The sequence below is a fragment of the Sylvia atricapilla genome, chromosome 4 (assembly GCF_009819655.1).
Source record: "Sylvia atricapilla isolate bSylAtr1 chromosome 4, bSylAtr1.pri, whole genome shotgun sequence".
In the NCBI taxonomy this organism is placed as follows: Eukaryota; Metazoa; Chordata; class Aves; order Passeriformes; family Sylviidae; genus Sylvia; species Sylvia atricapilla.
The window spans coordinates 71,283,259-71,427,437 of NC_089143.1; the positions used below are offsets into that span (position 1 = coordinate 71,283,259).

The 144,179-nt window shown below is 42.5% G+C and overlaps 1 protein-coding gene across 2 annotated transcripts; it reads right to left on the bottom strand.

Moving 5' to 3' along the window:
- Positions 1–11,363: 11,363 nt before the first annotated feature.
- On the bottom strand, positions 11,364–81,645 carry LOC136360798 (bifunctional heparan sulfate N-deacetylase/N-sulfotransferase 4). 2 transcript variants are annotated; one of them, XM_066318406.1, is made up of 15 exons: positions 81,566–81,645; positions 66,720–67,946; positions 46,762–46,849; positions 42,032–42,186; positions 35,980–36,165; positions 34,946–35,074; positions 23,364–23,546; positions 22,362–22,458; positions 22,107–22,230; positions 21,053–21,227; positions 19,910–20,080; positions 18,003–18,112; positions 15,052–15,154; positions 14,295–14,783; positions 11,364–12,030 (listed from the first exon to the last, which is right to left on the bottom strand). In XM_066318406.1, the coding sequence occupies exons 2-14, from the start codon at positions 67,698–67,700 to the stop codon at positions 14,664–14,666; spliced, it is 2,622 nt and encodes an 873-aa protein (XP_066174503.1). In that variant the 5' UTR covers positions 67,701–67,946; positions 81,566–81,645; the 3' UTR covers positions 11,364–12,030; positions 14,295–14,663. The 2 variants fall into 2 exon arrangements, with proteins under 2 accessions (XP_066174503.1, XP_066174504.1); XM_066318407.1 differs by lacking the exons at positions 11,364–12,030; positions 14,295–14,783; positions 15,052–15,154; positions 18,003–18,112; positions 19,910–20,080 and adding an exon at positions 20,735–20,810.
- Positions 81,646–144,179: the final 62,534 nt, after the last annotated feature.

Here is a 144,179-nt window from a genome sequence, read left to right on the forward strand (position 1 = left end):
TTCTGCTGAATCAGAGAGCAAACAAACCTGAGGAAGTTCTGGCTGGGCCAGTGCAGCGAGAGGAGGAGTGTGATAAATGCTGGGGTTAGTTTTGGCTGGCTGCTGGAGGACAGAAGGGAGATTTAATAGTGGGTTCTGGGTCTGCTCAGCCTGCAGGAGCCAGGGAGGGTCACTCAGCAGCTCGGTCTGTTCCAGCACTGCTGCTCCAAGCTCCTGGGATTTATGAGGATTCGGGCAAACCTCTCCCCAGGGCAGGGCAGAAGTGATCACAGCACCGCACCAACCTCACCCCAGCTCTGGTGTCAAAAGGCTCTGCAGTGTCCCAGTAAAAAAATGCAGTTTTGTGGATATTTTTGGGAGTGAACAGGCTTTCAGGGGGCTGTGTGGGGGGTCCTGTTTTCCTCACACTGATAAAGTGCCCCTCACTGCCTGTCAGGAGGTGAGTTGAGAGAGCAGAACGAGGTTCACCACGTCTGACACCAGCTCTGCAAACCTGTGCAGCATCTCCAGGTGGTTTATCACAGTTTCTGACTCGGTACAAGGCATTTTATAATGAGATTAGCAGGTGGCCTTACAAGAGCAAAGCCTCCTACCCGGCACCACGGAATTAATCCATAAAAAATAAAGGCAGGTTCTCTCCTTGGCAGCTTATAAGTATTCCAGGCACTGCAGTGTCACAGGCTTTATGACAGCTTTGAGCTTAAGGAATTAAAAAAAAAAAATTAAAACCCTATATTCAGTAATTTAATTCTAATTAATTCATTATCCAAGAATCTTCTTTGGATTGCAGCTCATAGCCACAATATTTCTCTGGATTTCTTCCAGATTTTTTTTTTCCCCCAAGCTTTGCTGCTTTATTTGTGGGCGGGTAAGGAGTGCATAGATACATTTGTGGTCCTCAGGTTGTATATTAAATATTCTTTAATATTTATATTCTATATAATAGTCTAATAATCTAATATTCTATACTATCCTAAAGTTCACCAATTTAATGATGTATCACCCAGGAGCAGTCTTGTGTTAAGCAAGTTTCAGGATTTTACTGCTTTCCTGCTCGTGGGATTTTTTTTTTTAAAGGGCATTAAAAAGTTCTCTCTCCTCTCTAGCACTGCCCTGGAGAGCTGGCCTTCCCACCAGGAGCAGGAAACAATTTGGGCACATCTTTTGTGCCCTTTGGGCTGGTTCTGCTGAGCGCACGAGCTCGGAGCAGGAGCAGGTAGGTGCAGGTAACCTCAGGCTGGCACCAGCTGCCAACATCTGTGTGAGCAGCCTTTCGGGGCCTCACCTGAAGTTTGTCCCCAAGGGAGGCACCTGACCACCTGTAGCTGCGTGCTGGTGGCTTTTTGGGCAGGGTGGTGGGAGGTTTCCCGGGCTGGAGGGAGCTGGAAGTTCATAACCCAGCACATTTCACACCTGGACAGCGCACAGAGCCTGCTCCTGGTGAGATTTTGGGGCATTAACTGCCCGTGGCAGCTCTGCCCTGCTGCACTGATTTATTTTAGGGGTGTATAAACGCTACTCCTAGGAACTCTCTGAGAGTCCACTGGGTGCTTTTAGCCCTCTCCTCTCACAGGAGGTGGCACCGGGGAGCTTTATAACCCCGGGAACACTGCCCAGGAAGCCAATTCCTTAGGCTGGGATGGAAAAGTTTATTGTCTGCACGAGGGCTGGATGGTGGAAAAGTGCCTTTTGGGGGCAGCGGGGTGGGTTTGTTCTATTGTTTTGGGATTTTTTTAATGCCTTTATACGTTATGGGGAGTGATGTGTGTGAGTCAGGAGAGAAATGAGCCAGCTCTGCCCTGCCTGGAGCTGCTGCCGAATAAATGAGCAAGGTGGCAGTGTGGGGCTGCTCACCCGGGATGCCCGATGGTGCCAGGGAGGGGACAAGGAGCGTGGGGCTCTTTAGCTCTGCTTCTCTGCTTTGCTTACTGCTCCTCTTTCGTCTTGCATGAGGGGATTAAAATACTCAGTTCATGGGCAAAAAAACCAAAACAAAACACAAAAAAACCCAAACCAAAACAAAAAAAAACCCCGCAAAAAACAAAAAACCAAAAAACCAAAAAACAAACAAACAACAAAAAAAAAAAAAAAACAAAAAAAACCCCAAACAAACAAACAAAAAAAAAGGAAGGAAAGGCATTTGAAGCTGAATAAATTCAGTTCGGAGAGAAGACACAGTCCCTTGCTACTGAGAGTATTAAAGCTGTGAAAGGTGGGACAGAAGAGTTATGGCCCTTTTGCATCAGCCTTCCTAGAGAGCTGAAGTGGCCTTACCAGGAGAGGAGCCCAGGAAACGTCCTCTTTTGAGAACACTTTTGTCCTCTCATTTTTAATAGCCATGGGTACATTCCTGCTGCTTTTTCATGTCTGGAGCCGGGACTCTGGCCAGCTCAGAGGAAGGAGGAGAGTTTTCAACACCTGGATTCAGGTGAGGTCCCTCCCTTGCCCACATCCACATGTGCAGGCAGCCTCGGAGTCACCTCCACGTTTATTTTAGTGGGGATGCAGCGCTGAGGGGTTGTCAGGCTGGATTGTCACCCCGTGCCCATCCACAGACACACATCAGCCAGGTGCCTCGGCCATCCTGCCACTGCTCCTGTGTGGGGAGAGGAGATTTTGCACGGAGGGACACAGACGACACCTCACGCTCCAAACAAAGCCTGCCAGAAAACAATCTGTTTGATCCTCAGGCAGCTAAAATGAGCCATCGTATTTATTCCCAGAGCTCTGCCTTCCCTAAATATTGGATCTCTGCCAGTATCAAAGGGGCTTCCAACCAAAGCACCGTGCCTTTGACAGCAATAAAAGACAGGCACCCATGGATAACTCTTCCCCATGGTTGTGTGGCCAGGGAATCTATATATCACAACAGACACGTTGCCTTTTATTAGCTGTTTACACACCACCCAGAATCTTTGGATGTGGTGTTGACACCGGCACAAGGATACAGGAGCTGGGGGATCGATAGGAAACACTTCTTCAGGTGTATTGATTACCCAGAAAGGGATGGTGATAAATTTTTGTGTGTTCCCACTCCGTCTCTGAGCCTGTTAAAAGGAAAGAAATGCCCTGGTTTTCCTCTCTACTTCTCTCTCCTGAGAAGCTGAAAAAAAACCACCCCAAAACAGCATGGCAAAAGCTTGGGGATGTTGGGTCTTTTTTTATTTTTTAGAGACTGGGCAAATCTAATATATTTCTTTTTTGACGTCTTGTCCTCTTCTCCCATCTTGGGAGCAGAAAAAACAAGGAAGACAGCTAAAAGGGAAAGAATGCCAAAACAGGGGAGAAAACCAAGCCCCAACCCTGAAAAGATAACTTCTGGCATCATCCTTCTATTAATCTACTCAGAATTTGGTTTAGTATTGAATTACTGAAAAAACGATTTAATTTATTTTCATTGGTATGGAGAGTGGGAGCTGTGTTCCATGGGCTCCATAGTGCTGGGATTGAACCTCATTCCTGCCAACCCTGGAGGCTTTGCCTTGGCTCAGCTCTTCCCACTCAAAATGCTCCCTGTGCTCAGCATCTTTTGGGATTCAGTGGGCAGGAAGGTCTCCCCTCAAGGACACCCATCTCCGCTCATCTCCTGAGTTACTGCAGGAGCTGGAATTGTCTCCAGCAGCAGCCTGGGAAAGCTCCGTGAGAAGTGAAGGATGTGAGTGAAACAAGTGGAATATTCCAGCCCGATTCCTGGAATTAAAAGTGGTTATTGTAGCCAGTGTTGGGAGGTGTGGAGATGGGGTTGAGTGCTGGAAAAAATAACAGCCTGTGAGAAGTTAGTGAGCTCCAGGGCATCATCCCCTGGGAAGTGCAGATCCCTGAGCCGCAGGGAGCCACATCAGTCACTGCAGGATGATGGGAGATCATTTCATCCTACCTCCTCCAAACCCAAAAACTGGAGCTGACCAAACAAAACTGGAGCTAACCTTGCAAAAAAACTGGAGCTCAGACACAAAATACACCTGCAAGTTCATGAGTTCATTTATGCCTGAAATTCTCTGTTCCCCAAGCATTCCCTGGAAGCATCTTTGCAGAGGGCAAATTTCCTTCTGGTAGCTTGGAAGATTACTATTATTAAGACACAATTGGGAAAAAAAAGATCTCAAAGTAATGTCATCATCAGTGCTGCCAGAGTTTATTTTGCTTTTGTTTTGCTGGGTGTTCTTGAAGAACAGCCTTTCGCTGTAATGTTGTTTTATGGGGTTTTTTGCTTCTTTAGCCTTTTTTCCAAGTGATTTATGAACGTCTCTGTCACCGTTTCATCCCTTCTGAAAAAGCTTTGTTTTTGTAAAGAGGCTGCAGCATGTCAGAAGAAAGTGCAAATACCCACTTCAAGGCTCTAACAAGTTCTGTGCCACTAAGAGCCTTTGATTCCTGCATTTAATTATGTCACATTGGATTAGAATAATCCCATTCCTCCTTGTTTCTCCAACTCAGTTTTCCATACTTATCTTGCACTTAATTAAAAGTGCCTCATTCACTGCTGGGCTGGTAGGAAAATGAAGGCTGACACACAGGAGAGTTTTGCACTGGAGGGATCTTATTTTTAACCTGTCACGCTCTGCACCTATAGACATACATTTATCCCTCTTTTCATTCTTCCCTCTCCTAAAGAAATACTCATCTCAAGTCCAAAAATTGAAAGGTTACTTTGTGAATTCACTTTGTTAAGCATTTGCAAGATATTCAGAAGAGTGAGGAAAGGAGAAGTAGAATACTGTGCTAATTTCTAGCTAAATTTGGCTAAAACTTAGCTAATGCCTTGGCAGAGCTTTCCCCACCTCCCCTTTTTCTTTTAATAGCAGTGTTTGGACTTGACGATCTTAAAGGTCTCTTCCAACCTTAAGGATTCTCTGATTCCGTGATATTATCATAGTAACAAATTTGGGATTTTTACCCACCAACAGGAAATGCTGCAAGGAGACCAAGCAGAGCAAATGTGCTTTTGGTGCTACATACACGATTATTAAATTTTGTGTTGGCAGCTGCTTTGGGGCACAATGCCTGATTTTGAGGTCTGTGTTATTCATCTCTAACTTTTCCGGTACCTTTCAGCTCCAGCAGCTGAGAAAATTTGTTAGAATCTTCCAAGCACCTGCTCTTATTTCCAGCCCTAATCTCCTTATTTCAGCTTTGCTCCATTCAGCAGAACGGCCTTTCCTGCGGGGTCTGTGACTCCAGACCCTGGAGTCATCCTGGCTTCTTGGGATCAGCCAAAGGATTTTCGGGCATTATGCCTCTTATTCCTGAAGCGGCGATTTGGGATTTTTGAGATTAACGCAGCTTTTTCCTTTGATCCCCATTTTCTCCTTCAATCCCTATTTTCTGCTTCCTGTGGTGCTAGAAGTGTAGATCTAGACATGAACCTCCTCTGCCCTGGCTGTCCCCACGGCCACATGCCTTTGTGTAGGCGAGTCCGTGGACGGCTGGGACAAGGAATTCTGCCGACCTGGATATTCTAGAACATGTGGGTTTATTGCAAGGGTCGTGGGTAAAAGGGCCTTGCCTTCAGCCACCAGCCTGGGCTGGAGGGGAGTCCCAAAGAGAGAGGGAGAGAGAACAGCAGGGTGAGAGCTGAGAGAGAAGGGAGCGAGAGAGCAAAGGGCAGGCGGAAGAGAGCAGGAGAGAGAGAGAATAGGGGGAAGAGGAAGGCTGAGAGGTAAGAGGAGAGATAAGAGTAAGAGTTAAGAGAGCGAGGTCCTTGTTACAATACATTATATCTCCTTTTGTGATGAATATTCTAATTTACAGTGACCAACCAACACAGGACTCAAAATCCTATAGAATCTACATACAGCCTATAAGAACTACTATATTACCATACTGTGTTATATTTTAAACTCTAAAAACTACTCTTTAGACTTCTGTTTTACTACATTGACCTTTGGATCCCTCAGCCAGCAGAAAGGTATTGTTCAATCAAAAGGGATTCTCCTTCAGCTAGGTAGGCTATTGTTTTCAGGTTATATAGTAACTAAGACTCAGTATCCTACAACTCAAAGCCAGCTTTCATTTCTATTTCGATTATAGGTTTCATATTTTCAGAATCTTTTGCTAAGCAATATAAGGTTTCCCTGATTCATCTTCCCCAACACCTTTGATTTCCCAGAGGCTCCTCCCAAACCTTTCCAGCCCGCTCTGGTGCTGGCTGGCATCTTTGCTCTGGCGGATAAGGGAAAGTGGTTAAACTCTGTCGCCATAATAGCATTAAGCTTTTAAACCCTGAATGATTCCAGCTCCAGAGCAGCATTTGGAGATCAGATTTGGATTCCTACGGCTTCGGATTATTTTGGGAAGCCGGGGAGAGAGGGTGTGATTCACCGCGCTAATTGTGGCGAGGCGCACACGCCGTAGGGCCCGTGCCCAGAAAGGGGGAGCTTTGGCCCTCCCAGGGAGTCTGCAGCCAAAAATACCTGTCAGCTGAGCTGTCAGGTGGGTCAGCACCTCCAGGGTTGTCCCTGTCCCTGGGAGATGGTGTGGTGGAGCCCAGGAACTCCCACAGCAGTGGGAATTCCCGGTGAAGCCGTGCCAGGCTGGTCTGGCTTCCAGCAGCTGGCTTGTGTCTGAAAGCACCTCCAGCACTCCTCCAACATTTAGTAACACCGAGTGTTTAAACCTGGTAGTTGCTACTGTGCTGCAAGCCCTGCAGAAGTACCTCTCGAGGTGGGATCTCTAATCCCTGTGCACTGAATTCCCTTGGATGAGGACTCATTCTTTGTGCCGCTGCCAGCTTTCTCCTACTCTCACTTGCTAAAATAATACATCGCAGACGCCTCCTAAATAAGACACAAGCTTAACCCTCTGACAGAGTTCATGAAACCTGTGTGCTCTGAGGAGAGACTGGAATGTGATTTTTAATTTGGGAAATGCCACAGGTGTCAGGTCAGTCGTCTGGATTTTACCTGGCAATTCATAGGATCACAGACAGGTTTGGCTTGGAAGGAACCCTAAGGAACATCTCGTGGGCTTGCTTTTCCTGAGGTGGTTGGCTGGGAGCCCCGACTTTCTTTTCCATGGGCAAAATTCTGTCTCCAAAGAAGTGCTTTCTCCTTCAGGAATGTGTTCCTCATTTCCTATTCCCTGTTTTCAGTAATTTCTCCCTGCCTTTCTGGTCTGCTCTCTGTCCACGCATCCCTGAGTGCAGGGAGGGTTCCCAGCAGTGCAGCAGAGGCGGTCACTGGGCCAGGCTGGATCTCCAGGCTTTCCCCTCAGGTGCCAGCAGACACTTTCCTGCAGTGCCCAGCCTCTGCTTTATGGGAAAGGCCTCTGCAATCCCAACACAAGGAACTGCAGTGTTTTCCTCTGCCCCTTTATTGCACAGGAGGATGGCTGTCTGCCCCACAGTTCAGCTCTTCCATTGAAAAAACAACAAAGCTGCACAGGAATAAATTATTGAGGCCATTAATCAACAGGTGGCAAATGGAAAAGGCAGCCAAAATGAAAGGTAATTATCTGTGGGCAAAATAGAGTCATTTTAAATGGGCACTAAGCTCTATAATTGAAGGTGCAGGAGTGCAAAACTTACTGGAAGGAAACCAGAAAATGAATGTACTTAAGGTTGGGCACTTATGAAAGTAGTTCTATTGCACATTACCAAATTTTATAATGTCTTCATTGTGTCACTGTTAAGTGTCCAGAATTATTATTCTTTAATGTGTAAAATAAAAATGTGTTTAATGTGCCAGCATTAAATAGGTCCGTGGCAAAGTCAAGTCTGCGAGGGATATTTCTACTTCAGCACTCAGCATTTTGTCAAATAATGTTTTATGAAAAAAAACCCACACAGAGTGGGCTGCTGGTAAGTGCTTCACTTCCCTCAGAGCTCAATTCTCCAGGGTGGTCTTTGTGAAGGAGGGCAAAGAAGAGTTTTTCATTTACAAAGGACTGTGGTTGGAAACAGCCCGGACAGGTCCCCGTGCAGGTTGTCAGCACCTGGCTGTGGAGGGAAGGGCGAGGAATTGCCCAGCCTGTGCTTTTCTGACAATTTCCAAGGGCTGGACTTCCCAGAGTGTCAGAGCTGTAAAAGCAGAGAAGTCTTTGTGTAAATTTTCTAACACGGCTGAGATTTCCAGGAGGAAGCACAGTTCTCTTCCTTAGGGATTTCCCAATAAACGAGCATCCTAATTTACAATATTTTCCTGATTCCTGCCTCTGTTTCTAAGCCCACTCATGGACTCACCCTGCACAATTCACCTTGTTGTCTGATTAGTGGTTGGCTCTGTTCCGTGAGCGTGCCAAGCCTTAAGTAAAACCACTTGGGGTTTATGAAAATATGGAGCTATTTTGGAAAAAAGATCTGCAGCACTACGGGAGAGGTGATTTAGGATCCACACTAAAACCTTCAGCTGCCGAGCAGGCTCCTGTGGTAATAAAAATCCTCTGTTCTACAGATGTTTTGCACACCAGAGCCAAAACACTGTCGCGGGATGTCACCAATATAAAACACGTCTGTCAAAATTTTATGTCCCAGCTTGTCCCACGTGGGAGGGGGGAAAAAATTTCTTGTCATGAGATGGGCTTCAGAAAGAATGTGACAACATGGTCTGTGTTAAAGCCCTGACACGACACCTTCCCACAGCAATCCAGGCAAGCCTCCAAACGTTTCCTCTTCTACCACTTTTCTAACGTGGAGGGAAATAAAAGAGGTGGCTTCCTGAGTGTGCGTCTGACCTTTGGAGAAATGAGTTTTGGTGTTGTGCTGAGGTGCTTGTCCGTCCTGATTGTCCTGGCTGCTCTGGATTGCCTCCCTGCACCTTCCTAAGCTTTCATCCCGAGGTAGAGCATCATATCTTTTAAGAAGATTGAAGGGAATTAAGTCTCCAGGCTCAACTCTCCTTTTCCAAGCAGCTGACAAATTTTAGTGTGTTCTGTGTGGCAGTTACTGGAAATAGCTGAAGTCTGCAGAGGGTGAGCCAGGATCCATAAAAATGTTCTTCCTACTTAGGATGACAATTTATAATTTAACTGCAGCTCCCAGACTAATGATGGCAGATTTACACGCTGTGCCATCCAGCTCTGCTGTGCTTTACGACCAAGGAGCTTCCCTGCATGGCTTCTGGGCATTGGAACAGTGGGAAAAATGTGGGAATGATGCAGGGAAACCACATCAAAGAGATCCTCAGCACACTCCTAGAACACGTTCTCTTAATTAACGACCATAACTTAAAAGTAATTGAAGTGTATGGTCTATGTACGGTCTAGGAAATGAAAGGTGATACTTCCTTGGGAGATCTGCAGTTTTCCTCTCTGGAAGCAGGGAGCTGAAGTTACCAAGGAAGAAATTCAGCTGGGATTGAAACTTGCAGGTGGGTGAATAGATCCTGATGCTGAGAAATAGCCCCAAGGAGTGTGAGTGAGTAGGAAAGCACAAAGGGGAAGCAGGCTCCAGTACTTCCTTGTAGGAAGAGAGAAAACCCAAAATCTAAGACGGAAAACTTTCTCCTAAAATAAGAAGGTATCCAAAAGGTGATTTTGTGCCTTTTTTTTTTTTTTTTTCCAAATCAGATTGCTTATGAAAATTTAAACACTTCACGTTGCAGAACAATTTCTCTTTGCTTACTTGGTGTGATTACACAAAGCTCTGCAGGAAGATATGCTGCAGCTACAATGTCATTAAATAACATTTTCTGCTGGTGGGTTTATTCTCTCCTTCACCAGAATATTTAATTGTCACCGATGCTGATGGGAACTGTGTGCCTTTGGAGGGCGTGCAGATTTAATACGGAGATGATTCCCCAGCCAAGGCAAACACAGTGAAAACACACACACACACAGAATAAAAGAAAAACTGTAAATAAATATCTGCCTCAGAGCAAGTTCTGCAAAAACTCAACCCCTCAAACATCCAGCTCTTCTTTCCAGCTCAGCTCCTCCTCTGAAGGAAAGCTAAATTACCCAACAGGGGATGTGTGTTACAGATAAGTTCTGCAGAACATCCACCAGACTCTGAGTAGCAGAAAGTACAAAGTCAATTGAATGGCACGCAATTATCTCCCGAATTATAAACCATGCTTTTCAACCCCCACAGCATTTTATGGAATTGCAACTTAGATTGAGAAATCCCACTCCACCCGCTGCTGACCTTCCCCTGGCTGAAAATAACCTCTGAGAAAACCCCAGGATGACTCTAACTGCAGCCCATAAACCCAGCTGACCTTCTGCCACGGAGACAGATTTGTGTATTAATGTGTCACCTTCCCGTTCCCAAAGAAATAGGAGCACTGTAAAACTGGCCCGTGTCTGTTTAGAGGGAGCTGCAGCAGGACAAACAGCTCTGCAAACCCGAAGTGGCAGGTATGGATTCATTGAGATGTTTTAAGTGTTTTTCTCCCCACCCAGCAGCTGCAGCTGACTGAAATGCAAATATCAGTCTGGTTTCCTGGGAAGTCTTTAATTCCTCATGAGCGGAAAGAGGAGTATAAATTATATACAGAATTCATTTCTGCCATTCTATAAATCAGTTTCTGACTGGGATTTGGATATTTACAGGCCTGACAAAGAGCTCCTCTCCTCTCCTCTCCTCTCCTCTCCTCTCCTCTCCTCTCCTCTCCTCTCCTCTCCTCTCCTCTCCTCTCCTCTCCTCTCCTCTCCTCTCCTCTCCTCTCCTCTCCTCTCCTCTCCTCTCCTCTCCTCTCCTCTCCTCTCCTCTCCTCTCCTCTCCTCTCCTCTCCTCTCCTCTCCTCTCCTCTCCTCTCCTCTCCTCTCCTCTCCTCTCCAGTTGATTTTTAGGGCCTACAAACAGAGAGACCTACAAGTTTGTTTGGGTTTTTTTTTTTTTTTAACAGACTTAGACTCCTAAAATACTTTGAAAATTTAAACTGCCTTTGAAAATTTTGTCTACAAGCACCAGGCAGATCTGGAAGAAAAAGCCAAAACTCATGGTGAGATATCTGTAATGTCATTTCTAATTTGCTCAATGATAGCAGCTCTCAGCAGGTGGAATTTGCTGTTCTGGAAGGTTTGTAGAAAGAATCCTTGACTCTGATATGATTTAACCTCATTCTGACACAGATCAGTAAAACAAATGAATATTTTATAATAAAAAATAGAAGCATTAAGAGATTTTAGAGAGGGGAAAAATCTGTCTTGTACTTCTGAGTGTACAGTTTGAGCTGGAATTAGGGTTTTTTAAGATTCCTCAAACAAAGCAGAAGGGAATTATTTTTAATCAGGGCAAGAGCTTGCTTGGGGCTGCTGCACGTGCCTCTCCTGTGGGCTGCAGGGAGCCAGACTTTGGCAGGGCAGGTCCAAAATGTGAGTAACAAATACTGAAGGGTCAGACTTGCCTGGATCCCCGTGCCCTGCCTGGGAGGAAGAGGAGGAAGAGGAGGAGGAGGTCAGTGGCACTGCCAGAAAATCCCTCGTGTTTGGGGCTGCTGTGCTGAGGGTGGGAGGAAGCCTCAGGGAGATGCTGAGGCAGGAGGAGCTGGGAAGGTGCACGGTGTGAAATGCATGGCAGAGGTTGTTGAAGAGCAGATTTTGGCTCAGGAAGTGGTAAAGAAGGTTTAAGGAAAGAAGCAAAGCTCTCTCTATAATACACCATCAGAAGTGTTTATTCTGCGGCAGTGAGAAGAACCAATAATCAGGAGTGTGCACATCAATTATTTGAAACAATTCCAGCAAATACAGCCCTTGGCCTCCCTCACACCCCCCTCCCCCCCAAAAAAAACCCAAACTTTGAGTGATCAAAATTTATTTTGTTTCCTTCTGCTTCAACACCAAGTATTTGTTCAACTGGATTTGCTGTTGTCATGTAGGAGGGGAAAGAAAATTTTTAAAAAAAAAGAGCTTGGGCAAGACAGTGAAATTTTTCCTCAGCTTTATCAACAAGATGTCCTTTGTTCTGAAACACTAAGGAAATCATAATAAGTCTTATAAAAGTTGTCCAGTCACTGGAGCACTAAACACTTCAGAATCTGTGTCTCTTGCAAATCCTTGTTTTCTTTTTGGCAGCTTTTCTAGATAGAGAGTGACGGAGGAATCGAGTCTGTGGGCAGGTCCACACCTTTGCAGTCACACTAAAAGGATGAACTGGAAGCACAAAAAGAAAATAAAGACAGTGTAAGCAATGTTGCCTGACAGGGAAAGTCCTGTCCCATGAAGGCAGAGTTATGTAAAAGAAAATCCAGACTTAGCCTTATTTAAATACAATAAAAGTAGCCACGTGGTCACTGCTGATTTACGTACCTGTGCTGTACCTGTTTGACACAGATGTCACACACTCATATTCCTGTTAGAAACATCAATTTTAAGCCCAATATAAACACAATTAGCTACTGGTGGGAACTAAATGAGTGGCTGATGGCTCCCTTTTGGGTGGCCCAGGAGAGGGGAAAGGAGCACTCCACATCCCATCTGTTCTCAGCCATCATTCAGGGGATGAAAGACCCCCCATCTCCCTGCCTCAGAATGGGGAGGGAAAGAAAGGGGAGGGAAGGAAGAGGGGAAAACACTCAGCTCCTGCTTTTGTATTCAGGGCACATCCCCACTGCCTTATTATCACATCAGAGAGTCTGGACCCATCAGCGCTTTCATTACACAACCATTTCCTCCCCCAAGAATTTCTAGTTCGGCCATTTTAATTTGTTTTGGGGACACTCGGCAGCCTGCTCCCCTATCAGAGAGGAAATTTGGTTTATTAGACAACATCTCGGAGCAGTTAATCCCGCAACTTCATTTTAGACCTTGAGAGGTCAATGCATAATTTAGAGGGGTTTGGATTCCGTTCTGATTGCTTCTCGCTCAAAGACAACCTCAATTATATGAGCTCAGCTTTCCAAGGGCCAAAGCCCTGCTTTAATCATCAAATCTGCTGCTATGGACCCTGACTCCTGTGTCTGGCCCACAGGGTCACATCCTCAGCGTGCCCAGGCTCCTGGAATTTCCAGGGGAATGGGAGCAAACTGCAGCTGCAGCCCCCCTGCAGCCCTGTGTAAAACTCTGACTGAATTACAGCCTGCAGCACGTGAAGGACAGCAGCCCTGTGGCTTACTAACAGCAAAGAAGGACGAGAACAATCTTTCCCAGCCACAGCCCTCTTGCCATGAATAATTGTTTCATTTTTGCTGCCTTTGTTTTGCTGCTCTGTAAGAATCCCAACAGTTATGTGGCCAGGGACATAAAAAGGCATGAAAGCAAAGGAGATCTTTTCCAGACAGTTCACAAAGGCTCCTCTGTCACACGGTGGGTCCAGAGAAATTCTGTGCTGATGGGTCCTGTTACAAGTGGAGGGAATGAATCTTGGAAATACTGTTATTTCATCTTTATGACACATAAAGAAGTCAATTCAAATGTCAGTTTTCAATGGAACACGAGATCTCTCGGAAATGTGAGGCCCATTCAAACTTAAAAAATAACAGTGAGGTATAAAAATATCCGGTGTATTTTCAGGACATGGTGCCATTACAGAGCTGAGAGTTGGAGAGACAGACTTCTTTCTGAATAAAAAGCTAATAGCCAGAAATAATTTTCTGGATTCTGTAGTGTTTGTCTCTTTTCCTTGAAAAGCTCCTGAAACCTATGTCATGTCTATTTAGCTTTTAATCAGGAGTAAAGCAGTCCTCTCTTAATTAAAGCTGAGCCAATTCAAGTGCTTTTTAACAGCTATAATTCTATCAAATGGTCCACCTAGACATTCTTCTCTGACCAAGCCTTATTTATCCAAAGCTCTCATTACTCCAGTCATCTGTGGTGTTATCAGTGCTCTAAGCTAGGGGAGTGTGAGTTTGTGTGTTACATACAAATACACGTATTTACCACTTCCAGATTTGAGGAACGACCTCCACACAGGACAAGGAAGGAGTTTCTGCCCAGCCTTGCTGACCTTGCCCCTACAGCTCTGAGAACCAAGCACAGTTCGTGCCATGTTTTTGTAAACCACCCTTTCATTTCCTTGTGGGCACAAAAAGCAGCTGTTTAAGTGTGTGTCTGATCTAGAGATACATTAGGTAGATATCCATGAGTGAAGGTAGGTATGTCAGGCCTGTACATGTGACATACGATGGCTGTGTTTGTCCTTTCAACTCCCTAAAAGCCTACAGACAGAGTTTGTGCTTCAGCAGCACAAACTGAAGTTTGTGTCCAAAACATTAACAAAAGGCCAATAAAGTTATTTTTCTGCAACAGCTTGCAGATGGAGACCCTAAATGACTCACCCAGTGTCTGAAGGTTTCAGAGCAGCAGCGCTGCTTTGCAGACAGAAACAAAGCTGTCAATATTAGGCTACTGGCAGTGCACTGCTTGGAATTTAAAAGGCTTTGAACACCAATGTGGAAAAAGCCCAGCGGGTGACCAACCTCCCAGTCCAGCGAGAGACGTTCCCATCCTTTGCCGTGTCCTGACACGGGCAGTTTGTCCATCCGAGGTCCATCCGTCCTGCACAGTTCCTGGTCCTTGTGGCGCAGGGAGGTCCGGGGCTAGGCGCGGATCCCGCTCTGGATCCCGGGGAAGGCTGCACCTGCCAAAAGGGCTCCGTGCTGCTCCAGCACCTGCGGACCCGCGGCCGGAGGGGTCGGGGGGTTTCTATTCCTTCTCTTGTGGTCTGTCGGTTTGTTTCTGCTGGGAAGAGCGGTGTCCATGAGGTCCTGTCCTGACGATGCCGAGGGAGCCGGAGGAGCGGGGGGTCAGCGGGGGCAGGAATGGGCCTGGCCGGGGCCCCACTGGGGCTACCTGACCTTCTGCAGCTCCTGCCGCAGCCAGGAGGGCAGCGGCTGCCCCAGCCTGTGCAGCAGCTTGGACAGCTCCACGTTGTGCTCCCGGTAGTAGCTGGACAGGAACGCTCGGGACTGACGGGGCGGAAAATAAACCAAGATCAGGTTAAAGGAAAAACAAACCAAGATCAGGTTAAAGGAAAGCCGCCCCACCAGCCTCTGTGCTCTGCCCCACAGGGCACTCAACGCCCTCTCTTTCAAAGGTCCAGTTTCCGGCTTTTAGAAACGTCAACCCCGTGGAAATGCAACAATTAATTTTTTAAAAATAAATTTTTAAAAAATCAGTATGTTTATTTAGGGTCAATATTAAGACTGTTCCCATAAATTCCTGAAGAGCCCTCACCTCTTGGTCCATTGGTGGGTATTTCCGACCTTTGCTTTTCCCCAGGCACTTTGTTTTCCCTCCTTCCAATAACTGGCACCAGAAGCCTTTCTGTGGGTCGAACCTGTAGAGGATCATTTCTTTTAAAAGGCCTTGCTACAGAAACATTTCCTGGCTACTGAGACATCAGTGTTAGCCCACAGTTATTGCTGCACACACCTCTCTAGATGGCCGGAATTCTGAGGGCTGAGTGGAAAACAGCTTTCCTCTCCTGTGTAAACTCTGGGTGTTCATTTTGTCCCACAAATCTGCCTTGGAAGTGCCTAAAGGCAGGAAGTTTTTCCCACTGTGATCTACCTGCTCTGGTTAATCTCTGTCCTGCTCGTCCAGCACAAGGCATGAGGAGCTGATCTGCAGGTCTCCTAAGGAAGCGCTGGTTGGAGGCTGATGATTTAACCTGCCTGAGGAGCTGCTGCTCCCTATCACTGCATCTAAATACCATTTTCGTTCCTGAGATGGCATTGTAGCACAAACACTCTCTTAGCAGCCTTATCTGAAACACGCACTTTGATTGTGATGTCTGAAACGCGGAGATAGAAGAGGTTTAGATTAAGGCTTGCAAACACGCGCTCGCTGAGGAACGAACGGCACGTGGCGGCAAGTTTGGGATTTATAGCTGTGGGACTTGCAGCAGGCATAAAACATCCAAAGGCTGCACATTCCTGCTACTCAGCAGATGTTTGAGAAGGATGAAGGCTAATTGGCCAGGACTCGGAGTTAATTAGTAGCACACCACCTCTCTGCCCCTGCTCTGTCCCTGTGATGTGGATGCACCTGCAATTTGCTGCTGTACAGAAGTGAGCGAATTTCAGGAGAAGGGTGAACCTTCTTCATGGGTTTTTTCTTGCCCAGCCTATTAATGCAGGCCTGACCTTTGTTTCCTAAATTGTCTGTGTAGCTGTATCAATTAAAAACAAATAAATCATTGATTAAATGGGTATATTGATGATAGATTCATTTCTGCTTTGGCCTTTCCCATCTGCTCCTTGCATGGTGAAGTGCTTCAGCTGCCTTGCATTAATTTCCCAAGAGGAGCAGCAATATCGTGTGCTGGGTAAAAGGGAAACTGCAAAACTATGCCCCAAGCAACATTTCTGCCTCAGAAGGAGCTTATTGAACATTTTGAAAAGGATGTGCAGATTTGGGAAGGAGAAAAGAGGGTGAGAGAGTTCGGGCTGAATTCAACCCTCTGTGTTCAGAAATCACAGAACTTTCAGGGCTTCTGTAAACGTAATTGGGCACAGTGGAAGTATTTATTTTAAAATAGTGATTGCCCTAAGGCTAAAGCTACAAGGGAGCATTTTGGAGCTGTCAGCAGAAATCTTTGGAGGCCTGGTTTTCTTCCCTTCCCTGCAGAGGAAGCCTCGGGGAGAGGCAGGGTTTTGGGAAGGCAGTACCTGAAGCCAGAAGCAGGGATTGCCTGCCAGGGCAGAGCCAAGCAATGCCACCACGGGCATCTTTCTCTCCTTCTCTGACAGAATGTAGCAGCCCTCCAAGGGAGAACATTTTCCTAAGCACACTCCTCTTATCTTATGTTCTCCTTGAGTCCTGCCTCTGCGTCCCGTCTTCTCCCCTCCCATGGCTCTGGATAGTGCCTCCCTTCTGCCTGGGTTGATTTTACTCTCCTGCAGGACTCTCACATAATTACTCAGGGTGATGAACTTGTTGCTCGGTGCTATTCACAGGTCTGGGTCCTTAGGCTGCTTCCTGACACCTTTAAAAATGTGTGGTGTGCAGTTGTTAGACAGTAATGACTAGGAGCAACCCTATGCAATCTTTTTCCCTTTGACAAGCCCAAGCAGAAAGCAGTTATGTACATTAATGCATTTTCCCCTTCCGTCCCAAATCCGTGCAGAAGTGTGTGCTTCCACAGTACATTTGCATTCTTGATGTCTCTAAACAGGGAGTGCATAATTTTATGGATCTGTTTACAGTCCATTTTCCCTGTCCAAACCAGTATGAGAGGCCAAATTTCTTCATGCTGTGTGACTCCACTGACTTTAATTTAGTTCCAGAAAGGAAGATGTATGTATGTGGGTGTGGATTTTAAAATCCCAGCAGAAGGCACTGCAGATGTGCAGCTGTGAGTTGTTCAAACATCAATAGCTGAGCTCTGTGATCAGACTCCTCCTCCCCTCCGTCCACTTTGGAAACCACTTAAAAAAATTGCGTTCTGAAATCCAAAATTCTTCCTCTAGAAAAAGGCTTTGGCAGAGCAACTTTCTTAAGCACTGAAGTTTTACTTTGAAGGGATGATATAAATAAGCTGAACCCTCCCAGGAGAGGAAACATGAAATGGTAATTGTGAGCTGAGAGGAGCAGTGTGGGGCAGCTGGAAAGTCCGTGGTTGCGTTTCCCTCAGGACCTGCCTGCAGGGAAGGTGAAGCAGAGGCTTTTCTGCTTCCCTTCCATGTGCTGGCTTGTGCTCTCTGCTTGCACAGGGACTTGGAAAAGCCTCCAGTGCAGTGCCAGGCTTCCCAGCCCACGGATATCCTGGGGCTGGGGCTGTAAGGAGATGATGCTCCTCACACAGATAGGCTCAGGGCAAAAGCTTCTTACAATTTTCTGCTGGACTAAGAGGGGAGAGGGGAATTCAGCCCACTCCCAGCCCTGCAGGAATCTCAGACGTGCACAGAAATCCAGAGAGGAAAATGGGATTAGGGATTGAGTGCTTCTAACCCAACCTCTGCCATCAGGCTCTTATCAGAATGATAAAATACGCTTCAGCCAAACTTTCACACTTGACACTCCAGGCTTCAGCTCCTGGAGACTGAAAGAAGAGAATGCCAAGCTTTTCAAAGTTATCGTTGTCCTGACGTGTTGTCTGTTCATAATTAATAATTGAGGGATCCTGGTGGGAGGGGATGTACCCTGGGATCCCATGGGGCAGGTGAAAAAAGGAATACACTCACGTTAGAGCTTCAGAGTAATTGTAATGAGGAGAGACTCCCAGAAACTTCTGCACTTCATCCATCACAGTAGCAGGGTCACTTCTCAGCTGCTGTCCATCAATAATGAGCAACTGCAGAGGTAAATATGGCACTTATTTGGAAACAGGACTAAGGTTAACAAAATAATGGCATTATTTCACTTCTGTGACAACCTGGATTTAAATCAGCACGTGACTTTGTACACTGCTAAAAATATTCATACGGATGAACTCCTTTTTAGGTTTATGCCTTACTTTATTGAGTTGAATTTGCATAGGTGAGCACCTTGTAACTCTGTGTGGGCACCTTGTTCAAATGCAGGAGTTAAACCTCCCAAGCCAAACCTGGGTCCCAGGGAATTCTGACAAAAAGAGATAAGGAAAGGATGTAAAATATTGTTGAGGGTTTTGATGTGTTTGTGGGAAATCTATAGGACAGAAGGCAGCAGCTCCAGATGAGGGCAGAGGAGGAGCCCAGGGAACAGGGCATGGGATGCTCAGCACCCTTTGCATGCTCAGAGTTTGCCAGGACATCCCCATCTCCTTTGGAGGAATAAGTTGGGATGAGGTGGGTGAGGAGTGGACATGGCCTGTTTGCTCCCAGGGCAATACTGCCCTTGCTGCCAGCTCAGCAGCTCTGGGCAGGACTCCCTGCTCATTTATCAAAGAGTAGAAAGGCCAGAGATTAAAGAAGGAATTTGCTAACTGAGATTTGCTCCCTTCTCCTGGAAATGGGACTGGCCAGCTTCTCCTCTCTGTAGTACAGCTGAAGCTGTATAAAAAGAAAAGTGAGGATTGCAAGAAGGCAGAGCTTCTCTCTCTCATTTTTTGGGCTTTTTTTCCCTGACAAAGTAGGCATCACTCAGCTCAGCCACCTTTCACCAAAATTCTGTCCCACCCAGAGCAGTCTCTGGGGATCCTTGTTCATTTTCTTGCTCATGATGATGCCTTAAGTCTAAGCTCTCATGTTTTTCAGATTCTGTGCTGCCTAGGGGTGCAGTTCTGAGCCTCATATTAAGTGTCAGTTCTCTTCACAGATCAGGTAGACAAAACAAATCCTTTTCCTGCTTGAGACCAAGGGCATCCATCACAAGCTTCAGGCCCAAAAGCGTAAACATGAACTGAAGAGAAAGAAACAAGAAGGCTGGGACTTTATAACCTGAAGCTGTAATTGGACAATTAACCCCAGTATTCCAATGGACCAAAACTTACAAAAGTGAGACTTTGTGACCAGGTGTCCATTTTGTGTCCATTTTGGGTCCATTTTGTGTCCTCTGTGGGTGTAGCCCTGGCCAGGCTCTGGTCCTGCCCAAGGTGTACCTTAGAGGCCTTTTAATAACTACCTACTTTATTCTCTAGTTCTGTCCAGTCTCTGTTCCAGGTCAGCCTTCCCGAGGCATCAATGAAACAGCCTTTTCCAGCTTTGTCTTACAGTAGGTACAGGTATGAACTGACTTATGATCATGTCCTTGGATAAAGAGTGCCCATGCATGTACTTTGTAGTAGTAAAATGTTTGCTTTAGGTTATTTTATTATTACCTCAATGGAAATACTCTTTAGATCTATATGTTCAGGTAAATTTTTCATGGCAAAGGTTATAAAAGACAATTCAACAAAATATCTGAAGGAAGAGGGGGCAAAAGAAGGAATCTATGCTCCAGCCCTGAGAAAAGCCAATTCCATATCGAGATAAAACAAATGTGAAGCTTTCCACGAGAGGGACTGGGTGGGAAGCAGGATGGATTTTCCTTTTAGAAAAAGCCCTGACATTTTATAATGTATTTCCCAGACCTTCCCACGACGTCTCCTGCTGCAGCCGCAGGAGCCCTGGGGATGCCGTGTGCCGTGCCGGGGCAGGGTGAGCTGGCCGTGGGCCACCCTGGCTGTTACCTGGGAGGCAGGGAAGTGTGCCAGCCACCTCTGGATGTGCAGCGCGTACCAGCCGGGCGTCAGGCAGCGCTTCTGCAGCGCCCGCATGGGCGGCGGCGCCCAGGGGCCACCTGTGATCACCTGGTGGAAGTTGAACTGCAGGGCGGCGGGGTCCTCGTGGGAGCGCTGGTGCTGCGGGAGATAGTGAAATGCATTTCAGGAGGATGCTGCAGATGAAGGCTGAAATCTTGCGGGGTTGTGCTGGCTCCCCCTCAATGCCACCTCTGCCAGCTGGGACAGGGATGGGGGCCAAGGAAGCATGGTGGGGACACCTCTCAGTCAAGGAGCGAGCAGTTGCTGGTTTGCTGCTTTGCCTTGGCAGCTGTAAAGGCGCCAACGAGATGTTCCTGCAGCCCCAGCCATGCTTTATTCCTTGCAGAACTTCCTAGCAGTTGTGTTTCATGCTTATTCCAACATTATTAATCTGAGTCTATTTAAACACTGCATTAAGTGTTTCCTTTATGTGTATGCCTATGCCTGATTTCACACGCATGCTTAAACATTTCTCTAAAAATAGACTTTTTCTATAGTGCAGATTTTGTTACAGAAGGGTGTGGGCTCAGTAAATGGCAAGGAAGAGCATCCTGGAGTTTCCTGGGGAAAACAACAGGCTTGCTTTTGTTTCCAAGGAGAGAAAAATGCCAGTGTCTCCAGACACAGCTCTTTTTAACTCCTTGGAAACTTCAGGAGACACTGGGTCCATTTGTGCACCGCTGCACGTTGCTGAGCTTACACACTGGGGGAAGGGACGTGGGGCCAGATTCTCAGCACCAAGAGCTCTGATTCCCTGGCTGGGCCACGCTCCTTACCCCTGGGTATCTTGCTGGGCGAGCAGCACTGCTCTCCCTCTCTGCCCTGTCAGCTGTAATTGAGATGAAACTGTTTGTTCCCAGCTGCTGGCAGCTCTGTGCTGGGAAGTTTCATCATTTCTGACACCGGTGTCGCAGGTGCCAACTGCAAAAGCTGGCATCCAGCATCCTCCTGCTTCCACACAGTGCCAATGCCGTGCCGTGACTCCCACTGAGTGCTCAAGGACACAGATTCCCACTAGTGCTGGCCATCATCCCGCTCCACTGTGCATTCCCTGAGGCAAGGATTCCGTACCTGGTACCAGGAATACGCGCGGTCGGACGGGTCGATGAGGATGGTGATGATCTTGGCCTTGGGGATGAGGGAAGCAGCTCTCTTGGGAGCTTCCTCAGAATGGAAATAGTTGGCACTTTTCTCGAAGAGGAGGTCGGTGGTGATGTTGGAAGGCGTGGGGAAGAAATCCATGTACCTCGGAGGAAAAGAGACTTGTTAGAATTAGCGGTAGCACGGAAGGGTCGTGGCCCCGTGCTTCCCATTTCATGGTGGGTGAGAAGGTGAATTTTCAGACATAATTCTCAAGAAGCAAAATTGAATTTCTCAGCTCAGACCAGACTGGGATAATGGGAATGCATCTTGGCTCTTAGGTGGTGCTGGTAATAGCTAAACCCCTCATGAAGTCTGGTAATTATGTTTTTCCTGTGATGGATGGGATTTTTGCTAATAACTTCAGCGTCAAAGGGATATCTTTCACCAGTTTGGAGTGAGTTCAGTTTTAGCTGCAGAAAAAAAAAAAAAAATGGAAAAAGCTTCAAAATGTCAACATTTAATGTCAACATTTAAATGTCAAACTGTTTAATTTTAACATTGTTGAAGTACTTCATTTTGGAACTGACATATCTTTGCTTTTGGACGCTTTCAGAATGCACAATTTGAATTTTGGCTTTGAACGGTCTTTTCCATTTAAAATTGATTGGATGGATTCTCGTGAAGAGATAAATGGAATCTTACTTCATGAACAGCCACTTTGGAAGGAACAGAGTGTAAGTCAGTGCGGCTACAGCTATGACAAGACAGAGATGTCATTCAGCATGAAGACAGAACTCATGACAGAGCTGCCTCTTGCATTCATTTGTGTGAAAACTCAGAAAATTCTTACTGTTATATCTAAACAAAATTAGGGGCTTGATTAAATGCCCCATCATTACCAATTAGATTCTCTTTCTATCTGATAATTCCAAGCATAACAAATTCATCCAGTAATTAAGGCGATGTCACACCCACTCCTGGAATTGTTCCACTGTGATTTTCCATGTATTAAGAATGAACACCTCATTTTTGGCATTCTTACCAGTCAATTCCCTTGTGGTAGTTGTTGCCATTGAAGAACTGAACTTCCTCAAAAGTTTTTGGGCTGGGGAGATTGCTGATAATGGAAGGATGCATCAGAAGGAATAAATAAAGGGCTGTTGTTCCTGTGACAACAAAAAGAAATGCCATTAGGGAAAAAAAAAAAAAAAAAAAAAAAAAAAAAAAAAAAAAAAAAAAAAAAAAGGCACCTTTGACTTTGTAGCAACTTTTTAAAAGCTTTACTTGTGCTTCCTACCTGTTTTCTGGGGTCCTATCACCAGGAATTTGGGCAGGTGGTCACAAGTTTTGTCTCTGGACCAAATATCCCTGTGTCGTTTATCGTCACACGGGTTCTGAAGGAGAAAAGGTGGTTGTGGACATCACACTGGGGGGATCCAAAATCTTTGCAAGGTCTCAATGTTTTCACTAATGCCAGAGCTTTACACTGAGTAGTAAAATCCCGCAGTGTGTGTACAATGGTTTTGAATGACTGAGAACTAGGTTCAGTCATTAGCAGAAAAGCAAAAGAAGGGAAAAACAAGACTGAAACATTGATTTAATCACGTTGCCATTTGAGGTTAAAATGGAAACCTCTGAATAGCTTCGAGGCATTACTTTTTTGAGCTGTCAGAATGGTTTCAGATGCATGGGGCTTAGTGCCAATTTTAATTTACGTGAGAACGCAAAAGGGAAGGACAAAATAGAAAAGTGGGATATTATTCATCTCCTTATCTTTCTACTACCTATGAATGCAAAATAAAAAGCTGTGAACAAAAGGCCCCGCAGAAGAGGTTGGGGCTGACTGCTCTTCAAAGCAGTTCTGATACAGATGCTGCTTTGGCATGGTGTTGACTGGTAACCCAGGATACACTTTGCTGGTGAATAAAATTAACAAAATATGACGGGGAAAATCATTAACTGATGGGAGTTGCTGCAGCCCAGTGGAAATACAGATTTATACTTCCTTTGTAGCTGGGCCAAAAACAATAGAGGAAATTTTTCTGCACTTTTTGCCAGCGTAAGCCCTGAATAACTGCACAGATTTCCTTTGCAGGAGTGCCACCCTGGGTTTATGCCTGTGTAGCCAAAAGCGTGGAGTGGCTCATAGTATTCTGGCTAAGAGAAGAGGCAGGCACGTGTAACCATTAAATTACAGCGTTGAGATCGCCTTCCCATGCTTCAAAAAGTTTTTTAGAGGAAAAGATGCTTGTCCCAAGGAGCGGATTGCAGCTGGAGGAGGAAGAGGAGGTGACTTTACCTGCCAGAGAGGGTCTGTCTGCTCAGGGAAGAGCTCGAAGTACTTCTGAGCCAGCTGCACGGGGGGCAGCGTCTGCAGCTTCAGGTTTGTGGAGCTCTTGACAAAGCTGGCAAGGTTGGCAAAGGTGTACAGGCCCAGGCGGTCGTTCCCGTAGTTGGACAGGTGGGTCATGAAAATGCTGATCTGGGAGCAAGAGGAGCCTTTCAGGCATGGCACACCAAAAATCCAATATGCTGTCTCCCCCCAGTGCTGGCTGCTTTGCCTGGAATTGCATGGCTGTAAGTAGGGGAATTAATTCTGACACAGAAACACTCCCAGGCTTTGTGAACAATGGTATCTCAGCTAAATACCTCTGTCCTTTTTTTCTCCTTAAAGCTGATACAACTTCTGTCTTTCTATCAGCCTTTACATGGCCACCGCCTTGTAGGACTCATGATTAATTTCAGAGGGATAAAGCGAGTTTATAAGAATAATGTGCCAAATGAATTGCCCAGCATTTTCTTTCCATGAGGTGATTAAACTCAGTTTTGTAGCTGGTTTACCTGTAGATTGTCATGATTTACTATGATGAAGATGACACCACTGGATGTTGTCATTTGGCTGTTTTAGTCAGTGCCTTGGCCTGAGACAGGATGGACTGACAGATTTGATTACAGCTGCAGGCACATTTTCAGGACTGAAGCACCTCATTTTGAGGAAATTAGCTACCAACAGTGAGGACACCTGATTCCAGGTAAAGGGTTTGCTTTGCAGAGAGATAATTGTGTCCAGGTGAGCCTCGCTTTGGATGATTAGAAACAGGGAGGAGTTTATAAAGTCAAGTGCAGGCAGTGTGGAGGAGGTTTTGGGAGAGCATGTGCACCTTCCTCCTTTGAAAGCTGCTGTAGGAGTCACGTTCAAGTCAGCGACTTTTGAGTTTTTTAATTCACAGGTAATTGAATTAATGTGCTGGAGGGCTGCTGGATGTTGTTTAAGCAGTGCCTTGCGCACTCCAGGCATGGGGAATGGTGTTTAGGCAGCACTGGAGTGTGGGTCAGGTATGCTGGAGATCTGCTCTAAAATACCTCTGTGCGTGTGATATATTTTGTGGAATTAATTCGTGTTTTATTGTGAAATGTGGTATAAAATCATTCCTGTGTAAGAAATAAAGATGTTCAGGAATCATGGCGCCTCTGCCAGGAACAGGGGAAATAACCCATTTGCAGCAGAAAGAAGGATGGCTCCAAGAGGAGACAGGTCTCCTCTAAAGATGGGATTACCAACGACCCAGTGATCAACACCTGATGGAAATCTTATCTACATTGGTCTGGGTGTGCATCCCAATGGCCTGGGTAATGCCATAACGTAATAATGCCATAATACCATAAATGTAATCAGATGTCCAGCCCTGCCCAGAAAGGTATTCATTGGACCGGCTGCAAGGAGGAAAAGAAATATAAATATGCAACAAAGACAAGAGGGACAAAAGGATGAGGCAACCCACTGTCCAGTTGAAAAACTGTATAAAAACCGTCCCTGCAGAAGTGAACTTTGTGAACGGGGAGATTTGGTGCGATAGAGGCCGGATCTGAGGTCACGCAGCACCAGCCCAGGGCTTGGGCTGACCTTTGCTTGTGGCTTTCTCAGACTTTCACTTTGCAATTTTTCAATAGATTTATTAATTGATAAAATTGGCTGATCATTTACTGCAGTGTGTGTCTCGGGAAGGTTTTTAGCAGTGATCCACCTGAATAAAAAGCTTTCCCTCCAGCTGGTTCCTGCTCTCTTGTCCCAGACTTGTCCCTAGCACATCAGGGGGTAAGAAGCCACCAGCTTCCTACTCTCACCCTCTTGCTGTGACAGGGTGGTGCTTCTTTAACCCCGGTGTTTGAAAAGGTGTCCATTAGTTAGCTAAATTATTAACAAGGCTTTTAGTAGTCCTCCAAGGGGGAGACAGATGGAGCTTAGGAGAAAGTGTCCCTCATGGCCCTTCTGCAGTGGGTTTGCATTCTGCACACTTTATGACACAGAAAGTAATTTAATCTTCATTTTTATTCTGCTCTGGGCCTCAGATAAGCAGAGATTGGAAACTGTACCAGTTGTTTTCCTTCTGTGGATTGATTTGGTGGATTCCAGTGCCTGTGCATTTTATGACCCCAAGTACTCGATGTAAACAGAGTGAATCTTAAAATTACCCTGAACTTGGTGCTCTGTGAACTACCCCAGAAACTTATAAGAAAGGTAATAAATCATCCTCTTCTCACAAAATAAACACAAACAGATCCTCGCTGGTTCAACTCCTGTAAATGTAAAAAGTTCTTCCTGCAAACTGGTTTTAAAGTGGTGAAAAGGAAAACAGTGGTAGGAAACGTTGATGGAGAATATCACCTCATCTCTGGAGCATTTGTTTGATGAGTGCTAAAGGGTCTGCCAATGACATTTAATAGCATTGCAGCAAATGAAGTATGCAAGTAAATCTGTGTGCTCTTCGTGCTTTGTTTACACTTGAAAATGGATGAGATTATTTTTAATGTTAAAATATACTTGTAGGAGATGAGTATTAGCTTATTCTAGGAGTTTCATTAGACTGCAAACCAATTAAAAAGATCCAATTAATCACTCTTTAGGGAGTCAAAAGATTTTGGACATCTCTCTTGACTTCTTTTGCTCCGTTGGTCTTTTTGGAAGTGACGAACCCCCAGATATGATGCATTATTCATGGCATAAAACGAGATTTAATTCTTCACCATCTACCTCTAAATCACTGGGAATGAAAGACAATAGGTTTTTACTGTTCATGTCTGGAGCATGGATGATATCAGATTGTTTGTAAACTAATGGCAGGACCATCACACCATTTCACGATGTGGCTTTTGTTTCTAGGGCTATTTCATACCACGTACATCTAGAATTTAGATATACAGTGTTTTCTCTGTATGGAATGTTTGTATCTGCAGGCTTGTGCTATATAGAAAACAAAACATACAGTTCTAGTAGAGAGACATAAGGGTTTTTTTTTTTTTAATTGTTGGAATATGAACCAGTGCCTTGAAACTGCATTCTATACTCAGAGTCCATGTGCTTGCTCTGGATGCACAGTCCTATTAATGCAGAATAAAGAGCTTTCTTCCTTCTTTAATTACCAAACTTTGCACAGCTTTAGCTAAAAGCACTTGTTTTTGGACAAAGATTAGCCACCTGCCCCTGGAGGGCACAGCTGAAGTGCAACACAATCTCAAGGATGGCAATCCCAAATTGGGAATAAAATACTGGCTGATTCCTTTCTGTTGATATCTGACACGCTCCCTATTCATTGATCAAGCACTTGCAATGAGAAAATCCATTAGGAAACTTAGATATAAATGTGCTCCACCCCATCCTCTCAGCCATTCCATAATTAAATAGGATCAATGTTCCCTTTTAGGTCCTTTCCTCCTGCTGATCGTTTGGCCCTTGCCCATTGCTGGAAAGCCCAGGAGCCAGAGATGGGTGTCATGTGGGAATTCCGCTGTTCTGAGAGGGAATTGGTGCTTACCGTCTTTGGTGGCTATTTCCCCTGCCTTTTCACCTCTTAATAAGATTTGCCAGCAGGGAGGAATTAATTCAAGGGTTGTAGCTCTGCCTTGTGCATGGCAGAGCTGGGGCAATCCGTGGTGCTCTTACAGGATGTGCATTTACTGCTCGGCTCCTCTCCCGCACGCAGCCTCCCACCAAAATGAATTCTGCTCCTCCATGGAGCTCAGAAATGCTGAGGGCAGAGTCCTGGGAGCTGGATGGCAGCCCCTTGGATTTCTGGCTGTGCAAATGGGATGGCAGGGCTGGGGGATGCAGACCAGCCGGGTTTCCCTGTGCTTGGCTGGCCACGGCACTGCCTCGTTCCATCTGGAGTGGCTTATCCCTCATCCCTCACCCCAGCAGCAGCATCCAGTTCTGGATTGCAGCCTTGTCCCTCCTGAGCCAGAGCCCCGTTCCCTGATAATGAATCCCATAATGCAGCTGCTTGTGCGGCTAGGGGGAAGCTGGGACGGGGATTTTTGTGTTGACAAAGCACTAATTTTAATAGTGACAAATGGTTTCTCTAAAATTCAGCGCTATTCATATTCATGGCCCTTCTGCTGCTGAAGCAAAATCATTTGTATGCCTGAAAATCTCTCTTTTTTTTTTTTTTTTTTAAACTTTTACTCTCTTTCCGCTCTGCACATCTGTTTATACTTTAATGTTCTTGACAGGATAATCAAATATTTCCCAAATATAATATCTCTAAAGAAAGCAACAAAGTCACAGTTTGGACAGAAACATTTTTGTCTCTGACTGAAGGGGAAACAAATCCATTGAATGGCATTTTATTTCCCATGCCCATATGCATTACTGTGTCTGCTTTCCACCTCGAGTGCTCCCAGGATGGGAGTGGAAGCTGCTGTCCATCAGTGGTGGGAAGTGGTCTGGGGACAGCTGTACAAATGCTGTAGAGCCTCTATGTTGTTTTAAAATTCCCTATTGGAAGAGCAGAATTGTTTCTCATTTACCCAGGAACGCTTTCTACTTTTCCATTGTTTAGTTGGCAGGATTAAATGAATTCCTTAGTATTGACAGAGCAGTCCTGTGCCTTGTTCCTTTCCTTCTGAGAATACAGTTGCTAGATTTGATATTTTATTTTTTTTTTCAATTATCTCTCCAAGTTGTGCTTCTAAAATAAAGGCTAAATCATGAGCACATTCCAACACAGCCACTGTTCCCCAGGTCATACACATTTCTGACACCACGGGTGCGTGGGGTCCCAGATGAAGAAAACTGGTTGGGAGGTTCTAATCCATTAGTTATATATCTCTTTTTATTTTTTTTTTCAAAGCCTGCAATTAGAAAAAAATGGGTGTGGTTTTTTTGTTTGGTTGGTTTTGGGGTTTTTTTTTTGTTCAGTTTTTTTTTTTTTTTTTTTTTTTTAACTCTTAGCACATGGGTTCAGAGGCTGTGAAAAAATAACTGCTGCCTTTGATGAATTTGTGCAATTGGTGCATAGCTGCGTGAGGGTGGAAAATCTGAATGGACGTTTTATGGCTGTTCATTTGTCACACTTGTGTAAGTGATCAGCAGCACAGCTAATTGTGGCCAAAGCTGAATGAATTCTGCCCAAATTCTGCTGCCAATCACATCTGTGGGCCCCAGGAAGCCTCTGCAGAAGTCTACAGCAATTCAGTCCTCTTGTTATTTCCATTTTCTAGTGAAATTCATGATACAGGAATTTGTTTTCTTGCCATCTGTGTTTTCTCATTGAAAAGACTTCCTTAGACTATAAACTCTCTCTCTCAAAAAAAAAAAAAAAAAAAATCTGTTCAGTTCAGATTTAAGAATAAACCCAAGTTGAAATTGAGGAAATAAGGCAGATTACAATGATTTTGGGTACTGTTGGCTTAGGTCAAGCTGAACATGAGGCAGAGCTGCGGAGGACAAGGGACATCCAGGAAAGAGAAGCCCAAACAATGGTGAGTTTGGATAAATGCACAAATGCAAGTTTGTCTGCCATTTCTCCTTGGAGAGGTGGTAAATTAAGATCTGCTTCTAATTGTGCTTGGAATGATGGGATGAATGATGTCTTTTATCCTTGACGTGACACTCTGTAATCCCCAGGCGGAGGAAGGAAATGCAATCCTGGCATTCCCTGTGGCAATGACTGCCCAGGATCCTGCGCAGCACACCCAGTTACAGAACGAGTGTAAATCATTCTGTTTATCCTGAGCACTCCTATAAACACTAAGCAAGAGTTTTCACCAGGATGTTTTCTTCTGAACTGCAAAGAAATGCCTGGCAAGTCAATATAGGTTGGAGATGCAGGAAATTCATCATTTGTTTTTATAACAGTTCTACTGTCATGTTGCTATCTTAGCAGTTTTCTGACTGCTCTGGGTTATAGAGTGTTCATAAATGATGATTAATTAATCCAGTTTGGTGGCCTACTCTGAGCAAACAAACCTCAGAGTTAATTTAATTCTCCACTCTTGGTTTCAGAGAAAAAAAAAAAAAAAGCAGCATTTTCAGTTCGCTAGAGGATTTAATATTCTCAAATCAGCCACTTTCCAATTAATTTTGAATGGCGAACACAGCGAGGAAATTTTGTTCTTGTCCATTTACTTCTATTAAGGATTCATTTCCAATAATCAGAGAGTTCTGAGTCAGCTTGTTTTCACCTGAAAGGCTTGCTCCTGACACTTGAATAAATTATTGCATGGTATGTGCATGAAGGTAGCAGATTCTTTCTCTCTTTCCCCAGTACCCCTCTTGTTGGCACACAGTCGTCTACTGCTATTTCTGCATTCACCCAACTTCCTGGGAAGGAATTCTGGTAAAGTATCAAAACGTGTGGAGTGGAGCAGCAGCTCCCAAAAAGCAGGAAAATGTCATGAAAGAAGGAAACGAGATGTGCAATTCTCATGGTCTGGGTTTCAAGCTAATTAGATTCTAAATATGCTGCTGAAGGCTTGAGTTTCCATGGGAAAATATTTCCCTGTAGTAGCTTTGTGCAGCCATGTGGGATGAAGGGGAAAAAATAATGATTTACCAAGGGGGAAAAAATATTCAGAAACGTGAGGCAGGTCAGGGTTGATTTGGTGTGTTTATGACCATTAAGGTAAGTTCTGATGTAACTTAACAAAACTCCCTTTTAGTTTGATAGAATGAACCCTTCCCTCTTGTCAGGTTGGAGAGGGACACATCTGTCCCTGTGGGCTGTACCCTGATAATTCCAGCTCCACGAATATTGATGTTTGTTAGTGGGGAGGTTGCCTGCCTGCTTCTTCCTGTCCCCGAAATGTGCTGTGCTCAGTTCACGGGGCCCTCAGCAGAACTGCGCTGTGAATTACTTTTGGATTGCAGCACATTTCCTACCATGCCCAAGGTTATTTTTTATTCTTTCTATAGCTCTGCTCAGAGAAACAAAGCAAATAAAAAGAAAAATATTATCAACACTCAAGATGTTCCATAATAACATTCCCAAATGCCTTGTGGAAGGTAGGAATTAACCCCTCTCTGCATTTACTTTTAATATTCCGAGGCAATAACGTGTGATTCTCCTCTGTCTCTGTGATGAGAGAGAGCAGGGAACAAGATCTTCCAAGTGTGGCACATGCAGGACGTGGAGAATGCAGATCTAAGAGGCTGGAAATGAGCAATAACCCTTTAGTCACGGTGAGAGTTTAAAAATGGAAATGCCTTTAAGTGGCCTTCAGAATTAAAAGCGTCCCATGCCACTTCCGAGGGAGTCAGAATAATAATGTACATTATTATGGGCTGCCTGTAGCTTCTGCTGAGGGGAGTTCAAAGTTACCTTTCAATCACAGCTCTGATTTCGCTCTCGACAACCAAATTCCCGCAAAAAAAAAAAAAGCTAATCTTCCTGAAATTCATCTGCCACGTTTCACCTCTGGTTAAAGCTTCTTAGGGGTGTTTGATTGAAGTGGGAAGAGAAGCCTGAAGAAGTGTTTAGCTTCTCCCTTTTCCTGCTGCTTTTCCATTTTTAACCTGATCTGTCAGCTGCAAATACGTGATACTTTGGTGGGTTGTGGGCCAAATGTTGTGCCTGACTCTAGATCCTAGTGTGGTGAGGCAGATGTACATCTAGAGCAGGGAGGGTTATATATACATAAAAATATGGAGAAAAATGACCCATTTTTATGGTGGATCTGTGGAAAGGAGTCAGTGGGAGATGGAATAAAAACACCCTGTGAGAGGAAGGGGAAAGGAAGAGTCAGCTCAGCAAATCCCTGTGTAACAAGGAGAGCAAGGAAGAGTAGCAAGGGGTGGCAGGATTCTGGGTTATCCAAAAGCTTTCTGAGGTCCACAGGTAACGGGAAAACGTGCATCACACTGGCAAATAAATCCAATTCATTGACTGCTCAACCCGGCCAGGGAGTGTTGCTGGTTCTCCTCAAAGCCTCATGGACTGATTTTTGCTGTAGTGTTCGACTGAGGTGCCTTTTGTGCTGTCACTGGCTGGCTTAATAAAAAGCTCTCCGGTTTAAAGAGGTGGGTTTTTTAGGAGAAATGACTCTCTCGCTGTTGTTTGTAGAGGCAATAATATTTAGGGCTGTATTTATTAGCTTATCTTGGCTGTTAAATGTTTATGGCCGTTGTTTATGGCCCGTGGAGCAGGGGAGGAAAGTAGAGGAGCCATCAAACAGATAGTGGGAGACCTTGTGGATGCTGAAGAGGTGATAAATAGAACTGTTTGTAAAAGCCTTAAACATGTGGCTTTTCCCGGGAGACTGAATGAAGGGCAGCAGTCACGGAACCCACCCGGTTTTTAGCCTGACTTTTGGGTATGAAAAATTTCAACTCCAATGGAGTTCTCTAACTTTTTCCTACGAGAAACCCGCTTTTCAGTTTTGGGAGACTGCACGTTACAAACCGGTTACTTTTAATTCTGCATTTTCATGGGTTCCATTTGGAAGCCAAGCCAGGGAATTGCTCCGTTCATCCCATTTGCTCTCTCCACCTCCTGCTCCGTGTTTTGATAGCAAATGCTGGGAGCCTTGGAAAACACCTTGGCACACCACAGCTTCCACACCAAACTCCCTTTCCAAAGAAAAAGCAGGCACCTTAAAGCTGGCTGGTGTTACTGCTGGTTAAAGTGTCTTTCTCTGTGGAGTGTGGCAAAGCCAGAAGTGCCTGGAGAGCTGATGGGAAGATATTTAAAAGGATAGGAATGTGAACTGGTGAAATAGACAATGAGGAAGGGAGATTTTAGGGACGTATTCTGTGGGATGTTCTTCTAAAGCACAATTAGGCTAAGGAAATAGTGAGAGGTAGAATTTTGAAAAGGCTGAAAATAACTGAAATGTTGAACTCCTTGAAATGCCATAAGTTGGTTTTTTTTTATCTTATATAACCTCATGAAGCAAATGTTAAAAAAAAAATCTTTGAAAGCACCTCAAAGCACTACAAAAAGATGTAAATAATTGGGAAGGTTTAGGAAGAGAAAAAAAATGACATGATGCTGTTCAAAATGGTTTTAAACAGAAAATAAATTTTTACAAGTTTCAGGCTGACTTTGCTTCTGCTGCTGGAGCTGTAGAATGCTGCACACCTGCAGAAAACCTAAATATTTTTTTGCAATGCCGTTCAGAACCAGAGAATTTTCTAACATATTTACATAGCTGGGTAGTGTTATATTCCTATTAAGGACATGGTGTTTTTCTTGTCTGGCGCTCTTTGGTATTGCATTCCTGGCTTTGAAGATATGTGATGAGTAGCAATGTACTTCTTTGAGTAATAATGTGTTTCCTTGGCTTAAGATCTAACTACACTTCATAGAGATACTTACACTGTCACAAGAATCTTAGTCTTGTTTTATTTTCCTATCAAAATCAGATTGGGCACAAACCCAGTTTTGTAAAGCTTTTTTACATTTTGGTTGGTTGAAGTTTTAGATGTCATTTTCCCCTCTTCCCCTCTTTCTAGTGAGTGTGGTGGTTTTGCTGCTCTCTTTTCACTGCTGCTGTGCAAATGCTGATGCTACAGCTTTTCAGAGGTCTGTCCTAATTAAGATTTAGCAACTAACTGAGGTTTGATGTTTGTCAAACCACATAGTAAATAACATCAAAGATGATTATAACTTAACTCTGATTGAACATTCAGCTTTGGTCTGGCAAGGGAGATAAGAAACTTTTAGCTGGTTTTTTTTTTTTACTTGTATCAAATAGTAAAGCAAAAGTCCAAGAAGATAATATTCCATTTTCTGCCCCAAACTGTATTTGTATTTCTTAGTTGCACATACATCTGAAGCTCCTTGTTAGTGCCCTAAGCCTCCAAATGAAGGAAACCCTTCAGAGGGGAGCTGGATTGATGATACCTTTGAAAGAGTTTCACTATTTGGGTTTATTTCAAGGCCAGTCTGTTTGCTGAGCCTTCCCCACTAACTTTAATGAGCTTTGCTTTGAAGTGTTTATGCAAAGAGTAAGTACCCCAAACTGCAGACTTGAGCAGCCTGCTGCCTTAGCTGGATTCTGGAAAGGTCTGCCTGGGATTCCTGTAACCCTCATTAAAACTCAAAGGAAGTTGGTTTGATTTCTGTCTGTCTTGGTGGAATTTATCCCTCCTCTGCCTACTACTAAATCATCTCTGCCAGACATGACTCATCTTTAGGCTTCATAAATTAGAAAGTGAAAATATCTCTCTGAGCCACAGAGTATTCAGTAGAAGCCATTTAAAAAAAAATTCCATCAGAAGATCCCCTTGACAATCTCTCTGCAAACTTTATTCCAATGCAGTGTCCCTTGGGCACTTCCTAATTTAACCATCTGTGTGGTATTGCTTCATGGAAGCACAAGCATTTTTGGTATTTGAGCTTAGTATGTTCTTGTAATACATTTGCTGAAATTCCTAGTCACGACCTGGGGAGGGGACAGAGTTTCTATAAACCTCTTGAAAAACTGTTTCATCAAAAGTTGATCATTGCAGGTTTTTTTTTCCACGTACCACCACCAATATCTACAGCACTCTCGAGTTTTTGGGACGTAGATTGGCTGAGCAATTTGGGCTGTTCTAAGCATTGCTCATGGGGTAAGGAACTCTACATGCTCTGCTGCAGGCACTGCCCAAGTCTGAGAAAATCTTCTCGTGAGTGAGAAATGCAGAGGTATTTATCCAAGTACGATAAAGCTCAGCGTGAATTCCAAGCTACTCTTAAGGAAAGTAGGGGAAGAGAGAACTGCAAGTAGTGGGGAGACAGGATAAAGAAGAGGGATCTGGTTTATTCTCAAATGAGGTGTCATGTGTATGGGATAGAAAAATTCCAGATAGAAATGTCCCATTTCTTTAAGACCTCTGAATCGGACACCAACTTACCCAGACAAAACGTTCACTCGTAAGCATCTAACTGTATGATACCAAAAAATCTATACTTGGGTGCCTAAATAAAAGTGACCTGGATTTGTCAGCTCCACCTGAAGTTTCTTTAGCTCTGCAGAGGAGCCAATGAGTACTGCAGTTTAAACTCACTGGAAACGAGGCCACCTGGCAAGACAAGGGACATTCATCTTGTGCCTAGTGCAGTTAGTTTGGGTGGAAAGGGAAGGAGGGAGGACAATGTCAAGAAAAAATAATTGATATGTGGGGGGGTTTGGCTCTTTGCCTTCCTCCTTGCACCTCCAGGCTCCTGTCTTAAATGGCACCAGGCAGTTTTTTAGCAGCTCAAGACCTATTTTTAGGAGTTAGTGGTGGAGGGATGATATCAGTCCTGAGCCCTGGGGTTTCCATTGAGCTGGATGAGGAGTGCCTGAGGAGCAAAGCTCATGGAAAAAGGGAAAAAATGAACAAGATCAGTTTTTTCTACCCTCATGGGTTAGTTTCAGCCTCAGACAAGTCTCTCGGGGGACCTGGCTTCAGGCTGGATAACAATAAGGAACTGGAATTAATGCATTTCCCAGGAAATTTTTGCACATACAGTTGTAGCTGGAAATCGGAAGAAGACATTTTTCTCCTTTCTTCATAAACTGCTTGCTACCCCTAAAGGGGTCCCTGTTTTTCATTTCCTGACCTGATCTCCATCCTTTCCTTCCTCCCTCCTCCCTGTTGGTCAGCACATCCAAAAAATGGCAAAAGAAGGTACCTACGGGATTCAGGAGAATGGTGAGGAAGAGTTCACCTCCTCGGATACTTTTGTCCAGCTCCTGAGGACCGCCAGGATATTCCTTGTAAAATATAGTGTGAGTGAAAAGGCCACAGGTCTGTCGAGGGAGCACCTGGGAACAAAAGAACAGCAGCTTACAAGTATTGCAGTGGCATAGTCGACCTGGGGAAGGACTTTTGTTTCCCTTAATTCGATTAAATATTTTTCATTTTTTAGCTCAGTTAGAACAACAACCAAAACCTACATTTAGTAGAGCATTTGGGTACATGTGTGAAAACACTGCAGATTTTGAGTCAATTCCAATAATAATTGGACTCTGAAGGAATTTAGTTTTGAGACACTGCCCTGTTTAGGGGATCACAATTTTGATTTGGTACACACGGGCAATAGTCAAATCACCTCGTGGGGCTTTAAACCATCCCTTGGAATATCTGTCTGTTCACTGTACCCAATATAGAGGTTTGCAGCTGGCTGATAGGACAGGCCAAAGGACTCGGGAAGTTTTCCTGTCCTCTGTGCACTTTTCAGTGCATGGCAGGAGCCTTCTCTCCCCTCGCGCACAGCCTGTGAGAGCCGGGCGGGTGTCCCAGTCCTGGCTCTGGGAATTGCAGGAGCAGAGCTGAAACTTCAGCCTTGCAGAAGTGCTGGAGGAGATTACTTACACCTGTTCACCTTCCCAGGTGATGGATTTCTAATCCTTTCATGCATAAAGATGAAGCAGAGCTGGGAACAGAGGTCTTAGGCAGTTTAATGACTTCACAGAGTGCAGCCATGACTGGGTTGGTAGCTGATGGCACCACGAGCGCTTTTAGTTTCTGAGGAATACTTTTGCAGTTGAATCTGCGCGAGTTGGTTTTTCCCCCTCTTTTAAACTGCCTAACAAATGCGCCCTTTTGGCACCCCTACAACCGCTCAGCCCCTGGGGAATTTTAAGGATGCTGGGAAACTCGAAGCAAGGCGTAAAGCCCTCTGGGGTCCCTGCAGTGCTATTGCTATGAACATGGAAATGCAGTGTACCATGATGCCATTGTGGATGAAGCCCCGTCTGTACCGTGCAGGCTTCAGGTGCGGGTACTCTTCGGTGCTGGTGACACGGATGTGCCACACCTTCTTCCAGGCCTCGTAGAGCTGCACGTGCACCGGGTACACGCCCGAGTGGTGTGGGGCCACCGCGTAGCCCATGCCCGTGGGGATGCCGTGCTCCTGCGCCAGAGAGAGGGATACAGTCAGGGACACGCTGAATCAGCCCCCCCCGGAATTATACAAAGCTTTTGTCCTGCACACGGTGGCATTGGAGAAGCTGCTGTCCCTGGACGGACTTGTACCTACAGGAGCACAAGCTGAAAACGGGGAGCAGGTGGGAGGAACTGGAATTGCAGTTCAGTAACTATAGTGAGAAGTAATCCTCCTGGTTTATATCCCGTTGCTGTTGCATGGAATAGATTTGCCTCCTGTTCCGTTATGTATTGCAGGTATACTTTAATACGCATCCTACCTGTCTGGTTCTTTTGAAAGGTAATCTGGTGAACCAAGGCTGCTTACTTACTAAGCTGGTAAACAGACGGGGAAAAAAAATGTTGCAGTGACATACATGGGGTTTTGTTTCCTAGTTCTGGCATGGGAGAAAGATTCCTTCCTAGTTTAATAAATGAATAGTCCGCATTTCCTCTGAACCGCCTTATTTTTTCCATGGTATTATGGTAGTAGCAAAAATTATCTTGGACTGCTTTTACATTTTATAAATATATTTTATATTTAGCTCTATTCCTATATGGAAATATGTGCATCTTTACGAATATAATCTATAAATTATCTTGAAAATATCTTCCAAAGACACAAACTCATCTTGCTCCCAGTACTACTGGACACGTCAGCTCTTTTCTACTCCTTTGAAACTGATGTCCACAAGGAAATGGCTGAAATATGAGATGATTCTTTTATGTTTTTTTTTTTTTATCCTTCCTCTTACCCACGTTATCCATTGATTACTTTAATTCCAGGAACAGCAGGTTCTGCTGGGCGTCCTCAGGTACTTAACAAAGAAAAGGTTTTGATTCACTGGCAAAAATTAAGTTAAATCATAATTTATGGAACGCTCATTCCTCCATCACATAATGCAACCACTTAAAATTATCCATTCCTTATAGTAAAGACCTCAGGTTACTGACTGATCTTGTAAAAGAGAAACCCAAACTCTCTATTTTGTAATTTACTGAGAACAAAACGTAATTTCAGTTTATTAATGCTGTTACCTACTTGAGAGGCATGAGTCAGTTTAAGAGTGAAATGAGGGATAGCTCTACAATGAGAGATGGTAAATCACCCTCTATTTTTGGCTTTTTTGCCATAGACATGTCAAAATGAAAAAGCTGTATCAAAAGATTTCTTTAAAGCTGGCCTTTTATTGCCGTGCCTGAGAGGTCTGTGATGCTCAGACTGTCAAACTGTTAACTTGAATATCCTGTCTCAGCTTGAAAGCGCAAACCTCCACCAAATGTGGGGTGGGGAGTGCACAGAAACGTAGATGTAAAGCAAATGTTGCTAATGGGGTTGCTAATGAATGCTGCTGTGGGTGACCTGTCCCAAAGATGGGATCTGGATGAATATGCGTAAGATCCTGTTTATCTGCTGACTGTTTGATGCTGGAATTGCCATAGCAACAGAAAGCTGAAATGGTGATCTGCCATTCACAAATAAAATAAGGCAGCTTTTCAGGAGTTCTCCATACAAAAAACAAACTAGTTTATGAATAAAACCTGCTCGCTACATAGTTCATCACACAAATACATCAGGCACCCAGATATCCAATATGGAGTTAAAAAGAAACAACTATCAAATAATTGTATTTTCTTTGGGCAGTTCTACTTGCAGTTTATCTGGGAAGATTAAATACTGCATGTCCCCTTTTAGTGATTTTTCTCTTGCACTTTTCTTCTTTTCCTCTTGTTTTGTTATTAAACTTACTTTGGGAGTGAAAACTCATGTGTTACAGGAGGCATATACTGGTGTGTCAAGATATGAGAAATACCTGTAGTGAACATCTTTTTCTTGCATATTCTAAGGAACAATTTTCTGATCTTTACATTCAAAATGTACATTGGGGTTCTTTTTCATTTCAAAACTTATGCTTGTTTGTTTCGTTGGGAATGTAGGTATGATTTGCCATTGTCAGAGAAAATAAGAATGCAAACTTCTAATTTAATAAATTTTATGTCTACTGTAGATATTTCCATGCAGTCAGTCAAGGTGTAGGTGTGAAGGCTTTTATTAGATGAAAAAGTGAAATGCAACCTCAGCTAAGTTTGCCCAGCCTTTTGGCTTTGTCTGACAGCAGGCCATGCAGCAAATGAGTATTTCAGAAGAAAATAAGGCGAGGCAGAATAAATCTCATCAGCTGCCCAGGATGATGTTATCCTATATTTACAGCCCATTTTTAGAGGCAATCTCCAGTGGGCATCTCTCCTTCCCCACATTAAGTACAGATATTAATAACGGGACAAATTAGGCTCTTTTCATCACATGTAGATGCTTTGCCTTGGCTGTGTGGTCACTGGGCCCTCATGTTGTTGGTATTTAATTGGTGTATTAAAAGCTGATGGTGTATTTGTGGTTTGAGCAGCTCAAGAGTTCCAGGCAGAGGAAGTGCTAATGTGCATCTGCAGCTGGTTGTAAGCAGGAGGTGGGAGCCAAGGAGTGTTACTAGACAGGTTCTCAATTGATTTGTTTAGCTTTACATCTTTCTTTCTTTTCCTATCAGCTCAGAGCTGCCTTGTACAGCCAATGACAGTTTTTGCCTTGTCTCCGCTGTGCTTTGGGCTCTGTACTCACAAATGAGCCCAGAAGATAATCACTGAGCAAACAAACCAAGGGGATGAAATAAAGAGCTACAGGCTTTGGATTAGATACATTCCACTTGTTTTTGTCAGATAAGGAGGTACAAAGGAGGAGGAGGAGGAATATCTCGTTATTGATGGCAGGGAAAACTTGGTTTGCTTTATTTTTGGAATATATGCTATCAGAGACTTCTGCTTGAGCAATTTTTTGCCTCTCTGTGTATCTATTGCATTGCCTATAAAAAAGGAGAATAATACTTGAAGAATTATCAGTTTGTAAAATTTAATCCAAGGTTTTGTTCATTAATGTCTTTAAAGGGTTTTGGGATCCTCTGACAGAGAAAGAAAGCCAAACCACAGAGCATGATCAACTCAAACCCAACTGATAATTAAAATAATTGTAATTTCCCACTTCCTCTAGGCAGGCTCTGGAACACACCATCCATATTCACATAAATAGGATGACATTGGGATAGCAAAGCTTTGGGTAGCCTGTGACTAACTTTATCACAGTCAAAATCTCTGTCTCTTTGTCCTCTGAGGCTGAGGATCTTGTGCTTGGTGAGACATTTGGCAGTGAGGACTTTGGGAATGGGGCATGTATGGTGCAGCTGTGGGTGAGGTACACATGGATAAGGATTTGGCCAGGCATCCAGCATCCCCTGCTGCCTGCTGGATCCAGAGCAATGGGACAATGACATTTATGAGAGACGTGAGGAAGTGTCTTCCTGTCACCGTGCAGGCAGTGGGAATGATAAACATCTCAGTGATACACAGAACAATTTGAAGGGCTCTGGGTGAAGGCAGTCTCCTGGTTCACAAGCAGCATACGTGGAAGGGGATCCTTGAAGGGAGAGGCACAGAGGTGTCCATATCTGCACTGAAATCAAGACAGTTAGATACCTAATTAGCAATTAGTTCTGTGTGCACAGAACTGTTTAGAAACCTGATTTCTATCTGTGTGTTGTGACAGAGCTGTTTGAGGCAGGCTGCAATTGTAAGCTCCCATTTTATAGATCCTTGTTAGGAGGTGTGGATAAAGCCATGTGAAACAGAGCCAAGGCTTTTATCTCCCAGGCAGAGGAGCCAAAAGGTCTTAATAAACAGAACTTTTCTGTGTTATTTGGGATCTTCAGCAACCTTGAGTACTGTTCTTAGATATAATGATGTACTCTCCCTTCCTGAAGACCCTGTTACCTCCTTAGCCATGTTTAAAAAAAAGTGAACAAAGAAATAGCACATTAGGTGAAGAATTAATGTTATCACATTCCAAATAGTTGCTGCAGATTTCCTTGCAGAAGGAAATGCATGCAGCCAAAACAGGAGGTGGGGAGATAGGGTCAATAAATGAGAAATGCAAGAGAAAATGGCACCAGTATCTAACTGTGCTCTCCTGTGTATAATAGTTAATAAAGATAGTGGACAACAAACAAAACATGTGTAACATCAAGCAAATTTTCTGTGCGTTGTTCCAGATACCTGACTTAAATTTGGATCCACATTGTGAAATCAAAGAATAATGGAGAGAGGTTTGCTTTAACCTGGAGGACTCAGAGGAGTGCAGCTGCGGAAAACGGGATTCGCTTTCTCAAATAAGACATGATGCTGAGGGTGAGAAAGCCAGGGAGGAATCCAACCCACTCTGAAGTCATGGCTGGGACCTCTCTGATAGCTATCAGGAAGGCTGTCATATTGGGAAGATAAATTTCTCCCACAAGAGAGAATTTCAGAGGAAGCCTTTTGAAAAGAAATGTTCTCATAAGTAAATCGTACAGCTCATATAGATTCAAGGTCAAGGGGTTGATACAACCCCTGTCCAAATGTTAGCAGGAAATAAAAGTGTAATAACAGCAGCTTTTCACTGACATCAGCTCCTTATTTATAGGCACCCTAAGGAGTCTCTACCCTTCAGGACACAGGCTTTATCGTTCTGGAGCTGAAGTTACAAACAGATTCCATTTACCAGCTCTGTTTTCAGGCTATGCTGTAGATTTTACTCCCAAAGGTGCCTTGACCTGGATGACTTCATGCTTCCTGAAAATACTAGGAGAATTTCCCCATAGGTTTAAAGATGAAGGGACTGTATATTTTTGAGATATGGATTGTTTAAAAAATTACTCTTGCATTTAAAATCTCAGCTCTGTTTGGGTCTCTGGGCCAGGCTACACAACAGGCATGAACAGGCTGTGCCAGGAATGACAGAGAAGCAGAACTGTGGAAAGGAAAAGAAGCCATCCTGCCAAGCAGGAGATGGGAAGGGGGGGAAGTCTGGCATAATGAGTAAACAGTTAAGCCAGTTTTAATTAATTTTCTTTAAAAGTTGTTTGGAAAATATTTCCATAAACAAGGGAATAAATAGCTTCCAACTGCTTGTTCAGGCATTTGCCTCCACCTTTCTCTTGATGTGCCTTGGCTCGTGTGAGGGATGGGAGGAAGAAGGGGCTTGGCATTTTGGAGCTGGGAAGGGCTGGGATGGCTGTTCCCAAAGCAGCTGAGAAAGCCCCACTGCTCCTGTGAGTGGCTCTGGTTGCTGGGCATTTCTGTGCCTGGCCAAAGACCACACAGTGGTCTTTTTTTCCAAAGCCAGCAGTTAGAGATTTCAGGTTCTCTTTGTCATATGCAATAAGCCAGCAGGATTGTCCTGAAAAGGCTACAAATAGTACAAGGACTGTGAGGTCTGGGCAAGTTCAGAGCACAAATGATGAAAAGGGGAAGCACCATTATCTATCAGTATTAGCAAGTAGTTGGATATATAAAGAGCATTTTTTAGGCTGGTCATTAAAAAAGGCACAGTGAAATCCGGCAGCTTCACTCGTTGGCTCTGTCAGCATTGAGATTTCTCCCAAACCATACACCAGGTTTAGGGTTCACTGCAGCTTCCTCCCTGCCTTACTGAGGATGTTTGAAGCTGCTAACCTGTGTAAAAACTGCTGCCCAAGCCTTAGAAGGCCAGCTGGTATCTGCTGTGTTTTCACTGATTCTGATCCCTGTGGTCCTGCCAGGATAGCCTGTGTCAGTGGGAAAGGCTAAGACAAAACTCAGTTTGAGTCACAAACAGGCTGGGTTTGGGATGAGTTTCTAACCTCACTGCCTCTGTCGGCATACTTTGAGTACATACAGAAGTATTGCATATTTATTTATCGCATATTTATTGCATATAAGCGTAAAACCAGTGTGGAAAGCATGGTCATGGCAGTGAAGGCATCCCAGTAAATCTCTTGGGAACTCTTACTCACTATTGCAAACTCTTTGTTGAGGATCATCTGCTCCACCAGTGAGGACTCATTGTGGAAGAGGTGTGGCTGCATGTGACTCCACATGTGGGGAAACCACCAGAACTCATCCACAGATCTCAGCAGCAGGTCGTCGCCCTCATCCTCCTCCTCAGTCCCTGCAGAGGGAAGAAAGGGACAAAACAGATACTAGAAAAGCAAAGAAGGCCCAGAGTTGTTTTTTTGAACACAGAACAGTCTGCCAAAGACTCTGGAGGCCTTGGCCTGTCAGTGTGTTACTGTCATGTTTATAAACTATGAGAATATTAAATATAAACAGTAGGACTTTTTTTTTTTTTTTAAACATATATGATCTTATAAACCACCCCCTCCCCATTTTCTCTATTTGCTTTATTTTAATGCCACACCATTTTTTCACCCCATAACCTTGCAGCTTGGATTTAATGTGACCAAAGAGTGTCAAGAATATTAAGGCTGTTTTCCAGGTCTTTTGAAAGCTGGACAAATAATGATGTTCAATCAGTGCTAAAGAAAAGGTTCAGTACGTATCAGTAATTTTCCAGTTTTTTGTGATAATAATGTCACTGTCAAATACAAAATAGTCTCCATAAAGGCAACATATTAATGATGTGAATTTTTATCCATGCTTCCCCTCTAACCTCCTTGTAACTAGCACTTTATTAGCATTGGTTAATTGAAATCTGGTAAAGTGTGAAACAAGTCTTAAAATATAATCAGGTGGAAAGCATGAAGCTGTAATGGCAAAAGGCTTCCAAATATTTCTTAGGGTTCAGTATTCAATTTTGGCCAGATTTAATCTTGAAGTAAACCCAATAAAAGCTCCTGTGTTAATGAAGGGTATCTGCTCCAGGCAGAAGTGTTATTTCCAAAAAAATCGAAGTGAGGATCTGTGGCTGTAACAAAGAGAACCTTCCATTTGAGACAAGATACGATGCTGCTCCCACCATCTGCAGACACGTCTGCCCTGCTTTTCCAGCCTGGAAAGGAAAAGTGACATTCCAACAAGCTTCATCCTCAAACTACCCAACGATATTTGTTTTTTAGCAGATTTTCTTCGCGTTCTTTGCCATTTGAATGCTTTTATTTCCCTTCAGTCTAAGAAATAATTGCCAAAACCAGTCTCCTGATGCAAACATGGAAATCCTGTCTTCTTACAGGCCCTTTAATGTTTTGCAAAATGCATTGGAAGCAAATGCTCCACGGATGTCACTGTTTACTTGGCAGGAACATCCAGAGCTGCCTGTTCAGTGCCTGCACTTCAGCTCTTGGCTTTTATTTTTCATTTCTGTGGTGGTTTTTGAAGAATGCCACTACACAAGGAGAGCAGTACTTTGAAACTTTCTCCCAGAGTCACTGAATCCCTTTGCTCCCCTCTTTGCAGCACTCTGCAGGTTCTAAGGGAGCTGCTCCTGCTGATGGGAGTGCTGCTGGAAAAAGAAAACAACTTCAGTTACTAGGGAATTCCATACTAAAAAGAAAGGCCTGGTGGCTGCTCCCTCTGTGCTCTGCATTTTTGCAGTGAGTGCTGGCTTGGATTTTTGGGATATGTGCTTCACCTGCAGTCACTCAGGCACAGGCAGGAGAAGAAATTTAACACAGGCTTTCAAAACAGGGACAGGGCAGGGAGAAAATGGAATTTGTGAGGCAACTGAGGAGGTCTTTGTTGGGCCAAAGTTAGGGGCAAAGAGGGAAAAAAGTGGCTATTTGAAATACATAAAGAACTACAATCAGAGTAGATTTAGGTCAAGGAATCATTTAATGTCTTATTAACTTTTGAAGTAGAGTGTGGTTCTCGAAATAAATCCTACTGCTCCTCATTAAATTCTTTGTAAATTTAGATATACACCTAATGAAACTTTGCGCTTCTTTTCCTGTAAGAAAAACCAAAGAAGAAGGAGCATAATCCTTTCCATTTTAAAGAAGAATAACCCCATCCTGTAATGCCAGAGGTGAGGCAGAAATGTTGGAAGCTTAACCTTAGGTGGTGGCATTGTTCATGAGGTTAAATTTTCTTGCAAGCCTTAGAGAAGAATGTGGTTTGATTTTTTGAATTCTTAGTGTTATTTCCAAAAAAAATCTCATGCAAAGTTTGAATGGAGCATTTGATGGGAGCATATGTTGTTTAAATATTTCTGCCCAACCCCTTATTCAGAGTATTGGAGGCTAAACAAGGGACCTTAAGGTTTTACTTTCTAGTACAATCAACATCTTTTCTGTAATTTACTTCATTGAAATGTGAAAAATGCATAAAACCTATGAACAGGGTGAGCATTGTCCGCTTTGAGTGCAGTTTACACAGGTAATAATTCAAAGTCTGTGCATAATATTTAACCCCATATTTGAAAACTGTAAGCGTACTTAGACATCTCTTTGGATTTCAAAACTGAAGCAGAGTTGGAAGCTGCTACCAATAATCTTGTACATCTTCAATGCAAATGCTGAGAATGCCTTAATTTCAATGAAGAAGTGTGTGTTAAAGCTGCAGAACTAACAGGGTCTGCTCTTTGTTTTTGTGAGGGGTGTTAATATGGTGCAGAGTTTACCCACTGATGTGGCCTGACGTACTGCAAGTTCTGATTTGTCAGCAGCATCTTTCCATGAAAGCGTGTAACACTTTTATCTGCCAACACATCCTCACCCTCATCTCCCTCCCACAGTTTTAAAATGATCCAAGCTTTGGGAAGGAGAGCACAATGGACTGAGGGAGTCAATAAGGCACAGCAGGTGCAGAGCACTAACAGAATGTGTTGAGTATCTGATAGTCAAAGCCTCTGTGGGTCAGCGAGCCACGTGTGCAGTAATTAGAGAACACCTTTCCATGCTTTATTCGTAATGTGTCAATATAGGGTATATGGGGTGGAGAATACACTGAAACCCTCCCAGTCAGCTGGGATGATGAAGGGCCATCCCCACCCTCTGTTAAAACCTGGCTGCATCCACCCCCTTCATGGAGCCAAGGACACACTTCCACTTGGGAAGCAGTTCTGTGCTATTCTGGGGAGCCTTGAGAGCCTTAGGCAGATGGGCCCACATGCACATCCTCCTCTTTTCTCTCTCTACAGCAGCAGCAACTCTGAAATTGGTCAGCATTGTATCAGAAAGCCTGTGACAACGTGGAGGGTGTTGGGATGAAGGAAGGAAGGAAAAATAGTGGCAGGGCAGGGAGTGGGGTTTTCCCAAAGGCTGCATAGTCTCTGCCAGACACTGCCCACTATGTCACGATATTAACTGAGCAAAACCATCTCTTTCTCCACCTCCTCCCCTCTGTGGGTCAGCTTTCTCCCCAGTGGACACAAATGATGGATACCAGCTCTGCTCTGGAGATGGCCACAACCGAGCAGGCTCCTGCTTTAGAGCAGCTCCGAGCCTCGGGCTGCTCTGTGGGTTTTGTGGCACTGCACCTGTGTCCAGGTAAGCTCCAGAAGGAACAGCTGCACTGGCAGGTCAGCACGGAGTGAGGACAATGCTGTAGCTCTCTCTCCAGAGCTGCTCTCTGACCACAGCTCTGCCACTGCCTTGTTTTATGACTCCAGGCAGGTAATTCCATCTCTGTCTGCCTCCCACTTTTCCCAGGCTCTCCAGCCTGTATCTTTAGTCCATGAGATTTCCTGGGCAGCAGTTGCTCAGCATTAAGTGCTTGCACAAAGGGAAAACAGCCTGGACTTAGTGACAGTGATACAAACACATCATTTTGCCTTCTCTCTACTCATCCCTTCTCCCAGGGTGACCTGCCTTACTCCTCAGGGTCTAGGAAAGCAGGGACTGCATCATTCCTAGCTTTAAAACTCACCTTCCCATCCTCTTGCTGCCTTCTGCCATGCTCCAGATAAGTTTCCCTGGCATCACTCAGTGAGTGGGGCTGGCAGCTGAGCGTTTTGGAGCTGGTCTCCAGAGGTGGGAAGGGTTATGGGCTTTGGAAGGACAGGAGGTTCTCCCTTGCAGGGAGTCTCCTCTTGCCTCAGCTGAACTAGGGAGCAGCACAGCTCAGTGGCACCAGAGGGAAACCTGAGTGTAGGTGCAGCAAAGGGGAAGGCAAAAGAGAGGGAAAAGAAATACCACCTTTAAAAAGGAGGTATTGTGCTGTGGAGAAATGGAGCAAAAATGAGAAAGGAGTTACAAGGATGAGGAGATGGGGAAGTGCCTCATCTTCCACAGAAGCACAGTGGAAGTGTGTCACTTGTTACTGCACTGAGTGTGGAAAGGGCAGGGCTTCAATACAAATTCCTTTTCATCCTGTTTTCCTTTTATCATCCCTCCTGATTTGCAGATCACCGAGATAGATTACCTTCACTGGCATAACAAAACCTGGTGCATCCCCTTGAAACGCTTCTGCCTCCTCAGAGGTTCTGAGACATGATTTTCCCAGTCTTTAGTATTTCATCATACCTATCACACTGGCAAAACCTTACTCTGTCTTCTGTGCTGGCCTGTCTCCTGTGGAATTAGAGAGAACTCTGCAACTGCTTTACCTCCTTTATAACACTAAGATTTACCACCACGCCTCTTTCAGGAAAACACCGAGGGCATCCTTGTGTACCTGAGCAGCTCATCCTTAGTGTCTTTACCCTGTGGACACTGAACAAGGCTCTGAAATGGTGGAACATTTCCCAGTGAGCCACTGGGTTATTTAGAAAGGGAATGCTTAAAGCTAGATTTAAAATTCTGTCCCCTGTCTAACTGCAGCTACCTGAGAGCATGAAGTTCCTTCTTACCTGTGTGGTAAAATTTTCCTGAAAATCCAAGGTTGAAGGTAAAATTTGCAACCTGAGTGCGCAGTAAATTTTGAGTCTCTAGTAAAGCCTGAAATAAATAAGAAATTAACATGGATTTAGAAAGGTTAATATTATTTGAGGCTCATCTTTTTCTATAAACTATTACAGAGAGCTTAATTTGTTCCATGAGAGTTTGATGGACTAGAAAAGGTAGTGAGAGTGCCTAAGAATCCAGGGAGGTGATGGTTCTGTGGCTTGGCCCAGGATATTATCCCCTGGGGCAGTGATCTATGGCAGGACTCGGATCCAGCCACCCAGAGGCAGCAATATAGTGGATCACTGGGTCACCCATGCTCTGGGTGATTAGTGAAGCTTGATAAAATGTGCTTAAAACCCAACACAAAATTAGGAATACCACTCGTCGTCTAGGCATGAAGGCGTTGGGATTTACTTACCTGCAGGACCATTTTGGGCTGTGTCTGAATAGCAAATTCAGGCTTAAGTGTGAATGAGCAAAGCCTCATGTTTGAGCCATAGTAGAAGTGTCCACATCATAAATTAATTTTTAGTTTAATTAATTTTTATTTTTATTCTCTCCTCCAAGCTAAGATAAGCCCACTGTAAATGAAATGGAAGGAAAAGGTGCTGCTGATAGAAGAAATAGGTAGTCTTGGCCTCTTGTGCAGTTTTTGTTTTGGACATATTTCCAGCTACTAGGGAAAGAGAGAAGATGGTTAAGCCCATGTGAGCTTTACTTTCTGTTTACTCCTGGCTGTTGGCTCTGCACTGCTCCTAGAGCTGGTCCCTGTGCACAGATCTGCTTTGGGTTCCCAGCCCATGGACTCTGGGTGCACGCTGCCTGTGAGATGGGGAGTGCATTTATCTGCCTATTGCCAATGCTGAACAGGTTATAAACTCTGCTTTCATCCATTTGCCGTGTCTCCATTATGTGGCTCTTGAGAACTTTTCCTATTATCTATTAATAACACTTCTATTGATTGGACCTTCATGTTCTTGCAGAGTTCAAAGATAAAATGATTGCAGTGGTTTACACACGACCCCTCCCAGCCCTGCTAATGTTGTCCTTCATTTGAAAAAATTACGTTCTGTATGGCCATAATATCACCTCACTTTGCAGGAAAATAGCTTTTTGGTCTAATTTAAGCAACAACCAGCACACCTATTTGGGATCAGAAACCAAAAGTATCTCCAGTGCAGGACAAACAACGAAACCAGGGTTTAAGCAGCTGAGGCATGTGAGTGTAATACAAGAGACTCCCAAGCTGGGTGCATCTGCCTTGTTATTTTAAATAGAAACATACATTGGGTGGCAAGGAAGATGTAAAGCAGAGATAGTGTTTATCAGCTTCAGCAGTCACCAAGCAAATTTCTCTCCTTGCTAAAGGAAATAAAGTAATCTTATGACAGTAAATCTTGTGCTTTAGCATTAAATATTAAGGTAGCTGTATGGTTTCAGGCCTATCTTGCCAGACATTTAGTAAGTTGATTATTTCAATCCGGTGACAATTTCACATGTGGGACTATATTTACATAATATATAACAAGTAAACGTTCACTAAAATGTAAAACCTCGGAGATGAACACCACTGTTAGCTGAGACACTGAGGAAAATCCCCAGCTGGTAAAAACTGGCACTAAATTGACACCATTAAAGTCAGAAGCATAGAATCTGAGTCATTATATTTTAGAACATAATTTTCCAAGCTATCTTGAGCATTTTAGATATGTTGAGAAAGACTGATGGGCTGAGTAAAATCAATTTAATTTTCCTTTGAGGGAAGAACATCTTGAGAAATTATCATCACTTAACACAGAGCGCGAGAAGGGGCATGAAACAAACATCATTTCATCACCTGGGCTCCTCTCTCCTGCTCCCCTACATCTCAGTAAGATGACAGAGCTGCAGAACAGGCAGGAGCCTTCCAGCCCAGTGAGGTCTCATTAAAAACACAGAGCGAGGATTAAGATGTAAATCCTGGAACCTGCAGTGTGTCAAGCATTTCCCTCTGTCTAAAGGGCAAATCTGTCACTCAAACTGAATCTGGCTTGGTACTAAAGACCTTTTTTTTTTTTTGCCATTTCGATTTCCATAAATGCATATTAATTTATATAATACGCAGCTAAATTTTGTTGTCATGACCTCCTCTCTTTTTAAAGCTAAGAAGATATCGTCAGCTAAGCCAGTCCAAACTTATTTTGTCACTGCTTGTCCGTCTGGGGGAAGGGCAGTAATGTCTTCCACATCCTTAATATCAAAAACTTTTTAGATGGTTAGGGTCTGCCTTCCCTATCTCTAATGAAAGGGTGAAGAGGCTGCACATCCCTGGCACCCAGTGCCAGAAACCTCCCTGGGATCTGCACAGGCTCCACGTGAGGCAGAAGGCATTTGTTTTATTTGGTTCTGAAGGTTCCGCAGGAGGGAGAAGGGCCAATTGAATTTTAACAGTTGGAAAGCTGTTCCCTTCCCAAGGCCAGGTGCCACACAGCTATTCCCACTCTGCCTGCTGCCCCTGGCTCCACAGGTATCCTCCCTTCCCTGGGGGCTCAGTGGTCCCCATCCCATCCCTGCCTCCAGTGCATGCCTGTGGAAACACAACCAGCGTTCCCTGTTCAACCCACGGGTGGGTATTTTTGAACAGTTAAATGGATCATGATTAATAATTATCACTTTCCAAGGAAAGAGCCATGGAGCACGGTGCACATGGACAAACAGGCACGTCTCCATGCCAGGCTAAGCAAAGACAGGGTTTTTTTTTTTTAAGGTAATCTAAGCCCATCTTTCAAACACAAACCCTTAATTGCCTGGAATCTCTCAAACCTCATGGATTTAACTTTATTAATTGATTCTTTGCTCCGTCAGTGAAGCTTTTCTCTGACACTCACAAGATACAGTTTCTTCATTATATTGCATTCAGCAGCCTTTTACATTAATCCATATAATTACCTTTTGTAGATTTGAAGTTGCCGTGTCTTTATTCTTCATAATTGGTGCATCTATTAGGAAGAAGTTGATATTTTCCTGCTATGTCCTTGTTAATTATAACTCTATCCTTCATTTACATAATAAACTTTTTGGGGCGATTTCTGCAGGAACATTTCATGCCTAATAGGAAGCAATTTGCTTTCCTTCATTAAGTACATTAAAACTTCATGCCCCAGACATCATTGACTGTAAACATTTGATTCTGCTCAAATTTAATGCACGAAGGCATTTTGCTCTGCCATATTAGGTTTATTTATGTGCTGTGTTCTGGATTGTTAGCTGCTAATGAGACTTTGGCTCTTATTGCTCTAAGGCCTGAACAGTAACCTCATTTTAATGAGTTCATTATTTGCTGCCTTCTGAGTGGAAGACAACAAATTTTCCTTTTAATTAAAGGTCAAAACACCTCTGGCTGAGGGAAGTGTAGAGGTTATCAAATCCTTAGAGAAGGCAAAGGAATGACTTTTCCTGATTTTGATGCCAAGCATGGGCTGGCCAGGCTGAGGTAGAAGGTGCCTCTCTGCGGAGCAAAACTCCAGATCTAAGTTAAGTGATAACAATGCTAAAACGTGGTACTGGATTTCTGAAGGCATTGTTAAGGCAAAACAGAACCTGAAAGTCAGCCAAAGTAATTAAAGAGGCTTTCCTCCTCATCCAAAGGTCTGTGTGCATCAATACAGCTGCTAAAGCATGAGCCCTTCCTGACATGTGAAAGGGTGAGATGCCAGCTGGATTGAGCCAACACAGTGCAATCTCATATTTCTTACTGGGGAAAGTGAGGCAAATATTGGGGGTCAGTACTGGGGCTGTTTGTGGGGAGACAGATGTACATGCAGCTGGGGGTTTGTGCGTGTGCAAGTGCACCGACAGTGATCCCTGAAACTTCAGTCAAACCATAAAAGGATTCATCATGGGAATCGATGCACAGATCCTCGTCCTTTTTCTCGTATTCTGTTAACCAAGATTGTTTCGTGTGCCTTTCATTCTGTTCCCACGGCAGGTAACAGCATTAGAGACAAGAAGGATTCTTGGGAAAGGAAGGACCGGTGTCTCTGAGATCAGCTGGAGAAAATTTAAAATCTAGTTTTGGAGGAAAGTCCTAAGAGTCTCTGAAACATAGACATTGTTTAGCTTGAAAACTGCAGCTGTCAGAATATCTTCATGACACCTCTAAACATTATTTCTGCAAAACAGAGCCAAACTCCTGACACTTGGAGGTGTCCCAGGGACATTCCCAGAAACTGAGAGCATCAGGAAAAGCACAGAAGGTACACAAGATTTGCAGGACTTAACCTTTCCAGAGTGTGGAGCAGAAAGCCTGGCATTTCGTTAGGGCTCCTGCTCATGCATGTGACCTTCCAGAGGCAATGCTGTGAACGTGAATTTTGGGAAGCAGCAAAACCTCCAGATGTTGGAGGTTGCTGTGTCTGTGGCAGGATCTGTGTGGTCATGATGCCCAGGGTGCTCCGCCTCTGGGGCATTCCATGAGGGAGAGCTGCCCAAGGAAACATTATCCCAAGTTACTACAGAGCCTGGTGGTGAGGATGCACAATGCGTGGGGCAGGTGAGAAAGTTCTTCACTCAGTCTGGAAGGAGATCAGGGGAAGGAGGAGGAGTCAGATACTCCTGCTTTGCAGCATGTCTGTAATTTGCTGTCATCTTGAGTTGTTTTACTCACACAGGCTCGTTTTGAGGAAGTACTTTTGGCACAGGAGGATGTGCCAGTGCCTGGTGTCCCAGGGGTGCATGGCCAAAGTCACACTGTCCCATCACCTTCTGAGGGATATGGCTGAGAACCTGGTCAAAAATGGGCTCACTTGCCATTACTCAAAATCATTATTCATTTAGGGGCAGACCCTAGTGCTGGATAGTGATTCCACTGCAGGTCTCTGCTCTTTCATGTGTGTGTATAAAATATGGATATGCTCACTGTACACACAATACTTCTTATTTATATATACTGTAGATAGAAAATGCATGCAAATATTTGCACATATATAACTTTGACATTACCTCTGCTTTGAGCGGGGGCTTAGATTAGATCACCTTGAGAAATTCCTTCCAACCAAAATTGTTTTTCACTTCCAGACAGTTTTCTCAGGCTTCTATGGCACATACTTTTTATTAATATCAAGAAGTCTTTTAATGCATTTATTCATTTTTGTCCCTAACATCTGTCCTTAGTGCTTGCGCAGCTACATAGCCCTGAGGTTCATTCCCAAGCTGTTCTGCGCAGCAATATGCTGGTGATCTGTGGAAAGTTGGAGGACTACAAAGTAATAGCTTAAATTTCCAGCTGAAATTTTTGAGAGGGAAAAAACAAACAGCGAAGAATACTTGCAGCAATGTTTCTTTGCACTGCAAGCAGCTGCTGTCAGGATGTGATTTTTTGATTACCTCTTCCCATTTTTTCCCCCTCCCTGAAATCTATGCTAGGATAAAAAAATCTGACTAAGCCTGCTGTGGTCTTGGCAATTTTCAAAGCCAGTGGAATTGGAATTGATAGGAATACCACAAAGCAGTTAAAATCATAGTAATGACTGTAAAGAAGGTGTGAAATAACTAGCCACTGCTATTTTCCGACAGAAAAGCTGTCAGTAAAGAACTGATGTCTAGCCTGACATTACTGATGGGGTCACTGCAACACCAGGATTCCAAGTTCCTTATTTTCAGCTTTCAGATTGGAGCATAAATTCCTGTCGTAAGGGGAACAATCACCTCAGCTATATCTGCACTTGTTAAAACTCAGCTTGGTGAGGAATTTGTAAGCCCAGTGAAGCCAAGCTGATCATTTCTGTGTGGTGAGGATTTTAGCCCACTTCCCATGCTTATAGCAGATAATAGCAGAGTGTAGGAATTAGGAAGAGTCCACATTATTGACTTACTGGCTAGAGCTTGAAAGCAGCTTAAGGGTTGGAATTAGTCAAATCTTTAATGGGATTTTGAAATCACTTGCCCTACACCCTGTGCCAAACCTGACTGGAACAGGAGGGCCCGGATCAGAGGGAAACTGCCAAACCTCACGGACCTGGAGACACTTTTCACCCAGTCCTTCCTACAAATGATGCCATTGCCAGTGCTGGTTGCAAAGCGCTGGGCACAGCCAGTGAGGTGAGCAGGGCTTTGCTCCTGCCTCCTCAAGGGGTGGGACTGCATTTCCTCCTGCATTTGTTTCTGTGAAGCGCCGTGCTAATCCATCGTGCCATATAAATAATTAACAGGGAGCTCTCGGCTGGGGCTGAGCACAGCCAGCTCTGCCTGCAGACCTATTTTTTATTGTATAGCTATTACTTGAGTCTGTTCAGCACTTCCCTGGAGTTGGCTGCCTTTGTGTGAGGTCTGGCAGGATAGGCGGGTTTCTTTGAGGCAAGAAAATAGTGATGACATGCACGTATTTGTGTTGTATGCTTACTGCAAACAGAAAAAAATATTTTCCCTTCTTGAATGGAATACCCAATTGATCAGATGTACTTCTGCTGCTGTTTTGTAACTCTGTGCTAAAGACAGAAAACTGTCAGGAGCCTACCCACATTTAATTTGCCCCAGAGGAGTGCATCTGTCCCAGCAGAGGTTCAGCCCATTTCAGCTGAAGGAGATGAATGGGGTGATACTGTACCAAATTTACTACTCACTCCTGACTAAGTGGTGAATAACATCCCTGAGAACTCAGGAGGTGGCTTGTGATTTAGTATTTAGGAGAGAGATGACGCTGAGTGTGACACAGATACCCTGGCAGCAAGAGCACCTTGACCAACTGCACAAGTGTGGGTGCACAGATATATAAAAATATCCGTCGTAATTATCCAGCCTCTTCCTGGAAAAATGAATTCCTGGCCTTGTTAGAGCATCTAGTGGCAAAAAGCTCAAATGAGGAGCAAGGTGACAGTCTAACAGGGCAAAAGGCATGCATAAAAAGCAGGGTTTATTTTAAGCAGGGCCACACAGATGAGTTAAGGCAATTGCTCCCCGTCCTGGCAAAGATCACAGGCATTAGGCCTGGCTGGGAGCATCCACAGGAGCTGTGGGAGCAGGGAATGGCTGCAGTGGTTCCCTGCCAGCAGTGATTGCTGCTTTGTGTCAGCCTTACCCACTGAGAAAATTTACAGCCTATTTGGGAAAGCACTGAGGGTCTCCAGCATCAATCACTTCTGAGTCTGAAGGATTTTCTAGGAATACTAACCAAATCTTCTGACAAGTCCTGGAAGGCAAAAAGGCAGCCCGTGCCCAAGCTGAGAGTAGGCTGCAATTCCTTGGGCTGTGGGTTCCTGCTGGCACAAAGCTGGGACTGAGCAGGATCCCTCCCTGGCAGCTCAGGCAGCAGGAGCTGCTGGAGCTGCTGGAGCTTTGAGCACAGCAGTTGTCCTGGGTTGTAGTTTAGGATGTATTCTATCACCATCTTCAGTTCATGGCCCATCAATGCCTTTTGCATGATTCAGAGATAAATCCCTCTGGGAGTTATCTCTCTTTAATGGGCCATCAAGGTCCTCCTGGATGACTCATCATCCCACTGGGAGATGCTCCGCCCACGGGGAGGAGCCAAGCATTCTCACCGGGATATAAACTGGGATTTGGGACAGTAGAAGCAGCCCTCACTCACTGGATTCCCAGAGGACTGGAGCTACCAGACCTTTCTACAGGATCACTGCTTCAGGAAGAGCACCTCACCTGCACTGCTTCCATCACCCTGATCAGGTTGTATTCTGACTCTGTCAGTGGTTTTTCTTTTTGTATTGTTGCATTTATTTTATCTTTTTTTATTTTTTTTTCTTTCCTTCTCATTAAATTTTATTTCTGCCTTAGAACCTCTTACTTGGTTTGTTTTCAAACCACACCAGCAGTGAAGGTGCTTAGAGATCATTTCCTTATCACTTCTGACTTTTCAGAAGCTTAAGCATTTTCGGCAAAAGAAAGCTCATGAAGAAAGGCTCTTCAGGCAGGGGAATCAGGGGAAGGCAATCTGCCAGTGGGAGATCATTTGGATTATTGGTCCAGTTGTTGAAGCAACATGATCAGGAATGCTTGTTCTAATTTCAGTGGCTCTGCACTCTATGGCTGCAGTTCAGCCTGGCCAGCTGATTAACAGCTCCATGAAATAAAGAAGAGATGCTCTACTTCCCCCTATCCACATCTGCATGAGGCAGGTGGGGCTTGTCTGTCTCCAATTCCATTGTAGAACCACGAAGAAAGAGGCCCAAAAGGTAGGGGCAGAACCCTCATATCAGCTCTGATCAATCACAAAATTAATCTCTGAAATAAGTATTAAACAGCAAAACCATCTTGAGGCTTTTCAGGGACCACATCAAGGTCTAAAATAGCATGTTGGTAAAAAATGCATGTTGAGCCATAGTGGTCCTGTTGCAGGAAACTGTGCTGGTGTCAGTCACTGTGCTGCATGTCACCCACATAAACCCCTGACTGGTCATTAGTTAGCTCAGGTCACGTTTAGGCCATGCCAAAATAAAAGGATCAAAGTCTCCCTCTCTTTGGCACAGTGCAAATATAGGGTAAAGGACAGGTAACACCAACAACTACATTTTGGTTGAGTTGTATATTCTTCCTTTCTCTTGTGTCTTGGTGCTTCAGACATGCTTCCTTAAGCAAAAAAAATACAAAAAAACCCTCTGCAACCTGTTACAGGTGGGTACTCAGTTGCTATAAATTATTTAAAGGCTAGACTAATGACAGCTACCTTATTTATCTTCTTTAATTTATGGACTTGGATCTACTAAGGTTTAATCAGAGTGGTTTTCTGTTCCTTTACTGCCCTTGGAAATCATTCACTTGGATAACTTGTCACAAAAATAAAACTTCCTTCAAGTTCTCATCATGTACATTTATCTCAAAATTCTGAACACCTACCAGCAATCTCAAATTCCTGCTTTAAATTTACTGCTTAAGACCTAACTGATGGGTATGCTTTGTGGTGGGGAATTAAGGATTTTTTTTTTTTTTTTCAGTATACATTCCATCATAGAGGAGAGATTGGAGCAGGTGATATATCCTGAACTGAGGTCTGTCCTTCAGGGCTCAGACTGGGCGTGTTGGCATCATGATGGATCTGTCTTGTGGCTTTAAGAGAGTGCCTCCATGTGTTTGGGGTTTTTTTTCCTATGCAAGTCTGCCCATTGCCCACCCTCCCCATAAAAATCACAAACCAGGGAAATCTGGAGAACTGTTTTCCTAGGTTATTGTGAAACCTTCAGTTTGCAAAATCTTGATGAGTAAGGATGTGCTTTAAAAGCCACTAGGATTAAGTGCTGCTTTTTAATATTTTTGAGATGTTTGATACTTGTCTGGCAGAGCTTAACTTCTTTGACCCTTCTTCCTTCTTTGTGATGCTGTCTTCCATTATCCAGGGAGCTCGCTTCAGTGTTTTGATAACTAGAATTGGATGTTTCTGTGGAATGAAAAGGGAATTTCAAGGCAAAAGTTCTTGCTTTACACTGCATCTCTTTCACCAGAGATCAGAGTGCTTCTGCCACCCCCCGCTTCTTCAGGTTCAGAGCAGAGGGAGCTAAAATATTCATTGTCCTCCAGGACAAGTTTTAAAACCCCTCCATCCTGGAAAATCCTCCTGCTTACCACTGCTCTATCATCCTTCCCAGCACGAAGACACCATAGTGAGCTGTCCAGAGGAGGAGGCTGAGGAAGATCCAAAGTAAAACGGCAATGCCCATCTTACATTTCTACTCTGTTCTCTTGAATAGGAACATGAAAGGCCAGTATGTTGTCCAGTAAAATCGATTCAGATCACCAGCTGAGGCTGGCACATTTGAAATCAACAGTTTCAGAAGTTCCAGTAGGTCACTTTTTCATAAAACTAGGTAATATCAGGTAAAATTGAGTACAAATCTCTTTAACAGTCAAAGGAAATGTTTCAGGTTCAAAAGGATCACCGCACCTTTCCTAAAAGTGGGAAAATTACACTCAGAGCAAAACTGAAGTACTGCTCTTCCTCAGATCACTCTGGAATAGAGACTGGCAAAAAACTCAAGCCTGCACCCTTGAGAAATTCAAGTGGTCCAAGGTAATTGTGGAAAAGTGATGAAATCTTTCAGTAACTTCCTAGGAAGGAAACTTCTGATAACAAGAAACCCTCCTACATGGTTTTTCCAGCTCAGCCTTGTGTAAGTGCCCACAGCAAGCCAGTTGGTCCCAAGCTCCCTGAGCAGACCCTAGAGGTATGATATGTCTTCCAAGAGTCATAATGGCCGATGGCAATAATAACCCAGTGAAAAATCAGCGTTTGTGATCCTCTCCTGTCTCCTAACAGCTGAAACTCTTGGCTTTTCTCTGTTTTCACACATAGGAGAACACTGGTTGTGAATTCTTGTGGTGAGTGGGTTTCTAGCCTTCTAGGGAAGGCAGCTGATCTCACCAGCACACTGAGGACTTGCATAGCACTGTCTTAAAAAACAAAAGCAGCACAGAAAGATTGGAGGAGAAAGTTTTGGTTTTTGCTTAAAACAGATTCCTATTTCAGAGTCATTCATATGCATTTTGGTGGCAGTCAGAAAGTGACATTAATGAGGAGTTAACTTTTAAAATCTAGTTGCTTTTGATCTTAATCATTAAAGGCAGTACTTTTCTCTCTGAATATTCCCATTGAAAACTGTAGCTACTTGCAGTGTAAAGTATGAATTCATGTAACACAGGATCATTAAACTAGGAAAAATATGTTCAGCAAACTATCAAGCTTTTAATTATAGTTGTTACATTAAATTTCCACTCATTTCTGAAGTGAGAGATTCTATTACTCTCACAGCTGAAGGGTAATGCTGTAATTTTATTTTATATGGGAATAGCTGTTTAAAAATCACAAATACTGAATTGCTGTGACAGGCTTTGCTCGGGTAATGCTCTGCTAGCCAAGCAGGACTGTTTGACAAGGTGTACATCCAAATCCTGGAAATAAGATGAGAAAGAGCTGAAAGCTGGATGCTGTTTTTCCATTGTGGAAAACCTTCCTTATTCCTCAGGCTCCTCTTTGGGCTATGCATTCCCCCTTCTTTGCCCCGCTCTCTCCTCTGCTGGGGTTCAGCACACCCCATGTGTTACACCACCAGTGAAATTAACACTCCAGAATATTCCTGTGTGTGGAATATCAGCTGGGTTTGAGCAGGTTAAGAGCAGAAGGCGTTTAAAAGGCTGGTTTTAACCATGCTGCATCAGGCTCTTTCCAGGCACAGGTTTCCTGCCCAAAATTCCCTCTGGTCTTTAACACTCACCTTGAATATTTACAGCAGGGATGGGTAGCTTTTATTTCCTGATAACGCACTGGCAGCCTGCTCCCAGTTACAGCAGAAATAACAGTGAAAGCACATGGGAAACTGTATTCCCTTTCCTAATAACAAATACAGTGGAATTACACTTTATAATGCCACAGACATATTTGTTTATGATGCACATAAATCTTGGGATATGTTACTAGGAAGACACATGCAGAGCTTTTTTTATTAAAGAATTCATGTTCTGCAGCTGAACCTATTTTTTTAAAATGTAAGGCATTGTTATTATTATTATTATTGTTACTATTAACCATGTAGAGCATAGCCTCAGCAGTTCACAGTTCTGCCTGGAACTCCAAAATTAAAACGATTATAGGGTGTTTAATCTCTATTAACTGTAGATTCATAGAGATTAATGCTTATTTATGCATGTATATTCAATTAATTCCCAAACATTTGTGCTAATTTGCTGAAAAACCTACAGTAAATATTATCAGAAAGGAGGTCTTCAGTCTGGTAGACCTCAGGGATTAAATATTACTGGAAAATGGACAAAGGACTTTGATCCTCATCCCCAGAGCCTCTCTCCCTTATCCCACTTTTCACCAGGCTGCTTTTCCCTGGGTACAACCTGCTGCCCGTGTGATTTGCCCTCTTAAAACAATTGGGTCTCCACCAGAAAAGCACCTGTGCTATCACGAATCACTGACAGCTTTAAGAGCCAATATTTCATGAGGTTTGGGCAAGGCAGGCAAATACAGTCTCCTGTCAAAAATGTGAATTCCATCATTTTTTTATACCATTTTTTACTTGAAGGGCTGATGTTTTAGGGTGAAAAACACACAGGTCCTGAAGCCCATGGCTTTAATTCAGTCTGATTCAATCCAGGCAGTTCAAGCGTAATATTTGAGACAACTTTTAGGAATTGCTTCAGTGTTGGTATTTTAGATTTAATATGTAATGTAAAAGCTACATTAATAATTCTGGCTCTTATGTGAAATGAAGAGGCAGTAAAAACCTGAAATATCCATTTCCTGGGATATTCTTGTATTAAAGAAGGCTCTCGGCAAAGTGTGAATTACTTGCACTTTTTAATTTCTAGAAGATCAGCAATTCCAAAGCTACATTTAATTACGATCTTTGGAATTTACTTTCTTTTAATATTCTGCGAACTGCCCCCTTTTCCTTTAGTCTGCCAGAGCAGATGAGCTGGCACAACACAATTTTGTTTGAATCATATTCCAGTGAAGCATTCTGTATTTCATAAATCAACATTTTGCCACAGGAAGCTGTTTCACTGGAGCAATCCAGGTTGATCAAGTAACAGGAATATAAACTCCATTTTCCTCTGCCTTGCCACTTTGCCATTTTGGAAGGGTTTTCCATCCATTTAGTATAAGGATAAATGGCTAAACAAGTAGGATGGAAGGAAAATGAAAATCCTAACCTCTAACTCATTGATTTTTTTTTTCCCATACCTTGATCAGAAAGTATTGGGAAGGTGGTATTAGTTTTATTAGATTTAGTTTGTGGGTTTTTTTTTTTTAAGCCAAAGGCTAAAATGCCAATTAAATTACTACATCAATTAAAAAAATTAAACTCTGAGGTAAGAGGTTCAGCCTTTTCTAACCAGAAGTGTTAGAAATAGCAGGGATGTCATGTGCTAGAGAAGCTGAGCGTGTACCACACCACAGATCTCACTTGTGTTTGGGTGCTGTCTGGATGAAAAATGTGATCAGCAGACTGAGAGAGTGCTGGCAATTAGCAGAAAGAACAAAAACACTGAAGAGAGTAAGGCTTGCAGACATTTAGAGAAATCTTCGTGGCTTGGCAAAGGATATTTATAATTTGTGCTTCTGAAGGGGGCAAAAAATACTTTATCGATGGCTTTATTTCTTAAAGAAGGCAAACTCCGAGCTCTGAAAGGGGAAACTTTAGTTTCTCCCAGAAGCTGTCAGGCTGGAAGGACACCAGGCTGCCTTGGTGCCTCCTGTGCCAGCCTCAGCTGCAAATACAGGAAATTCTTATTGTCTGCTCCCCCATCAATGATAAATGCTGCAGCTTGGCATCAGAACACTCCAGTGCAGGCAACGTGCTGCAGTAAATCAAATCCTGACTAAAGAAACCCCTGCCCAGAAAGCCCCAGGGTGTTTTAACTGATACACTGGTTTGCAGGATACTGTCATGAGTTTATCCTTTAATTTTCTTGGTAAGTTTGAAAGTTAAATTCTTAATGAAATTAAATAAAAATGGTTTTGTTTTCTCCCTGACATTTCTGGAGAGAAACTCTCAACTTTTGTAAGGTATTATCTATAAAATGCTGTGACTGTTTAAGTTATAGGTTAATGTATTTAGCATTAGAGATATTGCTGACACAAAATGACGTATTTAAATTACTAAATAGCCATGTATTACAATTTTCCATGAGGCAAAAAAAGTTCTTTAGTACTTTGTTTTCTTTTTCTGCCTGGATGGAAAGCAGATGGGTCAGGAAGTGTAGAACATGGGAAATAAAAGCGGTAATTGAGGGGATCTCTGGCCATATTCACAGAAAAGAGACCCTGAGATTTAATTTCTGTGAGGATATGTATATAAAGCTATAGGAGTGGATGGATAGATGGATATATCTAAAGATTTAAAGCCTGACCTACTCAAATATTCGGTTTTATACTGCATCGTGACACAGATGTGGACAGAAAGTTCCTAGTTAATTATCGCTAAATAATTTAAGTCTTAAATTTCTCCTTCTTTCTTGCACATATTCTCTGTTTCTCACCTGTTTGTCCATCCCTCCCCGTAGCCACCCTTTCCCTGAGCACTGCCACTTGCACATCATTTGAATAATGCCAACGGTGCTAAATTGAGCTTTTGCTCTAAGTGTTCCTCCCGCTCCCATTTCGATGACAAAGGCATATTTAAAGTCACTTAAGTAACGCTGCTCCTGAAGGAGCTGCGTTATAGATGGGTTCCTGGTAATGTGTTTATTGCTGCTTCAAGTGCTTTTAAGGCAATAATTATGACTGCTCTTGCAGTCTGCACTGCCTGGCCCTTCTACAAGGCTATTCCATCATTTCAGTGTGTTGTTTTCTGTTCAGGAAGCAACTGTTAGTGCTCCTTTTTAACTAATACCTGTTGTTTTAAAGCTCAGGTTAATGCAGGTCTCTTGAGGGGTTGATCTAAAGCAGATGTGTTTCTTGGCTCCTATGGATTCCCTAAGTGAAGCTAAATTAAGTAGAGTCCCACGTGTATACTCCAGTTTGATACAACCTATGACTTCAGAATTATTTTGGAGAAAGGATTCAAGAAATGAGTACAAATCCAGGAAATCAGTGCAAGTGTAGAAGAGGAATGTGTCACAAGTCAGTGGTGCTTGGCACAGGATGTGAGCACCAGAAATCTCTGAATCTGACCTGGAAAACCTGCCATTTCTATATTTTAAAATGCATTGTGACCTTCTTTTAAAAATTAAGTTCTCCTGAGTTCTTATAGGCAGGATGAAGGATGATTTCTCTCTCTCTTTTTTTTTTTTTAATAATTAATTTGTTGCTTTGTGGGATATTATACTTTTTTTTTTCCTTAGGGGAAAAACCTCAAACATCTGAGATAATTCTGTGGTGCTTGTATGAAAAATATCAAATTGAACTCCCTGGAGTCATGTAACCCTACAGACCGAAACCCAGCGTGTTCTCTGGGACAGAAGAACACCAAGGGAGTTTTCAAACATTCAGGAAAATCTTGCCAGGGATGCAATTGCTTAATAAATTCAAGAGGTAGAAAACTTGAGCCACCAGAATCTGTTTTCTGGCAAGATTGAATAGTATATATACATACATACATATATATATACACACATATATAGTATATACTAATCTTGAGCAGGAACCTGGCAGATGAGAGGACCCCAAATCCATTATAATTCAGGGAGGGTACTCGGATTGACAGTCAATCCATCAGGATGCCAAGGAGAAGAACACAGGTTCTGGTCATGGCAAGGGAATTGTGGTTTTTAACTTCATTGGTACTGAAATTCTGAATGAAAGAACAGGCCCCATTGAAACAAAAGAAGTATGAAACATTTTGTCTGATGTGTCTTGACAAGGCACTTGAGCAGTATTCAACACTCAAATTATTACAGAAAGAATTGGGTGCTTCAAGAGACCTGATGAAGGAAAATATTGAATGAACTGTCATCTCTGATGAAGCAGAATGGAGCAGACACTTCCATTTTTAAATAAAATTATTAAAGTTTTCATGTAATGCCTCTCAGCTGCCTTTTAAATTCATTTTTAAAGACTTTAAGACCATCCAAAAGCGGGAGCTCCAGAACCCCACTTCATTGTGTTCTTCACTGTCACTCTCAAGTGTGTCAAAAGGTGACAGAAGTACCACCCAGCCTGCAGTGACTAATGCTTGGCTGTCTCCTCTGGAATCCTGTGCTCACACTTCTCCTGGGCTCAGCTTCTACTTGGCTGGCCATGGGTTGCTCTACTTTACTGGCAGGGGCTTATTATTATTATTATTATTATTATTATTATACAATTATTATTATTATTATTCAATTATTATTATTGTTGTTATTATTGTATCAGGGTGACCGTTTTATCTCAGGACTGACCATTCTCCCATGCCTGGTGGTGTGGCCCAGACATTTCCAGTAGTTTCACCTGAAAGCAGTTGTCCTTGCACAAAAATCAGGGATAATCATATGCTGGAGAGATTGAGTGGCTGAGCTCAGCTCCCTGCTGTGCCAGTACTTTTTAATTCGGGATTGCCAGGAAAGATGCAACTCCAAGATGAATTCTTGCCTTTAAAACACTAAAACGAGCCAGAAATCACAGGCTTTAAGTGTTCCAGGCATGTTAATGATGCTGAAGGTCAAAGACAAAGTGGAGACTGTGGAAGTGAGGAGGTGTCAGAGATAATTCCAATTCTTATTTCCATTGAAGGGAGTGGACTGGAGCTCAGAGGGGGATGCAGCAGGAGAAGACAGACAGGCTGCAAGGAGAAGGAAACCCTGCAGTCAGCACTGACACAAAGGACATTCCCAAGCCTGGCTCCATCATTTCACTGTGGCTCAGAAAGTCCAAGGACGCTCCCATCCCTGTAGTGACCATTAGAGCGGTTACACAAAGGAGAAGTAGAGGTTGGAGAGAAGGGGGCTGTGGGGATATGCTGGTGCTGGGGGGATATATCAATATCAATATCAAGCAATTTCTCCTTGATAACCTTATCAGCTCCAGCTAGTTATAGTTATAGTTATATAGTTATATAGTTATAGTTCCTGAGTCCACCCAGAAGATGTGTTGAAGTCTAAACTCTAGAGCTGAGAGGGGGGGTAGAAAGTCAAAGGCTAAACTTTTTGCTTCATTTGGAGTGGTTTTTCATTTGTTTTTATTTCTTAAAGAGTAAAAGCCTTAGCTTGCACTGTGCTCTTGCAGGGCTTTTGAGTTAACAATAGGATGTGTATTTATGAAAGGTGTTGGAAAAGCCCTGGTGGCTGTGTTGAGCTTTTCCTGGGTGAGCAAATATTGTACTAGCTCACACTATGGCAAGAGAAAAAAAAAAAAAGAAATAATTCGGCAAGTTCTTACTCCTTGTTTGGGTAATGCAGCCCTCTTTGTGCTCAGTTTAAAGGAAACTTTAAAGGGGAAAGCTTTGTATTTTTTCTGTGTGGCTCTCCCAGACACAGCATAAAAAAGACGTTTCCACTGACTGATGCCAGTGATACTCAACTTGTGTGGCTGGGAACCAGTATCTTTTACAAGTACACAAATTCACTGTTTTTGTGAATTAACTGGTGAATTCTTTTGCCTTCTAAAACGAAGCACTGAGATAATATATTGGCAGGCAGGAAAGGGAGAAATTCATTTGCAGAGGCTCACTAGGCTCAAGACAGAACTCCACAAACCTTGGAAAAACAGCTTTCTGTGACTCTGCTGAGTTCCTGGTAATTACTTAGCCAGACATGACCTTGCACAACTTCTTCAACACCCAAGACTAGGAGATCTTCTGTGGTAAACAGAGGCCACAATATCCCTGTTCTCTAATCTCTGTTTCTGGAGCTGATGCCACCCTTTATAAAAGCGTGTGTGTGTATATATCTATATATCTCCCTGAGGCACCTAACTGAGAAATAGCCCAGTGAGGGAATAAAAACATTTGGCTTGCAGGAAGTAATTACACAGGCACAGGTTTACTTGTTTGATTGCTGTTACATGCCAATATTGGTATCAGAAGACTTGCTGTGTGTTAAAGCATTCCCGAGGGATTTGGGTGGGCATGGCAGAGAGTCCCCACCTCTCTGCAAAGTGAACCCTCTGTGAGCAGCCTCAGCTCCTCTCAAAGGCAGGGCAGTGCTTTGCCATCACTGAAATATCAGTCTCCTAAGTAGTTGTTATTTTTGCCTCTCCAGCAAAGCTGCTGTGCTTAACGGAGTGAAGGCAGGTCCTGGTTCTTAATTGCCTCCTCCCCCCAGTGACTTGGGAGATTGTTCTCTGCCTGGCTGTAATTATCCTCTCCTGTAAACTAACCAAAGTGCACTCTGCTTTCGGTGTTACGTTCATTAGCAGGATTCTGTTCTGTGGGTTAATGTATTCTGGGAATGTCCGGTCTGTAGGAACACACTGATTTGTGTAGCAAGTGTTTGTGAAGTACCCTGAGGAACAAATCCGTGCCAGGCAACTGATTGGAAATGAAACCCATAATGCTGAGGACAGAGTACCTGAGGATGCTCAAGCTGCAGGGAGGATTTATGTGTGACACATTCACCTAAAAAGGGGAGATAAACTTTTTATTGTACCCGAAAGAGAGCTTGAGGGGAAGGTTGGTTCTGAGCCTGTGCCTGTGGAAGATTTCTCCCTGTGCTTAGTGTTTATGGCATGATTTCTTCTGTGAGGTGAGGAGGGGATTTATCCTGTGAGTGGCACTTTTGGTGTTTTTGTGAGGAAAGTGGGCTGCTAATTTGGCACTGGAGAAATGTGGCAGGAATGAAAGCTTCCCTTTGTACCCTGGCTCAAACATAATGAATGAAAGAAGGCTCACCATGCATTGCTTAAAAAAAAAAATATTTAAAGTGCCTGAACCCTAGCAGATGTTTTTCCTTGTTATTGTCTAGATATTCAGCAGTGTGGACTGGTTGGTTTTCAGATGGATAAATGTGTGCAGGACATAAATATAATTCTGAATGCTTTCAACAGCATCCAGCTCCTCCTGCAGCCCCTGGATGTGGAGTTTTCTGCTGTGTCTCCAGTAATGAGAATAGAAGCATGGTTGCTGTGCCAAGCACAGCTGGAAAGGTTTGCCTAGGAATTGTTGACTGCTAGGTAGTAACGGAGGTGATTTGGGTTTTTTTCCTGCACGATGAGATGATTCCAGTGAGAACTCTGCTCTGCATCTCCAAGTGTCTCTGTGTGGACACTGCTGGCAGTGGGGGCTCTTTAACCACTGTGGAATAGTCACAGACTTCCTTGGTGGAACAAACCACGTCAGAAAGATGCTCTCGAAAAGGCGCAGGCGGGAAGCTATTGCTGAAAAGCCTGTTTCACAATTGCCTTTTGAATGAATTTCCTCTTGTGTATGAGCCCTTTCTCAGAGCATTTCCCCATGTATTTCCAGAGAGAGAGAGCACTTGATCACTGAGCTTGTGCACAGCGCTCAGATCTCAAAGGCACCAGGCACTTGGAGTGCCTGGTGCTCAGAATCAGCCCTGATGAGCATTCATATGCCTGGTTTGGCTAATAGAATTACCCCAAGTGTTCTGATGTGCAAAATTGTTTTAACTGTATGTGAGACTACTGTTCTATCTGGGTATTTGGATACCTCAATGGTCCGGATGAGGAGGCAAATGAATATAGAAATTGTAGAAACAGAAATAAGGGTTTAGAAATTAAATAGGAATCTGCTTTTATAAACAAAAGGCTTGCTTATTGTTCTTAAAAGCATTGGGTATTTACAGCAAAACCCTTCCAGAATAAAGGCTGGAGAATGTGATATTGCATGCTTAGGGATTCAATTAATCTCTGACTATGATTCCCACATGTGGAAAATGACAAGAAATAACTGTCATGCTGTTGAGCTCTGTCTATTCTTTCCAAGTTGCACGCATCTTTGAAAATTACTCTGAACAAATTTAATGGTGTCCCTGGATACTCCAGATCAGTAATATAAGTGTCGAAGAGCCCCCAGTGAGTAGTCTGTGGGCCTTTCACTCTATCAGATGGTTATGTCATTTGCTCAAGTGCATGCTGTGCTTCCACCCTGTCACTGGCAACTTTAAATGCTAGTCTGGTAATGAAAATTATCCTGATAACTCTTAGAATAAGTCACATCAAGGCTGTAACTTCTTCAGGCTCTTTTTTTTTTTTTTCCCCTTTTGCTCTTTTTTGTTCTTTTTTAATCCAGTGATGGTGAGGTTTGAAAAAGCAAGATGATTGCTATCTACTTTACAACCATAGTGAGAGAAATAATACAGAAAAGGCTTCTAGAAGCTATTATATGTATATATGTGCAACATTATGCCCCTACAGATACACATCTGTAAGTGCATCTCTGCACGTGTGTGGGAAAAATGGCTTTTAATCTCAGGTGGTGGTTTGTGTATCTGCTGGCTGAACTTGGGCACCTACAGCCCTTACCAGGTCTCAGCTTTTCCAAGCTTTGTCTCTTTTTAAACACCCATTAAAGCACAAACATGTGCCTGGGATGGTATCTCCCAGTTCTTGGCTTACCTTCACATCGTTGATGTTCATCCTTGTGCCCTCCTTCCCGACAAAGATGTCGTCTATGTCAACCAGGATGTACCTCTCCAAGGAGAGCGTGAGCCTCTTCCCCGACAGGAAAGAGATGGCATCGATGAAGATGAGCTTGTGGAGCCAGAAGGTCAGGTTGTTCCCAAAGAGGACTCTCTGGATGCCGTCGTGCAGGCCCAGGTCCTGGATGACGGTGGCATGGAGAGCAGCCCTGGGCAGCGTGGCAGGCGTGGGCCTGGCGGGCTGCAGCTCGGTCAGCAGCACGGGCTGGTAGGTGGAATGGTTGAACTGGAACACCGTCCAGTCCTGGCCGGGCAGGGGGCCCTTCTCCAGCCTGGGCGCTTTGGTGATGCGCAGCAGGGGCGACTGAGGGTTCACCACGCAGTCCCTGAGCGCCACGTTGTTGTACAGCTGTAATGGCAACCCTTTCAGCCTGGTACTCGGGGAGCTGTTCTCGTTGGCTTTATGAAAACCAATTATGCTAACACTGTATTCCACACAGTATTTTTCCAGAAGCTCTCTATTCCACGAGTCCATAGACACGTACTTTAAAATATTCTCATATATAACAATGGTGTACTTCCCCCTCCCGTTGTCTGTGAGAGGGGGAATGTCCCCCTTGGCTGGGGCAATGACCATGTGGTACTGAAACTTGCTGGACTCGAGGATGGCTACGATGTCCTGCCCCAGCTGGGAGTACTGGCTTTCCACGAACAGGAGCACGGTGGGATCAGTCCTAGAGGGATCAATTGGCTTAGGTGTTCTTAGCTCCGCAGACCTGTAGGGCAGAAGTTTGAGGTCCTCGCACTCTGCTTGTCCAGTGGTCTCCACGAGGGCCATTTCCTGCTTGTAGCCAGTGTAGAGGAAATAGGCAGAGATGACGATACTTGCCAAGCAGAAGGTGGCCAGGAGAATGACCAGCGTCCGGAAGCTTCTGCGGAGCTTCCCGATGAGATTCATCTTTCGCAGGGCTTCCAGCTCCTGCTGGACTTGCTGCTTTTCCAGGTGCTCTTCTTAAAGTGCCATAGGAGTGAGGAGCTGCGGAGGTTCCCCTTCCAAGATGTTCATGTGACCATCGCAGTGCATTTATGAAGCGTTTGGGGAGGCTGTAAAGCTGTCGGAGCGGATCCGCACAGATAAATTGAAAGAGGTTTTCTCAGAACGCAGCAGCTGCCAATAATCAATGAAGAGGACTCTTAACATTATCTGCAACAAGAAGTAAAAGAAGAGTAAGTAAAACAAAATCCATAAAGCAATTAAAAACACACATTAATAAGGCCGGTGATTGATACTGGTAATCTAAGTAAAGAGGGAAGTTTCTGAGTAGTTCAAGGAGCACTCAGTGTCACTTGCTTTCTTGGTGCATTAAGATAAGCTGCATTAAACAGCTCCCCCGTGTTCTTAGGATACAGAAATGAACTCTGAACATAACTTCCTGAGGATGTGCATCTACTCATCGGCTTTTCTTATCTAAAATGCATCACTGCTATTGCAAATGGGGACAATGGAATATTTTAGGGGCAAAATTAGGACAAAGTGAATCTTTGTTAAATATGGGACCATGTTCCATGTCAAATTCAAACTGCATGGGGGATAAATTCTGGATTGGAAAACTAATGTGACCAAACTGAAAGACATGGCAGGAGTCTGAAGAAAGATTTGTAGGGCTTTCTCTGCAGTTTCCACTCTGCACTCGGAGTGATCAGTACTTCGTTGTCCGGTTTAGAAACTATAAAGATCCTGTGGGGATTTTCCAAGTGAATGAGCAGGCTGCTACAACTGCAGGGTGCAACTGTGCACGGCTCTGCCTCCATCAGGGACCCATGGGAGGTGCTATGTAGCAGAAGTACCTCAAGGGAGCTGTTTTTAGTGCTAGGGGGGAAAGCAGGTGTGTGTGCTGGTCCACGACACCTCTGGCTAAAGCCCTCAGCCTCTGGTCCATCCCTTTGTGGATGAAGTATGAGGTGCTTAAACCTCATTGCTCTGAAGCCCTTGTGCAATTCCTGGCAGTTCTGCCTAAATTCGTGAAAAATTGCCATTGGTAACAGTAAACCCTGTGATTCAGAGGCAGCTAAAGCTAACTAAATAAATAGCCCATGCTGCTCTATGGATTTAAGTAGGAATTAACATCTTTCTGAATTATTTATATTGTTTGTCTATTGGAACAATGCGAGACAGTAAACAATGAATGATTTTGGAACTGCGGGGAAGAAGTGCTTTTTCCAGGCAGATACTTATCAGTTGACGTGTCCTCCTCCATTAACTCAGATTACACTCTTAACTTGTGTTCTGAAAACTATTCATTCATCTTAAGGTTTGCACCTAAAACTGGAAAATGCTTGTAAGAAGCGTTTAGAGAGAGGGAGTTGTTTTCTGAGACCATTTGTGACTCTGGCAGGTTCAAGCTCTCGTCTGATTTACCTTCCTCAGTTGAAAGCTTGCCAAGAGATTGATACCCCTGGATTGTGGGCTATTCCAGCAGTGACCCTGCTGTGTCACACAACTGGCCGAGAGGGCAGCCAGGCAGGGACAGAAATAAGGAACCTCTTCTCATTTAGTCCTTTCTTATGCGTGAGAGAAGAAATAAAAAAAAAAAAAAAATCGCAACTACTATTAGGAAATTGAAGTCATCCTGATAATCTTAAGAGTGTTTGCCCTGCTTTGGTGCTTCCCTTGTCTGCAATTGTCTGCTTGCTGGGATTTCACTTCTTATTAAACCTCCAATTAAGATTTCCTCAAAAGATAACGCTGGATCGAGTGCAGCATCCTCCGTGAGAGTGTGTGGGAGTTTGGGTGACATTGATGAGTCACTCAGCCCGGCTCCGAGGGTTTTTCAGATGGGGACTGTCGCTCTCCGTGGGAGGGGTGATGTGTCCCCCCGTCCCGCATTCCCGGACAGCTGATTCCAAAGAGCCTGTTGGCTCAGCACAGACAGGCAGGTAGCTCGGAAAAGCTCTCGCACCGTGGGCTTGTTTTGGCACTAGAGGGCAATCGCTTCTCGCTTTTGTCAGGCAGCGCCCGCTCCCGAGCGCACGGCTCCCGCCAGCAGGCTGCCAAAACCCCCCGGGCACCTCAAACCCCTTCATTAACATCCTCTGCTTAAAATTAAATAAAAGCCACGAGTCCTGCTCTAAGAAATGTGCCGCCGGATCACCCTGGCTGCTTCGCAAATGTTTCAGCCTCCACCTGTGGCGCAAGGGAATAGCTTGAGAGAAGATCTAAAATTGCACGTTTTTCCCTCAGTGTTTGGCCCCTGCTGGATCTCCTGGGTTCTTTGCAAGCTGTCAAAACAATAAAATTCTTAAATATTATAGCTTATATTACTAAAATAGGAGAAGCCCCTGACTTTATACCCATCAAAACAAAACTATGGTCTCCATTCCTAAGTATTTCCTGGCAACAACACAGGTAAAATCTCATCGAGACAAAATACAAAGAATCATGTTAGCTGCTATCTGTTGTATGTAGATATTATAAACAAGTGCAAGTATTTCCACTTATAGAGATGCATAATTATATAAGATTGATAAACAATCTAAACTTGCATAAGGAAACCTGGCACTGGAGCAGACCTTTTCTAGTCTGCACATTGTTTTTGGGGACTGCTCTGTTGAACTGATTATACTGTTCACTAAAAAAAAAAAAAAAGAATGGTGTGAAGTAATTAAAGGTTATGAAAATAAATCAGCTATATTAGCCATTAGTGGGACTTTCTCCAAGGCATAATTGGAAGTTAAGTGCCATTTGTGCCTTTGAAACTCTCCCCCTTAAAGTTCAATAGCTTTATATTCGCTCCAGAATTCAACTAGCTTCGGAGAGTTCATATGCTAGATTAATTTGAAAAACATGAAAATAGGCCATATTTCATAATTAGTGTTACTAATGGAGCTTCATTTTGGTAACTGATATTTGAGGTCCTGTGTTCCTGTGGTCACTGATGAGCATCCATTGACCCTTCAGGGGGGTAAAGCCCAAAGCTGGGCACATTTGCTCCAGGAATCAAGGTTGCACTCATCCAGAGATGATCCTTCAGTAGAACTCATCCATTCAGCTGATTTCCTCAACGTGGGGCCTTTCCCCAGCAAGAGGAGAACGCTGCAGTACAACTGCGTTGTGATGTCAGAGACATCTGCGGGGACTCTAATTTTTCTTTAATTCAGGCAGCCGAAGAAAAATGGAGGTTTAAAAATTGCTGCCTCCTTGCTGAATAACACTTCCTGCTTGCCTGCAAAAAATGCATCTGATTGATGACTGAAGCGTACTGATTTGGAACATGATTGATTGGGAGATTAGGACTTGACTATTTAAAACCGATAGCGCGGCGGCGAAGAGAAACAGCCCCTTATTAATGCCACGTGTTAACTGTGCATCAGGAGTTGAAGCTGACTCCCTCGTGGGCCAGTTCCCACGGGCACAGCTTCCCCCAGGCCTTGGTGCCTGAACAAGCACACTTGGTGTGTGGGCTGGGAGAGAGCCCCTTACCTCTCACCGTGGGCAGGCAAAGGATCTCCGAGCTGCTCGAGCTTCTGGAAAGCAGCAATATTGATATGAAGCCGTCAGCTGGGTTCGTTCACCCTGAGGAGAGCTGATGGACTGCCACCTGCAGCGGGCTCAGAGCTGGTGCTGACAGTGCTGAGCAGAGGAGCAGGGCCCTCGTTGTTCCGCTGCAGTGTGGCCATTCCCCATCTCCTGCTTGCACCGGAGTGCGCTGCTGGGAGCAATTCACCTGGAGGCAAGCCAGAGCTTTCCCTTCCTTATTCCGCCATAAATCAGAAGTCAGAATGTCTTTATTGTCTATATATAAAACTTCCCTTTAGGCTAAAAACCTGGTGTAAAGCCTTGCCTCTTTTCTTTCCTTTCTAAGCTTGTATGACTCCTGTCACTTACTAGCAGCCCAATGAATCATGATGCCTGCCTCGGTGCTCCTTTCGTGGTACTCCTCATTCATTACAGAAACAAACAACCTGATTTGAGTGATAAATGACTCCTGGTGACCATTAGCAAAACTTCAAGGTTTCTGTTCACTGCAGAAGGAAAAAAGAGCATTTTTCTTTTCTTTCTCTCAGAAAAGTTTCCAGATATTTTGACTGGGCTCACAAACCTCATATCCTCTTTGAAAGTAACTTTTTTTTTTTTTTCATACTTAACAGAGCTGCAACCTGCTTTGTGTTTGTAAATGTGGCTTTACTTGAGAGGGGGTGTTGGCACCAGCTCCTCATAGCATATCACAAGGTATTAGAAAACTCTTTTTACCTCGGATAAGGCTAGCTTCTCAGCTGAAAAAGGCTGTTGCAGACTTTCTCACTTCTATTTCATCATTTCTGAGTGGAGAGGCTGCTCAGTACTTTCACCTCTTTTGTTTCTTTTCAATGCTTAATCATGTGTAAGTTAAACCCTCAAATTTTCAGTATTTTCAGCCATTTGATCGAGTCTATAGTGCACATGTAATCTTGTGTGATTTCAGAAAGCTGAATTATGCCAGAGTGTGAAATCAATAATCAATGAATACAAAGCAAAGAGTTTGAAATACTTGTACACTTGATGAAAGCTAGTGTGATTTTAGCATGAAACAATACTTGGAAGGGAGCTGTTTGACCCTTGTGACTTCTATTTCTCTTTGACTTTAAACATTTCCAGATGATTTCAGAACTTGGTGAAAAGGCTCCCTGGTGGAGCAGTGGCTGGAGGGTGATTTGGAGATGAGTTTTTCTCCCAGGGGTATTGTCACACGTGTGTTCACACCTATGCACATGCACATCCTTTGGTTCCCCAGCTCATATGTGACATTTCATGTTGCTTAGCTCCTGGCAGAAACGTGTTTTCGGACTTAGCCAGACCACACTTCTGGTGAGTGTTGCCGGATGTGCAGCCCCACTGCTTCCTTCTTCTGACCCATTAACTTCCAACAGTCCTGCGGTCATTTGGACCACCCAGAAAATCCCATAAATACCCCATCTGGGATGTTTCAGTGAGGTTTCCTCCAAATGGCACAATTTATGAATCTCTAACGCATCAGTACTTCTGAATGTAATGAGTAGTTGTAATATTTCCTCAGAAATTTCTGACTCACGCGTTCTCTGGAGTGTCAGGACTGGAAGGTCCTAGAAATCAGTAATTTAGGTATAGTCTGAGGAGAGCCATGCATGAAGAGAGAACCTATATATGTATTTTTTGTTTCCTGACAGAGTGGCTCTAGTGATCATCACAACAAATAAGTGTTAGGGACCACACTCATGCCTGAGCAGCTCCAGATGTTGTGTGGTGATACCAAAATTATCACAATACACGTAATATTTTCACGTCACCAGGCAAAATATCTTAACTCTGAGGCCAGACTTAAAATATAATGATAAATAAAATGATAATTTTAGATGTACCTTCTCAATGCCGCTTCTAATAAATGCGCCCATCTAGCATGAGTGACGTTATTAATATCTACCACTTCCCACCAGTAACTCACCAAAAGTTCAAAAAGCTGAATAGCATTAAAGGGTACTGTCCTGGGTTGTAGTTTAGGATGTATTCTATCACCATCTTCAGTTCATGGCCCATCAATGCCTTGTGCATGACTCACAGATAACTCCCTCCGGGTGTTATCTCTCTTTAATGGGCCATCAAGGAGCCCCTGGATGACTCATCATCCCATTGGGAGATGCTCCACCCACGGGGAGGAGCCAAGCATTCTCACCTGGATATAAGCTGGGATTTGGGACAGTAGAAGCAGCCCTCACCCACTGGATTCCCAGAGGATCAGAGCTACCAGACCTTTCTATGGGATCACTGCTTCAGGAAGACACCTCACCTGGACTGCTTCCATCACCCTGATCAGGGTGAATTCTGACTCTGTCAGTGGTTTTTTTTTCTTTTTGTATTATTGCATTTATTTTATTTTATTTTATTTTGTTTTATTTTATTTTTTCCTTTTCTTCTCGTTAAATTTTATGTGTGACTTAGAGCCTCTCACTTGGTTTGTTTTCAAACCACAACAGGTACAAGCCTGACTTTCCCAAGGTCACTCAGACAGCCGTGGTTGAGCTGGAAGCAACAGCCCCTTGCCCTTGCCCAGTGCCCTTCAGCAGCCGTTTCCAACCCTCATGGCATGTGTAGGAAAGTAAAAGGCTGAAAAGGTGGTGTTGAGAGATGATCTGAAGGTCAGCAGCTTAGTGCCAAAGCCATGATGACAGAGCCAAAATGTCATGGCAGGGAGCTGGGCCTGCAATCACAGAGGTGTGTGTGCCCTGCAGGACTGAGTCCTTGCTTTGCTGTCCCGGTGGGATTAATGGAGAGTGCAGGTGAAATTACCACACTGCCAGTGCCCCAGCCCTTGCGAATGAGGGTGGGGAATAAAAGCAGCCTTTGCACGGCGTTCTGAGGCAGCCTACAAAACATTCTCCCAGACTTGATGCAACAAATCTCCTGCTCGCGCTTGGTTAATGGCTCTTCATCACTTTTCAATTCATAGTTTAATGCTTCAATGGAAGCCAATTTGAATTCATTTAACTCTTCAAATAAAACTTTTGTGAGATGCTGTATCAGATGTTTTATTACAGTCCATCTATTCTGGTACTGTTTTCCACTTTCATAAGGCTGTCAATTAGCTATCCAGTTCCAATAGAATGATTTGTGTTGTGAACTCAGCTGAGAGACAACATTTGTGCAATAGAATGGCTGCCTAACAAGGACTCCTTAAACTCTGTCAATGCAGCAGCCAAGCCGTACATGTTGTTTGATTGGGTGGATGACCTAAGGCAGTAAAAAAAAAAAATTGTGAAAACCCTCTTTTTATAGTTCTATTAGCAACCAAGTAACTGCTGATTTTCTGTATTGATTTTTAAAATTTACCAAGGATTACAGATTTGTGGGTGATTACTAAAAACTCTACTTTTTGGAAGTTTCTTACACATGAAAAGAAGATATATAGTCCCAGGCTCTGAAACAGCCTGGTAGAAACAAAACTATTTGGTCTTTATGCTTTTTTTTAAGTAGTTAATTGTTTCCCACGCTTTCTGTTGTCCTGTTGGTTTTCTGGGAGCTAAAAATGTTTGCCACCCTGTGAGATAATTAAAATGTGTCCACTCTTACAGCACTGCCAATATATTTCACTGAATAACATGTTTTGTGGTGTCTGTATCCTGTCACAGGGACTATTTGTGAGCAAGTCAGATGTGGTCACATCTGTGCTAGGAATTAAAAGGAGGCCACTGACTTATTTCAGAGGGACTACTGCTGTCACATAGGAAAGATCTATTGCTACTGCAGAGGAAGTCTACTGAAACCCAGATAACAAAGACTCTGTACTTAAATCTTTAGTACAGCACATTTGCCACATGGAAGTTAAACAGAGGTTTATTCTGAGTTTGCTCAAGCCTGCTTCCAGCCAGTCAGATGGAGTTTCCAAGCTCTGTATACTTTAATTCTCATTACAACAGCTTCCCTTTATTTATTCTTTCAGTAATTTCTGCTGGAGTCTTCTTTCCCCATCTTTGTCTTCACTGGCCGAAGGGTTTTGTTACCATTGAGAGAATTTGGTAGAAAAAGAGGGAGAATACCCAGAGTTTGGCCCCATCAACCTCTGATCACAGCAGATGTGTGGGCTGGAGCATCATCCAAGACACCAGTGCTGGTGACAACCTGGCAGGGCTCAGCAAGTAGTGGCTTTTAAGCAAAATGAAGTAAATGAAGCCAGGGTGACCCTCCACACATGCATTCTCTTTTGGTTTTTTTTGGTGTGTGCACTTCTTGGGCTTTCAAACAGCTTCTAAAGGGGAAAATTCAGTCACTTCCCTCTTGCTCATAAATACCTGCATTTACCACTGCTTTTATTGCATGGCAGTTTGGGAGCAGGAAGTTTATATTCTCTCTCCTGTCTCCTCCTAGTCTTAGTTCTAGACTAGGTTCTAGGCAGTCCTTCAAGAAAATTTTGAGTCTTAGTAGCAGTTGTTTACAGGCAACATGAGCTTTTTGTGGGGACCACTTAGGCTACACACATGACTGTTGTCACTAAAACTAATCTAGACAGTGAAATTTGGTCATGTAACAAAAATACTACAATATCCAAGAGACTTCCCCTTTAATATACTTAAGTACTGCAGACAAGACAGTCAGAGGAAGTTTTATGTCAGATTATGAACACAAATTCAAATTCTTACCTTGAAATGACTGGAGGGATACTGTTTGCCTATCAAGATGAAAAGTGCCTTTTGGTAAAAAGATAAGGCAGGGAGTAGAACCTTTGATTTCTGTCTCTGCCACCATCATGTTTTGCCCTCTGGAGGCCACTGACTTTTTTCAGTATTTCATCTTTCCTGTTTGTGGAGGGAATCCTAGTCTTTTCTACCTTTACATGGGCATTAGCTGTAAAATGCATTATGATGGCTCATGTGTGGTCCAGATATAAATAACATGAATATTGCAAAGTGTACTTTTGGGAAAGCCAGTGCAAAATTCATAATTTCATGTGCAGGCAAATGTGTTTGCTGTACTTGTTTCCTTTTTCTTCTTTTCCTTTGTACCGTGGTTAAATTCCTTTGTGTTTATTCCTGCCACTGCTTTATGGGGTTTCTCCGAGAGAAGCCACTTTGTCAGCCAAATGAAAGATCTCTTTAGAGATTTCTGGTGTGTCATCTGTGACCTATAGATACTGTTTTGCTCTTGGTTCAAAATATAAACAAATGTTTCTTTTCAAAAGATCTATTCTTAGTTTTGTCTAGATAAAGTTCAATTTGGAAATGCCACTAGTAGGATAAGGGTCCTGCTTGGGAATTCAAGGGATTTTTTTTGTTGAGTCACGCTGAGCTCAGAGACTGGAACCAGAACTAATACCATTAGAGCTCTGTGATGGAATAGAGAGGCTTTGATTAACCTCTTGCTTTCGTGAAAAATCTCTGTTTATTGAACTACTGAGGCATTAACTTATTGTTGAAGGGGGAGAGTGTGGAATAAAAAAAAAAATCCAAATGGTTGTCAGTCTTTCTGAACATACTGCCCCTGAATCAGGCTGGAATTGTGTTTACAATCCTGTCCTCTCCTGGGGGCTGAGTGCATAACTCTACTTGGTTTTCAATAAGAATCTCCAGGATGTGTCGTGGCCAAGAAAATCCAGCCTGGCTTTCTGGGTTATGGAAGGGGCTTACACAATTATGTCTCATCACGTAATATCTTGTAATCCATAAAGCTCAGTTTTAGGTAACATATACACAGAGACTTTATTTCCTGCCTGAACACAAATAGTTTTTCCCATGGAGGAGAAAGCCTTTTAGGAGGTCCTTCAGTTAAAAATCTGACTATGCAGAATGATTCGTGCAGGCACATGGAGCTTGCACCAAGGCTGATGGAAAGTCAGTCTGATGGGAACCTGTCTCGAGGCACGCATGGCTCACTTTGCTTTCCATGTGGAACACTGCATATCACAGAATTCTCTTTAACTGTGGTTTTTGAGGTCCAAATAATAGTACCATGGCCTTCTGCAGGTGATTGATTCACCAGGACTCTGATGCACAGTTCCACCCTAAACAGCAGGACTGTATGGGGGTAGAATAGTGAAGCCCTAAATAAAATTGCAAATACACTCTACAGTGTAGCAATGGATAAAAATGCCCTATAGGAATACCAGCTATTTAGGTGGGTAGAGTGCAGATAGTCTAGCGAAATATCAAGGCTGAGGGCCTCGCTTTTTTTGGTTTAAATTAAAAAACCCCAAGAAACTATGAGGGCTTTAAAATCAAATGTGATCAATAAGTCTAATTTCTGTATCTTACTCAGGAGCCTAGAACAATGCACTTTCCTCTCATTTTCAAAAATTTCTCTGTGAATCGCTGACCACCTGCCCTCCCCTCCGGTGGTTCAGGGGGTAATCTATATCCCAGTGAGAGAGAATAAATCCAAGAATACCCTGAGGGTCTGGAACTTGAGCTCTGGCCTCCTCCTTGCACAATATGGTCCCATGGAAAAGGACAAGATGTTGGCTACAACAGCCCCTGAAAGTAGAACACAGAGGAGATGGGTGCATATTTCATGACAGACTGTTTTAACTTTCCAAACAGCCGCCTCTTTTACGGCCAGCAGCTACTATTAATTATTTATCAGAACACTTATTTATACACTAAAAGCTAAATGCAATCCTTTCAGTGGAGCCTGGCAGAGTGCGGGCTGGAATAAGCAGCTGTGCATAGTCCTTCAGGAGAGGAAGTTTCGTGCAGAGCTCTGCTCAGGGAAGAGCCTGTCCACATTATTCTCTCTGCTGTTTGTGCCTGGTAATGATATTTACATATGGGAGATGAAAACCCAGCCATTAGTAAGAGTCTGTAGCTGTAGGGGTGTCAGCCTGATCTCCCTTGGCCAGGCTAAGTAAGTCAAGGACAGTTCTTATGTCACCAGCATCCATGGAAAAAGAGGGAATCCCTTCCTTTTTGCTTCCTTCCTCATGGAGGAAGCCCACCCTGCCCTGCCTCCTACTTCTCTATTTGTTTTGGCTCTGTAAACCCCATCCTTGCAGCAGAGGAGGGAGGATTAATTTGCTCCCTTTGCCTCCACTTGGGGAGAGCAGTTGTGACCCTTTCTGTTGCCAGAGGGAAGGAAATAGGTTTAAATACATCTCTGTTCCTTCAAGAATTGAGTTTAAATGGCCATCCATTACTTCTGATGCCAATGTGTTTTCCTCATCAAATACTGACATGGTTTCTACACGGGTGTGCTGTTGCCATGTAATTCTGGTGGCATTGTTGTTTAGGTAAAATATTATTATTTTTCTATAGCAACTGTTAGTTTCAGTAGAAATTCTGATTCCATTGTAATTATTCCTGACAGTAGTTGTAATAAATGTTTGGGATTGACATGCCTGATTTTCATTTTCTTCCAGCAGCCAATGCTTTTAATCGCTCAGTTTTTCTAATTTAAATGTTGACATAGATGGAGAATTGATTCTGAATTTCTATCTAGTGCTCTTCTGGGTGGCTTACCTTCATGAGGGGCATTGCTTTTACATCTCAATAGGAGAAAGAGACTTGTTGCTATGAGATGTACATTCTCCAGCCTATCTCAAAATGGGAGACAGGACTCTCTGCTATTCTACTCAGTTTCCAATAGAGACCCTCCTTTCCCCTAAGAGTCCTTCCACCTGCTCTAATGGTCCTCAACTGCATCCCAGGCCAGAGAGCAAGGGGTCTGATAAACTACCACCTTACACTGTACTCCCTAACACTTGCACATTGTTTCAACCCAGGCTCCCTTCTCTTTGGAAAGTGTGGAGAGCCCTTGGCTCACCCTGAGCTCCATGTCCTGTTCCTGAAATGACTCCACAGGCTGGCTTTCTGCACAATTCCAAGTTAACCTTTCCTTCAGCCATCCAGGCCACAGCTGGCAATGCCTTGCTGCTCTTAGCCTAGAAGTTGCTTTGTTCACAAAAGCCAATTTTGCGGGTATGGAAAGCAGTTTCTTGGATGCACCTATGAAGCTGCAGAAAGAGGGTTGGATTTAGATACTTTTTAAGATCCCTCCCAACCCAAACCATTCGTAGATTCTCTGATTATGGAAGCTTTGCCAGGCAAACGCTTGATGGAAGCAAACAGCAGTGTACACATGCAGCTGAAGCCCAGCCAGCCCTATGGTCATAGAGGCAATCAAAGTAAAATTGTCTGTGGGTTAAATCAGAATGATTCGGAACAAAACCAGAAATTGTATATATATATATATATTTTTTTTTTTTCAGTAGAAGTTCATTATATGGTTTCCTTTACTGTTTATGGAAAAGTGATGAATTTTCTGGGGACATAAAATTAAATGCATTTTTTTTTGTTTATCCAACTGAAAACTTATAGTCAGAACTAATAGTAACTCATCAGCATTTTCTGTGCTCAGTATTGCCATGGGTTTGCAATAAATGGCCACATTTTCCTTGAAGTATCTCATAATGCTGCTGGGATAATTCCTGTACTGCAACCTTAAAAAACCCCGTCTTTACTATTAGCATATTTTTATTCTGCTCATAGTGAATATCATAGTTGAACTCTAGAGCAGCTCGTGATTCCTGCATGGTGCTAAGTCTGATCATGGCCATTACAAAGAGTGATACAGCACATATCACAGCCTCTAAACACCCATAAAGTTTTAATAAGACTTCCAAAACTTGATAGTGTGAGTTAACAGGGGGTTCAGGCAGAAAAGGATTCATATGTGGGTGTGGGTGTGTGTGTGTGCACAAGCGCTCAGTCACTGAAGCATTCTGCTCTGCTTAAATGTAACCCTTGGAATTGGATTTACTCTGATAAAATGCAAGTTAGAGGAGCATTTCCCCAGTCTTGCAGAAAAGAGTGGTGTCAACAAGACATTAAGATACTCCTGCTTTCAATTCTGAGGCTTTCAGACATTAGGCATCTATTATGAATCAAAAAAAATGGCCATGTTCTGGGGAAATGGCACAAAACCTAATAGACAGTCTTCAACTTCTGCACAGAGCAATGTCATTAGGAACATCTAACCCAATTGAGCAGATCATAGTATCTGATTGCTAAGATTCAGGAGAAAACTCGGAGCCAAGAATTTTCTTAGTTAAATGCGACTTGACAGTTCACACCCCACCCCCAGCCCCTCCTTTAGAGCAGCATTTCCAAAAGTAAGGCAGACAATGCAGCTTGGTGGAGGGGAAAAGGTGCATGGGGAAAGGGTGCAGACAGGATGGGGCAAGCCAGGGAGCGCCTGCAAACGCACCCAGCTATTGAAACCTAATGAACAAGGAGATCCTGCTGTCCTTCCACAGCCTGAACTTCTATGGCAGGAGGATCGTGTTTCAAACTACTGAAGAAATGGAGTGAAAATGAGTTACTTCTCTTTTTATCTTGTTCTCTGAGAGCATCCAAAGCTAGCAAAGGTAGGGTAACCTGCTACAGAGGTTAGGCCAGATTCTGCAGCATTTATTCACACAGAGGGAAGGAAGGAAGGAGGCTTCAAGCAATGTGAATGAGAGCCACGGGAGTTAGTAAAAAATGACCTGGTAAATTCCCTGGGGGAAAGAGAACTTCGTGAGTGTGGGGTTTCGTAGGTATGTGTGCTTACAGCAGTGCAGGGCTTGTAGGAAGAGACTTCTTCACCTCTAAGCATTTCCCTTCCCAGCAGCAGTGACTTGGAGCCCGTGTGCCAGCTGTAGGATAAAAACACTGGGCTGCTGCTGCTGCGCTCGGGCGCGGTAGGATCTGAGGAGCCCACACTGATTTCCTCAGTTTACCTCTTATTACCTCTAACAATCCTTGCTTCCACTCTATAAATGATCATGCCGTTTAAAAAAAAAAAAAAACCAAAAAATGTTGCTGACACATGTTGTTTGCTATCAAACTGCTGGAAGAGAGCAGATCTGTAGATTTTGGCTTCCTCAGAGCACAGTTACTCTTACTTTAGTGCATATTTAATGATCTCCATGGAAAGCTTCTACCACGTCATTTTAGTACAGCAGTTCTGCTGAACTTTGCTAGACGGTAGCAAATAAAAGCAAAGGGTGTGGAGTAGACTATAGAAGCAACTGTATCCCCCTCACATAACTTCCCAAGCTCTCCCTTCTGTGCCCTTTCATATATTTAGGCAGACAGCTGTTTCCCTCAGAAACAACATCCCTTTACATCAGGGGCAGACGTGGCAAAGACTATCTCAAACTTCCAAATAATCCTTGGAACGCCAGGCTCTAGGCAGCTTTGGGAAGCACTTACTGTGCACAGGTTCCAGGCGGATCCTTTGACACACTCTGGATATTTATACCTGCTCTGAGTATAGACACTCTCCGTGTGGCTGTATCAATACATGCCCAGAAGTAGAGGTTGAGAAGCTGAACAATCGCTTACCTAGAGAAGAATTGCTCTTCCTAGCCTGCAGCAGAGAGACATCTGCTTTTCGCAGCTCTTCGCCGGGCTCCAGGTAAGCTGGGGAGAGTTTTCAGTCGCCAGCAGCTGTCTGAGCGGCATCGCAGGGAGGCTCCAGCCGCCGGCACTGAACTCCGCCGGCACAGTCACATCTCATTGATATCATCCCCCGCCTGTCCTTTTCCGAGCGAGCAGCCGGCTGGAACGCTCCACACCTCTGCTCCGCACACGGTTCCGAAGGCAGCTCCCTCCTGGGACACGGGGATCACGCCGGGAGAGGCTGCGGGAACTCTTGGAGCGCCCGAGGAGCAGCTGCCGTGTGCCGGAGTCAGCCTCTCCCCCGCTATCTCCAGGAGCACGATCTCCAGGCTCGGCAGGGCTGTGACTGCCGCTAATCAACCCGCACACTTTCAAGGACTCGGAGCTGCTCTGATGTCATTCCGGCCGAAGCGCGGGGGGGGATGCTCGGCGAGGATGCTACGGCGGAGGCGATTCGGAGATGAGCCGCCTTGCTCTCCCACCGCCCTGATGGATCCCGCGCTCCGCGAGGATTTGCATAATGTGTCATTGTGCGGCTGGACCACCTCCCCTCCTGCCCGCCCAAAATGCGGGAGGGGAGTGCCGCTGCCAGCTGCCGGCTTTACACCTGGAGCCTGCAGCCTAGAGGGAAGCCGAGGGGCAAGGAAAAGTTGAAAGGATCGTTTTTCTGACGGGAGGATGCTAGTGTCCCCCCATCCATCCTCACCGTCTCCAGATGCTAAAAGAGGCTTAGTAAAATGCCAGCACTGGAAGACTTTTTGGTTCCTACTCTTGTTAGGTCACCCTAAGAGAAGATCACCTGGTACGATAAAAGGTGGGTTTGAGTGCATGACCAAAATCAAGCAGGGGTCACTCAGCGAGTTTGCTACAAATGATCTCCCTGGCAGCAGCAAATGTTCGGAGCTCAGAGGTGAAAAGTATTTTCTTGCTGTATGCGACACAAGTTCCACCTATTTGTTGCATAATTTCTTATTAAAATCCTTTATTTCATCCAGCTAGAGACGAAACCTACCTCCACAGCCAAGAAACATGATTGCTATGTGACTTCAAATTATATTACAGAGGCAAAACTAAACACTTTCTATATTAAAAGAATTAGATTTCATTCCAATCTAATTTTCAATTTTTGCCAGCTTGACATCTTTCACTCCAAAACTGTTCTTTGTACAATACACCTTGGAATTGAAATTCAGCCAATTCTGTGCAGCAAATGTGAGGAGAAAATAGTTTTGTTCAAGGAGACTGGGACAAACCCATTCTGTGATGATGAATGATGCTGTAAACTCAGATTTGAATCATAGGAGGGTCAGCTCAACCTTTTGTGTTTCCAAAACAGTGTAAATAAATGGCGTTCCATGCAGTTCACCATTTACATCCTTCAGCTGGGACCTTCTACATGAAGAGCTGTTTGCTCTCTGTGAATACCCAAGTTTTAAAGATGGTAGAGATTCTGAACTGGAGACTAATTGATTCCTTCTGGCTAGATTAGAAACTGAAGGAAAATTAAAATTCAAACTGTCTGAGTAATTTCCTGCAATTTCTAATTACAAAGCACTTGCTGGGAGATCTTTTAGAAATTCCTTGCACCTATGCCCCAGCTCTGGATTTGGGATTTGTTTTCCAAAGACTGTCGTGAATGCTGGGCACGAGGATCTCACTGTAACTGGGTGGTGAGCAGGTGCCACCTTGCATCCTGTGTGAACATCAGAGCTTCAGTCATGCTGTAAACTAAACCAGCCAAACTGAGTTAGAGACTCTCTTCCCAGCACAAGGGAATCTTCTGGTGCAGTTTGTCCAAAAACTGCCAGAGCTTCCTATTGCTGATCGGATGGTGTGAAGAGCCCAGTTGTTTGTTGCTCTTTGTGCTGTTATCCTTGGCTCCTGGTTGCACTTGGAGAGGCGTCTGTGAGTGGGAGGGTTGGGCTGTGGGACAGCTGTGCTGCTCCAGGTGTGGTGGGAGCAGCGCTCTGCCCCTTGGAAGCCACCACCACGGATGTTCCCAGGCGGGCCAGCGGCCAAGTGGCTGCACAAACTGTTGAGAGTGTGTTTTAATTCAGATGCTAAAGTCATTCTTTGAACTGAAATGCTTTGCTTAAGCCCTACTGTGCTGGGTGAATTCAGCACGAAGGAGCAGGGCTGTGGATTCACGCTGCCTCCGGAGCTGTTTGCTCTGCTAGTGATTCATTTTAAGTGCTGGATCAGGAGAATGACTGTGCCAGGGCCTGCCCTCATGAGAAACGTGTGGGAATCTGTTGGCAGAATTGCTCCAACTCTGTGTAACAGAAAGAGCACACCAACTCTTGGGAGAAAAGAGTACAGTTTGAATTTTCACTTCCCTCTCCTTTGGGTAGTAGACAGATCTGAACTTTTCCAGCTCGGTCACAAATGCAGTCGAGTTACCTAGAATGTCCTTCTGATCATGATATAAATCTCAAGCTCTACTTAAGGGAGAAATAGACAAGAAAACAGGACAGCAAGAAACAGAAATTAAGTGTGGATGGAGAGAAACAGGGAAATAAGACAAGTTCTAGTAATAAAATATTGTATCAATGAGGCGGTGCACTTACGCTGAGATCCTTGCCGCAGGATGTACATTTTTCTGGCTCTTGACCTGCAGCACACATTTTGCATTAGGTAGTGCACATTATTCTGTACCTGTTAATCATCATGTGTTTTTCTTCCTCCCTGTAGAGGTAGGCAATCACAACAGCTTATCCTACTTATTTTGGTAGCGCAAAAAGTATAGATGAAACCTACCTTTACTTTGCCAAAAAAAAGTTTCCTGAAAAATACGACTTTCTGGTTTTCAAACTGGGAGTTTGATGGTGGTTGGGTGTTTTGGGTTTTGGTGGGGGCTTTTTGGTGGTTGTTTGTTGTTGTTCTTTGTTGATTTGGTGAAAGTAAGGGTTGTTGTGGTCTGTCCAAATCTTCTTGCAGCTTACACACCTATCACTACAACGTCTGTACACGTTTTTAAAGTGTTCATCTTCACATCACTAGATATGGAAAACACAGTTCCTGCAGTTCTGTGGTTAGAAACATAGAATCCTAGAACCATTTAGGTTGGAATAGACCTTTGAGATGATGGAGTCCAACTATTAACCTAGCACTGCCAAGCCTACCACTAAATCATGTTCCTAAATATGATGCAGAGCAAGCTATTCCTCTCAGAACTTGGAGTGCAAACACATGGTATCTCCCTGGTTCACTCTTCCTGACTATCTGAAAACTTTCACTGGAGTATTTGGATCAATGTTCTTTTGCTCCTGTGTTGAGTTTCTGTTGCCTGGCTGCTCCCAGTCTCCTCACCTGTTATTTCAGTGCTCTGATGACACTGGAACAGGCACTAGCTACTTTTCCTCTCAAAAACCCTCTCACAGCACCAAGGCTGCAATACAGAGAACCTTTCCTTTCAGCTAAAGACACATTTATGGTCTACCAAAAGAAAGATGGCTTTTGACACTGAAGTTCATAACGAGTTTAAGAGAACCAAAAAATGACTATTCCTGCAAGAACCAGCTTTTTCTTGAGCTGTGGAGACTCCTTATGAACCTCCCTGTAATTAAACAGCAGTGTGTCTTATTAGACACGCAGAGCAGTTCCTCAGATGGTGTAAATTGTCAAAACATCCATTGATTTCAGAGGAGCTATGACAACTTATAAGAGTTATAGATTAGTCTTAATTCTCCAGCAGCAACTTGAGATATGCAGAACTTAATTATACTCACATCAAAAGTGCAAGAAACATAAAGGCATACCAGAATGGGGTTTGGGTTTTTTCAGCATTCATATATTTCATTAAGAAAAGTCTATTTTGTTTCCTTGATGTCTCAGTAAGTCGTTAGAGTTTTTCATCTGAATATTTTGGCTCTGGCTCAAAATGTGTTAGAGATTTTGCAGAATCAGAAATGTTGGGGTGAAATATGGGTACACTTGGAGCTGAGTTTTATGCATTAGAACTCAGTTAAGGCGTTCATGTCTTCTCCTGGCAGTGCCTGCGTTGTTGTGGGTTATTCTGGTTTCCCAGATGTCAGGGGAGAATATGCTGCTAGTGGTCCACTTAAGCATGAAGTGCTGATTTGCAACAGCATCAACAGAAAAATGCTGCTCCGTCCTCGAGTAAAATTAAAAAATGTGAAAAATAGCTAGACTCCCTGACTGCTGACTTTTACAATCTCTTTTCCAGCCTCTGTTATCCCCTCTTTATGTCTGGACACACTTGTACAGATGATAAAGGCAAATCAGTGCGTACCAGTTCTGTAATGACCTTTATCTTATACTTTTATTCCTCTGTGAGATAACTTTGATATCCTAGTGTGGCTTTGTTCCTCTATGGCTTTGGATGTATTAGTTTCAGGGAGTGTGCTGATAGAAACTGATGTAGAAATATCTGTTAAAGCAACATAAATTCATTTACATCTAGCATTAGAGCTGCTCCACATATCTCTAATTACCTTACTGTTTTATGTCTTAAGTGCTTACTCAGCTATGAAAATATAAACTGCAGTGTTTTAAGTACTTACTGAGATATCATCAAAGCAAAAAAAAAGAAAAAAAAAGGAAAAAAAAAGAAAAAGAAAAAGATTTGTGCTTAATCCACAGCCTGATCTTTGTCACCACTTCCCATGCAACACTGAGACAAGGGTCCACGATGTGTGAAAGAGGCTGATGTCTTTTGTGTATCCATAAAGCCTTTTGGGCTCTGTCCCGCAATTTTCCTAACAGGATCCTTCCCAGGTTCTGCTCTGGCCTGAAGTAACAGCTGGCTCCTGGGAAGTCAAAGGGGGTAGGACTGGAGCTTAGAGAGAGAAGAGCTTTTTTCCCAGGCCACACTTCAGTGTAGCAGGAGAGACTAAAGCAGCGAGCAGATTTAAGCTCTGCTCAGCCCACTTGTGATTTGCTGTTTGCACCTGGAACATGTGACACCGCGTAAGAGCTGTGTCCCCTTCAGTCTGTTTTCATGACGACTCTTCTTGTGACCTCCCTGCTGACTAGCAAGTCAGTCTAGTTTTGTAAATCCTTGCAAAAACAAGACTAAAAGCAGGTGCAGATCCCATTCATCCAACTGCCTCCCCCAGAAAAGCTGGCTGCTGCCCCTCCTGCAATGCAAATTGTCCCAAATCCAGGTCTAGGAACTTTGGCTGTGCCCCCATTTGCCCTGTCTGTGAAAGCATCGAGAGCCCTTTGCTGTGTGACTCACAAAGGCTGTGTGTGCTCCATCACAGACCATGGCAGGGTTTCCCTGGCCCCAGTACTGCAGACACAGAAATGCTGTCACCTTGTTGGGCATCTGCTCCCAGCCCGAGTCCAGGCTGGACGATGGTTTGGTGTGAATGGTAACACATTTTGTACAGCACGGCTTTACACCACCTGCAAGGGGCTCCTCTCCTCGCAGGGCTGGGCAGTGCCCTGCTGTTCCCCACGTGCACTTGAGCAGAGCCATTCACCAGCTCCTGGTGGTCTCCAGCTGAGCCACCACCAAAACGCTGACTGATGATTTCCGTGAATGAAATGCTGACTGATGATTTCCATGAACGGGAACAAGGATCTCCGTGTAACACCAACGTCCTGCTGCCACGTCAGCTGCGTGTCTGAGATGGAGCAGGGCTGCCATGGTGGGCAGGGGAATGGGGGCTTCTGATAAAGGGCAACGCAGGCCAGCTGCTGGCAAAGCAATTATTGTAAAGAGTGTCATCCATAAAACGAAGTGATAGCTTACAAATCTCGAACCCAAGCATTTATTCTTTGGTTATTAAAAACAAAGGGGCTTGAACTCTCAGTTTGATGTATTAAGTGATTTTTTTTTTTAAAAGAAATTTTGAGTTAGTCAAACTGGAATGATTCGTAAAGTAGTTTAATTAGACCAGAGCTCCAGTGGGAGTCCCCTTTAACATGTCTACAGAGACTCTTTTAATACTCTAATCCACTTCTGAATAAAAGGTGAAACCAGGAATGGTCGTTTCAAAGGAAGAATTACAAAGAAGATTTATCTCTTTTTGCTCTTCTGTCCTTGCAATCTAGATATCAAGCTTCCATTGCATTCTAAGGATGACTTTTTTCTAGGTTAGCTAGCATAAGCAGAGCTTTTTATATACCATAATTTAAAACTTAAAAAACCCTCAAAGTGAAAAATCCGTTACTAACGCGCTCCCAAACTGGTATTCTAGAATTACTGTAATAAATGGATCCTGTTCTACAGTGTTTTGTTTCACCTCCTAGCAATTTTTTTTTTTTAAAAAATTGGGTCGTCCTATTATAATTTGGTTTCTGCTTTATCTGGTGCTATAGGAGGAGGCCTCATGCTAATGCTCCAGTAGGGTGGGAAATCCTGAAATGGGAAATGGAAGTATGCCCTAAGGTCTATTTTTAGACCGATGTGACTAGGCTGTGCTTCAAAATAAAATTTAAAAAAACCCACACAGACCTGGGTTCAGCAAAAGGGAGGCTAAAGGCTTGAAAATGCTGTAGTCTGACAAGGGAAATCAAGATCATGATGTTATACTTACTTTGAACTGGCCTTCTTTAAAGATGTGAAATCTCTCTGCAACATCTGCTAGAACAGAGTTAATAAGCTAAAGAAATGCTTTTAACATCTAACTGCTATTGATTCCCTTTTCTCGGGGCAGGAATTGCTGACAGACTTTCAGCACTAACCTTGAAATATCAGGATGGTAGCAGAAGGAATGGTTGGGTTTTTTGTTCCGAATACGCAAAACAGTTCAATGTGAACAATGCCCAGTGATCATGGCTCTCCAATGGTCTTTTGACTGAGGTATTTTTAAAAATGTATTTTTATCATGGAAAGAAAACAAAGGTGACTTAATTAAAATGAGCAAAGAAAAACGTATGGAATAATACAGACAGCACTCCAAGCGAATAAGAACTTGATAGTTAACCATTGTACTTCTTTATCATGCTCATTCCTACTTTACTTCTGGAACTAATGTTCAGCAGGTTGCCTTTGACCATTTCCATAATGATATTTTGGAGTTGCATCTTTGCTCTCTGAAGACTTTGGAGCACTTTTAGAAATTGTATTCCAAATGTTGTTCACCTATTCATACCAGTGATGTGGCTACTGCGTTGTGTGCCCTTTAAGTTTTGTTTATTTGTTGGTTTTAAGCATGACAGAAATGCTGACACATAAGCGGGGCTTATGTGAACTAAAATTATCACATAAAAGCTAAATACCAGTAGTAGAGATATCTGTTACGATTTGAAGTGTAGGCTTGAAAGAAATAAATTAAATGATGAGAGGATAGTAGGTTGATTTCTCCTGGTGCCATAAAGCTTTTATGTTAAAGAGAGGTGTTTTAGGAAAGTAGATACTCTGCTAAAAAAATTCATAGGACCAAAGTGCAGCAGCATGTGTATTTCTGCCGTAAATCTGTTACATCTTGGGCTCCCATAGAGGGCAATATTGTATAAAAGATAGTTTTAGGCCACGCGTTAGGGGTCTGCCAATTCATCTGTGTTGATATACCTTGAGGAAAATTGCTGTTACAGTAAATTTGATGGTGCATTTCCCTTCAGTCAGGCTGTGACTAATACATGTAATACTGCACGCCAAACCACATAACAGAGCCTCGTTAAACATGAAGGAAATTAATTTTGGAGATTACCTAACTGTAGGTTGTAGAGGGGGAAAGATCCTATTTTAGCTTACAATGTTCTGTTCAGTAACTGAGTCACAGCAAGTGTGCCCTCTTTTAATACAGGTGCTTGTACAAACTCGTAAGAGAAAGGACCCAAGTTTGTGTTGTCTGTCCTGGAAATAGGGTTTGTAGAGAGATATGTCTGGGGTACATGAAATCCTCTGCATTTCTGATTGTATCCTGTGTTTCTTTCCTGCGGGACACACGGGCAACGTTATCATAGTGCTTTCCTTTACTTTCATGTTTTTCTGGTTTTGTTATATGGTCACCACAAGGCTCTGACTTCCCTCTGTTTCAAGCCCCTGGGTAGCTGGAGCACTGAAAGATCCATGCCCCTTTAAGCCAAGTTCATATCCTAAATTTCTATCCTATGCTTATCTACTGCCCAAAATCTCTCCTATGTTATCCTGCCGAAGTTGTGGAAGTACAGAGATGGTTAAATCCTTCTTATTAAATCTCTCTTCCAGTGGTGACACTGATGACAAGCCCCGCTGTAAATGTTGTACTCAACCCTGGAGCTCAGTCAGCAAGGCTTAAATAAGTGGCACTAGTTTCTCTGCCTGTTTCCCAACAGAAGTGATCCAGGGAGCCTTACAGCAGATTCTTATTGCTGGCATCTTGGAATTCTTCAAAAAATAGGAAAGAAAAGTAACCACCAGGAACAGAAACCAGAGATATAAAAAGGAGTAGAAAAAAAAAAAATCCACCTTTGTCCAAGACTTAAATTTGGGCTACCATGAATTTTGGTGTATGAGTGGGTTTAGGTTTGGGGTTTTTTGTTTGTTTGTTTGTTTGTTTGTTTGTTTTGGTTTGGTTTGGTTTGGTTTTTTTGTTTTGTTTTTGTTTTGTTTTGTTTTGTGTTTTTTTACTCTGAATTAAATTTTCCATTCAGCTTTTGTACCTGAAGCCAGGTCCCCTCCTAGGAGTCCAGATGCATCCCTAGGGGCTCTCCTGTTGCTGATGTGGAAGTCTGTGCTGGCAGTCAGTGCCCTCTCTCTGGAGCCATATGTCTCATTTTCTGCTCTCTGCTACTTCAGGTATCTGGAAAGAGTAGGAAAGAGCAGGTTGTGGCTGGCTGCACTAGTCAGGGTCCCCAAATAGGTAGATTCAATGAAAGAGAAGAATTGCAGGAAACTCACAGTTAATGTAAGTGCCTGTGCTCCGTAAATGACAATTTTCAGCTCTTAACTAATGTGATGTTTGGCAGAGGGGGCTTTTCTGTACTTCTGTGGAGTTCACATCTCATTAATTTGCACATTCAGTGGTTATTTAAAAGTGAGTTAATGACACCTCATTCCATTTGTATCCATCAATCTATATGATCCTTATTTAACATGGAGCACACAGTGGAGTGTTTCTCCACAACCGTTTCTTGGATTTCAATATTTGTATGTTCTCAACAGACATATTGTTTAACTCTGGTTAAATAATTAAACATTTCCAGCTTCTATAAACACAGTAGGGAAAATAAACACTTCCCAACACACCTCTATATTGCTAAACACAAGAATACATACATTAGATCCAAAAAAACAGTTAGAAAGAAGCTCTGATAAATTTATTTGAGGCTTTCTAGAATGACATGAACACTTGACATTTTTAATAATACATTGTTCAATAATCAATAACTATCCAACGCAGCTCTTCTTTGTATTGCTGGTATTTTGCTGCTAATAAGTCACTGGAATGACATTCCAATGCAAACTGTTTGTGGAAAATCAAGATGAGTCAGTAGCACATATTGAAAACTGATGTAAGTCATAAATAGGAGTACTGATTATGGCAGTGGATCTGTCTTCCATCAAACAGGAATGAGGTGTGGAGTAAAGACATTAGTATGTTCTTCAGAGCTCTGCTCTGTGTAACTGCAGCCAATTTGCATAACCTCTGGGGTTTGGATAATCCCCCTGTAACCTGGACCTAAGAATTTTAGGTTCGTTGCAAAGCTCCCTAATTTGAGAGGCTTTGCACATGTTGGTGAGAAGAATTATAACACCACTTCTAGAACTATTGAAATGCTGCCAACAGAATTATTGTTGGAAGAGGAGAAGTTACCGTTCGGGTTAGAAATGGAAAACAACATAGCAAGGTGAGTCCTAGAAGTTCAGCCATGCAAAAGATTGACTGTAGTTGTAAGTTTTGAGATTTTATGTCTGAGTGGTAGCAGCTTGCTGCCTCTCAGTGGTGGGGTTCTCTTCGAGAGCTCGTTTTGAGTTTTTGTGGAAAACTGGGCTTGCAGCAAGTGGGAGAGGAAATTAATATTTGCATGTAGGGTGTAGAAGTAGGGAATTATTTTCATTTTGCACACGCCTGGAGCTGGAAGCTCGCTTGAGGGCACTCCAGAAGCTCTCCATCCTGCCTTATGGCCCTGCCACAACTCAGCCACCTGTCCTGGGGCTCTGCTGGCACTGGGGCTGTGGGTGTGTGAGCATCCCAGGGGGGCCCTGAGCACCCTTGGCCCCAGCTGGGGCCCCGCAGGCGGTGGGGAAATTGCAGGGGTGAGAGCAGCAAGCTGTGGGCTCTTCAGCCTCTCACACAGCACCGGGGCTGGAAGCCCTCCAGGGCCCTCACAAGCAGAGCCATCATACTGACAGCCAGGTCTGCTCAGTCATTTCCTGCCCTTTCATCCCAACCCTTGCCTTTCCTAGGCACTGAATAGGGCTGGCAGCCATCTGGATTCCCTGGACGAGTCTCTCCCATTCCCACATTAACTAGGGTCACACACAACTGCAGAATCTGCAGTGGCTTATTTGGAACTAATTTTGTCCATTAGAGGTTTCTAGTGTGTATCTGTGAGGCTGACTGCTCAGGAGGGAGAACAGGTGAAAATACATCGACCAAAGATCCCTTGTCACTAACTGTAGTGTGGGGATATGAGATTCCAATCGGGTAGGAATAATTTCATTTCAGGATAAATCAAAGCTGGAGGGTGTACCTGGTGTGATACACCTCCTGTGAGATCTTCTGTGTCCCTTGCAGTTAATATATCAGCAGGAAAAATCACCCTCATCAAAAATATAATGGAGAAGGCAAAGGGCTTCAAGAGTAACAAAGATTCAAAACTGGGGTTTAAAAGTGTTCATCGATTGTTATCCACTGCTTTTCTTGCTATGTGCCTACACAGGCATGCAGCTGTTACCAGCTGGAGATGCTGTTTAAATCAGCATTTCGCATCCGCTTCTCCAGGCACCAGGATCTTTTCAAACAAAGATGCAAATCCAAGACCAGTCACAGTTTTAAACTCAGTTCAGGTGAGCAGCATAAGTCAGCAAGGTGCCAAAATACTGAACTCTTGGTCCCCCAGCTGTTCTGACAGAGCACACGCTGTTTTGCAGACAGGGCATATGTAACGTCAAAACTGACTTTTTAAATCACAGTGGATGTTTGGATTTATTTGATTTTCCTGAGTCAGCAGGAAAAAGTAGGTTTATTCTTGTGCCCACTGTGAGAACCAATTCTGCTTCATACAAAGAAACCCACCCTTCTTCTGTATCAAGGAAATTCTACTTTAATTCGAAAATTAAATTAATTCCTCACCGCTCACAATTTAGTTTTCTGTTTGGCCATGACCAAAGAATATTCACATAAAACAGGTTCATTTAATTGTAGTTCAGTAGTGCCATGCAGTTTTCTACTGATAGAATGAAGCAAAGTCAGCTGAAATAGAAACAGGTGTTTCAAGTCCAGCAAGAAGATATGAATATGAAAGCTCTGCTATTAGAAAGCTAAAAGCTCATTTTCTCAGTGTTTAAACTCACTTTCTTGTGGTTGCTATGCTACCATCTCTGCACCTACTTTATGGAGCTTTGAACTATAGCAAAAGAAGTCTTTTTGAAAATGACAAGCCTGAACTAAACTGAAATCCAATGTGAGGCCATCCTGTAAAATTTTTTATAGTGGATAAAACTTTATATTTAGCAATATTTAAATTGGATGCTCTGAGGATTCAGCTAGCCTTTTCTTCAGAACCTACTGGACTTTTTTTTGTTTTTCCAGCACTTTTTACTAAGTTTTATCTTTTACCAAGCTTATACTACTGGTGTTAACACTATTTGTTTCAGGAAATAGGCAAGTTGCAGCTACCGATAACAGCAATAGCTGTCATACCCTTTAATATAAATGGAAATGGTTCAACCTCTCAGTAAAAAAAAAAATAAAATATTTGCCTAACGGGGAAGACCAGTCTGCATTCAGATGACCCATTACAAGGGGGCTAGGCAAGTCCTCTGCTGTTCAGGAGGCAGAAAGGTAGTACCAGGTAAACCAGTCTAAAGATATTCAAAAGCTGTAATGAGCATATTGGTGAGAGAAGAGCTATGGCAAAGAGAGAGAGCACCCTTTGGAAAACCAGACAGTGCAGTCAGCTGTGAGGATAAAGTCGTTGTGATGGATTTCTTTCAAGATACACCTCTGCAATAGCCCTCTTAGGGAAACTACAGGTACCATTTAACCAGAAGGAAGGAGAGTCATGTGTGGATGATGAATTCCACCTGAGGGGGATGGTGGTAGGTAACTTGGGTGCTGCAGCTGGACAAGACCTAGAGGGAAAGGGGATAAGCTCCTGCTGACCTCTAGCAGGTCCTGGTTCAGCCAGGGAGGGAAGCATGCCATAGCTAAACCTCAGGTCCTAATGCAGGCAAGCAAGGAGAGATTATTGTTTAAGGCTTGGGTAGCCAAATGCAGCAAACATGAGGCATTATTCTGCAGAGCCTAATGGCAAAGAGATGGATGGGATCACCCCATACGACTGATTTCACCTCCAGAATGATTGTTTCTATGAAGTGGAAATATATAAAAATGTATAGCAAGAGCTCCCTCTCACTGCTCTGAAGGCACCTTAGAAGAATCATTCCTGGAGGAGGAATATTAGTCATGCAGCAAATCCCTGCTCACTCTGCTTCCACCTTTGCACACCTGTGTGTGTACACACATGCTTGCACTTGGGATTGATAATTCCTCTTTATGGCTCTGAAAGGCTCCCGTGTGGTTCCTCAGTCTGGCTGTTTATCATATGGCTGTCACTTCTGTGCCTCCATACTGAAGCAGAAAGGGAGAGATGTGCTTATCTATAAATATCTTAACTGTAGTGACTACAAAGATGCTGAAGAATTATTGACTATACAAAAGATGTAATGGATGGAGACCAGAACAAAGAAGAATGCTTTAGGAGAAAAAGGCCTTCTTGAGGGAAGGTCAATCTTACAATAACTTAGGTAGAGAAAGTTTATCATGACTGTAGAGGCGTTTAAATGCATAGCTGATAAAGTACACGAGAAAATAGAGAGGTACAAGAAAATAAATAGTAAATTGTAAATAGTTTGTAGAAAATGTAAATGCACTAATGAGCAGCCGGAGGGGAGAGCCCAGCATTCCTTCCCCATCCTTGTGCTGTTTAGGATTCTGCTCCAGTGACAGCAGCAGCTGTTAATCCCCAGGGGAAGGGAGGCACAACAAGATGATCTAGGAGGCCCCTCTCAGCTTTAACATCCACAGGATTCATTCGGCTCCCTCTTGGCACAGGAGTGAACTCAACCTACTCTGATTTATATATCCAAAGTTTTTATTTTAATACCCTTGCACGGAGGGGAAAAATATTACAGCCTGACAGGAACTTTAAAAAGTTACTCGCCATGGGAAGAAGTGCATTCTTGCTGTTGTCACCAGGGATTGCTCATTTTCTGCCCACTGGCCACAAGTGCATTAAAGGCTCAGTAATGGTAACACCAGTAATAAATAATTATCGTAAGCTGCAATATGTGCTGTGCAAAGACTTTTAGCCATCATAAAGATTACTTTCTGTACTGTCAGATTTCTGTACTGTGGAATTACAAGGATTTATTTTGCTGAAAAGAAAAAGCTGTCCGCTGATAAGATCACATATCAAAAATATGCAAAAATGTTCCCTTTACGTTTGGCTAAGGCAGAGACTGCATGCTTCTTTTGCATCCTAATTTGGAGACCAAAAAGTGTAGTGCTAATATTGCGTGTCTCAGCAGTTTGTTTTCCCTCTGTTCAACCACACAGTGCCAACATCTAATTCTTCCATTCATACAGTAAAAGGAGAAGGGGATGGTTGTACTACATGGTTCTGTTCTAGGACCAGAGTGCAATCTCTGTAAGACTGGTGTACAGTCTTGGGTACTTGCTCCTCTCTGGAACATCAGGAAGGAATAGAACTCAGCCTCTTTTCCTACTAATATGCACAGTGAGCCCAATGCAGCAGAGAGGGAGGTGGAAATCATGCAGTGCATCCCTCTGCCTTTTCTTGAGCAGCTTGAAGTACCTGTTCTAACTCAGATTTCAGCAATATAAACGGAGTGGACAATTCCCTTGCTCTTCTTTTTTTAACATTGCCATATCTGGGAAAAGCTGAGCTTTGGTCACCAGGGGAGGCATCTCATCAGGTGTTCTTAGTGATCACAGCTTTGCTGAGTACACAAAGGAGGGATATGCTCTGAGGATTATGATCTCCCCATGCTTTCCTGGTTTTCCCCTGGGATGGTAAACAGCAATTGTTTGTCCAGTGCAAACAGATGCATCCAAGATGTTCAATTTCCACCAACTGTAAAGGCAGCAGGTGAGGACAAATGCTTTTGTTTTGTTTTTTTCTGTTTATTTCTTGATTTCAGTCTTTATTTTTCCCAGAACTTTGTTTTGTGCTTTGATTTCCTCAGTGATACTTTGGGAACTTTATCTGTACAAAACAGACCTGAGTCTATCCCACTTTGCAACTTGAGCGTGCTTCTCTTCCCTTTTAAAACTCAGATAAGTCAAGAAAGCACGTAATACAGAGTTTGCAAGGTCCTTGCACAGTGACCTTTATACTTTTCATCCACCCCTCTCTAGGTTTTAAACTCTCTACTGTTGAATTGCTTTACTACGTGTTCTTTTCAAGTTTATGCGGGTTGCTCAGACTTCTTTCCAAGCTTTCTGTGGAAAAGCACAGACAAATACACCTCAGTCTTAATTTCTTGCATCACTGACTAAACATTCCTACTTGGGACCCCTTTTTAAGTCTTGGCTTTTCCCCTGTTTTTGACCCCAGACTTTAGGACTGCTGCATTTCAGGTGACCAGACTGCTTTCTTAACACCCAGTCCCTGTCTTTCAACCTCCTCCTCCTCCTCTTCCAAAGCCCTTAATATTGATGAATTCAGGCAGGCGATCTCATGACACCTGTATATAATTTACTCTGAGGTTTCTCTGGAAACAGGACTCCTATTTGTTTGGTGCTCTTGATGACAGCACCTTCCTGCCTAGAGCCATGTACAGGTAATTAATTAGCAGCAGTCTGCTGCCACAGGGAAGGATGCTGCTGTGCTGTGCTGAGGAGGCCACACACAAGCAAGCTCCTTCTCTGTCAGTCCTGCTCCTCTCATTTCATGTTTAAGGTTTGAGAAATTTAGGAGCTAGTCAGGAGAAATGGTGAAACAATTGAAACCAAATGAGGGATGAATAACGCAGAGGCCAGGTCTTCGTGGCAAGAGGAAAAGTAGAGACACTGTCAGCCTTTTCAGTGAGATACACATTCAAAGGCATGGCAGGTTCAGTGAATTGCTTTTGTAATCTGTTAATTTTACAAGACTTTAAAAGTCTCGTTTTCTGAACTAAATAAAGTTTCAAATGGAGTATCAGCACTCCCGTTCCACTGCTTTTCCTATGAATTTGGTTCTGAGACCGTCAGCTTTTCTCTCCCCATTAACTGTTGTTCGGTTCTTCAGCAGAGCTGTGAGCACAGAATCTCTGACAAAGCAGCCATGCCACTAGCTAAAACATGAGTAGAAGCAGCTGCATTTTACATGATGCTACCACACTCCATTAAGTGGCAGCTGCCACTTCCAGGCCCAAGGGAGAGCAGAGCTAAGGACTGCCACGCTCCTTCTGCAGAGGCAAATTTGGCTGCACGGGCAGCAAATTTCCCTCTTGGAAATGCCATCATGCTCGAGAGCCCACTGAGCCTTCGGTGTGTGTGTCAGAGACAGGGCTGTGTGCAAGTCTTGCAGCTTCTTCCTCTCTTAATTCTGAGGTTTACAGTCCAAACCAAAGGGAGATGGGAACAAAAAAAGGTAGAGTGGGAACAAGCGGCGCTGCAGTTTTCCCAGAAATGAGGAGCAGCCTGAGGACACCCCGTTGCTCCCTTCATTGCGGGGGGACCGAGTGCTGCTGAGCCCCTGCTGCCAGGATGCTCTTCCCAGGGCTGGCTCAGATGCCAGCACACATGACAGCTGAAGGCAGCCCACTCCCTCAGCCTTGTGCAGGTCAGGAATCCTGCCAAATCCTGCCACAGGCTCTCCAAAGCCAAAGTGTCCACAGTGACATGACGAGCGAGTTGAAGGGAGCAGATATGACAGCTTATACGTACATGTTCCTTAACTATAGTCACTCAAAGGAGGTGTAAATTGCCTACAATTTAAGAACAACTTTCTTGTTTTCACTGACATGCCAGTGAAGTTCTGGCAGTTTTTTTAAACATGATAATTTTGCACAAAAGACAAAAAGGGCCTTCAATGGAGCGTGTAAATCAAATGCAGCCTGTTTTAAAAATCCAGTTGGCCTTTATCACTCTTTTTCTTCGGTGCCACAGTGTGTGTTCAAATTAACTGAGCTGCATTCTAGTACAGGTAACCAGTGCCTGGTTTAATTCATCCCAGACATTGTCACAACCCTTACTTTCTTACCAAGTTCCTCGAGCCCAGCATCTTGTTTGCAAGTTCGAATTCAGATCTGAAATGGGCTTATGCTTTTTTTAAGATTTTTCTTCTGCTCACTCCTCAAAGTCTTTCTTTGCCATGCTGCCTTCAGCAGTAACACGTGTGACAAGGTTTTGATTTTTTATTCTTAGGCCCTACTTTACTTATTCTACATAGCGTGAAAGAATCCCAGGCTAGGCCTATACAGTCAGGAAAACCCTTCTGAATCTCCAGGGTTTGTTCCCATTTTTCTTTGTAATATCTTTCAGTCAATTAGACCAAAATTATCAAATGAAGTAAAAATCTTGTCTTCATTATAATGATCTCAGCAAGGAGCAGCAAACAAAGAATGAAAAATCTCCAGCACTGTGGGAGCATCCTGCACAACCTGTAGCCTACCCTTTCATAAGTACAGAGAGAATGTGAAGTGCTAATGAGACATTGGACACAGAAAACAGATGCCAGCAGGGGAATTTTTTACCTGCATTATTCCAACGGAGCTTTTGAAAATAATTATGCCTTTTTTATTCTCTTTCAATAGGTCCTCACGCCTACTGTATTACAATTGCACAATTCCAAGTATGAAATCACTAATTAAAAGGTATTCACAGCAAGGTTATTTATTGAAATGAAATAGTTGTGGTGGATACAGAACACTCTTAAGACTAAATTAGCCTTTCACCTATCAATAAAGCACAATGAAGAGAGAGGAGGGGAAAAAAGAAAATAAAACAAAGGATCTCTATTCCAAATGATTTTGTTTTGCTTCCATGTTTGAAGAGTGACGGGTGAGAGAAGTGTGGCTGATTGCCATCCAGCAAAACTATTTAATGATGTTTCACTTCTCCAGTAGCTAACAGGAGTCCTGTTCATACTGGAAATCTCAAAATGGAGGAAAGGTAGAGGGAAAAATGGTGGAAACAGTGTTGAAAAACTGTTAAGCAGAGAAGCTGCTGCTTCCCCAGACATGAGACAGAGCAGCTTCCAGTGAGAAAGGACAGAAAGTTGGGTACCTTTCCTGTCTGAGCAAAAGGTGCTCACTAGTGGGAAACAGTGTTAGGGCAAGGTGCAGGGAGTTGTGCAGGTGAGATGAGTTGTCCTCAGAGCTGTGGGATGTCCTGTGCAGCCCTGCTGCATGTCACCCTTGGACTTTTATTGTAGAAACACATCATGAAAATTGATGGAGAGAGCTTTTTGTGCCTCATCCTCCATCACCAAGTTCTTTTGTATTTGAACCATGAGAGTTCATCTTGTGAGATTATGAGCATTAGTCAAACCAGAGCCTTTAAAGCAACAATTGCAGAGCAGTTACAGCAATTAAATTTGAAATTGTGAATGCAAGCATCATGCCTCTGATTTTCTAAGGACTTGCATACAATCAAGAAGCAACCTATATTGAGAGCACCAAATGTTCCATCAAAATGTTCTTCATGTCAAATGTTGGTTGCTCATGAATAATCTGAAGCCAAGAAATTAAATGTTTTATCCAACAAATAAGACAGAATATTAAATATCTGACTTTAAACTGAGCTGCTTGGTATCTCCTGCAAAGAGCCTGGAAATACTAGAGATGCTGTGTTATCTCAGTGTGTGACTTGGCACAGCTTACTCATGGAGTAAATCAGGGTTTGGTTTTTTGCTAGTTTTTATGTTCTACAGGCTCTCCAAAGCCAGGCTTAGCATACAATATAACAGGGGGAAAAAACATCCTTGTAAAGATTGGAAAAGCTTTGTGTTTGGCATTCACCATGACAAACCTGAAGTTTTAAGGCAATTGTGGTTTTGGCTCCTCAACTTAGCGCATTTTCAAAGTAGTGGGTTTTCAAGAAATGAACACTCAGCACTCTGGAAAGGCTTTCACAACATCAATACTTCTGGGGCTCCAAGCCATCATTTGCTGCAGACAGTGTCAGTTGCTGCAAAATGAGCTAGAACGTATCGCAGCAATGGGGAAAACGTTGAGGGTCAGTAAGGAGGGCTGTACTTCCATTGTCAGGGTCTTTCATTTGCCTTGGCATTCCTTAGGAAGCTTATTCCTGGGTCAGTCAGCTGCAATAGGATGCAGTAAGGTCTGTTACTCTGCTCAGCCTGTAAGTGTCCTTGCCTTCAAGGCAATTTACTCATCCATTTTTTCCCAGAGAAACTGGGACTAAAGTAAGCTCCTTTGGGGTAGGAGGATTTCCAGCTTTAATTCCAGCTGAGGACACAGCTCCAACTCACCCAATGCTGTTATTTTGGCTGGACCAGTATTTTAAAGCAACTTCAGGCACAGAGAGCTAGGTGGAAGGGGGTTCCTGAGAGCTCACAGCTCTAGCAACTAGGCATATGCTAATCCAAACCTTCAACGTTTTCTTGGACACATTTTAAAACCTTTTACAGCATGTTGTTCTTTTTGCTCATGTGTTTTCTGGCGGCAGTGCCTCTCATTAGTCTCTTCTGAATAGGTCCTTAAAAGTGCATAAAAATTACCTAAGTTATACTGATAATCTGTTATAGGTAATGCACTAATTTTTGACCTTCCATTTCATCTTGTTATAGCTAACAAATCTGTGATGGTCACTATGAAATTGTTTTGGAGACTACAAAAGCATTTCAAGTAACGATAATGTTTTTAAAGGGCTCATCACTGACTTTGGTGAGGGCAAACAAGGAGTTACACTTTCTACATTATATATTATTCTTTGCTTGTAGGTACTTTGCCAGGCACTCATAACAAAATGCCACTTTCCACCTGCAAACCTCGTGTGAAACAAAGACTGAGATTAAATTCCTTGGATTACATGGGTGGCTAGAATACTTTTGGACAGGGCCGTTCAAAAGAGAGTTGAAAGCAAATAGGATCAAATGGGGTTGTGCTTTCTTCCCATCACATTTTTATATTTCCATTAACCAAACGCTAACAACCACGTGATCCAGCAGTCTCATTCCATGGTAGCAAATCAACGTACCTGAACACAAATACCTGTGTACTTGAACAAAGCTTCAGAGCAAGTGCTCAAAGATAATTGAAAGACTCTTTTTTTTATCAGAATTTCTGAGCAGTAGCAGTGTTGTTTGCAATGATTAAGATGTTTTGGTTATTTTCTTTCACACTAGAAATTTTGGTCCTTGACCTTAACAAAAGGCAAACTGTAGTCAGTGTCCCACATCTGTTCAGCCTTCTCAAGGCAATTGTGCTTCTGCCCAGCCACACTGTGCTGTTATCAAACATCACCTGAAATGACAGCTGAAAAGCTGTTCCTGGAGAATTTGTTTCCACGCTTAGGGCTGCACACATCCATTTAGCAGGTAAATAGGCATTTCCATGGATGCTTTAATGCCCTATTATTCTGCAAAACCAGATACCACAGCACTTTTATGGGTGAAGCTCAGAGCGGCTCCTTAATTATTCTGCTAGATGCTTACATAAAGTCCTGTAAACTTCAAGAAATATATATAATGTTCAATCATGTGGCAGTAATACTGGTGTACTGCTGACAGAAAAGGCTATTGGTATCCATCTGGGAATGCAATTTTCAGCTTATTTACTGGCACAGAGCAAACTATCTTCTCTTCTTTTCATTTTCTCTCTCCTGTTTTTGTTTCTTTTTTTATGGGTATTAATTTGCTCTTTGGTGCTTGAACCCTTTTTCTGTATCCATCCTTCTACTGTTCTTGCTCTGAATATATTCTTAATTAGCCTTCTTAAATGTGCATTTATAGGTATGCCATAGTCAGTCTGAGGACTGAGGGAAAAACAGCACTAAAAGAGCATAGTTCAATTCAAAGGGAAGAAAAGAAAAAGTGAAACTTCAAATCTTCTCACTTTCCATTAGGTTTTACCATTGATTTCTGCATTAGCTCATTCATGGTGATCCTGAGTTTAAAGTTAAATGATATTGTCCATTATAAGTAGAGATCTTTAGACCTCAGTTCAGCAAAACAAGTCTACTTAAATGTTTAAAGCTAAGCATGTGCTAAATTCTGCATTCACCTAAGATTTTAATAGGCTTACAGAATTTACACCTTAAGTTTCAACCCTGTCATGGCTTTCCCTGGCCTGAATCAGTGTCTTGTCTGACAAAAAACTTGAAGGAATCAGCAAACGAAACTATATGCAGCAATATATTCTTTTAGAGCTGGTTTTGGAGTCTGTATATAATTGTGGCTAACAACTGTGGCTATATCAGGTGAATGAGATAACTTGGTTCAAGTTGAGAAATAAAAGGCACCTGCAATGAAATAGAGCAGAAGTAGTAACAGCCTACTGTGAAATGCAAAGACTAGACCTCAGATGGCTGTAGAGGGGTGAATGGTAAATATTTGTTCCCTAAATTCCAAAGAGCAGGGTCTGAACATAAATGGGAACCTGTAGAAAAAGAAGAAATCTGATCCCACGGTGTTCTTTAAAAAAGGACACAAGCAAAAGCAAGAACTACGGCTAAAATCTGGAGCTCACAAAACTCAAAAGCAAATATGCTTTTAGGACTCCAACTTATATATATATATATATATTTTTTTTTTTCCTTCTCACTTGGAGAATGATAAACACATAATTACAGATGATGGAAAAGACATAATCACAGATGATGATGAGGTGCTTTATTGAGAGCTCTGGGAGTCGGGGTACAGACCCAAATCCAACTCCAACAAGAGCCCAAGAGTGGCCCAGTATTATACCCCTTCGTTATACAACTCTATGTTAATCATTAATCTCCCCATTGTTCTATTGTATACACCCAAGCATGAATTTTGTAAATATCTTCCCTTGTGATTCTCACGATTCTGGTTAAAGGTAATAATCACGTTCAGCTCCCAACAATCATTACAATTATATCATCTATCATATGATGATTAGGTACAGTTTCACCCGACCTAGTAGAGAATAGCTTTATTTCTAAGATACACAGGCCTAAGTACAAATTGTCCCAATCCTCCCTGCCCCCTGATTACCCAGGCAAAGTTATACCTGATTTGGTTAAAACAACAGCATGAAAGCCACATCCTGGTTGCAGTGAAGCTGAGGTTCTATTCCCCACCTTTGCAGCTGCAGAAATCATTAACCCTATACTATCAACTCCCTTACTGGTTCATGTCTCTGATTATTTTTGCTAAGGAGCACTTGACTGAAGCTATTGATCTCAGTGCCAAATTAACATGTTATGCAGGGGTTAATGCAATTTTGTTATAATGGTTCCTGTTGCTTGTAGATTCATAAACATGGTTGTACTCTAAAGGAGGGCACAGAGTATGTTTCAGTGATTAGATGAGGTTGTTTCAGTAGAAACTGTAATTATTTGCCAGAAGAAAGTGCCCTACTCATATGAAAATGCCCCTTGAAATAAATGTTGTGATGTTTGTGTTCTAGTTGTAATAATGGAAGATGAGAAAAATGCAACCTATGAGACCTCCTGAGTAAAATTAGAAACAAGATTCACTCTGAAGAATGTGAATAACTTGGAAAGAAAAAAAAAAATCTGCATTTCTGGAAGTGTGGGTATTGAGTTCAGTCTTACCTAGAAGCTTATAAAACTGATGTACTTCTCCTCACAATAAGGCTGTAAGGCAGACCAGAGACTGCACAGACATCAGGGAATTTAGCCCTCAGCTGAAATAGTTGTCCTAAGCTCTCATGTCAATACAACAGGAAAATCCCAGAAAACCCTGTTGAAATTCACATATCCATTTCTAAATTTCACAGGACATGGAAAAGAGTGCAAAGGGCTGCAGTGCCACTAAGGCATTCTAAACTTGTAAAATAAGGGAAAATAAATGCAGCTAAAAGGAATACTAAAAAAACACAGCATGTACCAAATTCTAATTTGGATTATGGGAATTTGCTCTGACGCTGCAAAAAAGCAGAAAGGTAGAAGTGAAAGTGTCTGTGGTTTACTGGCTAAATATGAACTTCAGTTAATTTTTAATTTGATATTTGGAACAGAAATATTCTGAACATTTCGCTAAGTAAACCCTACAGGAATCCAGGTGGTAGCTGGATTTCAATATGGATGTGATGAAAGATATAAATTTAGATGTCCAGAGTAGGCTGGTATGCGATGTCTCCCATAAAGAAACATACTTAATGTGGGTGTTGACAGAAACACTAATACAATTGATGCTGCCAACCTACCTTCCAACAAAAGCTGAAAAATCACAAGAAGCAAGCCTGCTGCTTTGACTCAGTTGAAAGAATGAATCTTATTATCACCCAAATACTAAGGCTAATAGGAAAAAAACCCCAGATGTGTCTTATTTTATCTATCTGAGTCTAAAGCTGTTATTTAAACAATATAACCTTCCACACTGGATGTTTGAGGAAGAAATCCTTGGTTGTTTAGTCTCTGGCACAGAAACAAGGCACAGTGTGGAAAGTTTCCCCTCTTGTCTAGCTGCAAGTGTTGAGTGTCATTCACTTTAGAATCCCAGATAAGCCTTGCCTTAAAAGTCATAAACAAGGCATAATAACAGAGTTATGCTGATCTGGAAAGCATTACCATCTAACAGTAAGTCTATATAGTAAGTTCTCATCTAACAGGTTCCAGAATTTCAAGATCTGCAGCATTTAAGGCTATTGACACCGCCACAAAGAAGTCTTTGACTGGCCAATATGGACTATTTAAACAGAAAACCTCGGTCCTTTGAAATCTGGAACGTTTTAGAGCAGCAGCATCTTTGTTCATTAGGAGATAGGGCAATGAACTAAAATTCTCTGGTGATTTTTCTTTTCAGTCAAAGAAAGGATTCACAACCACTAAAATAAGATCAAGGTCTCGACTTTAAAAGCTGAATGCAACCAGAAGCGAGAAATAATACATCGAATTCCATAGTTCATGGTTTCTTTATGAGAGCAAATTTAAAGACAAAAGCGCACAAAGGAGGATCTATTGCAAACATGTGGACTTCAGCTTTCCAGAAGGATTTTGAGATCATCTTTCTAGTCATGTACATGCTGACAGAGCTGTGTGGATGTAAAGGAAGGCCGACCTGATTTCAGGTGACGAAAATTGCAGTGTTTAGAGAAGGTCAGATTTTTTTTTCTCCTAATTTTATTTTTTCAGTTCTTCACCAGAAAAACAAAACACATCTTGTTGCAAATACCCAAATGCTTGTAAGTCCTGAAGAGTACTAAAACAACTCCACCTCCCTGGAAATCTTTAATTCATTATGAATAGCATGCATCAAATTTTAAGGAAGTCTGATCTGTCTTAACACTTTAAGGGCACATTTAAGGTTTAACTGCAGGAACACAGAGAAATTAGTGTGGGCTTACCTTGCATTAGGTACTGCCTGTGTGAGAATTCTTCCTCAGGGGTAAATATGAGGTTGTATAAATCATTTTGGAGAATCTTCTTGCCTGTGAGATTGAAATCCTTATATGAAAGCAAAATCATAACATACTTATAAAATTTTTGTTAAAAGCAGAACTTAAACCAACATATTTCTAAAAGCTGTAATTACTTACTAATGAGAATTCATGAAGGAAGAGGTTGAGAATAGTTTCTTCTCAAGTCCCTTGAGAAGGTCACAGAATCACAGAATGGTTTGGATTGGAAGGGACCATTAAAGACCACCTAATGCAGCTCCCCTGCACTGAACAGGGACAGCTTCAGCTAGATCAGGGTGCTAAGAACGCTGCCCAGCCTTCAATGTTTCCAGGGTTGGGACATCTGCCACCTGCTAGGCAGCCTCTCAGGCAGACAGGACAAGAGGAGAACACAACTGTTTGTTTTAACAATCAGTAGATCCCAAACTGACCTAAATACAATTTATTGGGAACTTTCGTCTGAGCTTCGGCCGACACATGGCTCATTTGCACACTCCTATTGGGAAAAAAAACATTGGGCTTGTTGATTTTCTGCAGACATTTCTTTTCAGGAACTGCTCACGTGGACTTTATGTCCCTAAATTATCATCATTGAGAAGTGCATGGACATGGGACAAGTTTTAACAAAGCACAGTATTTGTTGTCTTTGCAATGTAGGGGGGTTATTTGATGGGTAAATCTGTGAAGTCATGCAATGCTCAAAATAAACTCTCCCTACAGCATTAAATATAATTGTTATGTAGCTGATATAATATCCTAATCAACATCTTATGCTGGGTTTATAGAAGTGCTGTTTTAAACAGGCAGCTTTAACCTTCATTGATTTCAAGGACTCTGTCATTATCCATTTTCCAGGGTGAGGTCTCTAATTACTGAGCATTCTGGTGCTTAATTTCATGTGATAGGCCTGAAACTCATAGATAAATGGTCTCACATCATTCTGAGGACAAAATCACTTCTAGAGAAAACACATTTGAAAGAAATATCTACAGGTAATACCTAAAAGCATACCCTTCACATAACAAAATATCGTTTAAGCAAGGCTTGCTAACTATTAGGCCATTAAGAAGGTTCTTCCAACTGGTTTTTGGGCACTGTGCTAAGAAAGCTCCACCAAAGGAGGGAATTTTTTCACCCTTTTAGCCAAACATCTAAACACAAGGCACACTACACTTGAAGAGGACATTCATTATTTATTGAGGTGGGGTTTTTTGTGCCCTTGGCTGTTTGATTTGAAGAAAGCACGTGGGTTGTAATTCCAAAATACCATTTTTCTCTGTAAAAGCTCTGTACCTGCTAATGTAAGCTTCTCACCTAGTCACAGAATGAATAATCGGTGTTTTGAAACTGACATCAAAGTTATTCCTTTGGGGGTTTTTTGGGTTTTTTTTTCAATATTTTGCTATGGTGTTTTAAGTATACAAGCTAAGTGGCTTTCCCACTCTGGAAATATTAGGCAGGGGCAGACATCCCAAGTGGGCTCTCAGTGAGGAGACAGGCAAGAAATAAGCCTTCATCTTATTGAAAACATATGCAAACTCTCACTTTTTTCATAACCAGGAAGATCTTCCAAACTTTTATTTGCTCCAAGTTCCATTTTGGAGCACGAGCACAGCCAGAATAGCACTCTGTCCAAATGGGGTTTATTAACCCCACTCTAGGGAATTGCCCTCCATCAGTGCCATGACACTGGCAGCCAGGTGTCAGGTTCTTAGCTCAGGCTTGTGACTCCCAAGCACACATTCCCACCAGTGAGAAGGAAAGCCAGGTGAACAACCATCGAGGCTTTTCTGTGGCAGTTATAAAACTCTCCTTTTCTGCATTGCCCTCTGGCTTTGAGCAGCCACGTTGGAAACAGCTGGCCAGCCTCAGCTCCAAGAGCCTTGGGGGCTATTTATGTCATTGCTTTTCATTCTTACCATTCAGCAAGAGGACTCAATTGCGAAATTGGGGATGCCAAATTATGAGTAAGTTTCTGTTTCGACCTTTCTCCAAATGTCAGCCCTGAAGAAGCTGCACTTATGCCTGGCCCACTCCTCAGGTGCCTCGTGACCAAGAGTGTGTCACTGGTCCCTGTCCCACCCCAGCACACACACCGTGTGGCATTGCAGCATGCAGAATCTGTACTGCCACGGTGTAACAGGGGGCAAAGGGGCAAAGGAGAAAATAAGAAAATACGAAATAAATAGTTTCGACCTACTCAGTTGTGCATGAAGTTAACATACAAATAATGCAGTCTTACAGGAAAATGCTCTGACAGTGCATGAGGCTGAGAAATCTCCTTGCCTAGGAGAATTACCTTCTTAAATGGACTTTGGTTTTGGAAGTCAGGCTTTGCCTATGTATTCATCTGATGTCTTTCTTAATTCCATCTTTATGAAGATGGTTTCGTACCTAGTATATTGCAGTGTAATTGTGCAGGTGAACTTAGAACTAGTGGAAATCCAGCCTCTTGTATCACGTATAAAAGAATCTCTGATTCCAGAAAGAGCAGTTTACTGTTTAGGAACTCCTGGAAGACATACCAACATTTTACCTGCTGATAAAAAATGTATTAGCTGGAAAAAGCCCACAGATATGACAGGTATAGCTATCATTGAACTGTCTAGATGAATCAAACCCACTTTGAATTCCTTTAATAAGGATAATAATGCACCCTTTCTGACAAGAAAAATCCTTTGATACCAGTGTTTTTTATCCTTTCCCTCTTGTTCTTGCATCGTAGAGAGAACAGAAACTATTCTTAGATGCCACGAAGAGTTGTGGTTCTGTTCCTTCCCAGCTATCAAGTGTTTCCTGGATTTTCTATTTTTTTTTTCTATTAATGGTTCAGGGCACAGACTTTATGATCAAGATCAGATGTTTTGCTTCAGAGAGAGAGAGGGGGCTGTTATTTCCTGACAGCTAGCAGAGCTACTGCTCTAGCTAGAGGGGCTCAAAGAGAGACAGATTCATTCCTCTGTGTGTCCCATGACATTCCAGGCATCTACACAAGGTCCTGCCATTGCTTACAGAAAAAAAAGCCTGCTGTGGAACTGGAAGTGTTGGGTCGCTCAATATAACTTGTCTAGCAAATTACATAATGCTAAGTGTGATAACAGTCCCCCAGTGATGTCTAACCTGTGCCCACAAAGAACAGGAATGCTAGCAATGGATCGGTGTGTGAGTTGTTGCCTCAGTCCAGATGCTGGAGGCTGGATGGTTTTTTTGTTGCTGAAAGTCACTCAGGTGGTTCCTGCTGTGTGTGCAGGCAGCAGCTGCTCACTGTCCCGGACTCACAGCCATTTCCACATGCAGCTGAAGTGTGTCTTTGCAGAGGTGCAGCTGAAGTTACCGAAATGCAGAGCCCTAGCAGCAGCAGCAGCCACGGGCAGGGCCTTTTCCCCCATCAGTATGGGAGAGTGGGAGGGCTGTGCATCAGCAGAACCTCGAGCATGACTTGGATTCGCTATTAATCATCCATCTTTGCATAGAATCTTAAGAAGGGCTTAGGCTGCAGCGTGCAGTGCATTCGGGCAGCGGCCCCAGCATTAGCATTCCGAGCCCATGCAGGTTGTCTCGGGTTTCTAGACAGTGCAAGGTTACAGCAGAGCCCTGCCAGTGCTGTGTCTCACAGCGATGTGAGCAGGAGCCAGGCGCTGCTTTGGGCTGACTGCTGGAGGAACTCAGCACAGCCAAGACACGAGAGAAACCCCTCGAAATCAGGCTGGCCAGTGCACACGCACTGGGAGCTGTCAGAAGTACAGGAGATGGGGAGCTCAGTTGGGATGAAGCTACTCCTCAGGAAAGTGCCACCTTCCCTTGGTTGAGGCTGGAGGTCATCTCCAGAGGGTTGAGGTGGTTTTACCTAATGCAGGTAAAGCACACCTGCCAAAGGAAGAGGACACGGCACAGAACCTTCCCTCTGCTACTCATCTCTTTGCGGTACCTCGCTAACTAAATCACTCATGCACAGAAAATATTCAATTATTTTCATCTTCTGCTTTCTTGTTCCTCACACTCTAAACACAACGGGCTAGGGTCAGTGTGGGAAAAATGACCAAATACCTTGCCCCAACTAGTTTTGCTTCAAAATTATGATGCAAATAACTGGGACAGAGGGACTCCATGGGCAATGTAGCACTTAGTGGTTCTGGCAGAATTATCGATGGACTGCAGAGCAGTTGGATGAGAGCTCTTTTTATTGACTCTGTGTTGTAATAAGGAGCCATAGATTCAGCAGTACATCCATCCTTTTAAATTAGAAGACGCATTACTTCTGAAAACGTGTTATTCTGCATACATATGTATAGGAAGCAAGTCCTGGATCTGCATTTCAAGTCCGACTGAAGTGATTCCTGTGTGTGATATTGTTAAGATAAATATATCAGCGCACACAAGACAGCTATTAAAGTACTGGGGGATGTTTTGAGAGGAGAGGCACGTAACTAATGTATTGCTGGTAAACACTTTGTCTCCTAATGTCATTTGTTCCATGCTGGTACTCAAGCCATGCCTTTCATTTCCCATTGTGATTAAAACTAGGCGGGTGTTTAGCTACAAAAAGGCACAGTGCTAATGCTCTGGCACTGTTTATCAAAACATGCATATGCATTTCATTCCTGTAATGTGCGAGCCAGAGAGTGATCAGAGCTTAAATCCTGAACTGAGGGCTCTGATTTTGATTAGTGGCACTTACACACTGAGGCAGAGACATTTCTTATTATATGATCCACATTTCAACTCCATTTGGCATAAAGGTAAAATCATTTTTCCGTGCATAAAAACTGTAAATCAGATAAGAATTGATTGTATTTGTTGGTTTAATGAAGTAAGATAGTGGATTTCTGACTAATGCATTGGAAAGTATTTATATAATAGAGAGTTCTGCCATCATAAATCACTTTGTGGGGAATGCAACAATTTTTTATTGGAGGTCACCAGAGTTAGCAGCAAAATCAATTCAAATCAAATCACAGAGCTGCTGTATACATCAGGAGACTGCAAAGGAATTAATACACTTATGTATTTGCTCACCGGGCATGCATGAATTAAATATTAACAGTTTGCATGAGGATGAAGATGTCTTGCATTACAACCAGTCCATGTGCTCTCATGACAGGCAGTTCAGGTACCTGCTCAACAGAGACTGGAGGAGTTCACATTTAGAAAATCAGACTATATCCTTTTGGCTAAAGAACACATGGATGGTGTTTTTTTCCACTGTACCAACCAGGAGCCAACTTTGAAAATGTGATGAATTGCTCTCACAGTTAAATTACTTCTTTTGGCAAGAGAAGTTCAGCCCTGAACTTTTAAGCATTTTTTAAGCATGTTGTCTAATTAATACCCACAGAGCAAATTTGCTGCAGTGGGTGTTGTCAAAGTCATTTCTGCTTCCTCTACAGCTCAACTTCAGAGTCTGCTATCTCATAATTCTGGTTAATGAGCAAATTCTAAAATACAAGAATATTTTCCTTCTTTAGTGGAACCAGAACCTGGCACAAGGATAAGTTGCATGGAGGCGTAGAATGATTGCTCTTAAACTTTCCTTCCTCAGTAAAAACAGGATCAGCTCTCTGAAACTGAAAAGTCAAACATAGTTGGGAGGCAAAAGCTAAAAAAGCCTGTTTCTCCAGATATCCTTTCTTCCATTTGGGAAAAAGAAAAAGACATTTGCCACTCTGCCCATCCATGAAAAAGGATCATCATGTGTGTTTAGCATAGACTTACTCCTTGGTGCACTTGTGCTGCTGAAGATGAGTCTGTGGCTTCCAGTACATGTATTATCAAACCCTTAATTGCTAGTTCATATATCAGCAGTACTGCAGACCTTCTAAACTATAGCCCTGTCTGGCAGAAAGGTCTCTGAGCAGGGATTGTTCTGAAGTGCCCCGTTCAAAGGAGAAGCTGTAAACTCAATGACAGGAATAATTATAATGTCAAACAGATTAACAGTAAGTCAGTTCCTGGCCATACAACTACAGGATGTATTTAACGAGTCAGTGATCTAAATTTAAAAGCACAAACTCCAGTCACGTGGACTAAATTTAAGTCTTTTCCTGGGCTCTGCAATTACAAAAATGTAATTAAAGAACGGAGTGGTTATTAGGGGAATTAAATCAGGGAGGAACTCAGTCCACCTTTTCCTTTCTCTTACGAGTTAGGCTCCCAGTCATGCACAAGGGAGGTTGGGAACTGAATCTGCTCTTTATTTACACCTGTGTAGCTCCATTTGGCCTTAAGCCTGAAATGCCATGGACAGAACAGAACCACCCTTCCCTGAGTTGTGGCCCCTTGAGCACAGTAACACAATAAAATGGGAAGAAGCTACATAAAATTAGATGAAGAAAGCCTTAAACTAATTCCTGAGACCCATGGACTTGCATGAATTATACAAAATCACTTTGAGGTGTGCTACATCCTTCCTTGCACTTCACATCACAGGGGATACACGCTGCCATCCATAAATAAGCTGAGTCAAAGTGGATCAGGCTAAAGCCTTCCCAGATTTCTGTTAGGTACCTGGTTAAAATGTAAATGAACTGTTTGTTTCAGAAGCCAGAACTTGATTATATAATTATATACTATGAATTATAAATGCATATACTTTATACACTTTAAATATAGGCATTAAGTATAGAGCTATATATTACAAATTATATAGAGGCACACAATATTTCAACACAAATGGGTGGTTAAAGTGAACAACTGCAATGGGTGACCTTTTCCCCCTCAGTTATTGTTAACCCCTAAACTCCTGCTTTGCTCGTAAATTTGGATTGCTCTGAAGGCTGGGAGAAAGCTGTGCTTAGAAACAGGCTGTTAAAAATTTGGTAACACAGGGATAAGGCAGAGGCTTACTGGGAGATGACTAATGGAGTGTTTCCTTGCACATCTCAACACCCAGGGCAGTGTGGGCTGAAGTCTGACTGTGGCACATGGCACCAACAAAAAGCTGATCCTTAATGCTACAATTAACTTGACTTGTGTGAAACATTCATAACCTGCAGTCTCCTGTACGGTGTTTTGCTGGAAAAGCCATGCCTGATGTCTTCTGCTGTAGCACATTAAGCTTAATGTGACTGAACTGGATTCTGCAAAGTGGGTAGGCAGTGTTTCCTGCGCTAAATTTACCTCTGACAGAGAGGTTACTCAGACTCCACCAATAGAACTCATCATATGATGCATTATTCACAGTAATGGATTTATTCTTAATCCCATCAGCTTTATCACCAAAGAAATGGGATGGGCCTTCTGAGGGAGGCTAATCTTTACGATGTTCACAAAAACTATGCTGGTAATTGCCATGAAAAGCATTGATTGAAGGTTTGGTAAAGCTTTCCTTCAAAACTGGGCCTTATTTTTCTAATCTTCTCACAACACGTTTCTCTGAGGTTTATTTTGGCCTATGTAATCCTGTTTAGCTTTTCCACTACTGATTTCCAAGATGGAACTTTTGGACACTGGTAATAATTTTGCTCATCTTTGATGTGCAAAGCTCTGCAAAATACCGAGTACAAAATATACCAGGTTTAGCACTGGTGCAAAACCCTTCTAAACTCCCCAAACTTTCTCTGCTAAAGTTATGAGCCCTTTTGCTGCACGAAGACTTTTTGGATTTTTGAGTGGGCTATCAATTCTTTTGAATCAGCTGCCACTTACTAGACTTTAATTAATTAGAGACTACTCACACTTCCAGATTATATGGGTGAGGTTACAGGTAGTAAGATTGAGAAGAATTTTTACTAATGATCACATGGTATAAGACTCTAGGAAATACGATTTTAAATATCTAGCTGAGATTTAATAAAACAGTTTGGTGATACTGTCTGTGATCTACAATTAGGATCTCAAACATCTAGTGGCAGCCTGCCCACCAAACCAGGTAAGTCACAGAGACGGCACCCTTGGAAAATAACCTGTGATACATTTTGTGGAATTAATGCGTGTTTTATTGTGAAATGTGGTATAAAATCATTCATGTGTAAGAAATAAAGATGTTCAGGAATCATGGCGCCTCTGCCAGGAACAGGGGAAATAACCCATTGCAGCAGAAAGAAGGGTGTCTCCACCAGGAGACAGGTCTCCTCTGAAGATGGGATTACCAGCGACCCAGTGATCAACACCTGATGGAAATCTTATCTACATTGGCCTGGGTGTGCATCCCAATGGCCTGGGTGTGCATCCCCATGGCCTGAGTGTGCATCCCAATGGGCTGGGTGTGCATCCCCATGGCCTGGGTGTGCATCCCCATGGCCTGGGTGTGCATCCCAATGGCCTGGGTGTGCATCCCCATGGCCTGAGTGTGCATCCCAATGGGCTGGGTGTGCATCCCCATTGCCTGGGTGTGCATCCCCATGGCCTGGGTGTGCATCCCAATGGCCTGAGTGTGCATCCCAATGGGCTGGGTGTGCATCCCAATGGGCTGGGTGTGCATCCCAATGGGCTGGGTGTGCCATCCCAATGGGCTGGGTGTGCATCCCAATGGCCTGAGTGTGCATCCCAATGGGCTGGGTGTGCATCCCAATGGGCTGGGTGTGCATCCCAATGGGCTGGGTGTGCCATCCCAATGGGCTGGGTGTGCATCCCAATGGCCTGAGTGTGCATCCCAATGGGCTGGGTGTGCATCCCAGTGCCAGGTTCCCATAAATGTAATTAGATGTCCAGCCCTGCCCAGAAAGCTATCCATTGGACTGGCAGCATGGAGGAAAAGAAATATGAATATGAAACACCGACTGAGTGGACAAAAGGATGGGACAACCTTCTTTATGGCTGAAAAACTGTATAAAAACCGTCCCTGCAGAAGTGAACTTTGTGAACGGGGACATTCGGTGTGATAGAGGCCGGATCTGAGGTCACCCAGCACCGACCCTGGGTTCAGTGCTGACCTTTGCTTGTGGCATTTCCGAATTTTATTGGGCAATATTTCTCAATAAAGTGGCTTATTGATGAAATTGGCTGATCACTTATTACAGTGCTGTAGATCCCTGTGTTTGATTGGCCTGGCAGGTGAGTCAGTGCTCAGGGAAGCAGGGTTGCCATGGGGAGGCCAATGATGGCTCAGTGCTGAGGGCTCTGGAGCCTCTTCAGTGGGCTCTAGTGGGTACAGCTTGTGATACCACAGCGCAGGGGCTCTCAGGGCTGCCCAGGTGGTGGGGACAGCACCTCAGCGTCTCTTGGGGCTATCAGGGCTGATATGATTTCTATCTCTTTCCCCGGGGGCAAAAGTGAGCTTTTCGGCTTCGTAGTGGCATTTTGGATCCCTCTTTCCCAGTTTAACTCATCTTAACAGCAGAATAACTGTGTCAGAAATGTGGGTATGTGCACATGAGATGTAAAATGTATGAGAGGATGCCATTAATTCACATATTTGAACAGTCTGGTTGGTTGTCCTTCCCAGTTAACACAGGCACTGGTGTCTCTTCCAGCCATGGGGCAGCCTGACATCTCTCTTCCAAAATATCTGTGCTCCCTGAAGTACATGTGTTATGTATCACTGTACGTGTTAAGTACATTTGAAAGCAGCGACTGAAATCATTATTGATGTCTTGATTTATTTGAAGTCTGCAGTACTATGTAAATTCTGGTATATATGTCCAAGTTTGGCATCTTCAGCCTCACTACAGAAATGCTTGGGCTGCTGTGAAGGCAAGAGGTGAAATGCCTGAAGAATTCCAAGCAGGTGTTTCAGGTGAACCTAAGAAAAAAGCAGGCCCATGTATTCACCCAGGCTGCCCCTTCCAGCTGTAAGGGCACAGAGCTAATTAAGAATTCCTTCATCATGGCTTCTTTATTACTATTGTCTCGGTTCCTATCAGGTAAACCTGCACAGCTGTATTGACATCTTTTCTTAAGAGCCCTTAGTTCCTAAAGTAAAAAGTAAAATGTTCTTCAGAGAGGCTTACTATGTAAAATAAATACGAAATTTTAGCTGTATTGCTTTTAAACTCTTACTACTCTTCTGGGTAATTCTGAAGCAGCTTTCTGCTGTTACCTTTTCAGCCGACTTCAAGGTTACTCTTTATAAAATCTATAAAATAAAATCTATATCTATAAATTTATAATCTATATTATAAATGATACTTATAATCTATAAAATTTATAACATATAAACGACTATTATAAAGTTGGCTTTTCGCAAGGTGTGTGCTATATGATTAATAACTTTGTGGTAAGGATATAAGTTTTTATTTTTGTTGTTAGTAAAGAAAATTAGGTATAGTGGTAGTATTGATATAGTATGCTTAAATTGTTTGTTTGGTCGAAGTAACATCCAATGAACATATAAAGAAGACTCTACTATTGATACACCAACTATTAGCATCTACTATTTGAAGAAGGCATAGACTAAGGCCCAATTTGGAGGTGATAATGAAGACACAACCAAAAAATACATACGTTCTAAAAAGGCGGACTTAAGGAGGGGCTATGCAAAACAATCTTTAGAATATGGAAATTAGTTTATGGAAAAATATGAATATTCAACAAACTAATACAACAAAAAGGGTATTTAAAGAAAGCCTATGAAATAGCAGTTTGTGGACTGGGCTAAATGCCAAGTCACCTGACGGACCGTACTTTGCTTTTTCCTTATCTCCTAATTGTCTTATCTTTTATTAAAACCTATTTCTTAAAATCTACCAAAAAAAGTGAATCTCGCTTTTCACAAAATCCATATTTGTTTTTTCAGCACCTACCAAATTGCATGTATCTTAAGTGAATTCCATTTTTGCCTAGTCCTTACTCTAAGGTACAGACCTATCTCTAATGGAAGCAAATATTGAGTTCTTTGAGAGGTTCTGTCTTCTGTAAACTGGCAAACATCTGCTTAGCAATACCTTAATTTTAGCGTTGCCTCAAGCAAAAGGGATAAGGATTAGGTCTGATGTTGTAACCACAAAAAATGAGAAGAGAAAATGAAAAGTTTAAGCCTAGAGAAAACTTTGGTATTGGTAGCAGGAAGACATAGTGCTTTGTGTGATGGCTGTGAAGGTGTTTTTCTTCCTGAAATAAGTTGTTGATACAGTAGTTAAAGTCCAAGGTAACTGCAGGGGGCTGAGGCACTGGAGTCTGTAAGGTGGGGGAAAGGAATGAATGCAAAAATTTACTGCAAACTCTTAAATTCTTTTGTACCAGAAATTTTCTTTTATGCCAGCCAGCCTCTGTCTTGGGCCCTTGAAGTGTTTGGGTTTCGTAATGCCATTTCACATCCCATAAGGGTTATTAGTAGCTTAGTAAATGCATGTTGGGGACTTTTCAAGTCAGACTTGTAAATCAGTTCATAGGATGCTGGGGAGGACCCTTTCAGATTTTGGCAGCTCGGGCTCACAGCCTCCCAGATCTGAGGGTCTCTCTGAAAGCAGCTTGGCTTCCCCGTGGTCAGATCGTGTTACAAACCCCACTTTGTGCTGCGTCTCAGATCTGCGCACGGCGGGGACAAGCCCTCGGGTTTGACACAGCAAAATGAACCTTTATCTAAAGAAAGCACATTTCTCCCTCTTGGATACAGTCTTAAGGGCCAGAGTACAAAGTATTGACTGAACCCAACCAGTCATGGATGGTGATAAAATGCTCCAAATCCCTGCCTGGGAAAGCTGCTAGAAGAAACTTGTGTCTGCTTCTGACCCTTTCCTTTGTCTCTCCTGGTGAAAGGAGATGGTCCAAGCAGACTGCAGCAGAAATACTCCTCTGATGGGAACTGACAGCTCTGTGACCACGTTCCCCAAACAATGCCCATAAAGGCATGTCATGTAGTTTTGAGTATTTCCCATCTTAAACACAGCTGAAGCTAAAGGCTTTTCTTAATTGCCAAAATGACAATGGTTTCTATTGTGCAGGAACTTCCACTTCAGAAACTCCTACGCTGCTGTTTGTCAATGGCCGAATGTGAAAATTAAATGCACGCAACGGCACACAGAATGAGTGTCATGAGCGTTCCCTCCTGTGACAAGGAGTCTAAAAGCTACAGTGGCTGAAAATTTAATGTCCATTATAGTGTGGAAAGCTTGCTTTCAATTAAACTAGGTGTAGCACTTAATGGAAAGTTTAATGGGGGAGAGTTTTCTTCATGACTTCTCTGCAAATGTGTGTGGACTACTTTGCAGTTCTATCGGTGCTCCCCAGTTTTTTGCTCCTAGAAACCTTTCAAAACTTGTGCAAAATTTCGTCTTTCAGGTGAAACTACTGCAGTCTGCAGAGTGCTTGGTATTTACCTAATTCGAACAAGGAACAAGGAAACCTGGTCTAGTGGAAGGTGTCTCTGCCCATGGCAGAGGAGTAGACTAAATGATCTTTAAGGTCCCTTCCAATCCAACACCAAATTTCTCTTTGCATGCCACAAAAGAGAAATCTAGCACATTTTTTGGTAGAATATGAAATGTCAGTTGTCTTTTTCCCCTGTGGCAATGTTTTAATAAATTCTTCAGGTACTTTTCATTCAGCTGCTCTGAGAATACATGATAAAAGTCTGAAATCTTTCTCGTAATTAATGCATGCGCGGACTGCAAAAAAAGCCTTTTTTCACAAGGCCAGTGTCTGCTTCAGACAGTAGGTGTGGAAGAATCAAAAAACTCAGTGCAGTGAGGGATCTTCTACAGTGGCTGAACAGCAGTCCAACAAGAAAAGTGTGTTGCTGGCTGTTTGATTTATGACTTTGCTCTCAACTTCTTTACCTTCAGGGATCCTGGAGTTCCTCCATCTTGCAAAAATGGGCAGAGAGACACTAAGGCTGTCTGGAGTCACCATGTTCCTAGTGCAGAATTATCAGTGCACTGAGTTTTGGATGTCCTGGACTTGGATATAGTGTGGGAGGGTGAAGTGAGCAGAGGTGTGAGGGCAGGGAAGCGGAGACAGAAGAAAGAAATGAGAGAAAAGAGAAACAGACCTGTGAGCACCCACTGCTCTGCAGCGTTACACCGGCTGCAGCCACAGTTGAGTTTTTCCAGGACTCATCAGGTCACACAGATGTTGAACTGAAACATTGACACAATCTAGGTGGGAACTATTATGTGTTACCTGGGCAATGTAAATGCAGCTCTACTTGACTCTGTTGATCATGCAGAAGTTTTTTTTCTGTAAGACCCTCCCTCATTTCCTGGGAGAGTCAAGTTCAAATAATGTTGATTAACCTCAAGGCGTTGTATGTTCAGTGCATGTGAATTTTTAAAAAAAGCTTCGTGCTTTGGGAAATCAGTGACAGTAGACTTAAAACTTCTAATCAAACTTGGCTTTTCTGTATATAGGTGAATGCTTATAGACATGAAAACTAGCTGAATGTGTAGCTGGATGACCTTTAGCACACACCATCAAACTCCAGTGCCTTGAGCATGTATATGGAAATCTGATGATAGCTGAATAAAAATAGCTGTATTTCAATATGGATGAAACAAAGTCTTCCAGGGTGGGGAGAAAGGCAAAGAAGGTGAAGAGAAAACCATAATGTTTCTTGAAAAATGACAGGCTGTTCTAGCAGGAACTTCCAGCTGAAATACTGGCCTGAGGCGCTTGTCGAGCATGGACTATTACACTCCAACCAGTTTAGCTTTTGCAAAACTATCATCAACAGCAAGCACTGAGAAGTGTCAGTCAGTGTTAGCCACAGGGAGCAGTGAGTGCTCCAGCTGAAACCTTGCACTCCCATCCTCCTCTACAGGCGTGGCACACCAAACTTTCCCCTTGAACAGCTCCTTCAGGCACAGGGCAGAGGTGGAAATGGAAACTGCCTGGCAGTCCTGAAGGCTGAGGTCATTAAATCAAAACATTCTTTTAAATTATTATTAGGGTTTTTATTACCTATTTTGCTGTCTTTCCTGTGAGGTTTCTTCTGGTTTTCCTGTTGATGTCCACAGTTACATATCAGCATAGTGTTTGGAATGAGATTAAATGAGGAATATAGGATTAACTTCATCCCTTGTGCATGGCTGGTTCAGTGTATAGTGTCTGGTTGATGACATGTATTCAAATTTGTGTGCATATCATATTTTCCTATGTCATTTTTAGAAGGACAGAAAAGCTGCCTTGTGCGTTTCTGCTACAGAAACTTCTCTGCTTTTGGGACAAAGTTAAAAGGGTAGGAATCCTGTAGAGCTTTTTTTCATCGTGAGGTTCTGAAAGGTGAGTCTTGCTTGTTGAAGACTATCAATTTTCTCAATAATCTGAAAAGCATTTCAATGTTTTTGTGCTTGGCTTAGCAGAAAAAAAAATTTCACATCAGCTTTGAGCACATTTTAACCTTCAGAATTTTTAACAAAGTGTTCTTCAGGGCAAACACAATTCTGTACAATTGTACAAAAGCTTCCATGGGAGTCTCCTATGATTTCAGAGCTTCTATTGTGGCATTTGGAAAATGTGAAGACAGTCTGGTTCCATGGACAGAACAGAAGGGAAAATGTGAGGAAACAACCTAGACAATTTGGAATGAATAATCCAAATCTGGGATACTAGAAGAAAAATAAAATAAACAAAGGAAAACACACCAAAAAAACCCCAAACCAACTAAACAAATTTTCTTACAAAACCAACGAACTGATCAAAGAAGGAAACAAAAAAATTCCCCTAAACTTCTCCCCAGATCAACTTCTTGTATCAAATACTTGCACCAAATTAGAGAGCAGTATAAAAACAGGTAGTTTATAGAGATGGTATACCAAAGAATGAAGAAAAATGAAGAAGAAAATACTTTAAACTTTAAAGAGAAACATTTTTTTTACAGAAACCCGAGAATGTTTCTCCACCAGCACAGAACTAGTGAGTATCTTCAAGCAAAACACTGTGAGCAAATATGCATGCAGCATTCTTCAGTGCAGTGAGAATGGAGTATAAGGAGTATTAAAATGTTTAACACAATCATTTCCAGGGATTTATATAGCATTTAGTCTGTCATGAAATGACATACTGATAAAACTACTGCTAACAAGAATGCTTAATGTGCATTGGTAACTCTTAGGGATGTAATTGCTAGGGTGCAATCTTGCTTATTCTTGGGGAAAAAAATCGGTTTTACTTGGAGGGAATAGGATTACATTTCCACCGAGCAAAGAGTAGCTGGTATGTACTTAATAAATCTGCAACACAGCATAACGATGAAAGAAATAGTTCACAGAGCATCAAAGTTCTTCTTCAAGTTTTATTTGTTCCTACATCAGCTTTCAATAGAAAAAATTTCACTTCTCTCTGCTCTGGATACACTGTGAACTTTCTGCAAGTCTTGTAAGTTATATAAAGCTTGTTTGCCTCGGAACTTCTTTACAAAGGGAATTTTCATCCTGACTTAAGGCCTAGTGTTATCAGGTGAGGAGCAGCCTAAAATTTCTTAAAGGTAAGAGTGTGCCTGCTTGGACATACCAAAGCCTTCAAGTTAAAACCCACAGGGTTTGACATCTCGCTGCTATTAATGCTGAAGGAAAACTGCAGGGACTTACAAATACATTTCAAAGTATGGGACTGTTCTTTTGTGTTTATATATGTAAAACTGAAGGCATCATTTGAAATTTGACTGGAGGGTGCTGTACAGTGGTGCTTGTCTGCAGTAGAATTAAGAGCTCACCCAGGGATGAACGAGAAGTTCAGGGGGTTATGTGGGTAGGGCTTTATTCTGTAGTAGTTTGAAAAAGCTCGTATTTTTTTTTAACTGGAGTGAAGCTTTGCTCGTAGCAGAAATCAAAAACAACAGGAAAGCTTCACCTGAGGTGCTGCTCAGCCACTTCCTTCCCCTCCCTCTGACACTCTGACTCTCCCTTCCTCTCACCTCTCTTAGTTCCTTTGAGCAGTTTTTCTTCTGTGGTCCCCCTTTGACCTCCTATACACCTGTCCCTGTATTTTCCCACTATTTTTTTCTGTTTATTCATTTGCCTCTCTGACTGAGACGATCAAAAGCAGAACGAGATTTACTGCAACCTTCAATTTCCCCAGAAAATCAGCTGCAGGGGCTGGAAAGGGGGTTACATGGTGTTGCAGTAGGAGCTTTGCTGTGGTACTTGAAGAAGGGGCAGAGCATGAACATTTATGGAGAGAGAGTTCAGGTGAAGAAAAAGTAATTCAGCGTTGTGCAATTTAGGCTCTTCCCTGAGACACTGCTCAGTTGTGCAGCTTTGCTGTCAGAGAGACAGGCTTGGAGTTGTTATAGGCAAGGCACTGAGAGACTCTTTTGGAGCCTCTCTGATGTTTCCCTGCCCAGCTCAGGAAATGGCTCAGCAGCCAGAACAGCCCTGCTGGTGATGTACAGTGTAATTGGGTTCCAGAGCACTGGTAACCTTGGAGCTCTGTGACAAAGCTGAAGGAGCTGCTGTAATAAAAGTAACATTCAAGGTCAATCTTTTTGCCTTTGTTTCATTTAGAAGAGAAAAGTGTGAGCCATTCTTTTCCTCAAGTTATTCTAGTGGAAAAGCATTGCTGCTTTTAAGATAGAGTTCATCAGACTGGATATCCATGGATGTTTTGCTACAGAATCATTTTCCTTTGTAATGAGAGAAAGTTATTTAGCCATTATCAGTAAACAGTGCATCTTAAAAAACTGGATGCTTTTCCTGACATTTTAATCTCTTTTTATATCCCAGAAAGCAAATAGCATCATGATTTTTCCCAAAGTATTAGTGAGATTTATTTTAAACCCACACAACCAAGCCATGTAAACAGGTGTTAAGTCCTTTGGTGATGGCTCTAAAGTAATGTTAATTTTTTTTTCTGTCAAAGTGCTTTTCATCTTACACTAGGATTATATGACTTTCTGTGCCTCATATAGGATTAAATTTTTAACTGTCAGAAAGTTTTTTGGAAATTATTTGTACTTTTTGTAGTCAGGGTCTGTATGTGACTTGTTCATTAGGTAAAGACCATCTCCCTAACAACAGGCTGGTGCAGGACACTTCTTTAACTCCAGACTTTGAAGCGTGCCAGTTGTAGTTGTGCACTGGTTGAGACAGTCTCTTAAGGCATGAAAATATTTAGCAGCATTGAACTGTTGTCTCCATTAGAGTGTCTGTTCTATAAGCTTGCAGAGCATGACTTAAAATATTTAAAAATGACAGGAAAGTTGCCAGCTCTAGCAGTTAGTCAAATGATAGAAAAATACCAGTTCCAGTGAAAACGTTAAATATTTTCTATGGCATCAGAGCTTTTTTGCCTTTTTGCTGCCCTGTGTAATAGCAAGAGGCATCTGTGTGCTGCTGCTGCTGCTGCTGCTGAGATTGAGACCCTCTGCAGTCTCTTTGCTGGCTGTATTTCATTAACTTTTATAAACCTCTTGCCTTCAATAACAGCAAATGAAACTCCGGCACAATGTCTCCCTCTAGGCCACAGACAACTGCAACTTGCAATAATTCAGCGCTGGAGTTGAATAAAAGACAAATTATTCTGTCACCTGTCAGTAGCTACCATACATCAGGCAGTAATGCCGGGTACTTACCGTGGGAGAAGCGGGGCTCTTTGCAATTACTGCCAGCTCCTTAATTACCCACGCACGGCTCCGGCTCTGAGCCTGCTGCAAGGCGCTGCTTCCTGCCTTGGCCCCAGCCCTGGGCTTCCTGTGGCACCAGAGACAAAACCTGTGGTGGCAGTGGTTTTTCTGGGGGAGTTTGAGGAGGTCCAAGGAGCGATGAACTCATTTGTACCTTCTGCACAGTGTGTGGGATGGCAGGGCTGAACCTGGGCGGAGTGCAGCAACCACAAGCCGCTCAACCTTCTGCTTTCTTAGGAGCAGGCTTTGTGTGATCTTGCTCAAAGCAGAGCAAGACGTGAGCCTTCCCAGCAGCTTGACACAGGAGCTCTCTGACATTCTCCAGCATTTGGTTGTTCTCCTCATTATGGTCTGTGTTGTATGTAGCACGCTACTACTGCTTGAGAAGGGATTCTGGTGACAAGTCCTGATTTATCATGCTCTAAGGAGTGACAGAAACAGTGCTCTCATAGTGTCCACCCCAGACAGGTTTGCCTTATTTTGCCCTCTTGAACTGATGCAGCTTGTTTTATTTTCTAGCAACTGTTTTGGTTTGTTTTGTTGGGGTTTATTTTTTTTTAAACTTCCTAAGACTCCAGCACCTCACTGCTTTTTCAGTCTGACGAAGAATTTGATGCTGAAAGACAGCCTACTGAAAAGTCATCTGTAAATCCCACAAAGAAATGTTTTCATGTTTTCTTTTTCAGACTACAGAACATTATTTCTCCCCCCCACACAGAAATACCCCGAAGTCTGTCATTCGGGTAAAGGAGAGGTTGGTTTTCTTGAGCCTGTCTCTCTTGTTCTGGCAGGACTTAGCTATTCAGGTTTCCGAACTGAAACAACCTTGTTTGACAAGTGTTACCATCATGTGTGTGGGGGGTTGTACTGGTTTGGGCTGGATAGAGGGAATTTTCTTTGTGGTAGCCCGTATGGTGCCATGTTTTGCTGTATTTAGACCTAGGTGCCCACCATGGTTAAATTCCAATAGGGGCTATGCCCAGTTCAGAAAAACTGCATGGATCCTGGGGTCTAGAAATTACCTGATTTAATGCTGTCAGTCCTTAAGTTGTAGTTTTCAGAATTACACAAAAATGCTTTTGTGATTTATTGCACAGCTGGTTATCTGGAAAGGACAAATATATTTCAGGCTTGCTAAGTAATGTATGCATACAGCAAGCTGCTTTGTCAATGTCACATTAATTAACCGATAATATTGGACTTAATTCTTGGTGTAAACTTAAATGTGCATTCCCTTGCATCATAATAAATCAGGTACTAAGCTGTACCTGTTACTGCAAAAATGTTTCTAGTAAAGCTTATCCACCCAGTTAGCTGAAAAATGAATAGGAAGAGATTCCCCTCTCCTCTGTTTATTTCCTCAGGTACTATAATTTTATTTCATCCATGGTGTGGACAGATTTCACTGTATAATAAACACCAACACAGGATGGTTTTGTTGCAAAAGTCGCAGTTTTGAAGTCGCAGAATTAGAAGATTCCATTTTCCTGTTTCTGGCCTAGATTTCAGTAAAGAGATGAGCTGTAATCATTGCATCCAGTTTCCCTGATCTTTATCAGGATTCTCTCCAGCTAGCCTTACAATAACTTTTTCTGTCTTGAAAACCCCTTCATTCAAATGAATCCTTCAGATTTTAATTCCTGTTTAAAAAAAAAAAAAAAAGACCCTAAGGAACAACAACAAATTATTAAAAAAAAAAAGCCTGTCTTCTAAGTATTTAGGAACTGAGAGAAAGCATCATAACTTGCTGTTGCTCTGCTGGAACAAACTGTGAAAATTATCTTTATCTAGTTTGAGTCTTTGCTTTATACTTGGCAAATAAAAGAAATAGAACAAAAAGAGACAAGTTATAAGAAATACTGGCTGTTTTGGGATTTATTTTCTTTTGCAATTGAAAAGTAGTAAACCTAGTTACCATCTGACTATCAAAAACCTGTAGTCTGTCAAAATATTATAGTACAAAATAAGATGGACAAGCCATTGCATCTGATAAATAGGAGCGGGGAAAGGAAAACCAGGTTAGAGAAACATAAGAGAAAAAAAGGAGGAATACTTTCTTTCCTGGCAAATTTCTCACAATACAGTGCAGTCCAGAGATGCTTCTCTCTAAATTCATTCGATGTGACAGTGATGTGAAATTCTACAGCTTGTATTGCAAGCTATCCTTTTTGTTCAGACAGTCTAAAGCTCTGCTCATGACAGCATGGAAAAGAAACCCAGAAGGTGATATAGCTTCACTTCTAATTGGTAACTTTTGCATTTGTTGCTGGTGTTAGTGATGAATAACCCAGAGCTGTTATTATAGATGCTGGGATGGCTTCTCTGCTGCACTCATTCTCCTTCAGTCAGCAGACAGAGAGGGACCATCAGGGCACAAGTTTTGACTCCCAATGTGTCTAGCTCCACACTTGTTTAAAGCCATCCAAATAATTTCCCAATATCAGCAGGTGCATTTCAGGAATTTGCCAAATAACTTAGGACAGCAAGGACTATTGGGCAGTGCCTCCTGTCCTTGTGCCTTTACATGCAATATGTGAGTCAGGAGAGTCATAGTTCAGACTGTACTTTGAAGGAAGACAAACAAAAAACCCAAACACTACACCATCACCCACAAATTAGACAAATAGGCTTTAAAAATATGCTGTTTGCTGTAGAATACCTCTGTTTTAAAAATACTTTCTAATGACCTCTTGACTTTGTCTCTACAGAAAAACCTGCCAAGAGTCCCCAGCTGACCGCCCTGATCCTGCTTTACAAGGCAAAACTTATTCTTCAGGAAGTCCTTGAGCAGTGATGCCACGACGTCCTGTCTGCACCTACTCTTTCTGAGGTAAGCCCACAGAAAAGGGCAGTGATTGGAGGGCTGTGTTGTGTCCTGACAGAAGTCCTGCTCCCAAAGATCCTGGAAAAGGGTCGATCAGGTTAAGGTAAGTTTTACTTGCCTTCTCTGAGATGATCTGTGGTGCGATGGTCACTGTGCCCTGTGGACCAGATCCCTCAGGGCTGGTGACATCTTTCACACCCCTGGGGAAGCCCACACAACTGAAGAGTCCAGATTGTTTGATCCTGTGTGTGCAGTAACTGTCATGGGCTTCTCCTCTTCGTCATGGCACTCACACAGAGGGAGACAGGACTTGATTAATGAGCAGACAGATTTTTGTTTTCAGGAGTAGCTGAGATACTTCATGTCCCCCGGTTATCGTACAAGGAAATCATCCCAGCAGATCTGGCAGGACAAGCTTCATTCATCTCTTAAGGCTTATTATCTGAACAAGCTTTCAGAAACATGCCAGGGAATGCCTTAAGAATATGACAGCTCATTAATCATACAGTCCTGCAATAAAAATAGACATCAAGTGCATTAATTACTTCTCAAGCAGGTACAATTGTTTGGACTTTCTCTTAGCTAGTGTTGAAAGATGGCTAATTTTCCAGAAATAACACTCATTTTGCTTCAATGTTTCTAAATAATCAGTAAAATTTTTAACAGGAAAATATCTTGAATAACAATGTGTAAATATAGATTAATGTACTTGAAATTCTAAGTCAAATTCTGTGCTGAAATAACGAGTCTTTTAAAACGGAGCTAGTTCAAGGTTGTTTGCCTCCAATTTTATCACATGATACCATTCTTAAAACTAAAGTCATATGGAACAAAAGATGCCTAATTCAAAACATGAGGTGGAGAATGAAGAATACATGCTGGGCCAGGGGTTCTTCTTTTGAGGTACCTTTATAAAAAATTCTTTCAGTCTTTTCCTTGGATGCTAATTGACCTCTAGGAGCTCACACAGGAAGAGTAAAGGTTTAGGAAAGGTTAAAAGCACTATGGGGTTTTTTTTTCCCTTGTCAATCAAAAAGCCTTACAGCCAAGAAAAAGTTAGTTTCCTTCATTGCAAATACAGCCTTTAAGGTAATAGCTCAGTAGACCACACTGGTGTGCACCAGAAAAAGTTTAAAAGCCCATATGTCAAGGAAAGAACATGCTGTGGACTGATAAGCTTCTGAGCAGGTTTTCTTAAACGGTTGAGGGATTTTGGTGAGTCACCAGGGGCAAAGCTCGGTGCAATTTCTGCATGGGTTTTAGTTTTTTTAGCTAGACTTTAAAAAAACTGAAGAAAAAATAAAATCAAATGTATGTAGATAAATTATGGGATTGATATAGAGAAAAGTAAAATTAATATTAAATGCAGAAATGTATTAAGAATGTAGGCTTGAAGATATTAGACAGTCATGACTGTGCCTGTTGGATATAAATCCCTTGCCCAGCTCTTAATTGTCATTCCTGCTCTGTGCAGACATCATTTCACATCATGAAGTTTCTAATCCTTTTGCCTGTGGCTTGAATAAAATGCAGGATCCAATCTTTTGGCTCTTACTGTCTGTATGGCATTTCTTTCAGTAGCATATTCTATGTTTAATGAGGCTCTGAGGTGCAAAATTTAAAGTGACATCCTGTTTTCATGCAAATTACTAGCAAATGGCCAAAAGTACCAGGAATTTACCTTAACTTCTGTGAACCAGCCCAGAACATGAGAATAGGAAAGTGATTTAGGCACAGGTTTGATTTTCTGGAACTTGTAGATGACAGTGGTGGCACCTCACCCCAAAAATCCTGGAGTCATCAGTGCCATCAGAGCTTGAAGTCTGGCTTGGCAGTCAAGTTGGCATTGCTTGCAAAGAAAGACACCATGCAGTGTGAAGGAGCAAACTGTCTAATAGCACTAGAAATGAGCAGGAGCAGATGCACCGTCATCATAGTGAAATCAGGACCAATAAATTATTGGCAAAATGCTGCAACTCATTTGTAATGGATTTGATACGAACTTTCCTATTTACGTTTTTTTCTTACGAACCTAGAGAAACATTTCCCTTCATTTGCTGCTTTTGATGATTTATCAGTTCTGGTTTTGAATCCAGGTGTTTTGATAATAGTGAAAAACTCTGAAATAGGTGATCCTGGCTCCTGCCTGATAAGAGAAGCTGTTTGTTAGTCTGCTGTACCAATATGTATGAGTTTAGTGAGGAAAAACAAAGGGAAATGTGGATGCATTGATGTTTCCCTCTGGCTTTTTCTCCCATATTCTTTGAAAAGAATATCTTTCAGTGCCAGAACTGTGAACTGTGGAGGGGTCAAAAGGACTGGGGCAGTATCAGCTATGAGAGCAAAGGATAAAGAAATAAAAATGAACTGAAGTGATTGAAAGATTAATCGGATTTATTTAATTTTAAATCACTCGGCCCTGATGCTGTGACATGAAAGGCCCAAAAGAAAAACAGAAGCAAGAGCAATGGGCAGAGCACAGCGCTGGGAATTAACCAAGGCATCAGGCCATGTTGGTGGGGGGTGTGTGTAAATCTGTGTCTGGTGTTCTTGCACAGGCTGTGGTCCCTGAGATCCACCACTGATTCCTGCTGGGAGTGAAGGAGACTTGTGCTCTATCCCTCCGGATACCTGTCGTGAGCCATTTGAATATCTCATAGTTACAAGACAATATGCTATGGACAATGAAGTTTATTTTGTGTTCTCGTTAAGAAATCTGACGAGACAAGGTTCAAAATGCAAATCTTGCATAAACGTGTCTAGCCGTGACTCTACATAAAACTGTCGCTGTGATGGTCCCTGTTTCCTTTAAGCAGCAAGACATAATGAATTCAGGCACAGAAAAATGACTGTATTAATCCACTAAGAACAAATTTAGATACTTCACGTGAAATCAGTGGAAACTGGACATGTCTTCCCTTTACTGCCTTTTTAAAATTCCTTTGTAAATAACTTTTTTTTTTTTTTTCCTAAGATTCAGATGATGTTAAACATGACCCAATTTAGCTACATAATTTTCACTGTTTCATGATAGAAGCCTGGAGATCTGATAGTGTTTTCCTCTACACTCTGAAATAGTGTCCTAAATTTGTATGATTGTATACAGTAAATTGGTGTATATTCCTCAGAAATGGCTGCAGATACTCAGCATTTGGTAAGTCTGATCAATAGGATATGAAAGCACTGTGTGATTCCTGGAGGTAAGGAATGTGTTTGTTTTATGAGACAGTAATGTCTGTCAGCTCCAGCCTATTGAAAGACTAACTCTGTGTTGCACTTTCAAGCTTAGGTGAAAGTTTTCTGTACTTTGAAGTTGATTAATACTTAATTTTCATAGATTCTGAATTCATAGTAATTTCATTTTGTAATGGGCATCATGCAACTTGAAGGAGACTGATTTATTTCTTTTATTATTTGTTTTCCTTGTGCAAAAATGCAAAGAATTCTGAAAAGCAGAGATAATCACTGTACATTTGTATGTTAATGCTACCTGGTAATCATCCTGAAAGACTGAATATGATTAACACCTTGAATCATAAACTAGGGAAAATGTACAACACTTGACAGGGAGTGAAACATCTAATACAATGTGAAAACATCTGGCCAGGAAATTGTTTTCCAAACACTGAAAATTATAAGCAATTATCAAGTATTTTACCTGACTATACTCATAACTCTGTTTTAGTGACACTTTAACTGATATTATGCTCCATTTCTCAGCAGTCTGATTTTTGGGTAATCACCCTCGATCTGTGTTTTGCACTCTTCCATCTTCCTGCTTGATGTGCACAGCAAGTACTTCCCTGGTGTACTTTAAGGGGGCAATCAAGGCTGCAGATGAAATAAGGCACTCGTGACAATCGAAGGGAAGAGCTTAATTTGGCAATTCTCATCAGCAAGGGATCTGACAGGATATCCAGGTGGCCCTAAATCAGCTTGAGCTAAACTTGCAGAGAAGTGAGCCTGCACATGCCAATTTTCTCAGCATAAGCTGGGTGTTTCTGTCAGGAACTTTTCTTGGCGTGAATGGATGGGCTTTGGGGTGTGAGAAATTGCCAGAATATGGTGGCAGTTGTGCTGGCTTATAATAATAATAATAATTAAAGATGGCACTTGTCTATGACACCCAGCTGCAAGCCCTACATGAAAGGAAAGGGCAACTCCAGCCTTTCCATACCCATTTATGCATTTAATTTCTATTACGCGTTTTCCCAGAAGAAAAGGTAGAGTGATAGAGACAAAGGATGCTGGGTTTCCTTTGACTCCAAGAACATTTGTAGCTCATAAATCCGGATGCAGTTTCTGACTTTGGAATATGGTTGTGAACCATTCATGATTTTTATTGTGCTAATAACCCTTTTCCTGTAGCTCGTCTCGGACGCTCAGTAGAAAACTGCCTTTTCATCTCAGAAAAGGAGCTTCCTGTCTCAAATCATTCCAGGACATGCCATAAAGCTGACATCCCTAGTGGTTGTTTCCTCATCTCAGAGATGAAAGTTGCAGAAAGAAAGAATGGCTCTCTGTCCCTCAGCGGGCAGGTTCAGGGTAGGTCAGGTCCTGACATTCTTACACAGCTCCAGGGAAAAAAAGGATGTAAATCAGGTTGGCTTGTTAAGGAAATGAGGTGAATTTTCACTTCAGGTGGTGACAGTGCTCCACTGGCATCTGCCCTCAAGCTATGTGAGGTCAACCCCTATAGCAGAGTTCCTCACAGTATTTTATCAGGAAGTGCTTTTTGGGTGAGCCTCCTAACCTGCCACAGCATGAGGGGCCACTAGGTATTGAAGATCACACATGAACACAACATATTATTGGTTTTTATTTTAATTCATAAGAGGGCTATACCTTCCTAGTCTGGTGTTTTTATCACGCTAGAAAACCCTGTAGGTTTTATTTTGAAATTGTTTGTTTCTACACTGTTTCTTTGATTTTTAGCAGGTTGAGGGAATATTCTTGCATTTTCCCCAGTGATAATTTTCATATGAGCTGGAAAAATAACAGGGAAATTTTCAAGCAATTTAGTGGTTTCACTCTGAAGTATAGTGAAAAATCCGAGTCTCAAAATATTTCAAGAAAAGGCTGAAATAATCAAATGAACTTTAGAAAATGTTATTTTTCACTGCAATTGAATAATTCATATGAATGCATACAAGAGGATTAAAGATAAATGGAACAAGGGAATTTGAAATGAGAAAAAGGAAAGCTTAAGATGAGATAAAAACAGTCTGAGTTCTGCATTTTGAATTTTCCTGTTTTTTGAAAAAAAGAATTAGTTTCAATCAGCACATTCTGGTATTCTGGTACTATTATAACAACAGATGACCTGCTGGGAATTTATTTTTTTCCCTGCTTTATGAAATACTTCAAATACACAAATTTCTACTGGAATTCTGTCATATTGTTTGACAGCTGATTTCAGACCTTATTTTTCCCTGATGATTCCTATTTGCTCTGGTGCTTGCTTCTTTCCAACTGTCTCAGGAGTTCAAAGATCTCCAAGCCATAGGTAAATGTTTTAGGTCCCCTTGTGTCACTTCAGCTGGCAATTTGGGGAGAGAAAGTACAACGTGACAGGAGATGGACTTAAGGAGTTTTGGAACCTTAAAGATCAGGCAGTTCCAACCACCCTGATGTAATTATTAAATTTACAGAGGAGGCTGTAACTAAGCTAATTCACTCTATGTCCAAAGGAGAAAAAAAAAGTGCTAATCTAATTAAAGACTTGCACATGAGAAGGTTGGTCTTTAATTCAAGCAGCAACTGAAAACTGCATGCTCTGAGGACCTGGCCTGCTTATGCTTTAAGTGACATTTCCTGTCAGATTTGAGAGGGTCAAGGTGAACACAGGGAACTGGAAAGGGGGTGTGCTTCTGAAGATCAAAACAAGCAAAAAACAGGAGGAATAAAGAGTGTTCATTTAAATGAAATCAGATGTTTTCGAGAGATGTTTGGGAGTGTGCATCAGTGTGCCTTGTTCAATTGCAAACTTAATTTCTTCAGCTAAGTCTATGCCTAACTGTGAGCACACAAATTCACCTGCCATTTTTCCATCTCTTAGAGGTTAAAATCAGTGCTTCATATTACATGTTCAAAATGGTTTAGTTATTCCATTTAATTCACATGCTCCATTTAATCTGAAAGTTCCATGAGTCAGAGCTGGCTCCTTTAATCTCCAAAGCCACAGAATACCTGGTGTATGAAAAAGATTGTACCTCTGGTGTATGAAAAAGGTTGCAAGTGGAGCAGTCCGTTGGACCTCTGGAGACATGATTTTGTTTTTGCCTGCCACTGACTGGCTGGATCTGGGGAAGCCACATTGCTCTGCTACATTCTTGGTTTGCCTCTCAGGAGGGACAAGATAATATCACTGACCTTTGGAAAGCACTTGAGATCTAATTATTTATAGAATAGGGAGCATTACAGGATAGGTTTGCGTTTTTTACAGTGTAAAAACTTGGTAATTTTTTTGACTGGGAACAGAGCTTTTTCCTCTCAATTATTTATAGGTGAAATCACAACTTAGTGGTCAGTCCAAAGCAAGTGGTGTTTTGAAGAGGAGGCTGAAGGCAAAAGATGACTCAGGCCATTGGAAGAGTACTTTTCATTTACAATAGGGTTAAACACCATTGCATTTATTAAATGTAATGATCTAGTAATCTTGGAAAGATAAAAATCTCTATCAGCTTTTCATTGAATGACATTGTAAAAAGTAGCTCCAAAGGCTCTTCATGGTAATTTGGTCCGAGTGAATGTCTTCTACTCACATTCTACCTTCACAAATACTTTAATATGGAGATTTCAGGAGTTGTGACATATTTATAGTGCTGAGCAGTCTGAGGAGATTGGTAGGCTATGCAATTTCTCTTTTTTAGTAAGTCACAGTAAGCAGCATCTGTATTTTTGTACAGCACAGCCCTATTGCTCTTTTAAACAGTGTGCTGACAAAACAATTTCACTATAATTGAAACAGCTCACTGCCACTCCTCTAGAGAAAATAAAACTGAATTTGATGCCCTGGTTGTTACTGACAAGACATTTCATCATGAATACAGTTAAAGTTCCATTTAAATCATTAGACTAGGTTATAAACAGCAAAATATCTAATATCTGAGTTTTCTTAGTTGTTCTTTGTGTGAACTTTGTGTTGCACAGTGAATATTGATACAAACAATAGAAATCTGCAGAACCCTGTAGCATTGACTTTATCGATAATCTATGGCCATAACATTTGTACTAATTGAGCCTCTCCAGTTAGCTGCCTGCTGTGTTGGTTGTAGACAGGGAAACATTCAGCCTGAAAAGAGAAACCCAATATTTGGGTATATCCAGGTAAACAAGGTATGTCTCTAGGTTAGCAGTCTAGCTGGCTCAACAATGGAAATTATGAAAGGCAAATATGCGGCAAAATAGAATAATTCTGGGTATTATCATGTAGGTCCACCTATTATCTTGAAGGTTCACCTCAGTTATCCACCGTTCAGCCATTCAGTGTGGATAAAGCCTGGTAGAGAAACCAGCTCGGTCTATGTGGGCTTCCTTATGTTGAGTATTTGCACAGCAAACATGCTTAGGAAGTCTTGTCTGTGTGTTCAGCTAAAGCATTATCTTGCTGAAAGCTGCATTCGAGTGCTTGCTTACCTGACGAAATAACTTTGGAAAAATTCAGACAACTCACTCGAATTTCCTACAAATCTCTACCTCAAACATGTGAATGTGAAGAACTGGATTTAAAAGGAAAAGCAAAAATGAAACAATTTTAAAAACCCACACCGAAACCCAGACACCCTCTACAGGGAAAAAACCAACCACTAACCCAACCCCAAGCACTGTAAGAATTATGTTTCACCTGTAGACTTTGAGTACTTGTCTGCCTGGTACTTTAGCAGAGATCAGAGCCTTCCGTAATCCTGTTGTCATCCAGTGATAAAAGTGGAGGAAAATAAAAAGGATGCTTCCAGCTGAGATGGGAACAAAATCTGGTGAGAAAGAATTTATGGGTGTTCTTAGGGACAAAACAGACTAAATACTGTGTTGCGGTTTGAAAACAAACCAAGTGAGAGGCTCTAAGTCAGAAATCAAATTTAATGAGAAGAAAAGGAAAAAAAAATAAAATAAATGCAACAATACAAAAAGAAAAACCACTGACAGAGTCAGAATACAACCTGATCAGGGTGATGGAAGCAGTCCAGACGAGGTGGTCTTCCTGAAGCAGTGATCTCATAGAAAGGTCTGGTAGCTCCAGTCCTCTGGGAATCCAGTGGATGAGGACTGCTTCTACTGTCCCAAATCCCAGCTTATATCCAAGTGATAATGCTTGGCTCCTCCCTGTGGGTGGAGCATCTCCCAATGGGATGATGAGTCATCCAGGAGGTCCTTGATGGCCCATTAAAGAGAGATAACTCCCGGAGGAGTTATCTGTGAGTCATGGCAAGGCATTGATGGGCCATGAACTGAAGATGGTGATAGAATACATCCTAAACTACAACCCAGGACATACTGTGATTTGCTTTGTGGCTTTTTTTAAAATTTGACACCGGGGAATACTCGAAGGGAATGTTATTCCTGTGACTTGTGGTAGTTTGTGCGCGTGTGATGTCATGCCTTGGTAGAAGGGAGGGTGTGTGGTTTTCTAGTGCTTTTGTAAAGCAGTGGTATGAGTGTCTTTTATATCTATTTGGAAATAGGCTTGAGCAGAGCATTCTGTTGGCTCCAAGCTTTGCCTGAAATCATCACAGATCTTCAAGGTTAAAACCCAAGAAAGTTCAGATTTACCAGCAAGGTTTGTGCAATGGTTTCAGAGTACAGGAAATTAAGCAAGAAAACAGATCACCATCATCAACACTGTGGTCATCAGAATGGTTTGAGCTCGTGAAAATACATCCTTGAGAATCTTGAACTTGCTGAGTGAAGGGTATTTGTGCTGGTTTGACATCCATGTGAAAACACAGCTTCTGAGGTCACCAGAAACCTTTCAAAACTTGTGCAAAATTTCATCTTTCAGGTGAAACTACTGCAGTCTGCAGAGTGCTTGGTATTTACCTGATTTGAACAAGGAAAAAGACCTTGTGCCATAGCGGGCTGTAGCTCTGGGGAGGGTATTTTATGCAGAGGGCCTGGAAATTAGATGTCTTTCCTTCCTTGGTGCTGTTGTAGGTGTATGCTGAGGTGTATGAGCCATCTGAAAAGAAAAAGCAGAACTCGGATAGTTTCAGTGTTCCAAAATTTAAGCTCTTTTGTAGGCAGGTGTTGCTGCCTATGAGCAGAGTTGGAATCATAGCTCTGGGAAAACATTGCTGTGTACAATAACATGTGCACATAATTTCCTTCGTGTGAACACCCCTTAGATACAGCTCTCTGTCAGAATTTTGTGTTCTGAGCTAACATCTTGTTCTGTCTACCCCTCTGTCCATCCCTTTGCCATTAGATCCAGCTCAGAATGAGTAGGACAGGTTACTGTCCCTCTGCTCTTTTCTCTGAGGCTCATTGGCACTGGTTTTCTTCTCTGGTGCTCTGTGATTCCATTATCAGGTTTTCTTGGGTTGCTTTAGCTTGGTCTTTTCAGATGCCTTTAACCATTACAGATTCTTTCACTGAAGCATCTTTAAGATGTTGCTTTGCTCTATTGCTCCCTGAACAGACTTTCAAAGCTTAATGTCCCAATTTTTTTTACAAATTTGTGTATGGTTTGAAAATACTGCCAAAAGATTGTGTACTGCTGGTGGTTCTGATCATTTTTAACTTTGCTTTTTATTCCTCTGCAGATTCACAATATTCTTTCGCATCAAATATTTTAACTTGACCTTCAGAGGACCTTGCTTCCCTTTCCACTTTTTGCACTGTCATTTACCCATAGGTTGGATTCTGCCTGGGTTCATTTTCCTCAAATAGACTTCTGTGTGCCTTTTCAGCATCTTGACCCCCACATTATATGTAACCAAGTTTCTAAAAACATCTGTCCTTCGTCCTTTCAAACACCTTTTTTAAACTGTACTAATCCTGACAGTGACTCTCCTGCCTGTATGTCAGCTGTCCATCATGATAATCCGTGTCCCTCTTTATTTTCCAGTGCCACTCCAGTTTGTCCCTGTTAATCAGCTCTGCCTGGTTCTGCTTTTCCCTAATGGAAAGGGGGAAAAGCAGCGAGTCTGTAACTGTGCTCTGCTGGCAAAGGGCTGCTGCAGTGAAATTCTGGACAATGCTGTTCGATGTGTGGAAAGGGCTTTGGTTTCTGTTGCTGTTGGTGGCCCTTCACTTTAAAGGCTGACTGCTCAAAGGGAGAAATCTATTCTCTGCCTTTGTCCAAGGCAGCACAGGGACAATTCACATAAAAAAATCCATGTCCAGAAAGGGACTGAGCTAAGAGATCGTGGTGGTTCATTTTCCATTCGCATTAGTTCAGAATATTTGGGAATACTTTGAGAACAGAATTTCACCCATATAGTTGAACATGGCTGAGGTTTCAGTATTTATGATTTATGCTGAATTTTTTTTTGTACCTCATCTGGTTTTACACCATGAGAACTTAGACAAGGATACGATGTTTCCTTGACACTTCTAGCACTAATGTAAAAGAAAAAGTGTTAACATGGCATTAGACAAACTGATCATACCCTGCACACTCTGAGGGGGCAAACTACTGTTTCACTTAGATATTTTTCAATTTTGGCCGAACAGAGATGGAAAAAAAAAAAAATCCTGGAAATTTAAATGTTGAAAAGTAAGTTTTTGCTCTGCCCTTTTACTGTGCATTCTTAGAAAAATGTCTCACTGGATTGCTAAAAAATTAAACATATAATCCATAGAAGATGTTAGGCACTGATTCACTTTCAATGCTTTGAAACTGAATTCCAGAGTATATCGCTTCAGTTTCATATCTAATTTTTAGTGCTTATTTTCCTGTTTGTTTTTTCAAGTGCTCTTCCATAGTTAGTTTTTGTGTCCTTTAACAAATGTTATAGACTCTAAACAGTGACAACGTTCTCTCAAATTTTTATCCCCATTCTTCAATTCTAGCCCTAATTAATTTAGCTGCTGTATTTCAGTGGATTAAGTGATTCTTATGCATTAAGTCAGACAAACGCTTTCAGCTCTTTTGGGATAAAAATTAAGGGTGATATATATTGCAGCTGGACTAGATGATTGTTGTGGGTCCCTTCCAACTGAAATATTTTCTTCTCTGAAATATTTTGTATTATTGCCAAGTCCTGTGGAAAAGTTCTACCTGTCTTGACACGCTTCAGATTATCAAACAGTTTACATTTGGTCAGTGCCATTAATATCTTTTTTATGACCTGTTTGGATGCATATGTTCGTTTCTTGTAGCATAAACTTCAATAAAGCCCAACCTGATCAAAATATTTTCTTTGAAATCTGTGTTTAACAGTAGGGTCTTAAATTTCTTCTGGTATTTTTATAAATGCTAAATTTAACTGTTTCTGATAACACGAGAAAAGATAAGCCAGAAAAGGGTTAACACAATGTCTCAAGAATGTTAATTCAAATAAGAAACTTATTTTTCTACCACAGAAAAGTTGAAGGCAAGCTAAAACTAGAGCTTTCCAAAATGTTTTAATGACCCTTATAGTATGCTAGTGGGGTATAAAAAATGCCACTTTTTAATTTAAAATAAATCCAACTTCTGCCTAATGTGTGTGGTGGGCAATTTGCAATTATGATCTTCATGATGAGATTCCTCCATGAAATGAGAGGTGTATTATAATTTAAATAGAGTTGTAGATCTGGTTGATTTTAATTTGTGACCCAGGGGTCAGTAGTTACTGGGTGCAATAACCCTGCGGTAATGTGACTCTTCAAGGCACATTTGTATAATGAGAAATCATAACTAGTTATAGGAAGCATGATGATTCTTTTTGCCTTTCCAATTCCAGAATGCTTCTCTCTCAGTCTCCATTTTATATGCTTAAAACTCCAGTTAGCATGTTTTTTTTTTTTTTCCTATAAAAACCTCTGAAGCTGTTGGCAGCCTCTGATTTACAGGGGTTTGCAGAGTTTTATTGTTTCAGCATGTGGCCACAGTCCATTGTTTGCTCTTCCCTGGAAATTCAGCCTCTCCTGTCGGTGGTGTTGCTGAGAGTTGAGATTTTGGTGCGCTTCAGCTTTTTGCCACTGTTCCCCATTCCTGTGATTTAGGTGACTAGTGGATGGCAGTTTTATTACCTGAGGTGAAATGACAGAATTTATGTATGTGTTTTTAACTACCAGGAGACAGTGCAGACATGGAAGAGAGAAAGAGCTAGCTGGTGTCTTCTCCTAAGCATTTGAAGATGTCTTGTGCTAAGACATCAGAGGCGATTTAATTTTTTCTGTTAAGTAGTCATGCATCTGTCAGAGATAAGAGGAATAACAGCACTGCCTTCATGTCCTTGCACGTGTCAGAGGAAGCGTGCTGTTGTCTCCAGTTCCAGCAGTAATAATTCTGCAAGACTTTACAAAGTCTGACAGTGTTCTTGGACCCTGGCCTGAATCCAGTGTGTGCACGTTGCCTTTTAGAGAGAATTCCTTCAGACCTGGAGGAGGGAATACCCTCCTCACACTGCTGTGCTTTGACATATCAGCTTGATGAAATAAGCAGTACCTGTTGGAAAATTAATGAGCCTGCTTCATTAGAGTTAATAGAGGAGACAGAAATGATTATCAAATTAAATTTTAGAATTACAAGATGCTTCATAGATGACATGCAGCTGGTGTCTTGAGAATGCTAAGTTCAAAGTAGGCAAAGGATGCGTTTAGCCAGACTTTCTGCAATATGTCTTTATGAAGAAATATTCATGGAGTAAGCGCTGACAGTTGTGTTGGTTTTCATTTTAACTCACTTGGGCACATCAGGAATTTGTCTGTACCTCCTTCCCACTGAGCATCCTACCTTCTCATCTGGGCAGTCTTGAGTGCTTTGCTCTGTTACCTGACAGTCCATATGGAACTGGTTCCAGTTTAAAAGAGTAGCCCGAGTGCAGGAGCAAGCCCAGCCTCCTTTCATGCTGTGTCTGCAGAGAGTGAGCAGGGAACTGAAATCCCCTCAAGGAGGAGCAACACAAATGTACACTTTGATATGATGGATGGCTTTGCCCATGTGCTGTTGGACTGGTGCAGAGAGGAATGGGAGATGATGGCAGAGGAAAAACAAAGCCTCCTTCACTTTTGATTTATAATGGCTTAACACAACGTGTCTGGAGGCCATGGACAGGCAGAGAGGGACAATGAAAGCAAAATAATCCTGGATTTAGAGCATGACTGCAGAAATCAGAGAGGTCTCAGTAAACGTGGGAGCTTACTGAGAAACCCTTATGTGCTGAAGAACTTCAAGAAACTGGCTGGACAGTGATAAGCTTTGAAGGTCTAATTTTTGAACTTGAACACCTATGGGAAAAGCTAAATGGCAATAAAATAGTTCTGCTTATACCTCTTTTCTCTCTTTCTAATTCTGGAGAGTTCTCTGCACTGACACGAGAGCATTTGTACTCTTAGAAATGTAATATAGTGTTGCAAGTGTCCATTCGCAGGATGTGCAGGCCAGAAATCTGATGTCTGAGCTCATAAGGCCAAGTTTTAAACTGGCTTCTTTGTCTGCATTTTCCTTCCAATAACAGGCACATTGTTTTCCAGTTTCAGAGGGCTTCTAAGGGAGTTCTTGGGTCGTCCATAAGTAAAAACAACAGTACAAGCAACATACATTTCCGGGGATTACTATGTTTGTCACCAATTTATAACAAAAGACATATAAATACTCATTTGTATTTGAGAAAGTGTTGCCAACCTGCTCTGTATTGACACTTAAAATCTTTTTCTAAACCATTCTTTACTTCAGAAATTTATCTAGGTAATGCAATAAAAACAGAATTTTTATATATGGGCAAGTCTTCACAGTGAAGTCTCTGGATTAATTTAATTCTTACGGTATTCGAAGTTATTTATATTCTTTTCCTATAATTCAAGTTGAGAGCTAAGTCTCTTGATTTAGTATAGCTAGCACTGAGGTGGAGCTTTTTCAGACCCAAGTCAGTGGTGGAAGGGAATTCCTCAGGAGAAAGACCGATTTTGCAAACTCACAATTCAGAGTAGCAAAGGGAGTCATTTGAAGGGGCTGCTTTAAATAATATATATTTGAGATGTATATTGCACTGCATAACTGTAAAAGGCAGATGGTTAAGGAGTCTTTAGGAATCACTCTGGAACCAGGTACTTGATCTGCTTCATTCAGTGTTTGTTCCAGCTGTCTCTGGATCATATAATGGGCAGTTTTCCAGTCACAGCCACAGTGACAGTGGCTAAATGACATTATATAACCCCGTTTAGAGTATTTATAAGCACGGCCTGAAGTCTGGGACTGAAAGCAGTCCCCAGAACAGCTCAGCCTCCCTCTCCTTGGCAGTGGTACCTTGGAGGTATTGCTTGTCTCTCTGCTCAGAGGGATGTGCTCTGGGATTCCTGTTTTATCCAGTGCTTTTCTGAGAGTCCTCCTGAGCGACCTTGGAGCCTCCCAACTGGCAACAGCAGCTCTTTCCTGCTTCTCCTTCTGCTTTCAGCTCCCTGAGTGTGATCCATCCCCTGCTGGGTACCACAAGGCACTGGCACCACAGACCCATGATACTGTCACTCTGAGGAATGGACAGCGTCCTAAAATCCCTTGGATTTGTCTTATCCATAACGAATTTCGTACCTTGGCTCCTGTGAGAATGATTGCTCTGATTTTTCTGGTAAATGCAGAAACAGCAGCTTCAAAAAGCTGTTCTTTGCTGAAGCAACTCCCTGATTTCAGTGCTAAGTGCAAATCCTATTATGCCATTATTTGTTTAGTATTTTGAAACCTCATTTCCAACCATTTGGTCTGTTTGGTTACTCTCTGTTCATACAAGCATCTTTTCTGTTAAATGTAGCAAAGGTCACTATTTCTTTCTTCACGACTCATTTCTTTTAGAAGTCCCTCTCCTACAATAACTTGAAAGGTTTTTCTGTGTTGCTCATGACAAACTTCTCCAGCAATCAATAGCAAATATATATTTATTGTCCTTGAAAATGGGAGCTCTAAATTATATTGAAGTAGCTATATTTTTCAGGGATGCATTCAGTCTCCTGATACATTTTGGGGCTGAGAGTTCTCCTTTGCATTGATTCAGGGTTGGAATGCTACAAAATTTGTTCACTTTAGCCTTCCTTGAAAAAGAAAAAAAACTCATATGCTTCCTTGAACAAGAAAAACAATGAAATGATCCAAATTGATTTTCCCCCACAATTTATTTAATTGTAAACATGCAAACTCTGCATTCTGCAGTCCCTCAAGAGCCCTTCTGGGAGAATGAGGCTCCAGATATGGACACATTTCTGCAGCTGAGCTGGTCAGGAGAGTCTCCTTTACCAAGTGAGCATTGGAATGTGTCCTAAGATAAATGGACCTTTTGCTTCCATGGAATTAAAGCTGAGGAAGTTACTTAAAACTTTCTTAAAATGCAATAATGGGGAAATTACACCTCTAAAAAAAGTACTTTTTAAGAAATGATATATTATTCCTTGATTAAGAGAAGAAAGCCTGAGCAAAGGATCTTAAATTAGATATCTATTATGCTCCAGGCAAGCAGGCCTTCTAAGCAGAAGGAAGTATTGATCCCATGTCTGGCTTTATAGCACACGAGTAGGGAGTGCAATCCATTATCCAGTGAAAGCAAAGCCATTAGCCTCCTCGAGCATTCAATTAGACTATTACTTTATCTGCCTTAATTGATGCTGCTAATAGTATCATATTTAATTGTTTCATAGAGGTGGAAAACAGGCTTGTTGGTTGAGTCTTGACTCATTCACTGGGTGACATTTAAGCAATCGCAGCAGAGCCTGGGGGTGGGTTCCTGATCAGCTGTGACCTCTCTCCTCAGACTTTGCCTTGGGATGGTCTGAACTGGTTTGTGTTCATTTCACATGGATTCTGCGCAGGGCACTCAGAGTTTGCTTTCAAAGAACGTCCCTTGAATTTGTAGGAATTATTCAGGAAGTGGCTGCTAATGCTTTTTTCTCATGAAGCACTCTCTCTTCTCAACTCTTTTGATAATAATTCATTATAACTATTGATCCAGTGAAGTTTTTCTGCTTAGAACTTCATAACAGAGATGCATGTGTGTATGTGTAATAATGTATTAAAACCCTTTTGTGCATATATGCAAATATATGCATGCATTTGTGCACATGCAACGTACAAATACACACGTATCTATATATTTGTATCGTGGTCTGTGGCTTAGATGCCATTTGCAAATAAATATTTCAGACCTGTCTTGTCTTACACTTCTGCAAGGATGTATCTAACAAATTGAAACTGAGTTCAAGTATGGTAACAGAAGCCTGAAATTTGATTAACCTATAAAAAGACAATGGAGGCACATGACAAAAACAGCAAATGTGACATAACAGTAATTGCAAACTCTGCTAGCCATTCTGTGTAAATGTTTGGTTCATCTCTACTTGCAGCCTGCCCTTCTCCATAAATATTTGCACATCTTTCTTGCCTGAATCCTGTGTTCTGAGATTTTGCCTGAGGGACTTTACATTTTCCTTCCAGCTGAAGAAAAGAAGCTGCACTAGAATTTCTAGATTGCTTATGATGATATACCATATATGCCTCATCTTTCTAGTATTTAAAAACTGTATCAATGTTTTCTTCCTCCTGGAAGCTCCTTTGAAAAGTGGCAAAGGCTTTGTCAGCTTCAGAGTTCACGTTCATCTTTCTTGAGTAGGTGTTCCATGGAAACTTCACAACGCAGCTCAGGTCTGGGTTACTCAATAGGTCCTTAGTGTTCCAGAAACTCCTTACTGGTGCTGGAAAGAGGTTTTTATTTTTCTGACGTGAATGACTGGCTTGTGCTGTGCTTTGGTTGTGGGTGTGCCCTTTTTTTGGCTGCAGTAATGGAAATGCCATGGAGAATACCTGCCTGTAGAGGAGGGCATCACCTCCCTGGTCACATCGATCTAACTGGGTGTGAAAGGGCTCAGGAATGGACATCAAAATGTATTGCATCAACTAAATATACACTACACACTTCAGCTTGAAATGGCTGAAGAATTGGGAGGGTAGTGATAGGCTCAGCATGCTTTAAATACTGTTTTCCTAGTGCCAGGGTGCCACAGGCATCAGGAATTCTCCCATTCCAGCAATCTTCATTTCAGTCTCTGGGAAGGTGATGTGATTAGGTTAAACCAAATGAGAACTAAAAATGAGAACAGTGGCTCAAATTTTGAATTTTATTTACGTTTTCCCACCTTTTAAATTGCCTGGATAGCTGGTGAGAGATGATATTTCTTCTGGTTATAGGAATTTCTTCTGGTTATTCTTCTGCATATTTCTACAATGTAAAAGACAGTAATTATTTAAAATGAACCTGATAAAATTACAGTGTAGAATTTTACAGGTTTTATGAAAACAAACAAGCAGAAAAACTCCACACCAACCTCCCCTCCAAAATAAAATAACCCAAAGTCAAACACCATCATCCTACCATTTGTTAGCTTTTTTGGAAAGCTAAAAGTAAAGAATATGACGTGATCCTTGTTAAAATTACTTCTGCTGATGTTTAGAGAGCATCAGCTGTCTTTGGCAAGGATTTTTTGTGAGATTGAAACAAAAGAATTTCTATATTTTTTTGTGAAATGGAACTGTTGAAATGTCTATTGCCAGTCTGAAAGGTCAGCTTCTCAATTGGAGTCTCTCAGTGAGGAATTACCAGGGAATGTTCACCTTGGACAGCTTCATGTTCGAAGTTCTGTCAATGTTCGAAGTTCTGTCAAAACTGATGCATTTCTGAGGTGTTCTGCTTCTGAAACAGAACCTTTCAGCAAAGATGGGTCTTGCACTACTTGGAGATGTATTTTGCTGTGTCTGTTTATCCATAATGTATATGACGGATAAAATTTAAGACGATTTATGATATATTAATCATTTTACTGCAGATGATGCTGACTACATCAGTAACACACAGTCTAGGCTTTGTGCTTACTTAAAATTAAGTAAAGAAAAATTAAGTCACAAATTTCCTTTAATGTGTATAATTATTTTAACATGTGGGGTTTTTTTTATTTTTGTGTGCGCACTATTTCTTTCTCCACTTAAACCAGTACCATTTTTTCTACTACACAAACACATGTAAATATATCAACATACTGGCTTGTGACATAAAGGGCTGTTACAGGAAAATACTACAATAAAATGCATGAAGTTACATAATTTACATTTTAAAAATTGTCAAAACCACTTTCTTTCGGAGGTCCACGTATTTTATCAAATATAACTGTTGGTTTGTGCTGCTGAAAACTTGTGAACAGTCAACTGCTTTTTACTGACTCTAAGTTTTAAAGTAGGATTATGTTACTGGGCTGGAAAATAACCAACAACAAATTGGAAAAGAAAAGTCTCTTTATTTTCCAGCTCAATAAGATCTTTAACTGTTACATAAATTCTAAACTATACAGCATGTAATATTTGAAAAGCACTTTTGACTTGAGCACGAGATAAGTGTTTTTGCTCTTATATTGCATCAGTTTTGAAAGTCTAAAGGACATTTCAAACAATCAAATGGCAGCACTAAACCATGAGAATGTAATTATCTTTCTACAGCTATTCTTAGCTTCACTTTGAACAGTTTGATAATTGAAT

Excerpts from the sequence above, each read along its gene's own strand:
- LOC136360798 (XM_066318406.1), bottom strand. The coding sequence starts at position 67,700 with ATGAATCTCATCGGGAAGCTCCGCAGAAGCTTCCGGACGCTGGTCATT. Across the intron at positions 42,187-46,761 it reads AGGAAAATTTTACCACACAG|GGACTGAGGAGGAGGATGAG; the intron begins GTAAGAAGGAAC and ends TTCCCTCTGCAG. Across the intron at positions 18,113-19,909 it reads CACACTTCCCTGCCTCCCAG|TTGCTCATTATTGATGGACA; the intron begins GTAACAGCCAGG and ends TTACCTCTGCAG.